Below are 144,179 nucleotides of genomic sequence, written 5' to 3'. Positions count from 1 at the left end.
TTAAACAGTTATGGTTAATTTTTGTTTTTAAGAAGTAAATCAAACTTCGAGGTCAAGGTCAAATGGCTCAAAGTTCTTGGTATCTAATGAAGGGTCTTTAGCGTTCAAAAGTTATGGTCAAGGTTAAAGTTTTTTCATAAGAACAAAAATATCCAAAGTCAAGGTAAAAAGGTCATGGTCATTGGTATCCAATGAAAGTTCTTACCACAAAGAGTACATATGTGAAGTATGGAATCCCTAGCTTTAACCATTTTAAAGTTATGGCCAAGGTTAAATTTTTTTAAGTAGGTCAGACTCCAATGTCAAAGGGTCAAAGTTCTTGCTTTCAAATGAAAGGTCTTGCCAAAATGATTTAATACGTAAAACATGAAAGCACAAGACCTAACACTTTAGAAGTTATGGTGCTTTTTAAAAGAAGGTTAAACTCCAAGGTCAAAGGGTCAAAGTTCTTGGCATCCAATGAGGGGTCTTTTCACAAGGATATGTGTGAGATATGAAAGCCCTAACCCTTATTGTTCAAAAGTTATAGCCAAGATTAAAATTTTTCCAAGGACAGAAATCTCCAAGGTCAAGGTAAAAAGGTCAAGGTAGTTGATATTCAATGAAAGGTCTTTCTACAAAAATACATATGTGAGGTATAAATGTCCTGGTATGTACTGTTCAAAAGATAAAAGCTTTGGATTTTTGTCTAAAAGTGGGTCAAAACTCCAAGGTCAAGGCAAGAGGTCAAATTTGGTGCTTCCCAAAGAAAGGTCTTGTCACAAGAAATACACATGTGAACTAGTGGGTATTGTTTTTTTTTTAAAACCCACTTGTCTCCCCTTCTTTACCAACATTTACAAATATAGTTTTACTATCAAGGTCAAAATTAATAATGCAGTGCATCTTTTAAGTCTTTAAAAGGATCTAAAGTTATGGTCTGGTCTTGTTTTTTTTCCTTAATTTAGCCTTGAATGAATAAAGTTGTCAAGGTCAAATAATTTGATGTAGTGTATTTAGGCTTAATGTTGTCTTTACTTGTTCCAAGTTTAAAATCCTAATGTCAAGAAAAGTCTCAAGTTATGACCTAGGATATATTTCATTGGATAAAGGTCAAAAATTTTGATCACATAGACTCTCCATCTATGTGTCCTCTGCATGTTCCAAGTTTGAAGTCTAAATGTCAAAGGGTTCTCAAGTTAAGGTCAAAACATGTTTTCTCTATTTGACCTTGAAGAAAGAAAGGGGCCAAGGTCAAAGTTCTGGTGCACTAGATCTTGTATTTAATGTCTTCTTTCTATGTAACAAGTTTGAAGTCCTAATATCATAGGGTACGCAAGCTAAACTCTATTTTGATGTGAAAGATTGACCTTGACCTTATAAACATTGGATCAAGGTCAAAAACCTTTGATCACATACACCCTTCTCCTACGTGTCCTCTGCATATTCCAAGTTTGAAGTCTAAATGTCAAAGGTATCTCGAGTTATGTTCAAATCGTGTTTTTTTCTCTATTTCACCTTGAAGAAAGAAAAGGGGTCAAGGTCAAAATTATGTTGCACTACATCTTGTATTCAATGTCTTCTTTCTATTTTATCAGTTTGAAGTCCTAATATCAGAGGATACTTAAGCTAAATTGACAAATTTTTAATGTAAAAGTTTGACCTTGACTTTATGATTAGATCAAAGTCCAAAATTTCAATGAAGAAGAAAAAAACTAGTTTTAATTGTAACGGGGACCTTTACTGATGTTCTCCAAAAGCTCCCAAACTCTCTTTTAGTGCCAATTTCCACTAAGACTTTTTTAATATGCTCAGTATCGAAGGATATCATAAATGAATCATAATAGCTAAAAGGATATCAACTATATATACGTGCATGCCCGTGCAAAATGATCATGGCATGTTGTCAAAACTATAATCATATCTTTTTATCCCGAGAATGAAAAAAAAAATCCTAAAAATATAAATGTTATCGTTTTTCAAATGTATTGTTCATTTATCACATTGCGCATGCGCAAGGTCATGCATGCATGTCCTTGCATTCAATTTGATAGTAGCATAATGAAGGAATCCATTATAACTATTCACATTCTAAATTTCATCCCGTTTTGTTGAGAAACAAGAAAGTTATAGGCATTTAAAGTTTCAGCCAGTCAGATTGCAGCACACGCACATGAGCTTGCTTTAATGATAATTCTTATAAATCATGCTTCAAAATTTCAAAAGATTTTGTAAAAAAAAAGGAAAGATATTGGCACTTTAGTTTCAGCCACTCAGAACGAAGAGCGCACGTGCATGCGCGTGAGATCTTGCTATTTTAACCATTCATTATTTCGATCCTTCTAGTATATCACATTATAAGTTGCAAGTCATTTCATCAAGAAATAGAAAAGTTACGGCCATATCTATAATATTGGTCATTTCACGTGTGGCACGTTCGCGCTCTTGCAAGCACGTGCGCGCAAAATGACCTTCATTCCGCAAATCTACAAAACATGTCAACTGATCCTAAAAAAGGTTTTACCTACATCGGTTGAACAGTTTACAAGATCACTTCCGGACAAAAAAAGTACCCAGGAAGAAGATGAATAACTAGAAAGTCTTCTATTGCAAGCAATAGCTTATGTCGCCCCGAACTGAACAAGACTTTCAGTTTTTCATCACCAAAACATTACCCATTAGCTAAGCTTGGACAAGCATCAACTCGTATCAGTACTTTCAGTACTTTGATTTAAAAATCAAAGTTAAAGAGTTTTCAGTTTTCCCCTGATTCCATGGAAACAATTGACAGTCTGCAATTTTTAAATCCAATGAGCACAATTACAGATACTTATCATTACATAAATAAAATTTCATGACGAATGTTCAAGGGACCAGAGAAAACACTCGCGGACAAAATTCGTTGCTTTTTGCAGGTTTCCATGGCAACGGTAGCCATTTTGAAACTGAATGACCACACAACAAAACTACTACCAGTGATCCTCCTTTGAGGACAGTTTAAGGAATATTGTCTCAGCCGTCTCCGAGAAACAGAACAAAAATATGCGTACAATCGCAATATCCCTATATATTTTTCTGTAAAACTTTGATTCCCTAATGTGGCCCCATCCAACACCCCCCCCACCCCGGTCATGATTTGAATAATTTAGAATCTACACTACCCAAGGATGCTTCCATATAAGTTTCAGCTTTTCTGGAGCAGTGGTTCTTGAGAAGATTTTTTAATGACTCCATCCTATTTTTGTCTTTTCTTGATTATCTCCCCTTCTGAGAGGACCTGGCTCTTCATCTTGACAATTTAAATTCCCCTTTACCCAAGAATGCTTTGCATCAAGTTTGGTTAAAATTGGTCCAGTGGTTCTTTAGAAGAAGTCGAAACTGTAAAACGTTTACAGACGGACAGCTAGATGGACGGACTGACGCTCGACGGACAAAATGTGATCAGATAAGCTCATTTAAGCCTTTGGCTCAGGTGAGCTAAAAAAGATTTTACTTTTCTGTAATAGGATACTGAAAGAATGTGCATTACATTTTGAAATACTTACACTGTATGCGCACATGTGATAAAATTTAATTTGATAGAAGAGATATACAAGTATATTGTATTAAATCTCGTTTTCATGCATATAGCTTCCTTTCAACGTAACGCACAAGGAAGAGTTTTTAAGTTAAATATATTTATTCCCCTTTAAATCTGCATTTGATATGTTCAGTATTGAAACAGTGTATTAGCATTGAAAATAACACTTTAAGGTAGGTTGCGGGTTTGCTCTTGTCATCAAATTTGGTACACAATTTCGACGATCGATCCGAGCGGTTGTTTTGTGCACACTTGATTTTGACGTCAATTACGTCACAAAGGCAACGTTGTGTTGTTTCCTGTTTAATTATCTGAAAATTACGTTATGAAGTCATGTTCTTATGAAGTCATGTACAAATTAAGTAGGTTATACAAAGTGCGTGCTTTTGTTCGTATTCTTCGTAATTGTACAAACCAAGATCTGTTGAAATTAAATTACATGTTAATTACAGTCTGAAATTCTGATATGATTGTGTGTAATGTCTTAAAAAAATTCAATAAAATAACATGTGAAAGGAATAATTCATATGGCAAGTGTTAGCGTTATTAAACTGCTTTATTATTAAGTCAATCAAAATAAGACAACGAAAGAGTTCTGGTATGCAAAAAGAAAATTATCGTAAATACGAGGGGCGTACGCGTTCAATAAATAATGTCATCAGCTCGATGACATGCAACATAGAAATCATATGACATTAAACTTGACTTTCTCTAATTATTAAATCTTTAATGAATTGATAACAGTTTATGTGACCACTTTTCATCGCATAGTTTTATTGTGGGAAGCTGGAAAACAAGGGCTACTTGAGACACTGCATTAAAAATTAATGGCTAAGAATCAGTAAACTAGAGTAAAATTAAACGCATCATTAAAGCTGCTGTAAAACCTGTAAATTTCCCAAAAATATATTAATTGAAATATGTGAAATTTACAGCAACTTATGTCTGTTTCATACACACACGAACAGGTGAATTTCAATTAACAAAAATTAATTAATGGGCATCAAAAATGGGTACCGTCCTTGTCAACAAGTACAAACAACAACCAATGTATATTAGCGATAATTCAACAAATTATTACTGATTGTGTTTTATTGACATTAAGTTACATATCAAATTTGATAGACATCATTTTGGGTGTAGTTCACACTGTTTGAAAGAAATATTTGATTGTAAAAAAAAGTTTAATACTCAAAGGTCATCCTAGTATATTTTTAAAAGTGAGTGAAAACGACAGGGTGTAAAAATCTAAACAATTATTTTTGAAAAATCAAAAATTGTTCCTATCCCCGTTTTTCTGAAATTCAAACAGATCATGAAACTTGAATCCATTTTGAGTTAAATCCTCAAAACAAATTTAGAATATGATGTACTTGATAAAACTGCAAAGGCCGAAGAAGAGCAAAAATTTGCAAGAATACAAAAACAGTTTTATACGCTATTTTCTTAAATATTAGCGGTCTTGTTGTTCAACTTCATTTATAGGGAGGCAGTTCAATTTCTGGAGGAGTCTAGTAAGCAAAATATTTGCCAAAAAATTGAAAGGTTTATGAGAGGAAGGAAGCAGAATGAGGAATTCACTACATTAAATTTCTTCCTGACAGCGTCCAAACCCCACAGGCCATGAAGTGTAAAGGAGTGTTGGGGTAAACAGAAATTTAATGTTTTGTCACATCAACAATATTCGCCAGATCTTTCAATCTTTAACTTGTTTCATTTCCCAAACTTAGGAAAACACCTTTCAGAAAGAAAAAAAAACGTGTACAGCAAATCATAGGATCTGCCATTTTCCAATATACGAAGGGTCATACTCAGAACTGTGTTCTAAAAACAATTAGAAATTGAATAAAAATGTTACGGACATGTGTTTAATTAAAAGAGAATATTTTAAATAAATCATTAAGACAAAATCATAGAAAAGCGCTTTTTGTTTATTTCCGAGCCCTGATGTCATTATTAATTGAACGCCCCTCGTAAAATTGCTAAGCCGAAAACTTGAAGGATTGTATGTGCGTATTAACTTGATTGTCGCAACTCAAAGGGAACGTGCGTATACAAGTAGCACCATGACTGTAAATAAATGCTGTGGCAAATTATGTATAAATACAGAATGAAATAATTCCTTAACACTTTAAACAAGAACGAATGAAATTAATTGCATGTATTTTACTTTTTTTATTGTCATCACCATTACATGTATTTGATTATTTTGTTGTTGAATTTCAACCAAACTCAACAAAAATTACAGGTAACTTACTGTAAATGCTAAGGAACATTATTTCAAATTTTCAGGATATGTTTTCACGCAAGAATTTTGATGCAGTAAACCCGCGACCTACCATAAGCAGACTGACGACACTTTCTCATGTACTTTTTTCTTTCAGGCAACATTGTTTAACGAGATATCTGTTGAAGTTAGCACTAAAATGGAGACGTGTAACAAGAGGACCAAAGCAATCATCATCGGTTTTATCATCACTAACCTTGTCCTTATTGTCTTCATTGTCATCGCTGTTGTGGCTAAGAAGCCTGACAATACAGAGCTCCCCACCATTCACGTTTTCCACGTTGTTAACGGCACAGTTCCATATAAACCTCCACCCAGTTAAATCAAGATCTTTACAGTGTGTTCTGCATCAGAAATGCTGAAAAATTAAAGCAATCATCTTCATATTAAAGCAAAGATAAAAAATGCTAGAGGGCCATAAATGTCATAGATTTTTCTTTTTTATTAAGTGCATTTTTTAAGACTAGGTACTTACTTATGCCTCTTCGTTGTAATATTATTTATAAAATAATTAATTCACATCCTGAATATTCATTCATAAATAAATTGTTTTATAGAGGATATGATAAATCACGTATAATATTTTCATGTAATTTTTTACTGACATTACATAGATGATATAACAACAAAGCTGCATTCCTAATCCAAACTGCATACATTTAATGAATTTTGACAGTATTAATAAAGGCGGATATGGTTTTCTCTTTATTTCTAATTCCTGATATACTCAGTATATATTTTCTTCATTTTATGCATCTTTTTTTCTTACTTCACCAACCAATAAATCTCTAGGATTCAACCACCTACATATAATATATTTTATACAGATATACATGTATGATAGCTTTACTTGAGTTTGTTTGACATGTGTGAATTGCCAAGATGACTTTTTGTATTTACTATATGCATTATAATTCTGTTTTAATATATTGTCCAACATTTGTAATAAGTCTGTGATATCTCAAAAGGATTTGAAAAAAGTATTGTATAAAAGACGGTATTCATATTTATTGATTTCTTTAGGCAAATATCGCATAGACCAATTTTTTCAATTTGTCAAAATCCACTCAAAATTTAAGACGATTTCAAAATGATTTCAGCTAGATTCAGTGCTTTATATGCATGTTTTTTGTAATCCTAGTCATGTATATACATTTGTAATTATGAATTGATAATAAATATAACTTATATTATAATCTATTAAATAATTCATATATTAGTACCACTGTGTCCATATTGAATTTACTGTTATACTAATCCGTAGTTTATATCTCAGTCTAACCCTTTCTTTAGTGTTGTAGGTATTCATAATTCATAGATTGTGGAATCATTGTTTGAATTTTGTTTAGTAAGTCTTTAAAAGGTTGAAATTAAATCATAAGGAAGCAATTTGCCACTGTTCTTGTTTTCTTATTTTTCAAATTTACATTGAACAACAACTTACCTGTACATTTGCAGTTGACTAAGAGATGTTAGTTAAATAAAGTAATAAATCATTTTACGCATATTTATTAATTATAAGTCTTTGGGATATTATCTACATTCATTATAATTTAACATTTGTATTAAAATGTAAAGTTTAAAGTTAAATTTATCCAAAGGTTATGCTCAAAATAGGCTTCAAAATATCATTTCCATAAATTACCCAAATTCTCTAGCTTTTTTTGGCTAACCTGAGCCGAAGGCTCAAGTGAGCTTTTCTGATCAAAATTTGTCCGTTGTCTGTCGTCGTCGTCGTAAACCTTTCACATTTTCATCTTCTCCTTCAGAACCACTGGGCCAATTTTAACCAAACTTGCCACAAAGTAGCCTTAAGTGAAGAGGATTAAAGTTTGTTCAAATGAAGGGCCACGCCTTTTTCCAACGGGAGATAATTATGAATAAGTGAAAAATTAATGGTATTTTAAAAAAATCTTCTTTTTAAGAACCACTGGGTCAGGAAAGATGAAACTCATGTGGAATCATCCTCAGGTAGTGTAGATTCAAGTTTGTTCAAATCATGACTTCCGGGGGTAGGGTGGGACCACAATGGCCGATCAAAGATTTACATAGGAGTATATAGGAAAATCTTCTCAAGAATCACAGGGCCAGGAAAGATGAAACTCATGTGAAAGCATCCTCAGGTAGTGTAGATTCAAGTTTGTTCAAATCATGACACCATGGTTAGGGTGGGGCCAAAATGGCTGATCAAAGTTTTACATAGGATTAGATAGGAAAATCTTTAAAAATCTTTTCAAGTTCTTCAAAGCCATGATTAGTGATATTAATATGGAATCATCTCAGGTAATGTAGATTCTAGTTTGTTCAAATCATAACCCCAAGGGATATGGTGGGGCCATAATGGGGGATCCAACTTGAAGTTTTACATTAAATATATCTTCTGATGAAGAATAACAAAGCCATGATTAGTGATACTGATATTTATATGGAATCATTATCAGGTTGTGTAAAGTTAAATTTGTTCAAATCATAACCTCCAAGGGTAGGGTGGGGCCGCAATGGTGGATCAAAGTTTTGCATAGAAAAATAAAGGAAAAAATCATCATGTATTGAAGATTTACATTTGTTTAAATCATGACCCTTTGGGGTAGAGAGGTAAACAATAGTGAATCAAATTCAAATTATTTAGAAGTAATATATAGGAAGAAAATGTTTTAAACAATTTTTTTTATCAAGAACAGCAAAGTCATATATGCTGTATTAATATGAGGGCATTCTAAAGTAGTATTAGAATTCACGCCCTCCCCTTTCTGTAAACTTTTCATTTCTGATCTGATTTGTTCTTCTTCCTAACCTGTTTGCCCATGTGAGCGATGTGGCCCCTGGGCTTCTTGTTTTATTATAAGTTCTAGTAAACTATAGTTTATCTACAGCTTACAAGTTTTAAAGGTTTTTATTCACGAAATATATAAATGACGATAACTAACAGTATTGAATCTGAAAAGTCCATTAAAGAATACCAAAAAGGGAGCAGAGCAAACATAAACCTAAACAAAAACATCAGGGATCAAATACCGGGTACCATCGAGAAGTGAGCATCCCCTGACGCCCGGTCACGCCCGTCGTGTGCTCGATGGCATGATAGGGAAATAACGGGAAAATTCGTCAACAATATTCAGTGAGTGAATAATGGCCCAACAATTAGATGTAAAACGTCAGTCAACATTTATCTTAATGGTAGATTGTATATTTTGACAATGTCATTGTATCGTCCAAAGAACTTGCAAATTGATAACTTTAAAAGAGACTGCTGATATTCTTTTCCATCAACCTTTTACCTTTATTATTGAGCTTGGTTGCAAGATATTCGGATCCATTAACATCTCTTCCTAATAAAATTTCCAAAGATGAAACAGATTTGTCAGACTGTGTGGTATTTTTTTTAATTCAAGCTCAATGGGATATATCCTATCGACATAAGAATGGAAATAACCATTGTTAACAGACAATACGTCGTTGATATATCTAAAAATCGAAGAAAAAAATGAGAAGTCTTTAGTTTTTTATGTTGTTGATTTTGGTTATTTTTAATGATTTCAAATTTTACAAAAGTTCTTTCGAATTTTTAAGTATCCACATCTGATTCACACCACTTCTCGAAAATATTGTTGCACAATACTCCTGAAGTAATTCCTTCACTACTGTTAATATTTTTGTGAGGAATAAAGAAAGAGGCTTGGAAGAACATTTTATGGAACTCGCTCTGTATCTTTGTAAGGATTTTTATAAAGTTTCAGAATCCAGTATAGATATGGTTATTCAAATTCATTTTGGTTGTTGGGAATATTAAAAATATTAAAATTAAAAAATGATTTTGACGAATTTTCTCTTTGTAAAGGGATCTATGGTTATATGTTAGGTGGATTACCACTTGTAGAATTGTATCCCAGTTCCTCTTCAATACGATTTAAAAATAATGAGCCTTACAAACTAAGACAATGTTGTTACCTGCTTTGTCAGCAAGGACCAATACATACATGTACTAATCGTGTAATTTATCTTTTTTTCACTTTTGAATAAATTAACACAGAAGGATAGCTGGTTTTCATTTTGTCTCTCAATTGTTTAATGCGAGATTTTAACACACATCTGATACATTTCATTCATTCTGACAAAGTGTCAAGGTCTTCTTTTTTATATCTGGCCCCTTATTTGACCTGACCTTCTACAGAATCCATAATAATGTTGAAATTATGATGCCAGTTTAAAGAACAGGGTTTCCAATATTTAGGGCTTTTTAAAATTAATGATCTAAGGTCCTTATTATTAACTATATTGACATCACCTGTAATAACATGTCCAGCAGGACTTTAGTTGTAGAGTAAAGAAGAACATAACATGAACGGGAAGGAGGATTATGTTTAAAATATTCGATATCTAGGCTATGGCACGCCAATTTCACAAAAATGAGCTAATCATAGTTTCACAGTCGATAAACTATGTTTATCGGTTGTAAATTATAGTTTACGGGCTGTAAACTATAGATAACAACGTTAACCTATATTTTACATCTGTACCCTATAGTAAACGGGATAATCTATGTTTCACAACCGTAAACTATACTTAACACCGAAAACATTCATTTGCGATTGCAAAACATAGATTATCTGATAAATACAGTTTCACGATTTGTAAAATATAGTTTACAAACCGTTAGCTATATTTAAGGCGATAATCTATGTTTCAACCGTAAACTATACTTAACACCGAAAACGATCATTTGCGATTGCAAAACATCTAGATTATCTGATGAATATAGTTTCACGATTTGTGAAACTATGATTAATAGTTTCACGATTTGTGAAACTATGATTAACAACTCTAAACTATAGTTTACGATTGTAAACTGTAGTTTACAAACGTGAATCTATGTTTATCAACAAAATCTATTGTTAACGCTTTATTTAGACAGATAAACTTAGATTAACATTCGTAAACTATAGTTCACAACCGTTAAATATAGTTTTACAAATGAAAACTATACTTAACGAATCGTTAACTATAATTTACGGTTTGTAAACTATAGTTTACAGTCGATAAACCTAGTTTATCAATTGTGAAACTAGGTTTATCTCATTTTTGTGAATTTGGCGTGCCATACTAGGCTCTATAGGAGTTTCTTGTATTAAAAGTTAGAATCAATAGTCGATGTATATTTATTAGAAATGCAAGATGTAGTCGTCAATTTTTAAAATATGTAAGATTACAAGACTGGACCCTTTTGTGATTAAGAATATTAGTTATATCCTTTGTTGGCATATTGGAATTTAAGGAAAAAAAAACGAGTTGCGGTTTTAGCTGCCTTTTCTTCTGTAAAACGTGGAGGTATTAAAAGCTAGCTTCGGCCCTCGGAAAGAATGTTTTCTCTAAACTATTCAACAGCCTTGATTTGCAATATCCATAACAACAGATCCAAACTTGTTTCAGGTGTCGAAAAATGAAAAAATGGAATATCCTTGACCTTTTTAAGTAGACAATGAAAAAGTTTCAAAGAGACAAAGTTTATTGCGAATGTGATGAAGACCTAACTCTTCGTTTTCATAATGGTGGTGGAAATGCATCAAAAAAGACATCGTGTATTATTAAGGGTCTTTTGTGAGACCGATGCCCATGACTAAGCCTACGCCTCTATGTATGGTTAAAGTTTCATTACATTTTCATTGTTATAATGTGGACTGCAAAGATACTCAACACCGCCAACATTTTCATTGCATCCATAGGGAAAGGCCGTCTCTAGTTTTCTAATCCAATATTCTTCTTTTTATCTACAGGAAGATGTACTTACTAATCTGATCTAGTAAAAGATTCGAATAAGAAATTTAAAAGGAAATATGCAAACCATCTATTAAATTTGAATATCGGAGATAATCAATTAAATAGAAAGACTACATAAACAAAATGCTATGGCTTTGTAACAATATCGCACTTGTTTGCAAGATGCATAATTACATGTAAAAGTCTATTTTAGAAAAAAATAGTGTTTTAATTCTCACTTATACTCAAAAGCCCACTGTCTAAAGATTAAATTCTCCAAAATCACACTTAGTTGTTGAAACTTTCAACATTCCAGTCAACCAACGTGAATTCCATCTATCCTACCTATATTGGATTCCCAAATCTCTCAGAAATCTTTGCAGAGATACATTGCATTGTAGTGTCAAATAAGCATCTATCCTTACCCCCTTGCTTTCTTTATTATCTCTTACAAGTATCCAGGGCGAGAAGAAGAACCTTTCCATTTATGTTCATGTTTCTCGTGTCTTGTGAAAGTCTTGTTTCTCTTTATCAAAAAATCCTGTTTACACTAAGTCCAACGTATATGTCCTACGTACCGTTAATAATGTTTCTAATTCGCAATACCAAATGTTTTTAATGTGAGATACATGTCAAATCACCTTTAATACTTAATGTTTGGAGAAATTGGTGACAATGACGTACATGATTGTGTTGCCACTGCCATCTCTGTAATTTCCGAAGTGCATGCAGTACCAAAAATTTAATTCATAGAAATCTGGACATTTCATTACTGAGAAGAATTCTTTTACCTTTCTGAAATAAAAATAATTGCTGTTAATCAAAATATAGTAATTAATCATTACTATACCTAAAATATGTTTGTTCCCTGTTGCTCACGGGATTGAAATTGCTCTATCGTGGAAAATCGTTATTAGTTTGAAAAAGTAATTTGAATGATTTTGAGTTTTGAATTATAGAGACCGTTAACTTGCCATTTCTGAAAAGATGACTCAAATATTAATTCACAAAAATAGCATTTCTAGGTGTTGTTCAAATGTTTGATATCTTGTGTCCAAAATTGACCTTCTCCATGCAGGGAGTTCCTTCTAAGCGTGAATATATTGCCTATCCCGTCCAAATGGTTTACTGACGCCTAAATATTTTCTTTGTAACTGAGACGACAGAATTTAGAAATCTGATAGGATCACATATTTATTTTATGTCAAAATTCCACTAAAGTTTTACCGAAAGTTCACCTCTCGAGATTTATCCTTGAGTGACCTTTTATTAAACCTCCATGTCCTAAAACCAAAAAGTGAAATAACTCAATATTAGCGAAAAATATATGGAAAATAAACATCTTTGGGGATGTTACTTTTACAATACTATAAGATAAAACAGCACGCAGAGCAATTTGAATGCTTATTTTCAAATAACGAAATAACTCTTGTCGATAAAGAGTTCAAATATATTTACTATCTTCTATTGTTAAGGGTATATTCTCTTCCATTTTTTTCCTGGCATCTACAAAAAAAAAATCCGCATTGGAGAAAGCTGATTTCATAAAGTTTTATGCACCATTTTTCTTTTCTATAAACATGATAAAGGTACATCCATTAATCTTACACTTCGTATCTAGATTGTGTACATTTATTTACTCTTGAGTGGTTCGGACGTTAATGTGTCGAGGGGACCGTTAACGGTAGTGTAAATACAAAGTTAATGGTCATTACTTAGCACGGGGCTAATGATGGTGTTAAGATGTCCAGCCAAACGCGATGATGAATGAATTGTGCCTTTTTTTGTCATTTATCCCATCCCAGGAAATTTCAATGCAATTTTTTTAAGGTTTTGAATTTAAAAAGTGGTAAAGCAAACAGCTCATGCTGATAATGATATAGACACAATAAGGAAAGTTTGCTAGGGGTCAAATTCCTCGGTGATAAACACTTAAAACTTCTAGCTTCACAATCTACTTTTTTCAGAAACACAGGATAGTATATAATTTCACAATATGCATGATTTAATGTATATAGGTAATATTCTGTTCCACTATTATCATTGTTATTTTATTTTATTGTGGGCAGAGTTTAATTTCACAGTGAAACACTATATCTATCCATTGCTTTAAGGGCAGATGAATATGTATTTAATTGTCGGTATAAATGTATATACAAATAATAGAAAAAAATGCTAAAAGGGTATTCCCACGCAGTTTTAGCATTCTCGTATACCTCATTCCTGAGCTGTCTGTAGGATATGTCTGAATATGTATCAATTTGCATTATTATGTGGGAAAAAATCCAATTTTAAATCAATTGAAATTCATTCAATATTTTAACGAACTTATCTATCATCTAAATGAATTGAAGGGTGACGATGCGTGCACTGGTAACATGAAAAAGAATTCAGTGGTGGTTTTACGGGCACACACCTTCTGTGAGGAATTTTAAAACCCCACCCTGTTGGAATATATAGTTCCATTTATTTGTACATTTCGTGTAGACAAATGGTATCTGAGAAGAATACCTGGGATTTGGTTATCTTTAAATTCAATCAAAATAGCCCTAGGTGTGTTAACTCGTTGCATCTTTTTTACATACAGTGTATACAGTGGACATGTTGACATGTTTCTATTAACAATTAACTGAGTGTAATCTGTTAATTACATCATAAGGTCTATATATTACCTAACACCGATTTAAATCGAGTAATTGAAATTAAGTTCATTTATTGTTATCGTTCTTTAAATATTTACAGGAATGTATGGTCAGAATGTGTGTCATCTTGTAGGTGGCGGGCTGACCAGCCTACTATAGGTGTAGTAGTTGTAACACTTTGTTGTATCTGTAATTTATGACAAAGGCCGACATCACAAGGCTTCACCTGCCGCAGGTAAAGATCACACACCTGTTGGTCTGGATACTGTTATCTTATAATGATAGTTAGCTAGGCTTTGTCACTAATCTGATCCCGTTTTCATACCTATATAAAAATGAGGAATATGAGATTCTACAAAAATATAGCTTCAACAAATTAAATAAAAAAACTAAACGGCTTTGATGTGAACCTGTAAATGCAATATATTATTTTTAAAAATTCGCAATTTATTTAATGTTTTAGAATTTATATTCTATTTTCTCTAGATTAAAACTGTTATTGTTTAAAAAAAGAAAAACGACACCTACATATACAACTATCATTTACTGAGAATTCTCAGTAAAAATTCCATGATTATTGTACATTGTGCAAAGTACTTGTATTTTTCATTTATGCGAAGACAATCCTTTATGTTCAAAAAATATTATTTCAATGAAAAATAATCTTTATAACAGACAAATTTATTACAAAATGCATATAAAATATGTATTTATTACAATTATGTTTATTTTTCATGCCTTTTTTTGTTATTATTTAACGTTGTGCTCTTAAAATATATATTGCAAAAGTGTTTAAACATATAGGCTAACATTTACAAACGAATTTAATTATGTACACATGTCACTATAAATAAATAAATTACTTACTTTCTTACTGTACAGAAAAAAAAATACATTTTATTATTTATTCTGTAGGTATACGTAAATAAAATAAATTAAACGAAGACAAAAGATATGACTAAATACTAGTATCCAAAACTGCCAAAAGAAAACAAATAAAAACACAGAAAATTTAATTACTGTCTTGATTAGATTCCTCTGCCAGTCTCGATTTTGTCCCACAAATTAAGAACCCATGTTAAAGATAAAGTTTGACAAGTTCCATCTGCAATAAAAATAGTGAGTAGAAAACGTAAACAGATTGTAAAATTAAGATGCTTATCTTTATGTAAATGTCAACAAAACATTGACAACCTCGTTTATTTAATTAGATGTTCAGTATTTACAGTCACTGTGGCTAAGTTAGTAATTATACATCCCTAGAGTTTATGAGTGTTTAAAATAAAAATGAAAATAAAGTTTTGTTAATATTAATAAAGAAGTATTCGTTAAGTAACGATTGTAAAACGTATTTGCCTGAAAAAAAAATGCACGAATATTGAATGTTTTGTGTTCAGCATATGGAATTCGATTTTTTTTTTTTTGGATAATATAGACATAAATCGGAGTATTTTGATAATCGCTAATTATTATCAAAAACTTAGTTTAAAGCAATCCGCTTTACAGGGCTGTTATATAACGTTATAGATATATTTATCGGATCGTCTGGGATGTGTAAACATGAAGTGAAGATTAGGTTAATCCAATTGAGGGGACAAATTCTCAGACACTGAAATAAAGAACTATCTAGCTCACACAATCTCAGAAGAGTATTTTTTTAAATGGACGTATAATTTTGAATGTCCAGTATTCCACACACAAACATCTGACATAAAGGGTTCGGAAATCAAACAGGTCTTTGAAAGCATTCATATATTTACATAAAACAGAATTTAAAATTCATTTAGTCTGCAAGCGTTACACTCGTATGGTAAAGACAGACACGTGTTATATATACACTGTACCGCTTCTCACATGGACCATGTGGACATTTTTTCACATTTTCATTACATCATGATATTCCTTTAGAGTTCCAGTTTTCTAAAAATATGATTTAAATTCAGTTCCGGATTGCGAACAATGCCTTATTAAATCCGTTCTTTTGTATTCACTCAAGTAAAAGCGACCGAAGCAATGCGAGAATAATCGTTACGGTTGATGACCGCTTTTAATAAACCCGGTTCAATATGACGTGCTAGTCTGGAGGCTGTTAAATTTATAAACAAGAAGGGCGTTTACTTTCTTATACTGCCAGTGGTCGTGTGTACAGTAGATAGGAGGACTGATAACGAACCAAAAGGGCCCAGCAAATTATCTTCTGGGCTGCCAAGACCTGGCCGCTGTTATTTTCGGATATTTTTCGTCGGCCATTGTGACAAACGATCGCTCAGGATTTTTAATTCACACTTTTGATCAGCGACTTGGACCTTTTTTACATGCATCCGTGACTTTGAAATATTTGAATAATTTTACGATCTGTTTTAGTGTCAAAATGGCCTGGCCAGGAGTGCTACGAGTGGCATTCGTCCTTACGTTAATTTCACTGTTTTTCATTCTTGTGGGGTATCTTTTACCCTGGTGGTTTGTTGGAAGTGGTTTTTACATGGGCGTGTTTTACGGACTTATTTGTTACCCGGGGGATATTACAGATGGAAACTGTACTGTTTACTCCTACTACAACATAAAATTTGAAAACTCGAGTCTCGATCAAATTGGTATGTATATATAACATTTTAACTGTATAAAATTGGTGTGTATATAACATTTGTGACAGTCGTTTGCCTGCTGACTTTGATTATTGTATATTTTATTTTGGTTGATTCATTATCATAATGATAAACTTACAGTCTTTAATTTCTTTATGCTCATCAGCAGAACAAGTAGATGAGGTCACGCCCCATGTCAACAGTCACCTTGCACCACCCTGTATTTTGCCTACTGAACTGTAAATTTTTAAAACCTTTAAGATCTTGCCAAATATCTTTTTTTCCCATGGCCAGACTTAATGTAGAAGACCTACATTCTACATTAATTTATTAAATGGTGTGGAACAGGGGGCGGGGGGTCGTGAATCATAAATTGCATAGCTCGTCTGCTGGTGTGTGTGTGGGTGGGGTGGGGTGGGGGTGAATCAAAAATTGCATATCTCGTCTGTTGCCTTCAAAAAGATTTATAAGACAAATGCTTTGGATAGAAATCATGTCTTGCAAATCAAAACTTATCTTAAAAATCTGAGGCTTGTCAAGGAAGAATCTTTGACACGTTTCATTCAAATTATGTACTTAAAGTTTATTTTTTAAAAGTTGTTAAAACGCCTGCTTCACATATAAGGCATAATAACCATTCTTGCTCAATTTACATGTTAATTGAAGATGTAATCGGGACAGTTCAACCATATCAAAACAATTCAACCGTATCAAAACAACTTTAGATTTATGTTTATATGTGTACATAAGTATGACAGGGAAAGAATATTAAAGGTGCAGGTTTAAAGACGAAGACGAAGAACAGAAATTAAAAAGGTCGTAAACAGATAAAATATTGAAAAGTAGTTTTACTTCATATTAGCTTGCATTGAAATTGAGGAAGGAGATACATTTTATGAAATTATTTGATTTATCCCTCAAAAGTATTGAAATTGTCCACTAAAATTGAAAATATTTGTTTCTGTTCTGAAGAATGTTACAGCACAGGCAGTTGTATTCAGGTGCCTTTGGTTACAGGGCCAAGCAAAGCCGTAGGCGAGACTTGCTGTTTGTTTTCCGAAGGAATCATAAATTTGAAGGAATTGAAACAAAATTGGCTACAGAATTGAACGTTTAACACCCCCCCCCCCCCACACACACAGACACACTTCCCGACTGTTGGTAAAGGTAATACGTCATAATTTTCTTTTTAATATTTCAGTCAGTAGTGTGTTTTTCGTCATCATACAAGTGGTGACCTCTACAGCGGTTGGATTAACTCTCCTCGCCAGCCTCATACTCATTATCGGCGCATGCGGGAACGTCAAGAGTAAATGCCCTTATGTTCTAGCGGCCATTTTCCAGTTTTTTGGAGGTAAGATTGATCCATTTAGACTTATTTATTAAAGTGAGAAAAATATTTTAAAACAATCATTAAAAATATGTATCTTATATTATCTTTAGGGACACCGGAATACTGCATCATGATAAATGAATAAAAATGAAATCTGGAAATATTTGGATTAAACCAATAAAATTAATACTGAAATGTAAAATCAAAAGGATGGTTTCTCCTCTCAAAATCTAAATGCTTTTATATATCATTTTATTATGAATTTCAATCATGAAACACGAAAAAAAACCAACTAAAAATAAGATGTTGTGAACTAGATTCTTGCAAACCCCCAACGTTGTTTACTTTGGGAGAGGATATAAAAAGCTAAACATTATTCTGTTAAATACATACAAACAAACAGACAAGGCGTGAACAACTGCAACCTGAAGTAAATCAAGTTCTTAATTTTGCTTCAAGCACAAGGGCCAGAGAAAGAGCTTACTAAAGTAGCCTTTAGAACAAATCTTACCTTGACCATTTAAATTCATGACTTACCTGTAGCCAGAATTAATGTCCACATTAAGTATAATATCCAGTACAACAGTTAAAATGACCAAGTGAAGATCTTCATAAGAATTACTGTAACATCTTTGTCTGATTTCTGAGGAATTGAAATATGTCAGAGAATATTTGCTACTGTTTCTACTATAAATAGATGAAGGGGATTAGTAAGGTAATATTTTTCTTCCTTCTTTTTAATTTTTCAACTTTGAATAGACATGATAAACTGAATTTTTAAATCTAACAGGGATAGTATTTTAATGATTAAAACAATGCTTAACGTATAAAATTATATATTCTTTTCTGTTTAGTTACAATTTTTAAGCATTACATATTGTAAAATACTTTAAGAAAATTTCTCTTGTAGCTAAATATATTTATTAAATACTAAAAATTTAAAATATAAAATATATAAATATAAATAAATAGGATTTCCCAAACGAACATCAATACTGTTAGCTTTTGAATGCTTCCATAATAAATAGTGTATTGAGCCAGCATTCATGAAAGAATGCCTTTTCTCTCTAAGTAAAAACCTTTTTCATGTGTGTATACATGTATGTTTTATCATTTTCTACATTTTTATGACCTCTTTACCAAATATGAGAAAAAGAAAATAAACTCCAACAAGATGCGTTTGTAAAACACTGATGCACCCTTAATGGCAGCTCATGGCAAAGGTTGTGTTTCAAACTCAAAGGTCAAGGTCAAAAGGTCAATGTCTTTTGTATCAAGAGGAATTATATATTTTCCTAAGGAACACAGATGTAAAATATGAAAGCCCTAAACTTGTAATACAAATAACTGTTAAAAAATTATGGCCAAGGTTAAAATATTATTAACAATGTAGGTCAAACTTTAAGGTCAATGTGAAAAGGAAACATATATTTTTACCCTTAAAGATGTCTTGTTACAATGAAAACACATGTGAAATATTGTGAAAGCCCTAGCTTATTTCATTTTATTATATTTTCATATTATTGCATAAATAATTTTTTTTCAGCTTTGGTATCAGGACTGACGGCAGGATTTTTTGCTGCTGTGTACATTTCTATTTTCGTCGGCTTAAAGGACCACGTATCATTGGACGGAAAGAATTTCCCGTACGCAATTCTCTCATTGGGCATTGGCGGTTTCATATTATTCATCGCTTTCATTTGTCTTGCCATTGCCACATGCACCTGGAGAAACATGGATGACGACGATGAAGACGACTTGAATCCGCCTTATCCAATGAATGACTATACAAAAGGTGGCTATGGTAACCAGGGGTACACCAGCGACAGCAGGAGAAATGACTACATCGTCCCTAGTAGCTCTCAGAAATACGGGTACGAATCAAGGAGTGACTCTAGGAATGGCTACACAAAGTACACAGGGACCAGGAATGAATATTCCGGATCACGAAATGGTTATCAGAGCAAACAGGAATACCCATACAGAAACGATAATATGTACCGACCATATAACAACAGCTCCTCTCGGTATTAGAACAACGAGGATCAGATCATTAACTCTTCAAACACAAATTTAAGTTCATACGAAAGCAAATCAGACCGCAGAGTTGTCATGAGAGGTTCAGTGTTGTGACCTTGCCAAGGTTATTTCTCACTTTAAACATTATCTATTTACATTTTCTAACAACCCCCTCAGAAAAGTGAGCAAAATTTGGCAAGATTTTTGCGGTCATACATCACTCACTCAAACATCAAAAGCAGACCCGAATCATTGTATGAAGGATAAGAGATGAGAGAAAGAAAATCAATGGCTTAAAGATGGTGTGAATTTACCCAGTATCATAATTGTTAAACATATGTTATTGATATTAAATAATAATTATATTTTCTTTACCTTTATTGAATTATTTTGTATGATTTAATTTAAAATATACAAATTAAATAGCTACATGTTTATGTTCATTCTTTTTTTTTTTACTTCATGGAACAATCTTGTGTCAAAACAACGTTTTCTCACTTTGTAATGAGAACTCCATCTCATAATCACTCTTTTATTGCTATTATTTTATTTTCATTTGATTCAAATGTCGTTTCATTATTCGATCGTCGGTCCATTCTACTGATAGTTCAATAGTCGACTATTCTTTGACATCCAATTATATATATTTATAAATCGCTCTAAAAATTACCAACGACACGATAATAAAAAATATTAAAATTTTGTCCATTCCCCAGAAAAAGAAAAAAGTTAAGGAATCCATGAACAGGGAACAAAGAAACAAACAACTATAAAACACTATATATGTTACATATTTAAAGTTTAAAATCTGTCGTTATGAAACATATGGAGATAACGAACAGTATCCAAAATCGAAGTCCGTAAAACTATATAAAATAGGAGCATGGAAACACGGGTCTCCAAAACACCAGATGTGGGTCAGGTGCCATGTAGGAGTGAGCATCCCCTGTTGACCGGTCACATCCGCCGTGTGCTCTTTGTCATGATCGGCAAATAACAGAAGTTATTATACTTCTGTTAAAATGTTCCTATATAAAGTCCAGAAGATAAAATAACTATTCTTCATAGTCTGAAAATTTCCCCCCATAGAAAGCTATACCCCGGGATGTAGTTTTTGCTATGCACCCCTCGGAAAATTTTCATGCAATTTTTGACGCCAATTTTAATTTCCAGCGTTAAATCCATAGCCTGATGATGATGTCATAATGAATTCAGTAGCATTGTGACGTCATCAGGATTTCAGCTCATTCTTGCAGTATTATCTAACACCAAAGAAAATTCAAACCTTAGAAATTATAATATACATCAGTATAATAAAACACTTTATACTGGTTGTGATTGGGATAGCTCTTTTGAAATATCAAACCCTACTGTAGTTCATGCAGTGATTAACGCAATGGGTTTTCAAGCCCTCGGGAGAAAATATTCCCTGGATGTATAGGGTTTGATTTGACTAAGGAAAGCTATCCCACTCACAACCATTGGATAAGTGTATAAAATCCACCGTTAATTCATTGTACCTGATATTAGATATCTTCGAGGATTACCATATTTATGCCCTGATTACAGATTTATATTGCTATTGATTTTTTTTAAGAAAGCAATGTTCGAACCGATCTGTCGGGTGGTTCATAGTGGTTGGTAGGCCTTTGTTTTTATTCTTAATATTAATTTGACGCAGGAAAATTCCTGCTACGTGTTCAGTACATAGGACTCATGACATTTGAAATTGATCACGAAGGGATTTTACTCCTAGCTCTTTGCACCTGATTCCACCTCTAGTATCTGCGATGGGTCCATATTTATGCCCTGATCACAGATTAATATTGCTATTGATTTTTAAAAGCTCAAACATTGTTCGTTATCTGTCTTCACCTTTTTCATTAATAAGAATCTGACAAAATATTTTTGTTAAACCGAAAGACTGAGATCAATTACTAAAACATCAATTTATTATAAAGCCTGTTGCATTTGAAATGGTTTCCTTCATTATTTTTCAATAAACCTCGGTCTTTAACTCAACTAAACCATTTTTAATTTTGATCAAGAAAGGGAAAATGTTCATTGCATTTTAATTTGACAATAAGCCTGTAAAGTGTTTCTAAATCTGTTTGCCCTGTACAGGTTTCTTTGTTAACGTTTTCCCAAGAGTACAAAATATGACTTAAGGACTTTACATATCTGTTCTCAAATGTAAAACAGGTGTAATCTGCACTTTCGTAAAAAGGTCAGGAAAAAGAGAAACTAGTGAAAGGTTGTTAAAACTTGTTTAATTTAAATTTTTCAAAATAAATAAGGAAAGTTGACGATGGAAGAACTAACTTCGCTTGGCATACAATTTAGGTGTTAGCTGATGCTTTTCGAAAAAGTCAGTTAAGCATCAAAATATGAAGGAGAAGAGACATACACTCTGTTGTGTCAATTATATCAACTTCACCGGGATATATCAAATATGAATGAAAGTAACTATTACTACATGATAAAAGTTGTGGTAATAAATGACGAGATGAAGGCTGTGGCAAGTGTTTTTTTCTTCCTATGTAGGATTGGTATTAGTTTTTGAATGATTCTGCTTCAAAGAGGATGGTTTTCATATTTCCCAAAAATCTGTAATAGGTGAATGTATCATAGATCTGACACACTTCATCCTTTCTGACAAAGTGTCAACGTCTTCTTTTTTCATATCTAGCCATTGCCTAGCGTGATCTTCTACAGAATCCATAATATTTATGAAATTCTCACGCCAGTTGAAGGATCGGGGTTTCCTATATCTAGGACCTTTTAAAATATGTGATCTAAGGTCCTCATTATTAACTATATTTACGTAACCTCTAATGACGTGTCCAGCAGGACTATAGTTGTAGGGTGAAGAAGAACATGAACACGATGGAGGATTATTTTTCAGATCTCCAATATCCAGGCCCTGTAGAATTTTCTTGTTTTTAAAAAGTTTGGATGCAATGGTCGATTATATTTGTAGGAAATACAAGGTGTGGTCTTTAACTTGAAGTATGGTGGGATACAAGATTGGACCCTATTGTGATTAAGAATAATACGTATATTGACAGTAAAAACGTGGGAGTTTCGAAAGTCTATGATTTGCAATATCCATAACAACAGATCTGAACCCATAATCTGGTGTCGAGGAATAAAAAATGGATGGGCTGTCATTGACCTTTTCAAGAAGACTATTTAAATGTTTCAAAGGAACAGAGTATAAGGTTTGGTGCGAATATGATGTAGACCTAACCGTTGATATACATAAGGTAGTAATGAATCAAAACAATCATCTTGCATTAAAGGTTTATTGTAAGACCAATGGCCTTGACTATGCTTCCGTCTCTGTGTATGGTTAAATGTCCCACACATTTACATTGTTACACTGTGGACTGGAAAGATATCCAACACTATCGACATTGTCATTACATTCATGCTGTCCCTAGTTATAGTCTTACATGTATAACACCTTATTAAGGAATTTACATAAAATTTATCAATACATTATTGTCTAAATTGAAGTTTTCATACTGCGGTCAACATGTGTTTGTGAAACACGGATGCCCCCGTATGGTAGCTTATGGCAAGGGTTAGAATCTTTGAAATGTATGTCAAACTCCAAAGGTCAAGGTCAAAAATGTTTGTAAACAAAGGAAGGTCTTGTTACAAGGAATACACCTGTGAAATATGAAAGCCCTAGTACTAGCTGTTTAAAATTATGACTAAGGTTAAAGTTCTTAAAAAGTGAGTCAGTCTCATAGGTCAAGGTCAAAAGGTCAAACATATTTATACAAACTAAAAAATCTTGTCACAATAAATGCACAAATGAAGTACGAGGGGCGTTCAATAAATAATGTCATTGGAGCTCAGAAAGAAGCAAACGACGCTTTTCAATGATTTAGTCTTCATGATTTTACTTATTAATCTCTTTTAATTCAAACAAATGTCCGTAACATTTTTTATCCAATTTCTGATTGTTTTTAGAACTCATTTTGGGAATGACCCTTAGAATACTGGAAAATGGGAAATCCAATGATTTCCTGGACTTGTTTTTTCCTTCTGAAAGGTGTTTTTTTCAAGTTTGGAAATAGAAACAAGTCAAAAGGTCAAAGATCTGGCAAATATTGTTAATGTGAAAAAACATTAACTTTTTGTTTATCCCGTAAACCCCTTTACTCTTTAGGGCATGCGGGTTTGAACGCTGTCATGAAGAAATTCAATGTAGTGGATTCCTGATTCTGGGTCCTTTCTCTGATAAACCTTTCGATTTCTTTGCAAAAAACTGCTTTGTAGACACCTCCAGATATTAAACTGTCTCACCGAATACGAATTTAAACAATAATACCACTGATATTTAAGAAAATTGCATAATAATCTGTTTTTGTGCTCTTGTAGATCTTTGCTCTTGACAGACCTTCGCCGTTTTTATCAAGTACATCTTATGTTAAATTTTGTTTTAATGGTTTTAAGCAATAGATTCATGTTCAAATATCTGTTTCAATATAAAACAAACGTGGATTACTACAATTACTGATATTTTAAAATGATTGTTAAGACTTTGGTACACGCTGTCGTTTTCACTCATTTTTCAAAATACAGGGTGACCTTAGAGTACCAAGCTTAATTACTGTCAAACGTTTCTTAAAAACAGTGTAAACAACTCTCGATATGATGTCTATCAAATTTGCTATGTGTCTTAAAGTCATTAATACAAGATCAAATATTATTTGTTGAAATTTGGCAAACAGTACATAAGTTGTTATAAATTTTGTTGGCAAGGAGGGTACACATTTTGATGCCCATTATATAATTTTTTATCATTGAAATCCACCTGCTAATTTGTCTATAAAACAGGCATCGGTTGCTGTAAATATCACATATTTCAGTGAATATTTCTTTGGGATTTTTTACAAGTTTTACAGCAGCTTTAATTTAGCTTTTATTTTCACTTTAGTTCACTGATTCTTTACCATTCAATTATAATGCAGTGTCTCGAATAGCCCTTGTTTTCCAGGTCCTCACGATAAAACTATGTGATGAAAAGTGGTCACATTAACTGTTATAAATTTATTAAAGATTCAATAATGAGAGAAAGTCAAGCTTAATGTCATATGATTTGAACGTGTATGTCATCGAGCTCATGACATTATTTATTGAACACCCCTCGTATGAAAGCCCAAGCAACAACTGTTCAAAAGTTAATCATGACCAAGGTTAAAGTGGTTTCTTTTGTTAAAGTAGGTCAAACTCCAAGCCTAGGTAAAGGTGAAAAGGTCAAAATTTGTGATACCCAAAGATGGAATAATGGAACAAGGAATACACCTGTGAAATATGAAATCCATAGCCCCACCCACTGCTGAATAGTTATGGGCTAGGTTAAAGTTGATAAGAGACAGAAAAACAGACAGACAGACAAACAGGATAAAATCAACAACGTTCGATCCCGGGGAATGAAAACTAGAGGTACTGTGAGCACTGAGCTCACTAGATGATACACCCCGACTCCCATATAATTATAATTAAAAAGTTCACGTTTTATTCTGAGAGACCCAAAATAAGTGCCAGATCCAAAAGTAACATAGAAGATGCACAATGGCATTACGTTATAAAGAATCTGTGAAAGTATAATTAAATCTGAAATGCGCATTTAACTTAACGCATATTTTTGTACCGTGCGAAGTTCTATGGGTTTATTTTCCCCATGGGGTTTCTGTGGGGTTTTTCATGAAATTTAGGTTTTGGGATTTTTTTTTGACTCTAAATATGTGCAAAAAATGTTGCATTTTTTATTTTAGAAATGAATTTAAGAAGAAAAACCCCACCAATTAAAAAAAAAACCCAAGATGATAGCTTTAAAGGAAAAGGGTGCGGAAGTTCGGAAAAATGTCCATTCCGAAGTTGTCCGTCCCAGTGTTGAATCTCATTGCATAATACTGTGAAATTAAGTTTTCAACCAATTCGATCCTTGTGTTTTCATTTGTGCCAAACAGAGCGCCGCCATATCAGGTATCTATAAAAAAATTCAATGATACGAGGGCTGTTCAATGAATTATGTCCTTGGCGCTCAAAAAGAAACAAAAATCGCTTTTAAATAATTTAATCTTAAATATTTCACTTAAATAATGTCTTTTTATTAAAACACATGTCCTTAACAAAATTATACAATTTCTGATTGTTGTTAGAACACATTTTTGAGTATGACCCTTCATATACTGGAATATAGAGATCCTACGATTTCCTGAACCTGTTTCATCTCACTAAAAAGTGTTGTTTTTTTTTTAAGTTTTGAAAAGGAAACAAGTCAAAGAGTGAAAGATCTTGCGAATATTGTTCGTTTGAGAAAACATTAACTATCTGTTTAACCATAAAAGTCCTTTACTCTTCATGGCGTGTGGGTTTGGACACTGTCATGACGAGATTTAATGTAGTGGCTTCGCCATTCTCGTTCCACGCGCTCTTTAACATTTTGATTTCTTTTTCAAACAATTCGCTTTCTAGACTTCTCTAGAAGTTGACCTGCCTCCTCAAATAAGAATTTGAACAACAAGTCCACTAATATTAAAGAAAATGGCATATAAAACTGTTTTTGTACCTTTAAAATTCTTTGCTCTTCTCAGACCTTGGCTGTTTTTGTCAAGTGCATCTTATTGTAAATTTGTTTTGAGAGTTTAAAGCAATTAATCCAAGTTTTCATTATCTGTATGATTTTTAGACAAACGTTGAAAAATCTCTAATTTTTGATTTTAAAAAGAAATTGTTTTGATATTCTTACGCGCTGTCTTATTTACTCATTTATCATTTTTCAAAATATAGGATGACTTTTGAGTACTAAGCTTTTTAACTGCTAAATGTTTCTTTAAAACACTGTAAACTATCCCCCAAAATGATGCTTATCAATTTTTTAATGTGTCTTAAAGTCAATCAAACATCGTCAGAGATAATTTGTTGAATTTTGGCTAACCAACAGTACACTGGTTGTTGTAATTCTTTGTCGCCATGGGCAGTTCCCATTTTTTGATGCCCATTGTTTAATTTTGGTTCATTGAAATCCATCTGCTCATGTGTTTATAAAACATTGGTTGTTGTAAATTTCACATATTTCAGTGAATATATCTTTGGGATTCTTAAGGAGTTTTTCAGCAGCTTTAATGAAGCGTTTAATTTCACTTCTGGATTACTGATTCTTTACCATTCATTTTTAAAGCAGTGTCTCGAATAGCCCTTGTTTTCCACTTCGCACAATGAAACTATTTGATGAAAAGTGGTCACATGAACTTTAATCAAATCTTTCAAGATTCAATCATGAGAGAAATTTTAGTAAAGCTTTATGTCATATGATTTCTACAGTGTATGTTGTATGTCATAGAGCTCAGGACATTATTTATTGAACAGCCCTCATAGAGGAGGAGTTGAGTAAGAGATGTGTACCCTTCAATATTATATAAGAAAGGCATGTCAATGTAATCGAAATATGTGTCTGTTCACACAGTAAAATAGGAGGTGCATATTGGCATTATGTGTAAAAGATTCCGAGAAAGTCCCATAAATTTCATTCAGTGGTATGATGGGGGAGCGTTTGTAATGGGTGTGACAGACGGATAGACGTACAGAGGTCGGACGGACATCCCAATCACAACATTATAAACCCTCCCAATCTTCAAGCGGGAGCAAAATAACATGTGTTGTGTTTTGCATGTACTATGCAAAACACTTGAGCAAAGCGAGACAAACCTTGGCAACTTTTAGGCATAGTACCCATAAACAACATCACTATTATATAAATGTGTCACAAAAACTTCAAAATATTGTGAGAAGAAAAGTCAATAAGGATGAAGGAACTCTAACAAAAAAATACTATAGTTAACTACAGTTTACTATAGTTTACGATAGTTAACTATAGTAAATCAAAGAGTCAAAGTTTTTGCCAAAGTTTTTCAAAGTGTCAAAGTTTTCGATAAAGTTTTTCAAAGTGTCAAAGTTTTCGCAAAAAATCAAAGTTTTCGCTAAGTTTTTCAAAATGTCAAAGTTTTCGTCAAAGTTTTTCAAAGTGTCAAATTTTTTGTCAAAGATTTTCAAAGTGTCAAAGTTTTCGCCAAAGTTTTTCAAAGTGTCAAAGTTTTCAACAAAGTTTTTCAAAGTGTCAAAGTTATCACTATAGTAAATCAAAGTTTACAGAGTGTCAAAGTTATAACTTTAGTAAAGTATAGTTAACTATAGTATTTTTTTGTTAGGGGAGCCTTTGTACTGGGTGTGAAGTATGAATAAAACGAAAAGAAATCTCACCCAAACTCCATAGAAACAATGCCAATCAGGAAGAAACATGAACCTCTATAACATCAAAAGTGGGATAAGGTGTCATAAATTTAGGATTGAGCATCCCCTGTCGATCCGTCACACTCACCGTGTGCTTCTTTACATAATTAGGGAAATGATAAAATGGAATACAATCCTCTGTGCAAAAAATTGACCTCGCAAATATTATGTAAAACCTCAATCAGCATTTGACTTAATGATAGAGACTGTTGATATTACCGTTTCATCAATATCTTGCTTCTTTTTAGGAATTATTCGAATATGCATATACTTAGAACATGCTCTTGCGATTTAATCAACTGGCATACAAAAAGTCCTTATGTATGTGATAAAAGTTAATAACTATGTAAGTAAGGAAAGTTTACTATAGAAAAAATGAAGTGTAGGGATTCCATTATTGTCTTTTACTAGTAAAGTATCTAAATGTGAAACAGATGCGTCAAACTAAGTAGTTCTTTTATTTAAGTTCATTGAGATATATCGAATTGACATATGAATTTAAGTTATAATCGATCATATCTAATTGTCGAGTTAATCTTTGCTATATGGTAAATTTTGACATGCAAAAAGCAAGATAGTTGATGATCTTTATTAGAAAGCGAACGTTTGCAACCTTAAATATTTACTCATGAATAAAAATATTTTTTAAGTGCAAGCAATCACTGTGATTTTATTTATCAATCCAAGTACAAACCAGTGATGCTTATATAAATTAAACAGGAAATTTATTTACAGAGTTGATATAGCTCACTTCCTGTTTCCACGATGTATTGGAAGAGCCAATCCTTCCTGGTCTGTTATTTCCATCAGATTGAAGCTGTGGCGGCTTTCTTTTTGTTGGATTACATGATTCAGATTAACAAGTAAAAATTGTAAGTCATGAGATCTATAATTTTCTAGTTTCTCTTTATTCCTTTCGTTTATTTATATTAAGCTTATTGATTGGCTAGAATACATATGCAGGAATGAAGAAATTTCAGTGAAAACGACCAGATTGTTATCTAACCTCTATAATGCCTCATCATAATTTTTAAATTTTAATCATTATTTGGTTGTTATTTTTCTATTTCACTTCTTAAAATGGGTATTTCTGTTTTGTAATGCAGTTCATGTAATCTATTGTAACGGACATTGTGGTGATTAACTTTACAGATCAAAGGAATATGTCTCTTCCAGAAAACGGTATGCCTTTTCTAGAACTTTTTAAGAAATAAGCATCATAGGAGCTAGAGTCAATTTTATTGTACATGTTTATTGTTATCAAAATATCATGCAAATATGTATTTGAAATTGATTTTAAAGATGCATTAACACATACAAAGTTTTATGACAATTAGTTTAATTCGCATAATTGTAGAATTTCAAACAAACACATTCAAACACAAAATATGTTTGTTAAATGCTTATACCCCAGTCTGACAGCTTATAGCGAAGGTTAAATTTAAGTTTCTCAACAGCAAAACAAACTCCAAGGACAAAGTTACCGGGTAAGAGATTAAAAAATATTTTCACCTAAAGAAAGATACAGTATTGTATCTTAAAAGACAGTATGTTGTTAAATAAGAAAGCCATAAACCTATTACCAAGGTTCAAGTCTTTAAAAATAAAATAAATTAATCCAATTTCATAGGTCCAAAAATAATAGTGCTCAAGCAAAGGTCTTGTCAAAAGGAATAAACAATTGGCATATAAAAGTGAAAGCACTTCGTATTCAAAAGTCTAAGTTAAGGTTATTCTTTTTAAAAAAAGAAATAAAACTCCAAAAATATTTGTCCCCAAACGATCTTATTATAGGATTAATCATACACATGTGAAAAATAATAAGGTCTACACTTTACCATACAAAAGAAATGGCAAATTATCACAATTGGTAAATATTTCGCAAATTGGGTTAAACTGCAAGGTTACATGTAAGGTCAGAAGGTGAAGCTTTTCAGTACCCCCCCAAAAAGGTCTTGTCACAAAGATTTCATCTGGGAATATTGAAATCTGTAGTTCTAACCTATCAAAAACTATGGACAACCAGACAAAACTGGTATGTCCCATAATCTTTTAAGGGGGCATAATATTAAATCCATTTAACTATAATGTCCCAAGACTCATGTTTTTCACACTAAAAGAAATTTGCCATGTTTCAATTGTATTTTTATTTTGATTCGCACATGTATATCAGGACAACCAAATGAACACGATAATGAACCCGAACCTATGCTTCTGGCGGCTTTGTTTGCCATTATCATCCTTCTGTTGATTCTCATCATCCTTTTCATCAGAAGGTAAATCTAGTTAAGTTGTACCTCTAATTTTCATAAGGAAACTTTTCAATTTTAAATGCTAAAGGCAAATACATCTTAAAACTTGTTAAATTCAATGTACAAGTAAAACCATTATTTGGGCAATCACCAGATGAAAGTAAACATCACTTGATTGTCACATGTATTTTAATTTGTCATATGACGTTTTAGATTGAGAACAAAACTGATTGCAACCTCTAGAAAACAATTTCTTATTTTAGATGCATGAAGTGTCGACAGAAGAGCGCCTCAGTTGTTAGGTATGTTAATCCTGTTTTAACTGTTTCTGAGACCCAGGCACCATTGATAGATGATCGTGTCACCATTGTGCTCGAAGAAATCGATCATAGCGTCGCACCTCAGCAAGACGAAACACCGGAAGTCGTGGTGGAATACTGCAATCTTAAGTCGTACAGAGTATCACTCGATCAGTTCATTAGGGAGGTAGATGAAAAGCGAGACAACGATGCATTCCGTGAAGAATTTAAAGTAAGAATCTGACAGTAAAGTGAATGTTTTGATCTAACTGAATAATTCAGGTTTTTAAATGGCTAATTTTTAAAAATCATATCCAGGAAATTCCAAATGGCTTGTTAGAACTTCACTCAGCTGCCTTGAAAAAAGAAAACAAATCCAGAAATAGATACAAAAAAGTTTACCCATGTAAGTTTTCACACTGTGTTTTTTAACATTTAATTGAAAATATCAAATGCCATTTTGCAAATTTTGCCCTTCATTGACTATTTTTAATGTCAAAATGTAGTGCTGCACATGTTTTTTGATAAAATACAATAGGCAAGACTCTGTTTTTTCAATTTTAAATTTAATTTTTCAATTTTTTTCAATTTTGAGGAAAGTTTGAAACGAATTGGACAAGTTTCTTATACCTCCTTATTTATTTTTAATATAAAAATGATTTGAGTAAATGTCAGTAGATTACTTTGGCTCACCACTTCTACTGATCAAATAAAAATTAAAACTTAGAAATTTATAACCTTCTTATTACAGTTTCAAATAATTACAACAATCCCTTTTAACAAGAGCAATGTTTTTTTCTCTTTAAAAGATGACTATTGCCGTGTTATTCTGGAAACAAACGACAGTACAGGAAGTACTGACTATGTGAATGCCTGTTTCGTACATGTGAGTACTTGGTACTTGAAAAGTTCCTTATTGCACTCTCAACCAAATGTTCATTTATTTGTAAACAGGAAATAATTCTCTAATTAAATTGACAACAAATGTACACATTTTGATTTCTGCATTTGATTATTCCAGTGAAACAAAGTAGAAATTGAATTATTTTCTTTACATTGAATTTAAATGAATTGAAATATTTTAATTGCAAATAGGGCTTTAACCACGATAAAGAATACATTGCTGCTCAAGGTAACTTAATTAATCGGTTTAAAGAAGCTATTATAATATTCAAGGTTTTCTTCTCTTGTACTAAATTTAATGAAAAAATGTTATTTTATGAAAAAAGAGCTAGGTTCTTGAAAAATGCATCTTAAATTATTTCTCCTTAGAAGAGGGAAAAATTAAAAAATATATACACATGAACGGAAATAGCACAATTATACATAATACAAACATACAGTTGTATATACTTATATAAACATCAAGTACAATATAACGAAAAATCGCGTGACAATATTGGTGAAATACATCACTTTTGTCAAAATACTGTTCAGATGTTTGGTTAATTTTTTCCGTTTTTTTTTGTTTTAATTTGATCTGAATATTGCTAAAGTTATGATTTTACAGATAACAACAGTCAATCTTATCTTATCTTTTTCATATAAAATTCAATATACCATAAACGCATGCAAAGGTTGCTGACCAGTATACATATACATGATCTGTCAAATCTGTTTTGATCATTTGAAACCTTTACTACAGGGAAGAAACAAATCTTTCTGATACCATCACTAGATAAATTCCAGTGAACACGTGTTCTTTGATTCGGAATATTCTCCAGTAGAAATATAAACAACGCCATTTTTACTTGACTTCCTCGATGTTTCCATATTGAAACGATTGGGAAGCGTCATCTGTGGCCATTCGGTTATCTCTTGATAACTTTCTATGAACCAAGCATTCCATTCTTTATTCCTCCCATTTATGAACAATTGTAACAACTCCAATTTCCATTTTATCTGAAATATCTCTGACAGACAAACATGCATCAACTGGTTTCAATTATAGGACTTGTGGCATCCGGGAAAAAAACTGATATAGGCATCAACTTTCTTTATTTATTCTTTGGTAAAATGAATGAACGATACATTTATTTATGAAACGGACATAAAGAGCACGCGGCGAGTGTGACCGGTCGGCAGGGGATACTCACTCCTCCATGGCACCTGATACCATCTCTGATGTTTTGGAGGTCCGTGTTTGCTCTGCTCCTGTTTTGTATTGTTTTATGGATTTTGATATTGAATACTGTTCGTTATCTCCATATCCTTCATGTTAACGTTGAAAATGAACAATGATCAAAGTCTAAAAATCTGTAAACAATACAAATATGTAAAAATGGCAAAAATACAGATCTTTGGAATTCAAAGACTGGATTAGGTGCCTTGGAAGAGTAAGCCTCTCCTGTTGACTATTTACAGCTGCCGTGAGCACCGATTTGTATCACATAACATCTGCTTTAAATGTATATATTCATACCAGAACTAAAGCACTTATATCTTAAAGTTAAAAAACTAAATTAATATATTTTTGACAGTCTTTACAAAGCTAGAATGCTCAAATTTTTAATTCTTGAAAATTTACCTTTCAGAACTGACATAAGTTGTTCGTTGTTATTGAAGTTATTTTTTTCTTATCTGTAAGGTCCATTTACCAATGAAACTCTGTTGGATTTTTGGCGAATGATTTGGCAGAACAGATGTACCCGTATCGTAATGTTGACAAATCTGTTTGAAGGAGACCGGGTTCGTTATAAATTATTTAAATTACAATTATACACATTATAGATAAATATAACGTATTAAAATTTGTAAGATCTAATATTTTTTTTTGCCTTTAAATATTTGAGTAATTACAATTTTAGCAACAAATAATATCACATAATTACGTCAAAAATGGCTAAATATTGCATTTGAAGCAAAATTGATTTATCAAATAAGCTTTGGCCCCTTCAAAACTGTAATTATCAAATTCAGTCTTAAGGACACGTAAACCTAAATCTGTTTTAAGTACATCATCAGAAAGGATATATCCAATGAAAAAGTAGCTCAAAAATAACAATACATTGATACAAAAATATCATAATGCTTAAAAATTAATTTTATGAATTAGAATTGAGCACCTGTGATGTTGAAAGAACCAAATTCTTTTGGAATTCTATTGAAGGGATCTAGAAATATGCTGTCATGAATAAACTCTTTCTTTTAGTTAACGTTATGCATGAATTGTCTTATCCCGTAACATTTACAAGTTCGATGACACTAAGTCAAATGATTAAGGAGACAATTTACATTACTGTTAATATCATAGTATTTGAGAGAAAGTTTTTATAAACATTATTATATTGAACTCAATATATGTTTAGGGAGATGAGAGAAAGCGGGTTACCCAGTATCACTTCACTGCAAAAATATCTAATGCTTAAAAATTAATTTTATGATTGCCGAGCACCAGTGATGTTGAAAGACGTTCTTTTGGAGTTCTATTGAAGGGATATATCACACACGGTAAAATCTTTCTTTTAGTTAATGTTATGCATGAATTGTAGTCCACTGCAGGTACTATCTTCTGAACAATTTAAATACCGGACTAAATTAACATATTTGAATAATTTTTTTATTATTACTGAAATAAATAAATCTATCTATGTGTTTTACTCCAGTTTTTTGTTATGATTTGTCTGACTTTACTTCCTTAGTTATAGTTTGTCTTACTTTACTTAGTTTTTTGTTATAGTTTGTCTTACTTTACTTAGTTTTTTGTTATAATTTTTTGATTATTACTTTAATAAATAGTTTTTTGTTATGTTTGTTACTTTAGTTTTTTGTTATAGTTTGTCTGACTTTACTTCCTTAGTTATAGTTTGTCTGACTTTACTTCTTTAGTTATAGTTTGTTTTACTTTACTTCCTTACAGCGCTGGTATTGGTAGAACGGGGACATTTATTGCTCTTGATTCACTCCTGAAGGAAGCAGCTGCTATGGACAGCATTGACGTCATCAATTGCGTCTCTAAGCTACGTCAACAGAGGGCGTTTTCAATCCAGACAGATGTACACAAATTGATCTTCTTTTACGTAAATTTTATCAATTATGTCATTAGTGTAATTTTTAAGTATAAATGCTGTTTTTTATTTCTCCATTTAGATGCAGTACGCGTTCCTGCACGATGCCATTGTACATGCCGTGACCCACCACAATCTACCAATTCCCATTCATAAACCGGACGAGATGTTGACAAATTGATCAATCGTGAATACAAGACAGACATGTACATATAAAACCATTTACCAGCGACCCAAGCAAAGAAGGAGATTTTCAAACTTTGTTCACAGATTTATTGAAGATTTCTTATGAAAATGGTCATGAAATTGTGATGAAATTATTTATATTCATGATTTTTTTTGCTTTAACATTTTTTTTAATCTATTACAAATTATTTTAAGTTCTGTGTGCGTTGTGATAAAAGTTCTTGGTTTGTTTATTGTTTGTTTATTTGAAATCATAATGATTGTTTAAATGGCTCTGTTTTCTTTGTACATACATTTCTATGCTACAGTGTAGTAACACAGATCTTACAAAGAGAGTATTTTGAAATCAAAATAAGATGTTATCGTTTGATCATTCAATGTATTTGAAGATATATTTTGATTAACATGTAAATAATTCTAATAATACGATGTAAATATCATAATTTAAATATTGCTTATTTTGATTTACAAACTTTTTGCTATAGATGTTTTAGGCCATTTTCGGCCAAACCTATGTTATAAAACTGTAGATGTTTGTATATATCATATTGATTTTATGTTGCTTACTCTGAGTTTTTGAGATAAAATAATAAAGATTTTCAGATTTTTAAAATTGCATATCGATATGCTAGGTTACTGTCATGATAGTAATAAAAGCAATTAGAAAAATTATTAAAATAGTAAAAACAACGAATGAATAATGCTACAGGAATTCAAAACCTTGTCTTTAGTAATGGCTTTGATGCCTGTACTTTTTGGTAAGTGTTTATGATTCAGTGTGCAATTTCATATAGAACATTTGATGTTCGCTTTTTCCTACGCATCTGAGTTGTTATACATCAAAATTTTAAAAATTGCCACTCTTTCTTTTGAAAAAAAATATACAGTCAAAAAGATTTGTATTTCAAAATTTAAGGACTATATTGATTTAAATGATAAGCATCATTTCTGGAATAAATTGTTGAACAGTACTCGTGAGTTTCTTCTTTCCTGCTGTTATTTATAAGGGGTGTTTAAAAAGGCTTGGTGCATGTACATGTGCAATTGTTACTGGAATCCACTTTTTATCTTTGTAAGGATTTTAATGTAGTTTCTAAATCCAGTATAAGTATAAGTTAATGAAACTGAAAATTGATTATTAGAATATAATGTTTATTCTCTTTCTCTGTTTTATTAATTTAAACATATTTTAGTTACTTTGATGGACGTGTTCGGTACAGTCTGCCCGGCCACCTGTCTATGTAGTTTTGTCTGAATTTTTTTTATGATTCAATCTCTGTAAAACTTCCCACAATGTATCCTTCCGTGAAGCAAATTAAATTCGTACAAACTTATATTAATGCCTTTTTTAAAAGAGAAAATTAAAAACGAGAAAAATTATGTGAGAATTATTCCAAGACCAAAAATCTAGAAAACACAAAAGTGAAGAATTCCGGAAATCGTGTAAATATTTTAAAATCTTTATTTCAAAACAGCATGATAATTAGTAATATCAATAAAACATATACTCGTTATGTACGTGTAATAATTTCTCTTAAAATAAAGCTCATCTGATTGAAACGAATATTATAAAGTTTACAATTCACTCAGGAAGGTGAAAGCTTCACTTTGATAAAACAAACAATGGAAAACGACCAAACAACCAATCTTGAGTCAAAAATATTTTGAGATTAGAGCTTGTAGCCGAATACACAAAATGCACAAAAATGCTGATTTCCGTAGTTAATCAAAATTTTCTTAAACCGATAAATAAGCATCCTCGTAGGGTCAAAATCGTTTGTTATATAGTACAAAAAATCTTTTAAGAAATGCTTAAAGTAGAATATCGGGATAAAGAACTGGATTCAAGCTCAAAATTCGTTACCACAATAAAACTCGAGGAGCGGAGCAAATACGGATATCAGAGGTGGGATCAGGTACCATGGAGGAGTCAGCATTCCCTGCAGACCGGCCACCAGCGCCGACTGAAACACCTATTTCTGAAAATGTAAAACAAACCAATACCCGTAGCTCAATTTCTAAGGATGACTTTCTTCAAAAGCATATGTAAGTTTTATACTCTTTTATATTTCCCAACCAAACTGAATCTGATTGAATCTGAAATACTTCAAGCATACTTGACTCTTAAAAAACATAAAAATCCTTAGCTAGAGACATAGCGGGTGCATTCTAGTAAAGAAAAACCTCAATAGTACTTACCGTACAACAATATATCTGAGAAATTTTGTTTATCAGATGTGGATACTTAACAACTCCAAGTAAGGTTTAGAAAATTTTATAAAACTCCGAATTTTGTATTTAAATGATGTTTGTGTTTCTCCATCACAATATATATAGTTTTTTTTAAGGTCAGGGCTTCCAACAATCGGTCGAAATTCATATTAGGACCAATTGTGTCCAATTATTAGCAGACAAATAAGTCCCAATTGATTCCATACGAATGGTCTTGCTCTACGTTGGAACAATTTTGAAAATGTAGCAAGCAATTCATAAACACATTGACGAAATATGGATAAAAACAAGTTTGGCTTTCCAGAAAGCCTGAAATGTCATCTCTTTGGTATCAATAATGTCAAAGAAATAAAACAGAAAGGTAAATATTTTAATGCAATGAATATATGGATTATTGTACCTGAAGTTCCCGAATTACTTATAATTCAGCAAACAGAAAACTAAGCTGACAAGTATTTTAACATAAGAAAGAACAGTCCAAAGATGATTAGTACCCACGTAAATCTTAAGTATTTAAACCTTTCGAAAAAAGCCACCTATACCTACGTTTTGTTCACTTTTAAGAAAAATGAGGGGCAGGGTCCCACGCAGTGATTTAACTATGGATACTACTACAAATCTATATATAGAAATCGCGTCATTGTCAGTTCTCCTTGTGTGGCTTATCAATTTAATAAGGCATATTATTGAGGATCACTATATATACGACACACCAAAACTTTAGATATTTATAAGCATCGTACTTCTTTTCTAAATTTTCCTTGGCTTTCAAGGCAAATAGGCCTAAACCGAAAGTACATCACACACTTGTAAGCTAGTTCTGTTTCTAACAATATATATAGTTTACAGCTACTTGGAACTCCTTGTGTAGATTCTCACTTGAGATATTGTAAAACATCGAGGATTCCCGAAAAATTAATGGAGGCTTACACTAGGACTTTACTTCCGGCATACAATCTTAATGTGTCATCTCCCGAGGGAGATGACAATAATCTTTGAATTCACCATTTCGCAAATCATACGTTTGGTAGCATGACCTTGTCAGCAAATACAATATATCATTCAGTCAAATACTAAGTTTTTTATACCGATTGTCTGGACATCATTTACTTCAGGCACATGCATGACTCCGACAAAACGATTTTGGCCCTATTCATTTAGCTAGTTTTAACAGATTTAAAGATGTTGAAATTCTTTTTGAATACACTGGGATATCGATTATATGTTGCAATATAACATTTTTTTTAAATCCAGCCTCAGCATCAAAACATTTTATATACATTATCATTATTTATTATTATTATTATAAAATTCGTGTAGCGCTTAATATACTTAAAATTACTCTAAAGTGCTTAAACATAAAAAAATAAAATATACAATAATTAAGACATTATTGAGAATATGAAATAGACATATAGATATTGAAAATTTAATAATAATTATGAAAATTTTTAAAAAAAATAAGATTCTTAATGCATGAGCCTACATATATTTTTCCTGTCTCCTATAGCTTGAGCGGAACAATGGTCTACTCTGTAAAACAAGTTCCTATTTCGATTTATTCTTCTTTGTGTATGTTTGCAGGGATGCATTATATTATGAAGGCTTTTAAAAGTATTAAAAAGAAAAATAAGCGGGTTACAAAGGTTAAAAAAATGTTTAAATTTTGAATTTTTTTTTAGGCACAGTTCATGCACTTACGTTGTATTTTTACTATTATTTTGTGGGCTATGGGATATATACGTATGTCATTTATAAACAAAGATAAAAACGAAATAAAATCAGTTACTATGTAAAACTACAGGTTTCTCATAAAGATTAATTGATTGGGTGTATGTTGTTCAACGTTCCTCTCGAGAATTTTTCACTCATAAGGAGACGCCACCACTTGCCGATGAATAGCTGCAAATTTTGTCCTATATTCGGCACTTAAGACCATTGAGCAGCGATTGGTCTTTTTCATACCAGCACCTACTGCGACTTGGGGCCTCGGTTTATAACGTGAAACATATAGAGATAACAAACAGTATCCAAGATCAAAAGTCCATAAAACAATACAAATTAGGAGCAGAGCAAACACGGACCTTGAAAACATCAGAGGTGAGATCAGGTGCCATGGAGGAGTGAGCATCCCCTGCCGACTGATCGCACTCGCCGTTTGCCCCTTGTCATGATCGCAAAATAACGGAAAAATCCATCGTCAGGTCAGTCTATAAATAATGGACTATTAATAAGTATGAAAAACGTCAGTTAGCATTTGACTAAGTGATGCATAAATTTGTATTTGCTGACAAGGTCATTGTATCGACCATATAACTAAGGAAACGATGACTTTACAGGAGACTGCTGATATTCTTGTTTCATAAACTTGTTTGTCAATAATATACTTCGTTTTAAAAATTGTTCATTCATAGAGAATGCCTATCGAATTGACTGAGATATATAAACTCGGTACAGGTGGTGAAAGTATATTGCTGCATAAGTAAGGGGAGTTGACAATAGAAAAGTTAAAGTCATTTTATCATAGAGCTTGGTTTTTAGACTACCATTGCCTTTTGCAAGTAAAATGTCGAACTATGAAAGAGATGTGTCAAACTCTGTGATATCTTTTATTTAAAACTCGCCAGGATACCGTATAGCGGATTTTTTGGCGGGTGTATACTTTGGCGTTTTGCCTGCTTAAAGGTATGCCAATAATTTTGGCGTAATTAATTTTAGCGGACACAGGGTTTCAGGTCTTTGCAGATGAACACTTAGAAGAGTACTTACTATTTTAGCGATTAAAGAGTTTAGCGGATTTCCAATAAAACGCCAAAAGAAGCCAAAATTAGCACCCCGCTAAAATTACCCGCTATACGGTGTATCGTATCTACATGAGAATAGAAATTACCATAATTGTTAATTGACAATATGTCATCGATATATCTAAATGTCGAACTAAAGGCCACAGAAAGTGTTTTCTTATTTTCACATATAACATTTTGGACAGATTCTGCTTCATATGAATACAAAACGGGGCACAATTGGTACCCATTGGAATTCCAATATGTTGTTTCATCCGAAGACCAGTCTCCACTCCAACAATGGGAATCGAACCTGCGACCTAAGGATGAACTCCTTGCTTCGCGACTGTAGAGCAGACGATCTAACTGGCCACTCGGGCGACTATCTCACAAAAAAGAAGCAACCCATCATAAATGCGTACAACAATGTTCAATTCAACTACTTATAAGCAATCTTAATAAAATAAAAAACTGAAAAATTATTTGAATTAAACCCAGGTAAGCTAAATTAGTTTATTATAGCAAAATCGTTTTTGACATTTTCACGGATTTTCAGTCACTCCTGACTTCAGTGGACATTAGTGTGAAATATGGAGTCACAACCTCCCTGTAATCTCCCTGCATGATATTGGTAATTCATGAGGTAGGAAGGGATGGACTCTTGAGCGTGGTCATTTCATTTTTTTTCCATCACTAGACAGTCTGAAGTAGTTATCTACTTTCCGATTGGAGCCTTTTGTTTGTGTAGCGTACCAAAAATGTTTTTATGCCCCCGTAATCGAAGACTCGGGAACTTATAGTCTTTGCTTTGTCCGTCCATCTGTCTATCTGTCTGTTTATTAATCTGTTTGTCCGCAAACACTTTAATCTTGTCCATACCTTTTGATAGTGTAGGGCTATGGCTTTTATATAATATTCCTTGTGACAAGACCATAGTTTTTGTACCACCAAATCTGACCTCATGAGTATTTGTAGTTTGACCCACTTTTACCAAAAATTACTTAGCCATAACATTTGAATAGTTGGTACTAAGGCTTTCATACTTCACATGTATTCAATGTGACACGGATTTATACTGGGTGCTGAACATATCTGTCCTTTTGACCATAACCTTAGAGTCCATTTGTCCGTCCGTCTGTTACAAATTGGGGTACCCATCTCATATCTTCAACTCCTCTCATACTACCTGATGAATTTTAATGAAACTTTTTCGGAATCTTTGTCCCATAGTGCCATTGTGCACCTCCTATTTGACTTTCTGATCGACACATATTTCCCTGTACATGGACACTGCTATTCTTTCCATAATATTGAATGTTACCGATGTCTTATCTGCATCTCCTCCTATAAAATTTGATGAATTGAATGATGCTTTCAGAGATTCTTTATTACATAATGCATTTGTGTATCTCATATATTATTCATAATTTTTAATCCGAAACTTATTTCGTGTCTCCGAGAACAAAACGTGGATTTTAACATTATAATGGTATGGTAGGCGGGAATATCATTTCATGAGCTCAGTGCTAACAGTACTCCTAGTTTAAATATATGCACATTTGCTAACGTTAACCAGGAATTATAGTACATCTGTTTTTTATTTTAATATTTCACTCGAAAAAGTCTTGAACGAATGCTTAATAATCAAGATTGATGATAAACGTGATGATTTCAATTATTGGTCGTTACAATGGCCTTGCCAGAAATAAATCTGGCATTAAATAAAATGTTGATAGACCTTTTCCATACTAATTGTTTACACGCTGAATTGCCTACAGAGTTTTCCGTTATTTCCTGATCATGACAAGGAACAAACTGACCGGTCGGCAAGACAGTCATGTTCACTCCTCCATGGTCTCTAATCCCACTTCTGATGTTTTTGAGGTCCGTGGTTGCTCTGTCCCTGATTTTTTGTTTGAATAAACTTGTGTGCTTAAAACTGTTTGTTATCTCCGTATTCTATAGAAGATGACCAATAAAAAGATGCATCCATTCTTTTTTAAAGAAGCAGCTGTCTATGATATAAAACGTGATCTTTGATGTATGCTTTGGAAATGGTTACTTGAAACGTTGTCTATTTATGCCAATGCTATTAAGCATGATTTTGTGATTTCACATTTTTCTTCTTTTGGGTTATTGTGTCCATAATTTATAAATACTACTTCTTATGGTGGCATATTTATGCCTTCCACATACTTTTTTGTCAACATAGCATAGCATATCATGTCAAGTCAAGATAACTATCTCGTCACGTAATGAAAACTTTCAGATTTGTCGTCAAACACCGACTTTTATCTTGTACAGTCAAGATAAGCTATCGTATTTATGCGATAGCTCTCTCGACAAATATAAATAATCTTGTATATCGATTAAAAGTTATCTCGTCATATCAAGATAGCTATTGCAACAAAATGTGATAGCTTATCTTGACTGGACAAGATATAAAGTCGGTGTTTGTCGACAAGCCAGAAAGTTATCATCAATTGACGAAATAGTTATAATATGTTGACTCGACATGATATGCTATGCTAAAAAAAATTATATGGATGGTATGGTGGCATATTAATGCCATCAACACATTTTTTTGTTAACATAGCATATCATGCTTAGTCAAGATAAATATCTTGTCAAATCATGATAACTTTCTGGTTTGTCGACAAACATTGACTTTATATCTTGTCCAGTCAAGATAAACTATCACCTTTAATTTGTTATTTCGACATGACGAGATAATTTATCTTGCATCATGAATAAATAGCTATCGCAAAAACACGAATCCTAATTTGAAAAAGGGAGGTGGTGACACATCAACATTTAGATTCATAAGGAGGGGGGGGGGGCTATTGTACCGATCACCACTTTTGAAGAGGGGGGGGGGGGGGGGGGCAAGAGTATCTCTGTGCCCCTCATCCGGTTAAAAAAAACCTGAGTACAGCAGAGATCCACTAATATATCCCCAAACTAAAGAAAATTCTCGCAGTTGGATTTTGATTAAATCTCTGTTTTTTTTTCTTGTTATATATCTAATTTGGCAGACACTACACTTTCCTCCTTTAATCTTTGTGACTAAGTTTTTACAGATTGGCTGAAATCACAAATTATTTTATATTATTTTAAGCAATAAGAAGTCAGATCTGATGTGCTGATAGTTATTTTTTAGTTGATATATTCTATCATGGTTATATTTTAATGTGATTTACAAGTATTCTATCATTGTTCACTGTTTATATTTTTGGAATTCAGTAAGTGGGTGATGGTGGGTGGGGGTTGGGTGATAGGTTTCAAGACTGTGGAAGTTCGCGTTCATAAGTCAGATCCTATGTATACATGTTCCACAGAGCGGAACACCATCAAATATTTACAAAGTACATAGTCAGTTTTACTTTTATAATTCTGTTTTTTTTTTTTCTAATTTCGCTTCATACGCCCCCACTGAATTCAAGAGATATTAGTTAATATATGACAGTGAACCATGATAGAATATAACAGATCCCCACCTCAAAAGTGGTGATGGCTACAATAACCTCATATGATAATGCTTATAATCTAAATGTTGATGTCTCACTATCTCCCTTTTTCAAATATTTTTGAATTACGATATCAAATGCATGGTACATAAGCTTTCACTAAATCCCAAGTGAAGTGAAGATTCATTAGAATTCTTCCCGCCCACGCGAAGTTAATTCAAAAACCCTTTATACTGACATCTTAAGAATATTCATATATCTATATAAATATATATATATTCATTTTTTTTCATATCGACAATACTATATAAATGTGATTGATTATCTTGTCTTGATTGATATCTGAAAATTAATATATTATGTCAAAAAATATTAATACAATTCAAAATACAAATGTATGTGTATAAATAAGGAGTTTAACACTTTATATGGTGATAAGACAATAAAATATAAGACAATATACAAATTTATAACACAACAAGTGTAGAGCCATTTACGCTTCCGTACTAAATGCTTTTAATAATGGTGCTTTTGCCGTCAATTCCCTTTTTCCGTTGAAAAAGCCGAGATAAGTGTAATTTCGGAATGTTTATTTGTAGAATCAATGTTCAAACGGAAATATGATGGATGATTTTATCTCCTTTCGTGGAAAAATTCCGGACTCGTCCATATTTTAAATTGGACAGGAACTTCATTTTAAGTTCCTAACTTTATTTATAAAGTGTATTTAGAAACAGTTCTTATTACAGCTTAAATTTTGATTGAAAACTTAGAAACAGATTTTTAAAAGTAAAGAACAGTGAAGAAAGTAACGTACATATTTTGTATATATCAAATTATTTTAACAGAAAACAAGTGGTATCTTTTTTATAACGACAAATATTTTTCTGTCTGACTCTTCTCACTATTCTTTATTCATTTTTACTAAAAACACCAAAATAAAGCTCAATAATATGATAAGAAATTGATTCTCGATTATGTTTTCTTTTCAAATAATTATAGTGTTGTATGAACGTATAATATTTACACGTAACTGTGAACTGGTTAGTTTACAACAATTCAAGTGACACGGAAGATAACATTAATTGTTGAAATTTTGAAAGAACACATCAAATATGGCAGAACTATTGAAAAGCACGTGTTTGTTTTTGACAATCAGTTTTATACAAGGTATTTTTAAAGATATTATTTTTGATTTCACATAGAGATAAAAATATTCATGGCAAATATATATGAATATAAGCTGTATCGTATATTTGTTAATTATTGTGGAAAAAAGGATAAATGTTTACATTTTTTTCTTATGTTTCAATGACTTTCATCTTCAATAATATTGATACCCATTTTTATCTTTGATTAACTCTACTTTTAATCCTTACTGGGGAAAATCTAAACTTCATGTTTCTTAAACTAGCCTTTGAATCGTAGATATTTTTATTTGATTTTTTATTAATTTCCATTGTTAATTCTAAATAAATGAATTGGAAGATTTTTGCATGAACGGTTTTGCAGAGGTTTTTAATTTAACATATTATTTTCTTACGTTTAATTTCTCAATAGTGGCAGGTTTTATAAAGATTTTTTTTTTATTATCATTATTTAGTTTTCTCTGTATTTTCTTCTCAGCTTTATCATTTTGTTTGACAGGTTTGAATAATTTTTATCTTTGAAATTAGTTTCCTACCTGTAATTTCTCTAGAGAATCCTTATTTTGTTTGACAGGCATTGAATACTCATCGCTCTCCCAGTCCTCCTTTCCTGGTAATATTTCTCCAGTCAGGAGGGAAGACTACGCCGCACAGGCTGTGGACGGAGATCCGTTTACATTCATTCAAACGAAAAATGGAACAAATAATTACTGGAGGATTACATTTGATAGACCTACCTCAATATCATGTTTTACAATGTTTGTCTCTGGAGGTTTGTTAATATTGGCTAAAATGCTGTTGTACATAAAATAAAACTAATTCAAATAATCCTAAATATGTTTTGTCTGATTTGAGAGATCTAATTTTTTTTCTGATTCAGGTGTCTATAAGATCAGCGTGAATTTAAGCTATCCACATTCGCAGGAAAAACTTTGCGATGAAATTCCTGCAGAATCGGTCCAGAACATCTACAAAATTAAGGTCTGCTGTGACAGAGAACTTCAGGTGGATTCCTTCACGATCACACGAACAGATGTTGGAGTGTTACAGCTTAATGAAATTTACTTAAAGGGTTTGTCTTAACATTATAGTGTATATAAGTTTCAAATACAAATATCCATATTTCCATGTTTTATAGTTATACATGTGTTAGATTTGGGTAAACAAGATAACTTGCAAGACATTGAATACACTAAGGTAGGACACAATAGATAGGCCAATTTTTTCCTCAAGCTCAATTTTTCTAAAACTTTGATATTTTGTTCAAGGATACAAAATCTCTCTTTAATTATGATTTGAAAGGAATTCAGCCACCAATTTTAGCCCACATAGTCTGAAATATGGCCTACCAGACCCCTGTTAGAAGATTGTGAAATCATACATTCGACTTGAGAATGAGCCTCATTTTAGAATTATCAATTGATATATTGCACATTTGTGTAATACTTTTAATAAAGATAACCTTTTTGTTACTTTAAATCAGTAAGTCATATTGATACAGGAAAATTTGAGTAAAATAGAACATACCTAGAGTTGGAATTGAAAATCCACATGTAAATACCCGACGGTTTAAGTTTTCTTAAGAGAAAATGCGTAATTCAATTTTTACTAAAATTCAACAGAATGATTCAAATGCATCCTAGATTAAAATGTGTGAAAATAAAGAAAATTGAACCAGTGGTTTCAGATATTTTGGCGATTAAAATAAATCAATGGCAAAAAACCCCCAAAAGATTCAGTAGATGACGTCACAATATTTGACCTTTGACCTCTTGATATGACCTTGCCCTTTGTAGAACATAGAAAATGGAGAATCCTTATATATATTCCAAATATCAGCCCTCTACTAGTTATGGAACAAAAGTTACATTTTATTTTATAACAGACAGTTACATACTTATTTATTGCACTTAGATAGCTTAAACACATTCCAAAATGTAAGCTCCCAAGTGACCAATATATAGGATTCTCTGATTTTTTCCACAAAATATTACGCAAACATGCCAAAACTTACTATTTTTCTTACAAGGATCATTCATTGTTGTCAATATAGTAATACTACTATTATTTTTTTCTCCAGTACTTTTTAAGAAATAAGTTAAAATAGAATCCACGGGTGTTGTGTCCTACCTTAAATGATTTTGAACGACCAAATAACAAAATTAAATCTTAGAAAATAAAATGCATGATACATACCAGCATATCTCTTATTGTTTGATCAGTTTTACATCCCCTGGAAGGTGTATAAAATTTTCTCATCTGATACGTAATTAAAGTTGGTGAAGGATTGAAATATAAATTTTTATTCAACACTCGGAACTCTTGCTTTTTGAATATCTTTTACGTGTCAATGCCTAACGTGACATTGGAATAGGGTTTAAGGATTTCCATTGCTTTCAGGACCAAATTCTTTACCCTTAAATGTCCATCAAGTACATAATACTGATGTTAAATGAAAGCATTTTCTAGTAGGAAAGGATCGCCTACAAGAAAGTTTCAAAAGTTTCTTTAATTAAGCAATACATAATTAACAAAAAATGCACTGAAGTCTCTGGGAAAACGCAATTTTTAAAAATATGAATTCAAATAATTTTGATATCCTTATATAATGTGATGGAAAGATGCATTCAAGGATTAGAAAGAGACAGACAATTAAAAAAAATATTTTTTACCGAACAAAATTTTTGAGATTGATTTTTTGTATTAATTAAAAATAGATGGAGATAACCAATTAATTAAAAATAGATGGAGATAATCAAAATTCAAAGTCATAAATTAGGACACATCCTACTTTTATATGTCAATATTAATAAATGGGAAATTATGTCTAAGATACCTAGTTTTCAACACCTACATTTCTGTTATGTATTCAATATCATTAAATCTGTAGCTTTAAGGTATTGTAACCCGTTTTTGTTTTAAGTTTAAAGAGATATAATGCAATGTATGTCAAATTTTCAGGTTGCTGCAAAGGTTTTTACGGTTTTTCATGTATGGAATGCAATGAATCCTGCTCCACATGTGACGCAGCAAATGGGGAATGCTTATCATGTGCTCCGTTTAGGTTTGGAGCTCGATGTGAGAAGACTTGCCCGTATAAATGCCTGAATGGATTTTGTGATAGAGACACTGGATTCTGTACAAGTTGTTACCCCGGGGCTTCAGGGCAGAAATGTACACCATGTAAGGGAGGAAAGTATGGCCATCACTGCAACCAGTCCTGCACTGACCATTGTGACAGCGATTGTGAAGCTGAGACAGGCAAATGCATTGCATCCAGGAGTTTAGATAAAAATGGAGAGGTCTTCGACCAAAAGAATATTTCCATGGCTGTAGTAGTCTTTTTGGTCTTAAATATAGTAATAATAATTGCTCTTGTGGAGAGAAAAGCAATACTGAGGATATGTATGACCAAGAAATATGACTCATGTGAGACATATCGTGTTATAGAGCTAGAAGAAATTAGGCAGGACGACTCAAATGAATATGAGGAAATATGTCAACATGAATATGTGAACACATTAGATTTGAAAGTGTCCGTTGATAAATTTGTAGAAAAAGTCAGAAGTAAGAAGGTGAATTTTGTCAAGGAATTTAAGGTAATTTAAGAGGCAGTTTTCTTATTTTAATGTTAATGCACAACATGTTGATGGTACTTAAAAACATTATGGTAGAAGGTAAACTTTTGTTTTTTGTTGAAATTAAACTTTAAACACAAATTTAGTTAAGATTTGAATGACATCTACAATTCATCATACATTTACGTTACTAAGTTTTTCTATAAATGATTTAATAACATTTTTGCACTTTATTTCAGGAAATTCCTTGTGTAATGACAGATGCTCATCTCAACGCACTTCTTCCAGAGAACAGAAGAAAAAATCGTTACAAGAAAATATATCCAAGTATGTTTGATTTTTGTGTTTAAAGACTACAACTGTATTAACAGAAATATTAATGATTAAAGGTTTTTTGTTTTCTTGTTTATTTTAGATGACTGTTGTAGAGTTATTCTGGACTTGTGTGACGTGACTGGAAACTCAGATTACATAAATGCATCGTTCATAAACGTAAAGAATGTTATTAATCTGTCTTTTTATGCATAAAGTAGTAAAATACACAAGTAAGATACAAATGGAGCGGATATGAGATTTTTAAACGAAAATGTTCAAATCAATAGAGAGTATCCTTTTGACCGATATATATGCTAAAATTAGTTGAATATTAAATAAATCTATTTCTTTGAATTCTGTATGTCGATTTTCATTGTTTATTTTCTGTTGAGAAAAGTGCACATCTTATTCTATGCTAAAATAATATTAAATTCCATTTCATTTAAAGGGCTTTGAGAAGGAAAGAAAATACATAGCTGCACAAGGTAATATGTGTAAGAATAAAATTAATGTGAACTAGGGGTACTAGTAATTTTTAGCAAATCACAACAGAAAAACGACTAGAGAACGTAAAAGTTTTGTTTTTTAATCATAAAAAACATATTGATCAAGATTTCTGAAAATAAAAAAATGGATTAACATTGAAACGACTACTCTATTTCAGGTCCATTTAATCACGAGACGACTGTTTTGTTCTGGGAAATGATCTGGCAATACAACATTTCTAGAGTATTGATGCTAACTAAACTAATGGAAGGCGACGGCGTGAGCTGATTCTAAATTAAAATCTCTTTTATGAATGATTTTGTAAATTTGATTTTATATATCAAAAACATGAAAGTATATAGGCACTTCATAGAAAATATATTTTTGCTCACAGGGAAACTGTACTACTAAGGTTGCTGTTAATGTCAGTATTTTCTAGCTAGATATTTATTGTATTCTTGTACGGCATCTAGTAAAAGTTTACTGTGATATATTACAGATGCAGTGCGTGCAGTACTGGCCCCTAGCAGAAGAGAGGATAGGACGTGTAAAAATTACTCCACAGGGTTGTCGTATAATGGAGTGCATAACGACCAGAACTTTTCTTTTAGAAAGGGTACTCTTATTAATTATTTGTTTTGTAACGATTCTTGATGCACTATACGTTTAAAAAATCTTTTTGAGTTGAAATGTTCAAGTTTAAATCCATTTCTATCTGGGAAATATGAACTTCTACAAAAACAGAATTTGGATGTCCTTACTTTAATTTCAATCTACGAAACTATGTATTTCTAATTGAACTCTGCACAGGATGACGAATCACGAACCCTAAAACATTACCAATTCACGGGGTGGTTAAAGAATAAAGTCCCAAGTAACGTAAATACAATAATACAGTTCCATAACTTGGCCAGATTTGAGGAGGACGAGGAGTCGGGACCAATTCTTATTCATTGCAGGTTTGAAAAAGTGTAAATTAAAATGGAAAGAAAAAATCAATTTCAATACATATTTCATTAAACATTTCAGAATTTTAATTAGTTTTGTAATATTTTAAAATAAAGCATTACTTATATAATGATTTCGATGAATTGTGTCTCAGCGCGGGTATTGGAAGAACTGGAACATACTTAGCCTTTGATTACCTGATGGAAGAAGCCAACAAGAGAGGGACTGTTGACGTCATCAACTGCATCGGAAAACTACGACAACAAAGACCTTTCATGGTGCAAACGTCGGTATGCTTAGTATTCAGTGATTACATGTGCTTTGGAAAGCCCCTTTTAACAATAAGGTGTATCTTATCAATCAAAGCCGAGCTTTGCTCTTTTAGATTTCTCTCGTTATTCCAACTTTAGATTAATTATGATATAAACAATGGATATACGAGGGTTGTTCCTAAAAGTCGTAGACAGTGTTTATAACTTTGTTAACATGCAACTAATGCTATCCAATTTTTGCATAGTAATAATATATTCAATGCGCTTTAAATTTTTGATTTCTTAAATATATATCTTTCACATAAATAATATTGGAACGATTTATATGAAGGCCGATATGGTTTGTCGGCGCACGAACAAATTTGGAATAAATTATGTATATAGCTATTACATTTGCTTTTATTTCTTGGGTACTATGTAAAAAGTTGAACTCAAATTTAAATAAAACAGAATAAAAATCTTAATAGCATGTCAAATTTTCATATAAATTGCATTAAAAACAGACGATTGGTGACATAATTTTCAAAGTATTGTTGGAATTGATTTGTGTTGCTGGATGGGAAATAAATATTTTGGATATGGTTTATCTACATCAGAGACGGAAAAAATAATACAGAAGTGACATTACACACTAGATTCTAATAGAAAAGTTATTTTTAAATGCTATGAGATTCAATGATATCATCATGAAACTTAAAATGCATGATCATAAAATGTTAAACTTTACTATGACATGAAAAGAAATTTAATTTAGCAAAGAGAAACTAAACTGATTTCCCTGTCTACGTATCTTGGAATTTTGAAATTGTTAATCATTGATGCTTAATCAAGAAGCAGCTGATACCATCTCTGATGATTTCAGAGGTCTTTTGTTTGTTTGCTCCATTTGAAATGTGCAATTGGTCTTTTAACCATAATTATTTATATTTGGAGTTTTAAAAAAATATTTCAGTGTTTCTACATCAAACATTTTCCCCTATTTTGATGTCAAATAATGAGAATTTGTCAGCATTTGTCATAGGAAGAAATAACAAAAAAGGAGGAACTAAAAGAAAAAATATTTTAAATCGAAAACTCTGACCAATGAAATATTTGGAGGAAACCAACAATTTCAAACTCAAAAGTCCATTAAACGAAACATGTCAGGAGCAGTGTAAAAACGAATATCTGAAATATCAAATGTGGGATCAGGTGCCACGGAGGAGTGAGAAGCCCCCGTTGACAATGAAACCCGCCGTGTGCTCCTTTTCATGATATAAAAGAAGACTTGATTTATTGATCGATAGTTAAAGATTTTCTCTTTAGTTTGGATAAGCTTTCGTGACCTCATGTCACGATTATATGGATATTTTTATCATATTTCCAACCTGATGTTTCCTAAAATATTTCAACTTCCTTATATCCTCCTATAAGTGGATGTATGATTTTGAGTACACTTTTAAGAAGGACAAAGAATCCTAAAAAAAACAGTCGTTTCATCTTTAAGCCATGATTAGAAATATAATCGTAATTGATATTTTCGTTTAAAAGAATGCATATTATATAATTTTATAATTCTTCAAAAAAGCATTTATGAAATGAAACTTTTCAAATGAATCAGATGATTCTTTTCAGGAAGAATACCGTTTTCTGCACGAAGCCTTATCTGAAAATCTCACACATATGTATGTGGACGTCATTTCCTGAAGAAGAAGCTTTGAGGATGTCAGAATTGTTTAAAATATGAGTAAAGGACAATCAGTGAGTCAGAGTAAAAGAAAAGAGGTCGTTTCAAAGTCCAAGATGGCCGTAAAAGGGGATGAACTTAAAAAATAATTCAAATTATTATAACTTCATTGCTATAGGAAGAGGAAACTGAATAATCCATACAAAATATAAGGACTCTTCTATGTTTCGTTTGATTTAATTTTGTGCATTGTGCTTTTAAATATCAGCTACTATCTTAGAGAGAGAGAGAGAGAGAGAGAGAGAGAGAGAGAGAGAGAGAGAGAGAGAGAGAAGAGATTTATGATTAATTTAGCTTAGATTAATATGATATCCTAATTTAAAAAATTGTAAGACATTGTAATTCCTGTACATCTTATTTTCATTATTAAATGTTGTTACACTTCTAACTATAATTGTTTAGTATTTCACACATACATGTATGCATTCTCTTAGCATGAGAAAACGTATTAATTTTAATACCGATGACAACACTGTAGAGTATGGCACGTAATCGAACAAAAGAAGTGTTTTATAAATTATAAACTATATAATTTTAAAAATGAATAAACACAAATCGTTCTACTATATATAAGTTGAAGTTTACACATTTGTATTTGTTACTTTGCACAGACAATTGCTTCTGAACTTTTTATCATCAAAAAAAGCTTTACATTGTATGAACATCTAAAACATAATACACAATCACGTTCATCTTTTCCACCCTAAAACTTTGTTTCTGTTTTACACGTCTATAACTGGTATAGTATATTTAAAATTAAGGACCTTGGCTAATTTATTTTTAAATGTCCAATATTTAGAGGAAACCGTTCTTTCAATTTAAAAGATGAAGATACGAAACGGTGATCGATCTCAGTTAGTCTATGAACAGTACAAGTATTGGGATAGGAAAAAATTACGGATCACACCCACAGATTTCAAATTTGGGATCAATAGTCATTAAGGGTCATTAACCCTCTGGTCACTTATATAAAATTTTGCTTGAACCTTAATGACTTTCCAGAAGAAATGTATCTGTTAAGTAAAATACAAACAATTATAGCATAGCTTGCGGGTCAAATTTTAACAAAAAGACTACCCAATTTTGCAAATCTAAAAAGGAATAATAAACAATTATGCCACTAAGAGTTGTCTCTCTTATCAGAGTATCAATGAACCTTAAAATATACAAAAGTGACACAGATGTGGCAGACTCAACTGGCATCATAAATTCATAAATTCATAAGTATTATGAATTCTGTGCAAGATTACACCAGGTGAAAGCTTAATATGAAAAAGGCTTTGACGCTTTGTCAGAATAGTGTGGAATATAAATTTAAGGGTACTTAAAACAAACAAAAATCTGATGCATGGATCGATGCATATTTTTTGACTGATTTTGATTTGAAATGACATAAATAATAAATCCCTGAAATATAAAGAAATTTTAGGTTTTCCTTGATCCTTAGATATGAGATTTTGTTTTGCTTTTTATATAATTCTATACAAAATGTTGCACTTTTTTTTTAACCTTAAGACAAAATCTTATAAAATTCTCCCACTATACTCGATAAAAATTATTCAGGTTACCAATTTGAATGTTAATCCATGAGAAATATTGCTACATGTAATATCTGAAAAAAGTTTGTTTGTGTTATTTATCCTTAAATCTCGCATTTAGGATGCATAACACAAAATTTAAATACATGGATTGATATGTATTTTTTGACTGAATTTGTTTAGAAATGACAAACTAAAGAAAATCAAAATACATGTTTTCTTTGGTTCTTAGATATGCGACTTTTAATCGTTTTCAATGTTATTGTATACAAAATTTTGTACACATTTTTAACTTTTTGACAAAAATTTACAAATTCCTCTGTGATCTGCATTTAACAACAAAAGTTAGATATTTGTATTGACTTTAACTTTAGTTTTGCATTGTCAGCTTCCCTTACTTATGTAGCAGTATACCCACATCATCTGCGTATGAGGTTAATATCTCTCAGTTGATAGGATACGCAAGAGCATGCTCGATTTACAGTGTGCGAAAAAAAATCCTCAAACTAAGAATTAGCTATAAACAAAAAGTATTTGATGAAAGAAGACTATCAACGGTGTCATTTAAAGCCACCATCTTGCACGTCTTGTGACACCTTATCAGTAAATATAACTCATCATTAAGGTATCCGATCAATAATAGCCTCAGGTTCAATGAATCTGAATGCATAACATATAATTATATTGGCTGAATCCTCAGTATGTGTAGCAATAATCTTCATATGCTTTAGTCTCAATATGTAAGAGCGGAATGCATCCTAATTTTTGACCTTGACGCGTCCTTGAAGAGTTATCCCCCTTTGCTTTTAAACAATAAATTCATTTTCAAAAAAATCATTTTTAATCGTTTTTCTATTCTTTATAATTATTTGCATCTTTTGTTTTTATATTCATAGTATCTAAAGTTTTATTTTTAAAAATTAGGTTTTTCCCATATACCTCAATGCATTCTTAATCAATTAATTACTACTGAGGTAATTATATATATATTTTTTTAAAATTCTCCTGGTAAATCCTTTTCTACTCTAAACTGCTTTGAATTAGTTTTAGAGTATTTAATATGGGATGAATATTGAAGATTAGAAAATTATGTCCCTTTATGGATCGGAGACCTTAAGACGAATACTGCGAACCGACTTTTTCATACTTATTGTTATGCTATTATTATCACAGCGGGGAATTTCTCAGTTTTCACGATCATGAAAAGTGTCACTGGTCGAGAGGGGATGCTTATTCCTCTATGGTACCTGATCTCATTTATGTATTAACACTCTGCACTTGCTCTGCATTTCCCTCGCATTTTGAATTGTTTAAACGTACTTTTGAGAATGATGACTTTTATGAAGCGTTATCTAAATATTTTTTTTTAAAAGACTGATTTTTCTTTTTCAATTTTTAAATAATAAAATAACAGTTCTGAGTATTTTTGTGCATTCATGAATTAAATTCCAGTAGTATTTCAAAAACTATTTTCATCAAATATATCTTAAATATTTTTTCATTCGTGTTTATTTTCAATCAAATAACAATCATACGTGCATTTAAAAAATAGGCAGATTTCACAAGAAGCATAAAGGGAAATTTTGTTCTCAGTGATAAATTGATTGTCTTTTGCATTTACAAATGTTTCTTATCAAGAAATCCACGAACCAATGGCAGCATGATGCTTCCAAAATCATGACTTTGTTTTAGTCTAGTTGATCATAAAATGAAACGCCTGATGAACAATTATTTTGCAAAATATAAAACCTGAACTGGTCACAGTTATTTATTTTGGTCTTCAAAAAACTCCATTTCAAAGGCTCGTATACAGTGGACCCTCAGATATCCGGATTCTTCAGTATCCGGACGCTTTTTCATCGGAACAGAATTTCAAAATGTTATTATGTTTTCTTTAACTGGTGATTCAGGTATCCGGACGCTTCACATATCCAGACAAATTGAAAGGGAAATGTTGGAAGCGTCCGGATTCAATTAATCCACTGTATTTGGTTCTGCTTCACTTTTATCGCCCTCATATTTGGCCGCAGTTATAGTCTAAACAAAGAAAACGCTTCCGTTTGTCCTGACATGAAGGACGCAGCGGGTGTTACCGACCGATAGAGTATGCTTACCCGGGTTTTCTAGAGTTGCGTGTTCGTTCTGCGTTCTGCTCGGGGTTTGTATTGATTTAAGGGACTTCTGTGTTTACTTCCGTTTCGGGGTTTTTTTCTCTACGGAATAAGTGTATCCGTGGTTTTAAGAAAAAAAAATCACCATTTTTAATTTGATACATTTAACCATTGGCAGTGAGTTTTGATAAAAACTTTATTCATTCATGAATGCATGTCTGAATTGCGGGTGTAGAGTGGAGTTTTACCCACTTTAGCGCTCGACAATGATAGATCTGACGTAATGCCAATGTCAGTGGAACTCTCTTAACTAAAGGGACTCATTACAATTTCTGTAATATTAATCATGTAAACAATTTCTGTTGAATTTTAAAATATTTCATCATTTAAAAACATTTTTTCTCACATCCCTAGCTAAGATTTATTTAAGTAGCATGTTTTAAGCTTCTAATTTATACCATTTTGCTTTTTCTTGTATCAGTATAAGGAAATTTCACAGTCTTCTGTGTATAACAAAACGGAAAAACGTCGTTAAAGTGTAAGATGCATAGAGTTTGCCTTATTAAATGAAGCTTAGAGGGAATGAGACACCAAAAAAAAGTTGGGGAGAGTTTGGGAAACATCTGTTACGATTCTCGTTACAATCAGCCCTAGTTTATTTTGGTCTTTAAAATCTCCTCATCTCCGGAAAGTTGTTCTCATATTTTGGCCTCAGTAATGATCTAAACAAAGAAAAAAGTTCCGTTAGTCCAATCCTGACAAGTAGGACCAGGCAGGTGTTCCCGACCGATAGTGTGTGTCGTCGACCGCGTGGGGCAGTGGTTAGAGCGTCTGCTTTAGAGTCGCGAAGTGAGGAGTCGATCCTTATGTGGCAGGTTCCCACTTTAACCAATCCACTTTAACAAACCCTACTTTGGGACGTGGAGACCGGTTCTTCGGATGAGACTGTATAAACCAAGGTCCCGTGTCCCAGTAGATGCTGGCACGAAAAAGATCCTACCTGCTCAATGGATCTAAGTGCCGAGTTTAGGTCAAAATTAGTAGCTCTCAACACGCAAGTGGTGGAGTCTCCCTATGAGTGAAAAATTCTCGAGAGGGAGGTTAAACAGCTTACAATCAATCAATCAATCAATCAATCAATCCCTGGCATTTCTAAATTTACGTGTTCGTTCTGCTCTGCATATGTATTGATTCAAGGGACTTCTGTGTTTTATTACTTCCGCTTCCGTTTTTTCGACGGAATAAGTTTATCAGTGATTTTAATCAGTGTAAACGAATGAAAAATTATTAAAAGACTTTTCCGAATTACTTCGCTTTCATCTCCTTGTCTTGCTCGGGCCTTGGTCAAGTTATTACAAAAATGAATAAATTCAATGAACATAATTATGAACAAATAAGGAAGGAAGTAAGGAAGTTGTACTCATTGATGCTCACTTGATTATTTTTGTGATTTGTACCTCTTTTGAAAGAATTTATGAAGAAGGAGCCATGAAATTAGGAAAAGAAATAATCGTCGTTTTTAATTTGATATATTTTACCATGGGCAGTGAGTTTTGATAATTTTTTTCATTCATTTATGCATGTCTGAATTTTGGTGTAAAGTTGTGTTTTACCCACTTTAGCGCTAGACAATGGCAAATCTGATATAAATGCAAATGTCAATGAAACTTTTTAAAACTAAATATACTTCATTACTCATTACAATATATATATTGTAATGAGTAATGAAATATATATGTAATACATGTATTAATAATTTAGAAATATTTTAAAATATTTCATCATTTAAAACATTTTTTTACATTCCCAGCTTAGATTTATTTTAGCAGCATATAATATTATTCATGCTCCTATTTTATACCATTTTGCTTTATCTTATATCAGGACTAGCCGCCCTGCAGTATAAGGCAGTTTCACAGTCCTCGGTGCCTGGCAAAACGGGATATTCTGCGGATGCATCCTTGGCTGTTGACGGAGATCCCTACACATTTACTCTCACTGGGGATGGCGTGAATAACTACTGGAAGATAACTTTTGACTCAGAAAGGACGTTCTCCTGTTTTACAATCATCATCAGATCAGGTATTTAAATATATCTGTTTGTTTTTACGTTTATTCGAGATTTCTTCACTCTTATTAATACACACTGCAAATTTAGATCTCTACTCGGCACTGATGGTTTTTGAAAGAGAGGTCCGGTCTTTTAGAACACGCCACGTAAGGATAAACTTCGTACTTTGCAACTATAGAGCAAACGCTCTAGCACAGCACCAAGCGGTCGTTAATGATCTGTTATTAAATAGGGTTTAGTGTGAAGCTTCAAAACTGTCGCTACTTTTTTGCATCACCTTAAAGTGGGCTAAATAATAATTTTCTCGACATCTTTTTGCCTGTCCGTCTGTCCATCAGGTATTGATTTGATATTTTGAAAATATTACTTAGCACTTTGTCTTTTGTAAAAACCATTTTAACCAACTTCGAGACTTTCGAATTTGACCATTGAGCTGATCTATTTTTCAAATTGTTCTTTGTGCATATATACAGCATATCGAAATATAAGAGTAAAATCTCTGTTAAGTATGTTTTGTGTTTACCATGAAACATTATAAAAGAAGTCCAGTGATATAAATTATGTAATATTGACCAAAGACTTCATTTTTAAAATAAATTTTGAACAGTTATTTTTTTTCTTATATTCCTAGACTCTTTTATCTTTTGAATTTCGATTAAGAATAAGACATTAATATCAATGTTTTATTGACACCGTGTCAAAAGCTTAATCAGAATGTCAAAATACCTCCTTTACTCAACCGAATGTTGTTTAAATACAACAAGAAGAAATTTGATGTGTTATATAGTGCAGTAAACATATGGAAATAACTTCATTATATTTCATCAAACATAAATATGTGTGCAAAGTTATATCTTTATGGAGACGATAGTCGCGAATTTTTAAAACTTATAGTCGGATAAAAATTGAACAAAAACGTACCATTTTAAACTATCAATTTTTGAAGTAAATGTTGGCTGCATAAAATATAAACAAAAGTTCAAAACATGCGTCACCTATACTTCAAAAGTGTATTGTTTTTCAAATAATGTAAAACAAGAACTGTACATATATAGTACGTTTTTAGCAGAAGTAAAATTCGATATTCTAAAACGAGGGACCTGTCGTTTCTACGAAAGTAAATGATAAGCAAGTTTATATATTAAATTTGAAAAACATATATATTTTTACAGATTCACTTTATGGAAGTAAATATATCACACAGCTTGTAATTTATATATAAAAAAACGTTCTAATTAACAATCTTTTCAAAGTTTAGAAAATCTTTAATTCTGAATAACTACTCCCACCCCAGTCACCATACACCAACAATTAAACTTATATGTACAGAGCAGCCCGGTCCTCCGGGCTGCAAAAAATTTGAAGAAATATAAAGAACCAAGATCGGTTCTGACATTTAAAACAAAGATATTTAGATAAGGTTTTGTCATTTTACAATTGCTTCAAAACTGGAAATATTTTGATATTTCTTAAGGGTTCACACAATATATGCAATAACTACATTTGTCCCTTTGAAGATTAAAATAATATACATAAGAAATTCTAGCATCTTAAATACATCTAATTGCTTTCGTATCATTGAAAAACTAGATTGTCTCTGATTTGAATTAATTGTTTAATATTTCTGATTACTTTAACAGGATAATATTTCTGAATTCTTTAATACATTTCATTTGTAGGTCAATATTCTTTATCCGTTAATACAGATGATGAACTCGAACAGTATTGCAATAATTTCACCGCAAAGGTTAATGTCTCAAAGAACAATATCACAAAGTGTTGTTTTAAACAACTGAAAGGAGATTCTTTAACCATAACCAGAACAGATCAGGGAAGACTTCGACTGTATGAATTCTCTTTCAAAGGTAAACTACAACTAAGCTGATCTGTGGGTCGTTAAACTAAAAATTTAAATGAATTCGTCTACTGGACAAAAGACCATGTATTAAATTGTGAGAGGTATTTTATGCCATGCCAGTTGAACTGATTTTTGCTTTTTAAAGTTTAAAATATTATTTGTTACTTAAAATGAGCCTAAAATTATCTTAGCCAGCCCAGTGTTTTAAATTCTGTCCGAGGAACTATGAAAATGGTCTAGCTTTAGTTTTTGTGTTATTCTAAAGGTCGTAATGTGAAACTCTCGGAAGATTCCTTGTTTGTTTTAAATAAAAGTTAAAAGTTAAAATAGAAATTGAAACTTAAATTAATGTAAAAAAAATCACATGAAAGATCAAATCTTTATGTAATTTCACACAAAATAATATAAAGGATGCTTCATGTGTATTAAATTTTATTTCGGTAATAAGGAGAGTAGGGAACAATTGTACTCACAAATATTTATTTTTGAACAGGGTCTTTTAAATAAACATTTTAAAATCAGTTGCTGTTTTCTATATCTAATTTTTACTTTTTAAGACTGTAAAGAGAACCAATATGGTGAAAGGTGCAGGAAATGCAACAAATCCTGCAGAACTTGTGACCAAGCAAACGGCTCCTGCTTGACTTGTGTTAATTCTTCCTGGTATGGTAAATCCTGTGATAAAAAATGTCCATATAACTGTTCTGATGGAAAGTGTGACATAACTGATGGAGCATGCAGTTCATGTTACCCAGGATATCATGGACAAACGTGTGAACCGTGTGATATTGGACGGTATGGTGTAAATTGTAACAGGTTTTGTAGTGACAAGTGCAGAGGACCTTGTGTGAAGGAAACGGGTGATTGTTTTGAATGTAAATCAGAGCTCTTTAAACCGCCATCTTGTTTGAGACGCATCGAATCCACTACAAAGTCTTTGGATTGTAATAAATGTGACAATTGTGATAATAGGCAGAAATGGGATAAATGTAAGACTGAAATTCAAACAAACTGTTCAAACTGTAGAAGTATCAATTGTTCATCATGTTCAGAAAAGACGTGTGATTTAAATGTGAATAAGACTTGCTCCGCTTGCCCTCATTTTTGCGTTTTGTTTAATAAAACCATAACAATGGACACTACATCAATTACAACATCTCCTTCTCGTGAGTATTAATTAACAATTAATTTTAAAAAAAATTAGTCGATTTCAATAACATTTCAATGCGTTTTGCTTTTATTGGGTAGGGATATAGGAATTATATCACTTATTTCTAACAGTATATATTTACATGTTTGAAAAAAATACATTTTTTAATTTCTCTTCAACAGCATATGGAAGCCAGGAAACCAACGACCAGTTATTGGCAGTGTTGTTCGGAATGATAATCTTGGTGCTACTTCTTATTCTTCTACTGATTAAAAGGTATTAATACTAAAATGAATAAAATGGTGTTTCTTTAATGAAAAAGTGGCTATATTATGAACTCTAAAATCTAAGCAACTTGCCTCCACCTTTGCTAATAATTATTATTTCAATCATTTCACAGATTAAAGATATTAAGAAAATCAGAGATCACCAGAGTCTTAGATTCACAGGAACCCAGAGAAGAGCAGCCACTTAATCTTGCTGTTCCACAGAACATTCTAGGAAACGAAGCCAACACGATATTTCTGGAAGAAATAACTCAGGCAGACGACATTGTTCTTGATGAAATTCAAAGACTAGATGTGGAATATACTAATACCATAGCTCATAGGATCCCGGTGGACAAGTTCATCGAGTATCACAGTATAAGACGAGAAAACAACATCTTTGAAGAAGAAGAATTCGCGGTAAAGTTTAAACTTTTATTTATGTAATAGCAATTTAAGCTTACGTTTAAGAAATTTTCAAATAAACCAATGCAATTTTTCTCTCAGTAGAAATGAGAGTCTTTAAAATCGATTTTAAGTTCTTATTAGTTTTGGCAATTTCTTGAATCATTTTAGAAAATTCCGACTGGACTAATGGAACTATATACAGAGGCTGTAAAGAAAGAGAATATCTGTAAAAACCGTTATAGATACGTGTATCCTTGTAAGTTACAAGTCTGTGTCATGTTTATCTTTCTAATCAATAATATCAGGAATGTATTCAATATTACAACCGTGTACGTTCTGCTATATATTATTTATATATTATTTATATACATGCACGCTAACCATATATTGTATAATCAATATGCCAAATAATTGTAATTAATGTGTATATTATTTCTGAAAAATTCTAAATTTATTATATTCTAAAATAAAAAGAAATTTCAAGTAAGAAATATATCAGCCGCATTCCATATTGATTATACTGAACATGACCCTTCAAGTTTAAAATAAATATAAACATTATTTGAAAAAAAAAACAACCTTGAAATGATGAAGTGTGCAATGAGGAAATTTTTGTTCAATATGTGAATTATCTACAATGATACTCATTTCGTTGCAGATGACTTTTGTAGGATTGTACTTAGCACTTCCGAAGAACAAGGAAGAAATGACTACATTAATGCTTGTTACGTTGAGGTCAGGATTCCTGTCCAATTTTATTCTCAATGTTCTAAAACTTATTTAAAGCACTCAAAAACATTTAAAAATAGTTGAACACTTTATAAAACATGAAAATATAAAAAAAAAAAGATATTAGAATTATCAACAAAATATTGGTTAGCTGTTATATCACAAAAAAGCTGAAATATATTGGATGAGAAAGTAAAATATGCTTCAGTGGTCGCTCTTTAAACAGAGTACATAGAACATGTAGTTATGAACTGGATATAATAACACGTACCCCTAAGAAATCTGGGATCAGATACCTTGGAGGAGGAAGCATCCCCATCAATAAGTCACAGCTGTCATAATCACTATGTATTAAGGTGGTTGGAAGTCTTCTTTCGTTGTAAAAAAAATACCACATACAATCGATATGAAATATATTGATACAGATATAACTTGGTCCTCCTATGTTCCTGACCCTACCTCAGTTTAGGGGTCCATTTTCATCCCTGTCTACATACTGGTACTGTGGCTTTTTAAAAAATTGATCGATGTTTTTTTATCTTATCTTCACTTTTTTTCAATTTAAAATTCGACCCAAGACATGCCAGATAGACAAAAACTCTCTTTATTCTTCATATTTCTAGGGTATCAATGGCGATCCTACCTATATTGCAGCACAAGGTAAATATCAAGATATGTTCGACATCTTCACATCTTGTGAATAGTAATCAACAAAATTACCTGTTTTATATTCCTCTGAAGAAGAACATACTCAAAAACATTTGCATGAGAAGGGGAAACACATGCTTTAACCTTCAAATCGACATTCAGATATAAAGAAGACGACCTACAATAAATTATACATAGTTTTTTTTCACATATCCACTCGCTCTATCCCAGTTCACTTTAAACAAAAGACACCACAGAACCCGCCTCATCTGTTTCACAGTTGCATGACATACGGACTACAGAGGACAAGGGGTATTTAACAACTAAAATAATTGACATTGAGAAGACATCAACCTAGCCATTGCTGACTTTCTTAAGTTATGTATAAATATTCTGTGGTCACCTGCTTATGAAATTTATGTATCCAAACCACATTGCTTCTCAAAAACATGCTATGAGTGTGATCAATCTTTTTAACCGAGCCAGGGTACTCACAGATAAGGAATTTCAGTTGATATATTTATTTTTTATTTATTTTCTCTTTTGTATAACATTTTCCTAATCAAAATTTTATTTTACAATCCTTGCATATGAAGAGAAATTATGAATACAGTAGGTTAGGATATCATTTTTTTCAAAAAACCTTTCCCTGCCTGAGAATGAATTAAGAAATAAAGTCCGCGTTTTCGTGAATGTTGCAGAATAACCTCCGAGGTCGAGAAAACAACATTTCGAGACCGAGGAGGTTATTTTGCATCAATCACGACAACAAGGACTTTATTTCTATTCTTCCATGTATCACTACAATCGCTAAATTACGGATAATCGTTTCCTCTATGAGAAACGAAATAGGTCACCATGTCTCGATTACGCTGTTTCATTTAACACTAGAGGTAAAAGTTTGCTTACCTGTGTATAGAATGCAGACTGATTTGAGCTTTCGTTACATTAAAAATAGCCTTTTTAAATTACAAATTTGTTCGTTATATGTATTGATCAGTTAAAATGAATATACAATAACAAAATCATGTTCCTGTTTTACTGCTAAAATAACGTTGTTTAATGTGTAGGGAGGTCAATGGAATAGCCCCGATTAGCTATAAAAACCGACATTCATCAGCAACTTGATGCAATTTATATATTTATACTGCAAAAGACGACACATCTTGCGTCTAAACAAGTATTTCATTCTACAGCCAAACATGCATTTGAATTGATCAGATTTGATACCTGTTTCTGATCTGATAATTTTTTGATGACGTTCGTGATTCATTGGAGAATAATGTCCGCCGGTTTCCTTTGATGTTTACAATAATCGCGGTAGAATGTATCATAATTCCTCATTAATCTGTAAACTACTAAAGACTACTTGTTATATAGGACCATTTACTCCCGCAACATTGGTTGATTTCTGGAGGATGACGTGGCAGGAAAACAGCTCAAGGATTGTGATGCTGACAAATCTGTTTGAAGGCGATCATGTAAGCTAAATATTATATTGTTTTTTATAAGGACAACATGATAAAGCAGAATGATATTATTTCCATAGTTTAAATTCTGTATTTTACTCAACTCATAATTTTATAACCTTGGTTTACAACCTTTAGGTTACTTCATTCATTCATAAATTACGTCGTAGTAAAACCGTGAATGAAAAGCAAGCAACAAAAAGAGATAAACGGTTAAATGATTTAAAACCATAGTAAAAAAATATGTAAAGGAAAATTTTTATCCAATAGATGAAATGTCTGAAGTATTGGCCTGAGGACGAAGATACGTTTGGTGATCTTGTAATTCGATTGGAATCACAGGACATTTATGAAAAATATACAATTAGACATCTGGTTGTGCAGCAAGCCAAGACTGAGGATATCAACCCAGTAAGAATAGAAAAAAAAATCTTTAAATTTATAAAATACAAATATAATAATATTGTAAATAATACACACGTGCTCATTAAAACGTAACGTGCCACAAATTACCTTTCGAATATGTGTAAAACGTACAAATATATAGTATATTTGTAACCTAATTTTAAACGCGCAGTATACAGTGGAGCCTCATTTATCCGGACGCTTTGGTTCCCAGTCAATTTGTCCGGATATGTGAAGCGTCCGGATACCTGAATCACCAGTTAAACAAAACATAATAACATTTTGAAATTTTGTTCCGATGAAAAAGCGTCCGGATACTGAAGAATCCGGATATCTGGTGTCCGGATATCTGAGGGTCCACTGTAAATTATTTAAAGACTTTATTCGATTTTAGAATATCCGACCATTTTTTATAATAAAAAAAATGAACCTATAATTTGTCTTTGGAGAACGAAAATACTAAAAAAGTGACCCAGTTTCACTTCACCGGCTGGCCGGATTGTGGAGTTCCGTCCGATGTTGATAGTCTTCTGTGTTTTCGGGACCTTGTAAAAAATGGCCGACCGGAAGCTGACGGTCCAATAATTGTCCATTGTAGGTAAGAAGAGCTATCACGGCGAATTAACACTGATTCTTTGAAAAAAAAAATTGTCACACAAAAGAATGGACTGATATAATGGTTTTCTGAACGATTTTACAATGTAATATAAATTATAGGTATTTTATATTGCTTCCAGACCATTTGGAGTACCTAAGTATAATCCTTTAATTGGAGTTTTATTCATTCATTTAAATATGTATTATTATTAAAAGTAATTTAATATTGTTTATTCCTTGTTCATAGAGAAGATTGTTGTTTTGTTATCTAAATGTAATCGTATATCCCTATTCTCCTCAGGTGACATACATGTATACTATCCGATTTTGTTCGTTTTTGTTTGCAGTTTGTTCTTTGCGTAAACTTTTGGAGAATTTCTGCCATACATATGTTAACACACAGGATCAAATAATGACCGCCTCTAAACAGTTTATTTTGTAGTCACTTGATAAGACTCCAAAATGGAACTAGATCAGGTTCCATGATCATGTCAAATATCTCAACCTTAAATCGATCGCAAAACCTTGATGATGTGTTCAAATGTTAAAGTCAAACAATTAAAATCAAAACATTAATCAACATTGCATCACCAAAGTGAAGTGAAAAGCTAATTTTGAAATTTAATGTTGACAATAATCATTTTACAGAAGATTTAAAATTTAACTTAAATCTAATTTTATTTTGGGATCCTGGGGCAAATATTTCTTTTTATAACCTCTTCCTTACTCATGGACATCTAGAAGGAAAAACTGTTTTTATGAGAAAAATGTGAACCTCACTTTTTACCAAAATTTAAAATTCATTTCTATATATCCAATAATTCAGGTCGTAACGTCAAATTTATATGTCATTAATTAAAACTTCTTCACACCTTTGGATAAATATTTTTTTCCTTGTGAGCAGCTAGTAGGCAAAACGTTTGTCACTTGTCATGATCGTGAAATAAAGGAAAAATCCTGTCGTCAATTCAGTGTGTAAGTAATGGACTCCAATTAATATGAAAAAAGTCAGTTAGCATATGACTCAGTGATGAATTGTGTTTGTTGACAAGGTCATTTTATCGACCATAGACCTAACGAAATGTTGACTTTAAACAAGGCTGCTGATATTTTTGTTTCATCAACTTATTCGTCAATAATTTGCTTCGTTTTAGAAATTGTACATACGCATAGCATGCTCTTACATATCGAATCAACTGAGAGATATCAACTCCTTATGCAAGGTTATGAAAGTATATTGTTGCATAAGTAAGGGAAGTTGACGATAGAAAAGTTAGGGTCATCATGTTTCTAGAAGAGCTTGGTTGGTAGATTACCAATAACGTCATTTTCAAGTAAAATATCCAAATATGAAGTACATATGTCAGACTCTGTGGTATTTTTTTTCTGGAAATGGTTGAGGGAATAGAAATTACCTTTGCTATTTGATATTACGTCATCGATATATCTTAATGTCGAGTTGGAGCTACAACAGGTGTTTTCTTCTTTTCACGTACTGTGGTTTCATTAATATTCGCGGGCATCAATTTTCATGGATTAAGTAAAATTCACAGTTTCGAGGATATCTAAATTCGTGGATAATATGGTCCTAACAGAAAAAAATGTCTATCATATTTTCATATTTTTCGTCGTGTTAGGTTATTATTTCTTCTGCTTTTTCACCCAGCATTCTTAAAATGATAAAATACGTCTTTAAAGTCAATCTGTTGAGAATACTAAAGTATATATATCAATGAAAGTCGGAATGGGCGTTTTAAATGATATCGTAAATCAAAATAGAGGCACCAAACTCAACCCTAGTAATGTGTTCGGAACCTTTTATTTTTCCATGTTCTGCACATTATAAAACCCGATGAGTTCAGAATAGCTCCGGCAATGGCTCTGGCGAGAGTTAGCGAGACTTCAGCGAGATAGGTTAAATTATTCACGGAAATGTGGCTAGGAAGTGACTAGCACGTGGAGGCATGGTAAACAGAAAAGTTATGTTGCGTTTCAGTTTTCACCACCCTAGAATCAGCTGATAATGTCTGTAGAAATGTACTTCAATCAATCAATCTCTCTTACATTCATTCAAACTTAAATAAGTATTCTCTATAATACAATTTTCTGCAGTCATGAATTAAAATTTCTTTTTGGACAAATATTTTTGCATGGGAAACGGGACTATATTTTTTGGCGTCAGATTAGCAAATGAGGCACCAGCATGATTTTAACTGACCAATCAGCTGAATGAGTATTGCATTATGGATTACTACGAATACTACAGGAATTTTACGCTTGAAAAAAGGAAAACTTTATGGTAAATGAAATGCATTTTTTAAAATATTATTTTCATGCTCATAATGACAAACAATTTATTTGTTAAATAAACGGCGGAAGTCTAGGTTTCTGAAAGTCATACTCCAAAAGCGATTTTCGCTGTATTAATTCCTTTGTTGTACTATCGGTGAATACAATTGCCAGCTAGGTAAATTCCCGGGCCGAACACGTGATCACGAACGTAAACAAAGTTTTGTCCATTTAAATGCGTGAGATGCTGCTCGTTTTCCTTACCCTTGAAGCGATGGTGTTCTGAACTTGACACAGACTATATTTTATTAAACATTTTTTTCCATTTAACATGTTTTTTTTTTAATTTTGCAGTCCATTAACATGATCGTAGATTGACCTGAACTACGTGTTCGAAGTAAAATGTAAACATGTATTTGGCGTAAACGTGCTATTCATTCAACGATTGGTCAGTTGCACGTGATAAGATCCTCTGTGCGCATTTATAACAATAGCCATATAAGGCAAACAAAGATTTATCATTGTAGATGATTATGCACGTTTTTTTTACCAGCGAATCGGTTAATCGATGAGCTTTAATTTTCGCCGAAAAGTATATAAGATATATTGTTATTTTAACACCCCCTCCTTTAGCCACCCTTTTTCTGTTGAAAATCATGAATGTCTTTCAGAAACGTCTGGAAACATTTATTACAGGACATGTTTTCAAAAGAAACAGGCTATAGCAATGTCATGTTTACTGCCAATTTTATTTATAAAACCGGTTCTACCCTATAACCAGGCTTGGGGTAATGCTAATTGTAATGGTAATGCATTGCAATGCATTACATGAACTCAAAGTAATGCTAGTAATGTGTAATGCCCAAAAATTTGCATTACATGTAATGGTAATGGTAATGCATTACTTCATAAAATCCAGTGTAATGCTGACATTACATAGCATTAGAAAGCATTATTCTGTATGTACCTATTTTAAGAAATTAAAATGGACATGGATGATGGAAATTATTGTTTAGGTCATTTCTTTTATTTTTTAATTTTTTTTTTTTGCAAGTGATAATATTGAATAAAAAAGTTAACCTATTTGAATAAAATTTATGTATTTATTTAATACACTTTTTATTCTGTTAATTAAAAATACACTTACCTTACATGTAAGTTTTTTTAATTTATTTCACATAGGAAATGGTTTCAAAGAATTATATAAAATAGTTTTAAAAGTTCTTTTTTTTTTAAATCACATATGAGATACACTAATTAATGTACAGTGTAAACTGATAAATGCCACCGTTTGAATAGCTAGAGAGTCATTAAAACACACTACACCTCTGGGTTACGTAACAATTAAAAACAGTGCATTGTTTGGAGAAATGCCCCAAATTACCCTACAGTTCCTTTTTCCTCACTGTGTTTATAAAACATTAATTAAGCTGGTCTAGCTTGTACTGACCATGAAAATTTCATTGACTTTGTACCAAAGAAAATAGAAGACATGCAGGCATTATATGATTAGCTAATCAAAATGTACATCCTGTCTACTTTTTCAAAAAGTTTGTCAATGCATTTATTTTTTTCATAAGGTACTATTCAAAATAGCCTATATGCTTTATTATTAGATATTTTAGGCAGCTAGGGGTTAAAGTGCTTCAAAAGTAAAATTGCTTCATGACATTAATATAGTGAAACAAAAAGTGGATATTGTACATGTGTTGTATAACTGACAATTTAAAAGTTTGAACTTTCTGTGAATGTTAGTTATTGACAATGTATACAAAAACGAAATCAAATTAGAATTATTATTTATCATGTTTAGTTCTTAAGGGGGTGAATACATAATTAAGAAAAAAAACATCGCAAAGTGTTGTATAAATTTCTGTTTAAAATCCTCCAAAAGTAATGGTAATGGTAATGCATTACTTTACTAAAGTAATGGTAATGTAATGCATTACTTTAAGAAAATAGTGTAATGGTAATGGTAATTTAATGCCCAAATTGTTGAAGTAATGGTAATGTAATGCATTACTTTACAATGTAATTCGCCCCAAGCCTGCCTATAACCTTTGAATAGATCACCCTAAACCACGTGTCTTGATTTTAAATCACAATAACATTAGTAGGGGTGAAACTTCGATGAACATTTGATTTCGTGGATCGACTCAAAAACGAAATCCACGAAAACTGGTGAACCACGGTCCACGAATAATGATGAAACCACAGTATCACATTTTAGACAAATTCTGCCTCATAAGAAATCAAAAGATTACGAGAAGCACTGACTTCTACGGTTGACGTTTACTTGGACATTTAAATTTGTATCATGTACGGAGGTACAGAATTGATAATACATAAGAAAACTTTTCTAATGGTCAAAAAAATGTTTTAGGGCATTTGCATGTAAAGACCAAGAGTTAAAGGTAAGTTGGTTGTCGTTTTCTTCGAGGACAACTTAAATATGCATTGAAATTACCCGTTATATTCGTTTAATTAAATGTTGAGCTAAATATTCATATCGTAAAAGAGCTTCCGTACATTTTCCTAGTGTAAAAGTAAGCCGTAAACCGTAAAGGTCAGCGTTCCTCGTAAAAGTCCAATAACGGGTAGTAAATTAGTACCTTGGGGATTTAAATAGATTTTCAATAGATTGTTGGAAGACATGGTCTCCCAAATCCACAAAGTTATTTTACTGTCATAAAAAATTCTTTAATGAAACTGGGATGATTCTATATTTTATGGACAATGTCAATGACTGAAAATACATCATTAGTAGAGTTAGTGATATATAAAGGTCAGTTTGTATTTAGTCTGACTGGATATAAATTTTGCACCAGGATTAGAAATCCTATATGTCTCCTGCTCACATGCGCTAAAATAAATCCAGGCTTAAAATTTCCAGTTTGACATTTTTGCTCAAACGTGTGTTCAAAGTGTTTTATCAACTGGGTTCAAGTTCGTCACATTTTGAAATTTGCAGCATATCATAAAATATTCTTTAAGCAGTGTTAAGGGACATGTAGCAGATTTTCTCTCATTAGAAAGAGTTATGAAACATATTTTGACATATAATTTCCTTATAGCGCGGGTATAGGTAGGACTGGTACATTTATAGCTCTGGATTATTTGTTGGAAGAAGGAGCTACAATGGAAAGTGTGGACATCATCAACTGTGTCTCAAAACTCAGACAGCAAAGAGCACATTCCATACAAACTAAGGTAAGACTCACAGCTGATTCTGTGCGATTGGTTCACAAAGGGGAGTGTATATATCATAAACTGTGTCTCCAAACTCATATAGCAAAGAGCACATTCCATAAAAACTAAGGTAAAATTCACTACTTATTTGATGACATTTTTTTAAGATGGAAAAATGTATAATTAAGCATATGTTAAGCTGTGGAAAGCAAAAACTTGTGTTCAAGAAGGCAAAGACACATTATAAAAATATTATGCTCTGTGTTTTTTTTTTATTAAAAAGGAATGAAAGTTTTTTCCATGAAATAATTTCATCGAAATTTTAGGCGCAGTACATCTTTCTCTATGACGCACTTGCACAGGGATTGAAGAATATTAGAAGAAAGTCGTTATATCAACTTGTCGATGAAATTTGAAAATCAGAACCACGACGCATTTTTAGTGGAGCTCGTTTTATTTATGTGAATATATTTGTTTAATCATTGCTTTTTATATTTGAAACTAAATTACAAAGATTTTGTATGATTATTTTCAATTTAAAAAAATACATTTGTACACGTTTGTTTTCTTTTTATTGCCAACGAGTATTTTGAGCTCAATGAACCCTGAAACAATATTCATGCTCAAAATCCATTTGAAGAATACAAATCAGGAGTAAACCAAATAGGGATCTCTAAAACATCAAAGATGCCATCAGGTTCAATTTAGGAGTGACCATACCTTGCCGACCATCCGCTGTGTGCTCCCTGTCATGATCGACAAATAATGGAAGAATCATGGCCATATACAAATCATAGTGTAAACTACGACTTATATTCGTAATAAGTAGCATGAAAACATCCATCAACATTTAAATTGCTTTTGCTGACAAAGTCAATGTATTGACCCTTGAATCTACGAAATGATGAGTTTAAACGAGACTGGTTGTAATTTTGTTTCATCAACTTGTTTGTCAATAACTTATCTCAATTTAAAAATTATTCGTACGTTTAAAATTAACTTTCTCTACTGGTAGAGTAAAAAGCCACATCAAAGGTTGTCTTCTTCCCATATACAATGTATAAAATTTTGAATAAATTCTGCTTTATATGAATACCAAAAATGAGTCTTCTTATAATGGGACACAATATGTACTAATTACATACATAGAGTTCGAAGGTCCAAAGTCTTGATTTCAGTTAATTAAGAAAAAATTTGAGAATTAAGATTTTCGAAAAAGTTTTTTTTTCTCGAATTTGGGTTATCTATGCCTTATTTGCACGATTTCTACGATATACCGTTCCACAGTACTCCAGAAGATTTCTCTTCAATGCTGTTAATATTTTAGTATGAATGCTGTTAAAATTCTAGTATGAAGTAAATAAAGGAGCTTTGGAGAACATAGAGTGGAGGCCTTTATATATTTTTGTTTGTAAGAATTTCTATGAAGTTGAGGAATCAAGTAATGGTTATTAAAATTCATTTAATTGTTGGAAATTTTATTAATATTTCAAAGTTTATTTATTATTGAATCCCAACATATTTCATATTATGCTTTATTCAATTGTACCTTTGATATGGGATATTTGTCTACTTTAAGCTGGAGATATTTGACGGTCTGAAATTTTTTAAAGTATAAAGTATAATATTTCACATTTACGTCCCTGCTTAAAGTATCATACAAAAAGATGGTGCTTGTACTACAGAATTTGCAAAAATCTTGGATCATGATCAATTTCACAAAATTAATGTAAACGATCGATTTTGAAGGTAAAAGTTTCACCTTCACCAAAATTGGGATATAATCTAAGTTTTGTACTAAGGATTGGATACATCATGGAATTGTAAAATTCCATGATTTATCCGATGTAACCCTTTTCAAATTTGCAAAAAAAAAATGTATGAAAAAATACGGTGTACTCTGACCGGTCTGCAGGGAATGCCCAACAATCCCGGTCCATTTGTTTTGTTGTTTGTTATGCTCACGCAAGAGAACATTCATTTGGCAAGTTTATGGTCGATATATTCATCTTGTCAGCAAATACAAATTATCATTAAGTCAAATTCTGACTGGAACTTTTCATACTTATTGTCAGGTCATTATTTACGAGGGCTTATCAAAAAGTTCGTGGACTGAGGCTATAAAATTAGTACTATATAGTCTGTGCCTTCAAAATTTATATGAAACATTAAACATCAAAAAATAAAGAAATATTGAAAATTTTAGCTTAATATCTTTATTTTTTGCAAAATTATTATAAAATAAAAACGACATTATATAATCACCCGGCGCTGTTGCCTTTTAGTTTCATGACGTCCGACAACGTTATTTTTTTAAACGTCTGCTTCTTCTATTTCATACACTTATTTTGTTGAGATTCCCTGGAACTTAGTAAGGACATAAATCCGCCTTGTTTATATGACTTCACAAAGTCATGAACAGCGGTTTTCAAAGAATAATATTCCAAATGGATTTATACATTGAGAGAAATCCTTGCTTAATTGTGCCGGCATATTTCGCTTTTGGGAGTTCAATATCTACAACACATGCTCAACGTCATTTTTTGGCGTAATTGAATTTTCACACCTTGACTACAAATCGATATGAACTGCATCCCTTTTCTCACTGAATCTATTTTGACATTTAAAGACAAATACTCCGGATGCATATTATTTCTCCGTAACCAGTTTTAACATTTCTTAGGTCTATACCAGTTTTTTCAAGTGCCAAATTTTATAGAATGTTGGAAAAGGAAAAAACTTTCCCTTTTGGCGTCATTTTCAAGGCCCAATTCGTTGGGACACGCCATGTAAAATTTACGATAGAATTTCATAGAACTTTCAGAATTAAGTAAACATTTCAAATTTTATGGAACAATTGTGTCCCAACATATACATGAATTAATGGGATTTTTAGATGTTAAATATTTATTTCAAAAGAGTTTTTCTCAGTTACACATAGGTCACAAAAATGGTGTATTCGAGGTTGCGCCGCGTGGACAAACCATTCCTAACAAAAACATTACTAATTTATTAAAAAATAAAATTGATGATTTTGGTTCATTCTTTATATAGATTGATTGATTGTATATTGTTTAACGTCTCTCTCGAGAATCTTTCACTCATATGGAGACGTCACCGTATGCCGGTGAAGGGCTTCAAATTTTGACCTTTACTCGGCACTAAGGGCCATTGAGCAGTGAGGGATCTTTATCGTGCCAACGCCTGCCGCTGACACGGGGCCTCGGTTTTTAAGGTCTCATACGAAGGACCCGCAACTTTCACTTCAAAGTGCCGAGCGCATGGCGAAGGAACAGTTGCTTCCCATTCTTATCGACTGGGTCAGTCGCGGCCGAGATACGAACTCACGACCTCCCGATCACGGAGCGAGCGCTCTACCGACTGAGCTACCGTGAACGGTTTCTTCATATAGAAGAGATGGTGCGTACAAAATATTTTAAAATTCATTTATGTCCCTAAAGCGGTTTTGATTTTATGGCACTAGTCCACAAACTTTTTGATAACCCCTCGTACGCACCGAATTGTCGACAAATCTTCCTTTCTTTTCTGACCATGGCAAGGAACACAAGGAAATGTGAGCGACCGACAGAAAATTGGCACCTGATCCCAGTTCTAATGTTTTAAAAGATCAATGTTTGATCTTCTCTAAAACTCTATTGTTTATTTGGATATTGAGCTGGAAGAGTTTGCTTCTACTTTATTTAGTCATATGGAGACACCACCACTTCCTGATGGAGGGATGCAAATTTAAACCTTTAATCGGCCCTCTGTGACATTAAGAAGTAGGGGGCTCGATCTTTTCGTCCAAAACCCTTTGTGGCATGAAACCTATGTTTATATCGTCTCATCGGAGGGACCTGTTTCCACGTCCCGCGGTGGATTCGAATCTGCAACGTTAGGATCAGCTTCTTACTCTGCGAATCTAGAGAACAAAGTCTAACAATCGCGCCAAGCGGGCGATCCAACTAAATATAAAAAATGAATTTTTCCTTTACTACTTGAGGTTATTAACCACAAATGGGTTCTCTAAAAGTTGGAGATACAATTAATTTTACAGAAGAATGTTTTTGAACATTCTTGAGAATTTATCACAATGTTAAAATATTTTTTTGAACTGAATTGATCGAATCTTTGATACGTTGCAATAAATCTTCTAACGTTAACGATATTTGATGAATAATACATTTCGTCCTGCTTGATGCTTCCGGTGTTTGAGGAAGTGTTTGTTTTAGCAATACTCCGTCAAATGTTCATAGAAAAATATATTTTAATCAAATCGTGATAAGGAAATTAAGATGTCATTTGATATTTAATTATAAAATGTAAATATATTCTAAGTTATTAGTTTATCGATATTGTGTATTAAAATACCATTTCAGCTCTAAGAGAAAATTAATTGATATTTTTATTTCTTTCTTCATTCTTGATAAACAAGTAAACATATTAAAAAATGGGTTTTAAAATCGGTACAATTTTGACTACAGAAGAATTACCTTATACACTATTTTTTATAGAAATATTTGTTTCTGAACTTATAAAAATAAGAAGAAGCTATCATGCAATACGTACAATTAGATCGAATTTATTCGAGAATGCTTTGTTTTGATTTGTATAATCTTCTCTGGAACTGTTTTTCTTTTAATTTAAATGCTAGACGAATTTTTTTTGAGAAAACGAACAGTATTCAAGCTCAAAAGTCTATAAAACAACACAAAGCAAACAAGTAGAGCAAATACGGACCTCCAAAACATCAGAAGTGGGATCAGGTGCCATGGAGGAGAAAGCATCCTCTGCTGACCGGTTGCATCCACCGTGTGCTCCTTGTCATGATCGGAAAAAACGGAAAACCCCGTCGTCAATTCAGTGTATAAATAATGGACTAAAAATTAGTATGAAAAACGTCAGTCAGCATTTGATTCAATGAAAAAATCTATTTGCTGTGAAGGTCATTGTATCGACCATAGAACAAATTACGACTTTAAAAGAAACTGCTCATATTTTTGTTTCATCAACTTGTTTATCAATAATTTACCTCTTTTGGAAATTTTACATACGTAGAGTATTTTCTTGTGTATTGAATAAACTGAGAGATATAATCCCCGTATGCAGGTGTTGAAGGTATATTTCTGCATTTGTAAGGGAAGTTGACGATAGAAAAGTTAAAGTCATAACGTTTATCATAGAGCTTGCTTGTTAGATTACCATTAAGTTTTTTCTTTCAAGTATGATACCCAAATAAGATGTTTAAGACTCTGTGGTATCTTCAATCTCAAGCACACCGGGATATATCAAATATAGATATCGTTTCTAAACATGATTTGAAGAAAGGACTACCGACGTTTTGTGTTTGTTTTTTAACGTCTCTCTTCAGAATTTTCACTGAAATGGAGATGGCCGACGTATTCTGAAACTTGTGTCCAGATTCTTTAAAGATAGTGTCAAAAAAGGTTTGAAACAGATAAAAAGTTTAAATTTTTTAATTAAAACAGCGGGCAAATTTTAGCATTCTGTTTTCATCGTATTTTGTAATTTTAAGTGATTGCTAATACTCTCAACTGCATTATCTTCAAATCTGATTCAATAAAAAATTAATAATGGAATCAAAATAGGTTTAAAATATAGAAAGTCCGGACGAACTTAACATAATATAATTTAATGTACGAGGCGCATTTAACATTTTGTGATGCGCATTTGTCATTATGCGATGCACATGCCTTTATCATTTTGTGATGTGCATTTATCATTATATGATGTACTTTTATCTTTGAGTGATGTGCTTTTGTCTTTAAGTTATGTGCTTTTATCAATATGCAATGTATTTTTAAATATGATAAATTTATCTTTTTTTAATGTGTTTGTGCTCATCTGCCATTATGGGAAGTGTTTTCCTCATTACTCGATGTGTATATTCTGTTAGATCATGTACTTTTGAGGAACTTTTGGACAATTTGAAATTACAAGATTTTACCAAAATCAACAGCTGAAAAGCTTACGACTTTTCAACTTTATAAAAAACTATTCCCCACGATAAATGGAAGTCCAGGCTTTTTTTATCATTGGCAGCTGCTTTCGATAAAAATGGAACTCGATAATTTACTTACCTTGTCATTGGTCATTTGCAAAATTATTTTTTTTAAAAACATTCTGATTGTACACACAAGTACTCTAAAGTTGACATCAAAAAGGTGCTTGAGTTACTGATTGACAATATCTATATATGTTGCTTTTGGAGACAAGGTCTTCCAACGATGTATTTAAATTCCCATGGGTATCAATTGCGCCCCGTTATTAGCACAGCTCTATTTGTATTCATATGAAACAGAATTTGAGCAAAATCTAATACTTGCTGTGGCCTTCAACTTGACATTTACATATATCGACGACGTATTGTCAATCAATAATGGTAATTTCCATTCTTATGTCGATATGATATATCCCGGTGAGCTTGAGATAAAAGATACCACAGAGCCTGACACGTCTGTTTCATATTGGTATATTTTACTTGTAAAAGATGTTTAATGGTAATCCAACAACCAATCTCTATGATAAACGTGATGACTTTATTAACTTTTCTATCGTCAAATTCCCTTACTTATGCAGATATATACCTTTATCACCTGCATACAGAGTTTATATATCTCGATGGATTCGATAGCCAAGAGCATACCCTACGTATTAACAATTTCTAAAACAAGGTAAATTATTGACAAACAAGTTGATATAACTACAGGATATCAGCAGTCTCGTTGAAAATCATCATTTCGTAAGGTCTATGGTCGATACAATGACCTTGTCAGCAAATCCAATTTATCATTAAGTCAAGCGCATACTAATTGTAAGTCCATTATTTATACATGTACACTGAATTTAAGTCGGATTTTTTCATTTTTTTTTTCTTGATCATGACAAGGAGCACACAGCCGGTGTGACTGTTCAGTAGGTGATGCTCACTCCTCCATGGGACGTGCTCCCACCTCTGATGTTTTGTTTGCTCTGTTCTTATTTTGTATTGTTTTATGGACTCTAGATCTTGAATGCTGTTCGTTATCTCCATATGTTTCATTTCAATAACAATTTTATTAAGGTGTCATTTGAAATGTTCCTCTTTTTAATAAATATTTATTTCATTTCAAATTTAATGTTTTAAGTTTTAATAACACTACCTAAGTTTTGGAATTTGTGTCAAACATTGTCATTAAAATATGTTCAAAACAAAGAAAAGCTACACATCAAAACCCTGCCCCATCCCTCAAGTATGTGTACAGAATTAAAGAAGTCCTAGAAAATCAAACAAAACACATTAATGAGCAGGAAACAAGGTCAGGTGTCTAAGAGGAGAAAGGGTTACCTGTTGATCAGAACCACCCACTTTAAGCCTTACATATTGATTAGAAAAACGGAGTCTACAAAAGTTTACTCTATAAAGCTATGTTTTGTTGCATTATGACTTCATACTTTTCATTTCTCGATTCACATGACATACTGAGATTCGAAAGTGATTATATTTGATGCAATTTTATCTCTTTGATGAATTAAATTTAACCTTGTATCTAATGCAATAATGTTTAATTCAATTACTTTTCAAAAATGTGTTTGTGTTAACAATAAAGCTGTAAAATAAAAACACCTTTAGATCACATGATTTTATATGATAACAACTGTGACAAAAACGCGTATTGGAGACAACTTAGTCACCTTAACACTATATATTTCGATATGAAATGTGTTAAAACTAGACATCCAACAAGAAAGATGGAATCTTCAATTGTGAAATATCTTCTAAAAATCTGGAGTTTTCGTGACCAGACTTGGGGATCATAAAACTAATAGACGATCTGACTTTTGATCTGTCTCTTTTTCTAAATCAAAAAATACAGGATAAATAAGATTGGGATAAAAAGTCGTTAAAGTTTATGCCCCCCAGGGCAGATATTCCAACAATCTGTCAGAATTTCCAAGCATGGATACTAATTCCACTTGGTGTCTAGATTTTTGCGTTCGAAAAAACTGCGTGTGTGTTCGGTCGGCAGTGCATACCCACTACTCCATGGCACTGCTTGGACATATGTTTTTTCTGTTCATTCGATGGTCGAGAGCATATGCTCTATGTATAATTCTACCATACTTATTTTCGAGATCAAAGAAAAGCCGCGGAATAATTCTCCAATAAATCACGAACGTCAAAAATTTTAAGAAGTACATGTCAAGCCTGCACAGCTGAAACTATTTCACTGTGCTTATTTACACCATATCGGTTGTCGTCTTATGACGTCTACAAGTGTGTATTGCCTGAAACAGCTGATAATTTATCAGTTTTCAAAGCCAAGTAGAGCTGTTCCACGGGCCTTCCCTCAACATTTACACACCATGATTTTGCTGATGAAACAATGATATAGATTAATGATTTTGCTATTTCACATTCATAATAAATCATCAAAATATTTTACATACAAACTAATTAAAGGATATTTTATTTTATAAATAATTTACGGAAGATCGCGAAATGGTGAACTAGTTTGATTTTCTATAGAGGAAACGTTCGATCAGCCATATTACAGACACTCGATCAGAGCTGTTTAAATTACAAATGCAATTACACTGTCAAATTTGAAAAGATGTGGATTGTGATATTCATCTTATGCCTTTATTCTCTAGGTGTGTAGTTATGTATATTGTAAACTTAAACTTACGTTTAATCAATGCACATTTTTTCTCAATTCGACTGTTCGATATGATATTCCTCCCTCTCTCTCTCTCCCTCTCTCTCTCTCTCTCTCTCTCTCTCTCTCTCTCTCTCTCTCTCTCTCTCTCCAACTGGTTTGTGTGAAAAAAGTTTGTTAAAAAAGAGACACGGTACATTTTTAAAATGTTGCATTTTTATGTTTCATCAATTTCAGATTTGATGAGTTCGAAGTATACCTCTGTGTTTCAATCTTCTATGCGAGAAAACAACACAAATGATTATACTTCTTATGAGTCTGCGTTTGGCAACTTTAATGCGTATTATGAGAAAAGAAACGGAGTTGAAAATTCCCTGAAAATACTTTTTTTGAACAAGATCGATATATCCTGTTTTACGATGACTTCTAGAGGGGGTAAAATGTATTTTTTACATTCTGTATAATGTGCCAGAAATACTTGGTTATGCAGTGAGAATATGCTGACCCTTACAAAATAAATAAACAAAACAATTAGCTTTGATTAGAGAGATAACGATTTCTAATTGAATCATACTTTAAATTCAACATATTTTAATTAATTTCATTATTTAAGAATTGTTCTCTTTCATTTGTGTCTTCTACTTAAAATGAGGTTAATTTCAATTTTTAGGGTCTTTCAGGATAACTGTTGTTTCAAAACACTATGATTCGGAATATCTGTGTGATAGTTTTAAGTTAGTAGGCGATGAACATATTCACAATGTAACGAGATGTTGCCATCGACAACAAGAGGGTGATTTTTTGGTTATAACCCGCACAGACAATGGAGTATTACGGCTGTATGAAGTTGGCCTATTGGGTATAATTATGAATTATGCTTTGATCATTGCACGGATTATAAATCTATGAATATAAAATGCTATATTTTATTGACAAAATGATTACGATAGTTATTATATTTCTTAATTTAACTTGCATTCCAAACATATTGTGATTCAAATTTTCCATTGCTACTTCTCGTGTCTTTACAGATTGTCCTTACGGATATTTTGGGTTTTCCTGTCTGAAATGCAGAGGATGTTCTTCTTGTGATGCTGCAAATGGAACATGTTTAGTATGTCCTTCGTTTAGATACGGTGAAACCTGTAAATTAGAGTGTCCAGAAAACTGTTCAAATTGTGACATTAGAAATGGAAACTGTCAAATCTGCGAAAGATGTGCAGGAGAATGCGATAAAAGAATGGGGTATTGCACAAAATGTAAACCTGGATTTTTTCAACCTCCACACTGCTATAGATGCAAAGACTCAATAAGAAATTGTTTCCAATGTAACAGTACTCGGATATGTAACGAGTGTGAAGCTGGATATGTTGGTGAACAATGCGAAGAAGAAAGTATTACCGAAGAAAATAAATACACATTCACCGAAAATAGTATGAGTTATGATGGAATGCCAAAGGTTTTATTGAAAGGTATGAAACTTTGCTTTTATACTAAACTGATTATGTTTAATCTTAGTTTTAATTTTCATGAGAAAAAAAAATGAAAGACAGGTACTCCTTCTTTTTCCATTACATTTAATTTCTTCATTATGGAGCAAAATTCAATACTGTATACTAACTATAATTCGCGGCCTCTTTTTGTATACATTGGCTTGTCGATGAATATTCCGTTATTTACCTATCATGACAAGGAGCTCACGACGCTGTGTGACCGGTCGGCAGGGGATGTTTACTCCTCCATGGCACCTGATCCCACCTCTGATGTTTCGGTCCGTGTTTGCTTTCCTCCTATTTTATATTGTTTTATGGACTTTTGATCTTGATTACTGTTCGTTATCTCAATAGATTTAATTCATGGAAATAAAAATGTTAAGTGTGGCTTCCCATATCACGATGAACTATTCCGTATACACTTACACTCTTCACATATAAAAATTTCTTTATCAAGTGAAATGTAAAAAAAAAATTATGCTATAGATTGGGCACACTTGCGGATTGATTTCAAACTAATTTAACTAATCGCAATAAATATATGGAGATAACGAAATAGTATTCATGTTCAAAAGTCCACTAAACAATACAAAATTAGAGCAGATCAAACACAGACCTCAAAAACATAGTGTTCATCCCAGTATACATGTATGTATACCAACGAAGTTTGAAAACCTTAATTCATTTCTATGCTTTAGAAATATACCGGTAGTACTTAAATATTTATTGCAATTGTGAATGTAAAAATAAGCACAAAAGATCATTTCTAAACATTGATCTTATTTAATGTAAATACTGATCTGTAAGTACGTGATCAAGTCTACCATAACATGATAACTTGCCCTCTTTATGTATGTCATTAGTTAATATTTTTCACAATGCAAATAATGTTTTATTTTAAATAAACAACATTTTGTAACCAATTTTTATTTGTTACATTAAATCCTTCTCTGTAAATTCCAAAAGCATTATTTTTTTCATTTATTACAGCAAATGAAGTGATATATCATAAAGTTTCAGATTTATCGTGGCCACAAAATGAAATGATGTTAGAAAATGGGAGAAACGAAAGTGACAATATATTAGAAACTAACGACCATTTATTGCCAGTGTTGTTTGGAATGATAATATTCGTGCTGCTGCTTATTCTTCTTCTAATAAAAAGGTATTCATTTCCAAAATTACTTTCGTAAAAAAATGCTTTATACTACTGAATAATGTGTAATGCATGAAATCCGAAAGAAAAAGGATTTAATTTTTTTAAAAAGGCCAAATGTTTAAGATGATTTTCAATATTTTGCAAAGAGCCGGAAGTCTGATCCAAAATGTGCTATTATTTAATGAGAGAACTATTTATGAAAATTATAATCTATGTTTTTTTTATTTGAAGGGGAAGCTTTATCATACATGTCAGAAATATATTTGAACTTGGTTGAATGATGAAGGGATATGAGAATTTTGACCTACAATAAACATGATCAGGGTTCTCCACATTTGAAAATTTAACCATGGAGGAAGCTGCGTGAAGACAAAATGTGACCGAAAACACGAATGCGCGTTAGACTTCCTAATCTTCATTAATCAATGACTGCATGGTTTTACAACTTGTAAACTTTACCATTGCAACACAAAACAAAGGAATAACTATTTGAAACTCTGTTTAAAGTTTAAAAAATAAGAATTAAAATTGAAAAGGATTTATCCTGTATTGTACTTCACAAATCTACCAGAATTTGCCCAAAACTGTAGTAATCTTCCGAAGGAATTAAAAAAAAATGTTGATACATTAACCAGGGCAATATTATTCAGAAATTGATACTTGTAAGAATTGTTGTAGCTCGTTGTATGAAATGTTTTGTTTAAATATGACTAAAACTGATGAATGGGTAGTATTTTTTTAAGTAAACACACGAAGGAACAATTGGACAAGTGTCCTTTTTTTCTAAGCATTCTATTTTTCTAGATAATGCGTTTTTCACCAAGTTTTGTTTACTTCTCCACGTGCCCCAGTGCTAAAAATAGCGCCACGCGACGTCTCATAACAATGGGAAGTAATTCAAAAAATAAAACGGCGATTGACACTAAGGTCCTATGCAGATTTTATCGAAAACGATAATAAAGGTAAAGCTTAAAAAACATAGCATGGAAAATTGATTAAATACAGAGGAATACGAATTTTTTACATAGTATTTTTGGGCTAATATCATCAAGATTGCCGACGTTAAAAAAAACTATTTAGTTTCGACTGTCCTGGCTCGGATGCGTGTCTACGACGAGACATCGTCACTATCAGCTGATTATGTCTTTGAATTCTTGTAAATCTTTTAATTATTATGTAGTGAACTGAACACAGTTAGAATTCAACAAAAAAACGTGTAATACAAAAAAAAAAACAGAGTAGTTTATATAGTAGATAACTACTCATACTGTTAAAACAGCTGGCCGACAGACCTTCTATAATTTATGAATTCTCATGCTTCACGACACATTCGCAGCTGATTGACCGTGGGTAATTAGCAATATTACCTGTCCTCGTGCGCTTGGGGGGCTTCACACCACGTTGTATAAACACAAGTAACTACTCGGATAGTATATTGCAGGTGTCATCTCTGAAAATGCAAGTTTTAAATTCTAATGGCGGGCGCGGATTTTAACCATGGCGCAGCAAATTTAACCATGGCGCACACAAATTTAACCATGGCGCAACTCCATGGTAAAACCCCTTGTGGAGAACCCTGAGTCATGTATATAACAATCATGGGGGAATAGCTCTTGCTAGAATCACCTCAATGGAAAAATCATCTGTAGTCTTTATAAATAGAGTTATTTTAAATCATTAAAACAGGCTGAAAGTATTAAGAAAAACAGAGACCGCTAACATATTAGAAGAAAAAACGAAACATAGACTTCGGGAAGAACAGCCACTAAATCTTGCTGTACCACAGAACATTCTAGGAAACGAAGCCAACACAATATTTCTGGAAGAAATAACTCAGGCAGACGACATTGTTCTTGATGAAATTCAAAGACTGGATGTGGAATATACTAATACCATAGCTCATATGATCCCAATGGACAAGTTTATCGAGTACCACAGCATCAGACGAGAAAACAACATCTTTGAAGAAGAAGAATTTGCGGTAAAGTTAAAATCTTTTTTTGTGACAGGAAATCAAGTTTTTGTTTAAAATAATTTCAACTAAACCAATTCATTTTTTTATTGTTTAGAAATGAAAGATTTTGAATGGATTTAAATTTTTGTGAGTATCGGCAATTTGTTGAATCATTTCAGAAAATTCCGACTGGACTAATGGAACTTTATACAGAAGCTGTAAAGAAAGAGAACATCTGTAAAAACCGCTATAGATATGTATATCCTTGTAAGTTACAAGTCTGTGTCATCTTATCTTTCTAACATTAACATAGCTTACAAGGTTAAAAAAAAATAAAATATAAACATTATTTAAAAAAAAAAACTTTTAAATGATGGAGTGTGCAATGAGGAAATTTTTGTTCAATATGAATTATCTACAATGATACTCTTTTCGTTGTAGATGACTTTTGTAGGATTGTACTTAGCACTTCCGAAGAACAAGGAAGAAATGACTACATTAATGCCTGTTACGTCGAGGTCAGGAACCGTGTCCAAATTTATTCTCAATGTTCTAAAAATTATGTAAAGAATTCAAAAACATTTTTAAAAAGTTGAAACACTTCAACATATCATGATAAAAATGATGTAAGAATTATCAACAAAATATTGATGTGCTGTTATATCACAAAAAGGTCAAATATATTGAATGAGAAAGTAAAATAAGCATCAGTGGTCGATCTTTAAACAAAGTACATAGAACACTTAGTTGTGAACTGGACATAAAACACTTACTCTAAAGAAATCTGGGATCAGAAACCAGGAGGATGAAGCATCCCCATCAATGAATCACAGCTGCCATAATCACTATGTATCAAGGTGGTCGAAAGTCTTCTTTCGTTGTAAAACTTACCCCCATACAATCGATATGAAATATATTAATATAGATATGGCTTGGTCCCCCTAGTATGTACCTGATCCTACCTCAGTCTAGGAGGTCTGATTTCATGTCCTGTTTACATATTTGTACTGTATGTTGGTTTATAACAAAATGATCGATGTTCCTCACTTTTTTTTCAAATTAATTACGATTATAAACATGCCAGATAGACAAAAACTCTCTTTATTTTAATTTTTTTATAGGGTATCAATGGAGATCCTACCTATATTGCAGCACAAGGTAAATATCAAGATATATTCACATCTTCACATCTTTTGGTTGGTTAATAACAAAATTACCTGCTTTTATATTTCTCTGAAGCAGAAAATATTCAAAAACCTTTGCATGAGAAGGGGTAAACACATGCTCTGACCTTCAACTCGACATTCAGATATAAAGAAGACAACCTTTGATAAATTAACAATGATTATTTTTTTATATATCCACTAGATATATCTCAGTTAACTTTCAACAAATGACACCACAAAGTCTACCACATTTGTTTCATATTTGCATGATATACTGGCTACAGAGGACAAAGGGATTTTAGGGGGCCGACTGGGGTTTTATTTCGTGAAAACTACAATAACAAAACTCTTTATTTTTATACTATATATAACTCACATTGACTCAAGTGAACCTGTCAAGTTTGGGGAAAATCTACAGTACAGGTATTTATAAGGGACCGTCTCAAAATACAGGTACATTTACTATATGATTGCATAGCAAAATGCCATTTTCTGGCACTTTAAAGCAAATTATCCAAATACTTCGATAGTCTTTTTGTTCAAACTGTAATATATGATGAGGAATACTATATTGTACATTATATGTAAGAAACTCAAAATTCTACCGTCTTGTTACCAAAGGAGGCATCTCAAAATGCCAAAAATTAACGAATTTTCCCTTTTTTATAGAGTACTACAAAATATGACAGACGATTAGGATTTATATGAAAACGTAATAAAAATTATGGAGATATTCTCAAATTTCTATGTTTTGTTTTTAAGAGCGTATGTTTATTGCTTTTTCTTTAATAGCATTTTTATTACCCATTTCTTTAAGAGCTTCAGTTTTTCATAACGTCAAAAACACACTGTAACGACGTCAAACTACCTATCAATTGCAAAATTGGTTTAAAAATCAGTTATATAAAATTGTAGTTATTTTTTAAACCTATAATTTCTTAATTTTGTTTACTTTTATTAACTAAACGAAAAAAGTTGCTTTGAAACGGTAAATACGCTTCATTTCAATATGACGCGCGATATATTGCGCAATGGAAACTACAGTCGGCCCCCTTAACAGCTAAATTAACCAGTAATTGGTCGAAAGGGAATTACTCCTCTTAAGCATCTATTCCCAACTCTGCTTCCGGTGATCATGGTTATACAAACGTCATTAACCGTCTTAATTTACAATTCTTGCATATCAAAAGAAATTTATGAATACAAGCAGGAAGGATTTTATTTATTCAAAGACCTTTCACTACCTGAGAACAGAATGTATCATAATTCCTTATAAATTTGTAAACTACTATAGAATACTAGTTGCATAGGACCATTTACTCCCACAATTGGTGGATTTCTGAAAACTACTTAAGAGTACATGTTATATAGGACCATTTACTCCCACAACATTGGTTATAAATCTATAAACTACTATAGACTACTTGTTATATAGGACCATTTACTCCCGCAACATTGGTGGATTTCTGGAGGATGACGTGGCAGGAAAACAGCTCCAGAATTGTGATGCTGACAAATTTGTTTGAAGGCGATCATGTAAGCTATTATTATATTGAATTCCATAAAGAAAATGGTGATAAATTGGATAAAATTGATTTCTTTGGTTTAAATTCTGCTTTTTATCCAAATCACAATTTTACAAGCTTGGGTTACAACTTTTAGGTTACTTCATTCATTGAAAATTACATCGTAGTGAAAACGTGCATGAAAAGCAATGATAATGTTCTAAATGAAAGGTTTAAATGATTCAACAATATAGGGAGTACCATGTAAAAGAAGCATACCAGGTATTTATCTTATAGATGAAATGCCTAAAATATTGGCCTGAGGAAGAAGATACGTTTGGTGATCTTGTTATTCGATTGGAATCACAGGACATTTATGAAAAATATACGATTAGACATCTGGTTGTGCAGCAGGCCAAGAGTGAGGATAAGAATCCAGTAAGAATTAAAACAATAAATATCTTCTTAAATTCATATAATACAAGCATAATTATATTCTAAATATACACAGTTGCTAATTAAAATGAAAGGTGCAACAAATTGCTTTTTTAAATATATATGTAAAAGCGTATAAATATATTGTATCACCTGCAACCTAAATGTTCAGTATAACGGATTTGAATACTTTATTCGAATTAAGAATATCCGACCATTTTTTTAATTAAAAAACATGCATTGTCTTTGGAGAACGATGTTGCTAAGAAAGTGACCCAGTTTCACTTCACCGGCTGGCCCGATTGTGGAGTTCCGTCCGATGTTGAAAGTCTTCTTTGTTTCCGGGACCTTGTGAAAAATGGCCGACCGGAAGCTGATGGTCCAATAATTGTCCATTGTAGGTAAGGAGAGCAATCATTGCGAATAAAAAAAATGATACATTAAAAACAAGTCAGACAAAAGTACAGACTATTAACTGGTTTTCTAAACGATATAACTATATAAAATAAATCATAAGTACGAAGTTGCTGTTTTAAGTATTTTGGTAAATTGTTTTTTAGGAGCTTTCTATAGCTAGTTGCTATTTGAGTCTAGTTTCCACCATGCTCAAAGAGGAGCTCCCACTCAATAAGAAGAGCATCACAATTTCTTGTTTAAATGCCACCTAAGATAATGATTGGAGTTAATGATGCAAACGCATTCTTCAATGAAATCGATAATTATAATGCTCTATTTTATGGACAATTTCAGAATTTATATAATTCGCTTATTTTTACCATTTCACATGACTAAAGATACACCAGTAGAAGAGTACATGTAAGTCATATAAAAAATTAATTCGCACCTTGTCCAGCTGGATGTAAATTATGTACCAGGGGTAGAAATCCTACTTATCTCTTGCTCAAATGCGCTAAAATAAATTCAGGTTCAAAGTTTGCAGGTGAAAACATTTGTTCAATCATATGTGTAATGTGTTATTTCAACGGGGCTTACGTTTGTCACATTTTGAAATTGCAGCATATCATAAAATGCTCTTTTAGCTGTGTTCAGTGCTATAAGACAAGTAACATGTTTTCTCTCTCATAAAAAACAGTTATGACGTAATTCATGATGTTATATTTACTTCACAGCGCGGGTATAGGTAGGACTGGTACATTTATTGCTCTGGATTATTTGTTGGAAGAAGGATCTACAATGGAAAGTGTGGACATCATCAACTGTGTCTCCAAACTCAGACAGCAAAGGGCACATTCAATACAAACTAAGGTGAGATTCACGGTTGATTCTGTAAGGGGTTCAAAGAGGAGTGTGTATATTGTTAACTATCTCTCCACACTCAGACAGCAAATGGCACACTCTATACAACTACGATGAGATTCATGTATGTTTAGAAGATGCTAACATTTTTAGTTGTATATGCATGCTTTATATTTAATCTTTTTTTCTTCCGTCTTAAGTATTGAAATAAGAATGAAAAGTTATTTTAATTAATATATTTTTTTATCAAAATTATAGGCGCAGTACATCTTTCTCTACGACGCACTTGCACAGGGATTGAAAAATATTAGAAGGAAGTCATTATATCAGCTTGTTGATGAGATCTGAATTCATGTTAGTTTTTAGGACTCGTTCTATTTATTTGTTTGTACTTCAATCGCAAATATGTATCGTGATTATTAAGCATTTTTAAATACATTTATAGATATATGTACCTTTATTTCCTTTTATATTTATTGTGAACTGGTATTTTCAGAATTAAGTTAAAATATATAACTCTTAAAAAGTTATTATACTAGTAGAATATAACATTTGACTAGAATAAAGAGGAAAGAAACTCAAGGCTGAGCATTTGAATCAGAAATAAATATGCTGCTTGATACAGTAGTAACATTTTATATAAAAGATGTTGACACTGTTCTAATTCGGACGATGTTAATTTCATTCGAGACGAGATAACAAATTAACTTTTTTTTTTTCAACAACCTAATTTATAATTACCTCAATACATAATGAAGATTTATTTTTAGCAGAAACGTTTTTTAATATTACATCAACGTCATTATTCCAAGCTTAAAGATAAGGAAACCGAGTGTGATATGTAAACTTATTTATCATATCAATAGAAGCAGTTGATAGGTGATATATTGACGTTGTAGTACATGTATGTAATAGATCTGTTAAAGTATGGTCATTTACACAAGGTTTATTTACGTTTAAATAAGTTTAAGTTGCAGATGTTTTACTTCCAAGAATAGTATTTCGTCTATATATTTTATCTTTAGGGCAAGATATACCATGGCATTGAATAATCCATCGACAGTACTAATACATGTTTTCAGTAACAAGCAAAGTCTTCTAAGGATCTTATTTTTAAAAAAAACCCATAAAATTACAATCTTCATTTATTTGAAAACCATCAGTAAGTTGTACTTGGCACAATCGGAAAGGACCCAGAGATCTGTCATTGTTTTTAGTTATTATTAACTTCACATTTCAAAAAGTTGTAAACAATATTCTTTTTTGATAGAATGAACATTTCATTTCTCGATACTCTTCACGAACGCTTATTTAATCGTGCGTGGAACTTTCCGGCGTCAAACTGTTAAAGAAAATGTTTGTTTTACTGATGCTCCTCTTTGACTCGTTTATAGAATATATTTCTATCATATCGTGATAAGGAAATAAAAAAAATTACGTTCTGTTATTCATTATAAAATGCTCATTTCTTACAATTTTTTTTTAAATATGTTGTTAAATATATTATTGATAAAACCTTTTAAATGATGATTTAATTGATTCTTGCAATTTCTTTACCAAATAATGCAGTTCAAGAAATCTAAGTAAGCAAGTATAGTCAATAATGAGTTTAAGTATGGCTTTTTTGTCTACAAGAAACTTCCTTATATTCTCTTTGTCGTATATATCAAATACCTGTTTTCTGAACCTAGAAAAACGAAAAAATACCCACATATTACCACTAATTATTTTTAAGTTGAAGCTAAGCAAGTCTCATGAAAAGAATGTGTACGCCATATTCTTTTATTCTGTCGTTTTTTCGAGTACATGTACCCTGTATAAGCCTACACGTAGTCATGATTCGCTTGTGAGCATATGTTACATGGCTATTGTACTCCGTATCGGTAAAGGAAACTGTGTGTGTAATTAGCCCTCAAAATATAAGCATTCATCCGATAATGAAATATAGAGGTATTGAACAGTATTCAAGATCAAAGATCCATTCAAACAATACAAATCAGGAGCAAAGCAAAACGGGCCACTAAGATATCACATGTGTGATCAGGTGCCTTGAAGTGTTAAGGATCCCCTGTCAACCGTTCATATCTATCATATCTACCATGTGCTACATGTAATGATCAGGAATGAAGTATGTGGAAATTCATGTAACGAGCAGTATTCGAGGTAAAAAGTCATTAAACATAACTAAACAGAATTGAAAAATTAAAGTCATCACATTTATCGTAAAGCTTTGTAGTTAGAAAACCATTTACAATAATTTTCAAAACAATCAGAATAATAAACGTCAAATATTGACTCAGTGATAGATATTGTATCTGCAGATGAGGTCGTTTTATTGACCGTAGAACTTACCAAATGATGACTATAAACGAGACTGCAGATATTCTTGTTTTATCAATTCGTTTGTCAATAACTTAACTCGTTTTAGAGATGTAACCACAATATACCAATGATAAGGGTAGATTACAACAAATTAAGTACATGTAAAGGAAGATGAAGCAATGTTCATAATTTTAAGAAATGTTACTATTAAAGTCTTTTCTAGTTATATATCCAAAAATGAAATAGCTGTGTTCGACTCTATATTATCTTTTATTTCAATCTCACTGAAATAAATCGTGTCGTCATATGAATTAAAATACCTTTTGTTAATTGATAATTCTTCGTCAATATTAATCCAAATGTCTAATTGAAGGCCACAGCAAGTATTTTGTTCTTATAAAATGTATGTGTAATATTTTGAATAAATCCTGCTTCAAATGAATACAAAAATACGTTTGCAGATACAAGGGCGAAATTGGTACCAATAGAAATTCTGATGGTTTCTTTGAAGACCTGGTCTCCAATGAAAACATAGATGTGGTCATTCAGAAACTCAAGCATACTTTAAATATAAACTTCTGAGTACTTGTACGTACAATTAAAATATTTTTTATCGGAATAATTTTGCAAATAATTGATGACAAGGTAACTACATTTACGATCACGAGTTCCATTTTTACTGAGTAAGCTGTCCTTGATATCAAATAGCTTGGACTTTAATTTATTGAGGGAAATGGTTGTATATGAATTGAAAAAGTTGTAAGTCTTTATATTGCTGATCTTGGTAAAATGTAATGGTTCCAAATTTTCCAAAAAGTCTTCGGAAGTTTTAAGTAATTTAATCAGATTTTCACCACTTCTCGAATATATTGTTGCACAGTACTCCTACATGTGTAAATATAAATTCTAGAATAACCCAAAAGCGCTGAACAATTAATGAAGATAAACTGGATTTTAAAAAATGATTAAATAAATCAAATAACAAGATTGATCTATGACTTTTTGGCCCTGAAACTGCTAAATTTTAGCTATCAATGCATTAAATATCATTTATACCTTTGATGATTGTATGTCCATCAAACATGAGGTAATTTCCTGGCTAGTCAGTGCATTATGACGTCACGAAATGCGTCAATTTTCTTATATTCTGAAAAAGTCTACAAAAACCCTCAATTTTAAGCCTATTTTTAATATTTAATATATATTAATTATAGATCGAAAATAAAAAAAAACTTGTAAATGTTTTGCTGCAGAACTGTAGCTCTCTGCTTGAGATATTTCGGACAGATAAAGCAGAGAGCTACAGATCCAAGTGTTGTAAAAACCTTCGATTTACGCCGACGATCTTTTGTCGCTACTTTAGGTATTTATTTCGTGTAATTTAAGCTTTCGCTGGCTTTTAGGATATTACCATATAATTAATCATATATTCAACACTTATTTCTGATACTTTATTTACCTTTTAACGGTCCAAAACAGCCCTGTAAATAGTTTTGTAATGCCAGTTTAAAAGAGTTCCATTTCGACGTCCGTAACCACAAACAGCCATTTGTTAGCGTTGAAATGTATGTAAATTATCAGGAATTGAAGTTAAATGCATGATTAATTATTATTTACCATTTAAAAGCTGAAAAAAGTATTATATACAAGAAAAAATACCCGAAGTGAGAGAAAAAATCGTCGGCGTAAATCGAAGGTTTTTACAATGCTTGGATCTGTAGCTCTCTGCTTTATATGTCGGAATTCTGCAGCTAGTAAATGATAGAACTGTTTCTGAGGATAGCAAGATATGTTTTTTTTTTTTTTTTTAGATCAGATGGTGCGTTCATATTAATTTTCTTATCTGAAAGTACTCAAATATACCTGTTTTCATTAAAATTCAAGAACATTGCAATTCCATAAAGCATGTGTTTCAATACCTGGTTCCATGACCATAAACTGAGAATAGACTTAAGTCAAAATTTAAAATCAATATAACTTCTGAAATAATCTTGATAACAAATCAAAATTTATAACATATGTTTAAATTGAAATACATGTATACAAACCTGCTATTCTCTGATAAAGTATGCTTTATAAATGAAAAGATATTCAAAATCAAAATTTTGACTTCAGTCTGGTCTCAATTTATGATCTCCAGGCCTGGAGTTTAAGGAGCAAAAATTTAATAGGAAAGTAAAGTTCAAAGTCTCTACTTTATTTTTATGCTTAAAATGGAACATAATGTGTTTGTCAATAAATTGGTATATGCAGGGCCGTTTTATGCATAAAATTAACCAAACTCTTTACACTTTTTAAAATCTAAAATCAGAGTAATTTTTCGTGGTCACTTATTTGTAGAAAAACTGAAAATACAGAGACAGCGTCATCTCTAGTATCCATAGAGAATGTGGAGAAATTTTAAGCCTATGACAAGCAATCAAAATGGGATAGAAATGAAATGTTAACTTATCAAATTATATAACTTATGCATAATTGCCGTGATTAAAATCATTTTAATCAGGCTTTCAGTACAATCAGGACTTTGATTTGTTTATACAGTTATTTAGAAATCTTTTAAGGTCAATATTGATATGCAAACAAGCAGATAAATGCCTATTAACAGGTTAAATGGATTGAGTGTTCTTAAAGCACTCTCACACATTTGTGTGACAGAGGAAATCAACAATAACCTAGGTATTTTATGCATTCAAAGCACCAAGGTCACTTTTTTACTACCTAGTATAGTAGTATATAATCAAAACATACTTGGAAATAAAAAAAAAATTCAATCGAGTTTGATGCCTATTCTGAAGTAGGGAAATAAATTGCGAACCAAACATTTTTATAAAAAAAATCAATAGAATGAGTTTAATGTGCAAAGATGCTGGTAGTGTTACTTATTTTGATCTGCAACTTAAGAGGTAGGTGCTTTGCGCATTTATTATTTTTTTTATTTTTATAAAAAAGCTTGCAATTTACAATGAAAGAAATTGGCAATTGATCATATAGAGATGCATTTAACAATTTTCTAGGATTTCCATAAGTATTGATTGGAGACACGATTGAGATTTATTCATAAAAAGAGAAAATTAGCAATTTATCTTTGAAATAAAGTTTTTTTTAAAAATATACTTTTATAAATTAAGTTTCTTTTTATCTAATATGTTTTCCCTTCTTGTGACAATTAAACAAAGCGAACCCCTTTTAACATGGAGAAAATTTTGGTTACCAACCTTAATTGTTCTTTGTATACTGAGAACAGACACGTATTTTTCATTTGTTGTAACCAGGAAAAAATGTCTGATCAGTAACAATTGAGACTTCCCAAACCCATGAGGGGTACGCGAAGGTTTAACAAGCCAAAACCACTGACTTAACTAGAAAATACTATTTCATGGTAGGGCAGGTATATCTTTTGGTTAATTAGATACGCAGCTGCATATTCTTCATACATACAATTTCTAAACCGAGGCAGGTTATTAACAAATAATTCGATAATACAAAATGATGATTAATCTTTTACACAAAAGTTCATGTTACAGGAATTCCAACAACCTCATTTAAAATCGGTATTTTGTTAATTCTATGATCGTTTTAACAGACTTATGAACAAACATAACCTATCACTGGTTCCTATTTTGCCTGACTGTTTTCATACCAATTGTAAGGTCTTTCTTTTTGTCCTGAATTTAGATAAGAAATAAACAGTCAATATTATGGCGGATGTTTACTCCTACTAAACACTTGATCACCTGAAATTTCTGCTGTCCATGTTTATGTCCCTTTCTTAAATTTGTATTGTTCGTGGTTTTTATGAGATCAATCAATTGCCTTTTTCTTTAAAAATTCATAAATTTAATTTGATTTTCATATAATTGAAGGAATTGTGCACGGCTTGTTTTCTCTTTTGTATAAGCTTTTTTCAATGCTTATTTTTTGAAACGAGAGATGTTTCCAAAATTAAAAAAAAAATTCTACAACAGTCGCATATAGACAAATATATCGCAAGATTTAATGCACAACAGTCTAATATGCGATTATTTTGGCAACAGTTTACGATCCTAACCAAAATTATTCGGTCGCACGGATATTTTGTCGCTTCTGAAGTCCATTTATTTTGAGGGGTATTCATGTTTTTAAAATTTATCTTATTTCAGTCTACTTGTTTTGGAACTACTCGTCCGTTAGTCAGTCCTCCATTGAGAACTCAACTATCATCAACAACACTCTTTCTGCATCTCTTGCTATTGACGGAGATAACTCTACGTTTACACAAACGAAAATAGCAATCAACAACTACTGGAGAATTGATTTTACAAGCTCGATAAATATATCATGTTTTACAATCATATCAAGTGGAGGTTTGTGGATTTTATTAGAATGTCCAGACTTTCAATGTGAATTTATTGTATTATGTCAGATTTTTAAAAAGAATTTCACTTGACATACGTAGTACCTCATAATTGCATGTATGCGCTACGGCTAGGTAATTAACAAATAACATCTTTTCCTTACAGAGAGGACATATAGGCAGTACCTGCTGTCCAATCATGTTTTGTTCATCTTAATCCTTCTAATGTTTAATATTTTATGAAATAGGTAATTTCCAGATTGCCGTAGGTTTGATGAGTATAAAGAATTCAACAAAGATTTGTCAGAAGTTTTTGGAGATAAAAACACAGGAGGAGAAGGCTGTTCGGTGCTGTCAGAAACCACTTCAGGGAGATACTTTTGAGATCACCCGTACAGACTTTGGGATACTACGACTTTATGAAGTTATTCTGAGAAGTATGTATGCTTGACGTTCTCATCGATCGTAAATACGGATATAAACTATACTCAACTATAAAGTTGGTTACGATTACAAAAATTGAAACATATTTAAAAATCACTTGTTTTGCGTCGCAAAACATGCAAACACGGATTTCTAAAAGCCTTAGAGGAAGGATCAAATACCATTAAGGCGCAAGCACTGATTACACCGGCAGTGTGTTTCTTGTCATGGTCACGCAAAAGTAAAAATAAATTTATAATTTATAACTTAACGTATAACTTATAAGTATAATAAAAGTATTGAAAGCGAGCCCACCTCCCAATGTCACCCATGATGGATTCCGTCTTAGATCTACAAGAGTTAGATCAAAATCTAGACAACATTGTACTAAGAAGGATATGGAGATAACGAACAGTATTCAATATCAATATTCAAGTCCATAAAACAATACAAAATAGGGGAAGAGCAAACATGGACCTCCGATACATCAGAGGTGGATCAGGTGGGATCAGGTGCCATGGAGGAGTGAGCATCCCCTGCCGACCGGTCTCACCCGCCGTGTACTCCTTGTCATGCTCGGGAAATAACGGAAACATCCGTCGTCAATTCAGTGTATAAATAATGGACTAAAAATCAGTATGAAAAAGAAGTCAGTTATCATTTGACTGAATGATAAATTTTTCTTGCTGACAAAATCATTGTATCGACCATAGAACTTACAAAATGATGACTTTAAACGAGACTGCTGATATTCTTGTTTCATCAACTTGCTTGTCAACAATTTACCTCGTTTTACAAATTGTTCATACGTAGAGCATGCTCTTGAGTATCGAATCAACTGAGATATTTGTACTGTGTATTGCTGCATAAGTAAGGTAAGTTGAAAAAGAAGAAAAGAAGAAAAGTTAAAGTCATCACGTTTATCAGATACGTTGGTTGTTAGATTACCATTAACGTCTTTTTCAAGTAAAATATCCAAGTATGAAGCAGGTGTGTCAGACTCTGTGTTATCTTTTATCTCAAGCTAACCAGGATATATCGTATATAAGTAGGAATGGAAATTACCATTGCTAATCGACAATATGTCGTCGATATATCTAAATGTCGAGTTGAAGGCCACAGCAAATAATGATGTCGCCCGCGTGGTGTAGGCGTCTGCTCTAGAGTCGCAAAGTAAAGAATTGATCGCGGGTTTGAATTCCATTGTTGGACGTGGAGACCGGTCTTTCGGGTGAGACCGTACAAACCGAGGTCCCGTGTCGCAGTAGGTGTTGCCCAAAAGACCCTTTACTGATCAATGGCCATAAGTGCCGAGTATAGGGTCCCGACATAAATTACAGCGCTCCATCGGCAAGTTGTGGCGTCTAGACGAGAAACAACAAATTGACTACTGTAAATAAATAAAGATTGTTTTTATTGACATTGCAATATTTGTTCGTCTTTTTCTTTGCTTCTTTGACTTTTTGCTATGCATTTCAAAGATTTCTTGAGATTTCAAGAGTTCGAGTTAGTGTATCTGCTTAGTGTTTTGAAGAATGTCATTCTTTGAAATAAAATCGTAACTGTTTAAAATTCCACAATTAGTTTCAAAACGTAAACATCATTACTCAGTTATGACATTCTGATATTTTCTTTTGTATGAATTAGCATTATTAAATTTAAAAAATAGCACATGTTTTGATTTGCAGCCTGTTCAGGATGAAAAACATGGCTTGTCTTGTATCCGGTGCAGGCATTGTGCTACCTGTGATGCTAACAGCGGAATGTGTTTATCCTGCCCTCCTTCTAAATACGGAGATGACTGTGGTCTACGGTGTCCAAATAACTGCTCCAGGTGTGATATTAAGAACGGAACGTGTAAAGCTTGTTCAAGATGTGCAGGAGATTGTAACACGAAAAATGAAACATGTAGTCAATGTTATCCCGGATTTGTAAGACCACCGGTTTGTTATGCATGTAATAATTTTATCAGACATTGTGTGCGTTGTAGCAGCTCTGAAAATTGTGACCAATGTGAGGAGGGGTATCATGGCTCACAATGCAGAAAGAGAAAAGAAATGTTTGTAACTTTTACCAGCAATCTAACATACACGAATATGCCAATTGAAACTACTATCACAACACAAGATAGCGAAGAGACATCATTGGATAAATATGGAATATCAGAAAATACTTTACATGAAGGAATATCAGAGGATTTAGCGAGATGTATGACATTTCACTTTTTTTTCTCAGCAAACCATATTTTTTTTCTATGAAAATCTACTAATATTAAACGTAAATAATATTTTTTCTCTAATTCATCTAGCCTAGTGAACTTAAAATGAAACAGACCACAGAGTCTACCATTCAACTTTCTTACTTAGACGTGTTTCTAACAGTGCACCAGTAAGACTATCAAACAATTTCTATATATTAACGATGCTAACTCAACCAAACTTATATACCGTATAAGTAGAATTTTTAGCGAGGATTTAATTTTGGCATTTTTAGCGAGGGTGCTGATATCGCTAAAAATAAATTGTGTTTTATTTCAAAAGGCTCTTTGGTGAACATTTTAAAATCGCTAAAATTGCATCTCGCTAAAAATAAAATACCAGTTTTTAAGCACAAATCGCTAAATTTGGGTCTCGCTAAAATTTCCACTTGTACGGTACTTAAAACCATGCCGTAAGTACGATCAGTTTCGAAAGCAGGTATCTAAGAGATAAAATGATGTAATGGAGATTTAAATAAATAACGTTTAAGTCATCATTTCGTAAATTCTATGGTTGTTCTATAATATCCTTTTAAACAAATACAATCCATCATTAGGTCGACTCACAGTATAGGCTAATGTGTGTCACATCAATTGTTTTAAGCTAAATTTGAATTCAGAATGTTTGACCACGTTGTCAACTATTCCCAACTCTGGAACTATCAAAGGTCCTTGTTTCATACCCTGTTGTTTGTAGATATACCTTACATAGATCGTGATTAGTTTTCTTTAACTTTCACTAATTAAATTACGGTGAACAGTGTTCGTAATTAGAATTGCTCACCGCCAAAATATGACTGAGACATTCCCAACTCGGCGTTAAACAATCCCTCTCTCTCCGATAGTGTGTTTGTATAAATTTAAGGGTTATTTATTGCTTATAATGTAATTTATGCTAATTCTTTTTCTGTTCATTTAAGACTCGTTGGGAATGAAAATTAAGTCTTTACGTCAATCTTCTATGGATTATATGGGTAATGACAGCTACTCAGAAAACCTTGCAAACCTCGCTCTTGACAAAAATGCAACAACGTTTACACAAACAAACGAAGCAATCAACAACTTTTGGAGAATTGATTTTGAAGACCCAGTCAATATTACATGTTTTACCATTATTTGTGGTCAAGGTTTGTTGACAGCAGTACCTTTATACATTTTTATGTTTCACATTCACCGTCAAACCTCATTATGGAAACAGAAGATATCCTTAGGTCTGAATAAAACAAGACATATGAAAATAAGATATACCATACTTATGGTAGTTAAGCAATTTTTTAAATAATATAATTGGATTGGAAAATAAAAAAATCAATACAAAACATTATAAATATATATATTCCAGTCAATTTAATTTATGTATACATGTATGTGTAATGAACTAAAGTGATGGTTACGGTTAACGATCTTAAAATATATAAACTATCCAAGTCTGTAAAAAAGCATGTAACACGAACTCTAGAAATCCCAGAGGTGGCTTCAGGTGTTTAAAAAGATAAACATGATAATTTTTATTGTAGAGAATTTTAGAATATTACTATTATTTGAATTGACTAGAGATCTTTTCATAGATAATTAATTAATTCGTTATCTTCATTCTCATATATATCCATAACGTAAAGTACTTTTATGATTATTCGTATTTAGTCTTGAAATTATAATACTTCTGTTTTTACTCTAAATTAAATAATATCCACTTTTAGGAAATTTTAGAATCAAAATTACTTCAAGTGATACAAGTGTGGAACATACTTGTGACGAGTTTTCAGTAAACAAAGAGAAAGAATCCGTCTCACGGTGCTGCCGAAATTACATAGAGGGAACATCATTTGTGGTCTATCGTTCTGACAATGGAAAATTGAGATTATATGAAGTCAGTCTTTCAGGTATAGTTTGTGATTGCTTTAAAGTCATTACAATTAACTGATCGACTTAAACCTGATAAATTAAATGTATACTATGCATATTTTAACTTCTATTTAATTTGTTGATATTTGTTTTGATAATTTTTACGCAAATGTGAATGCACGTCATAATCTTTTGTTTTTTGACTCGTGAATATACGTAAAAAGAACAGTGAACATCGGATAATAAAGAAGTCGTTTAACAGAAAATCTTGGAAGTAAGCATTCCAGTAAATTGTTCTTGATTTACCTTAAAAAAGATGTAACGAATCTAATTTATAGGTTAATCTTAACTTCCAATATATAAAAACATAATATCGTACGTCTGAGAGTCGAAAGGCGTAGGGGAGAAAGCCTTCTCTTTTAAACATTATTTTAAAAAATATTTATATTAATACAATAAGTATTTATGTTAAACACCCCAAATACCCATCAAATTTCTTAATTCTTTCCATAATCCTCTAACACTTAAACATATTATCTCATCCTTCTTCAATAAATAAAAGTTTGTAAAACAATTTGTTGTGTGTTGCTACTTTTGTAACTTTAAATAATTTGTTATGAAATTCTCAAAATTATTATCAATAATGACGTATAAATTTTGCAGACACAAAATATAAAGATGATAAATAAACTAATTTTGTAAAGTGAGATAATTCAAATTTCCAGTAAAAATAACTTATGGGGACCGACCATAGTTTCCATTGCGCAATATTTTGCGCATCACGGTAAAATGAAGCGTATTTACGGTTTTAATGCAGCTTTTTTCGTTTAATTATTAAAATTAAACAAAATTAAGAAATTAAAGGTATAAAACTGTAATTAGAATTTGATATAGTTAATTTTTTAAATATATGCAATTGATAGGTAGGTTGATTCGTTAGTGTGTTTTTTTATGATAATCTGTAGCTCTTAAAGAAAGGGGTAATAAAAATATTATTAAAGTAAAAGTAATAAACATACGCTCTTGAAATTTAAAACATAGAAAATTGAGAGTATCTCCAATTTTTTTTAAAGTTTTTATGTGAATCCACTGTGTAAGTCAAATTTTGTAATACTCTATAAAAATAGGAAAATTTGCTAATTTTTTTGCATTTTGAGATGCCCCCTCTAGTAACAAGTGGGTAGAATTTTGCGTTTCTTACATATATTGTATAATATAATATTACTGATCAAATATTATAGTTCGAACAAAATGTCTATTGTAGTATTTGTATAATTTGCTTAAAAGTGCTAAAAATTGGCATTTTCCTATATAATCCTATAGTAAATGTACCTGTATTTTAACTTCTATTTAATTACCTGTTGACGGTACATTTCTCCCAAACTTTTGTACACTGAAATTAATGTAAGTTATAAATGGTATAAAAATGAAGAGTTGTTTTTTTACACACAATAAAACTATATATGTAAACTTATAACCGAAAAATCATGAAAATGGGTCAGAAAACGCTAAGATATAAAATTAAAACCCAAACACATTGGCGTAGGAGGTGTGGAAGGAGGTAAATAACATAAATGTATTTAATAGTTTGATATGGATGTGCGGCATTATAATATTTTTATAATAAGGATGAGATAACACTACAAGTATGGACCAGTTAAGAAGAATGATTGCCAAACTGTTAAGCTATTTAATAGCTTCAAAAATTCCTAAAAATACACTTTATGTTTCCTCATGCTGCACAATCTCACCGCAGCTCTGTTTTTGCTGTGATAAATTCAAATAAAATCAACACCGTTGTTGACATGAAAAATGTCATTTATTAAAATGACGAAATAAGAAAAAATATATACAATACATGATAGTGTGTTGATTTTGAAAAAAGGTAATCGCACAAATACATATTAATATACTGATCCCCTAAATTTACCGATAAACAATATTTGCAAAAAATATAAAAACATTAGGTATACAGCAAAAAGATGGCACTACAAAAATAAATATGCCAATGTGTCAAATGTAATTTGTATATCAATTTAAAACATATAAATGCAAGGTAGGAAAAGCTGGGGTGGTGGTGGGTGTGCCAAATTTTTTGCTGTTATTGATAGCGTCAACAAAGCGAGAATGACCCAGCGCTGACTGGTCAGTTACAGACAGCATCAAAACACGTGATTATAATGGACAACTCTGATTGGCTGCTTGTCTATTTCTGGTTTGACCATGGAAAATTTTGGAGTTGTGTAACAAGCAGCCGAAAAAGAAAAACTGGGGAAAATTACATAACATGGAACCCGACACTTGAAAGGCCTGGGAGAATTCCAGCAAATGGAGAAAATCAAAACATTGAATTTTGACAACAAAATAGAACATCTAATTACTTACATTTAGACAAAAGAAATTAAAAAATACAGCATTCAACACATAAATGAAATTATTTACATAATTGTTGTTTTATGTTTCCTCATGCTGCACAATCTCACCGCAGCTCTGTTTTTGCTGTGATAAATTCAAATAAAATCAACACCGTTGTTTTTTGAAAAATGTCATTTATTAAAATGACGAAATAAGAAAAAATATATACAATACATGATAGGGGATCAGAACAAAAGGTAATCGCACAAATACATATTAATATACTGATCCCCTAAATTTACCGATAAACAATATTTGCAAAAAATATAAAAACATTAGGTATACAGCAAAAAGATGGCACTACAAAAATAAATATGCCACCGAATGTGATTGACGAACATAGTTTGGCACTTCCTTCAATATGAGTGTTGGTAAAATGGGTAGGTAAACCCAGGCCGGGGCAAATTAAAAGCCGGGGCAGTTCGAGATTTCGGTATTTTAGAATTACGACTCATTAAACCATTACATTTGTGGGTTTTTCCGATATTTTCCACTCTATTATAACTAAATATAATTAGTTTTACATTATAAAAGCTATAGGTATGCAGAATTTACGCATTTTCAGAAAAACTGGGTCATTAAAACCGGATCCGATCACCCGGGGCAAACCAGGAAATTCAGAAATAATGAAAGCCAATTATTTCTATCGGAGGATGTTTAGCCATCACTTTTTCAACATTGCGCATCTCTAACCACATGGAGGTCCTTTTTAATTTAATAATTTAAATTATCAATTTAAATTGGGTTTGGAACTGTTTAGATTAAATGTTAATCTTCAGGAAAATCAAGTAACCTGTACATTTATTCCGGATTTTTCAGGTTTATCCCGGGTGATCGGATCCGGTTTTAATGTACGTAAATATTGCAATAACCAATGAAGACATATTAATTTTTAGTTCATATATATTCTTAAACACCAGAATTAATCATAACTTTATGGACTTTCTGTTACGTATGTCAGAAAACGTACGTTTTGGTCTTAAGAAAATGCCTACCCATTTTACCATTTACAATATTAATGAGTATTTAAAGGTAATTTTGTCAGCGAATATATAGAATAGAATCTGAAAATTTCAGCTCGATCGATAAAGTATTAAGACAAAAAATTGAAAAATCTCGATCTGCCCCGGCGTTTAATTGGCCCGGCCCGGGTTTGCCTACCCATTTCAGCAACACTCCTTCAATATAGAGAAGTACGAAAAAAGAAGGTTCATGGCTATCATAGTCAATAATATGGGATATAGATTTACAGTGCTGCAAAAAAAAAAATGAAAAATTTTACTTTGGCTATAGATATCAAAAACCCTACCAAGATACTTATAAAGGAATAGCTTTTGGTTAACAAGTTTTTCTGAATGACCACTGTTTAAGAGATTGATCCGTTGGAAGTTCGTAAATTTCTCGGGGATCTAACAACCCATAGGGTTGCAGAAAGACATGCTTGCCAACAGATAAAATGATGTAACAGGAATTCCAATAAATAACGTTTAAATTCTATGGTTGTTAACAAGCACAATCCATCATATGGTCGACTCACGGTTTAGGCTGATATGTGTTATATCAATTGTCTTATTCTAAAATTCAATTCAGAATGTTTTGTGTACCTGATCATTAATTAAGGCTCGCATCAAGTAACCATTCAGCAGGGTCTACTTTCTCCATTGTGGCAACTATTTCAGTTTTTTTTTGTTTCATAACCTGTTGTTCGTAGATTTTTCTAACATCGATCATTAATTAAATTTGAACAATAATCATAATAAAATTTACTCTCTCTCTCTCTCTCTCTCTCTCTCTCTCTCTCTCTCTCTCTCTCTCTCTCTCTCTCTCTCTCTCTCTCTCTCTCTCTCTCTCTCTCTCTCTCTCTCTCTCTCTCTCTCTCTCTCTCTCTCTCTCTCTCTCTCTCTCTCTCTCTCTCTCTCTCTCTCTCTCTCTCTCTCTCTCTCTCTCTCTCTCTCTGTGTGTCTGTGCATAAAATTAAGAGTTATTTGTTGTTTAAGGTGTTATTGATGCTATTTTTTTTATTACAGACTCGGTGGGAATGAAAATTAAGTCTTTACGTCAATCTTCTGTGGATTATATAGAAAACGACTCCTACTCACAAAACCTTGAAAACCTCGCTGTTGACAAAAATGCAACAACGTTTACCCAAACAAACGAAGCAATCAACAACTTTTGGAGAGTTGATTTCGAAGACCCAATCAATTTTACATGTTTTACCATTATTTCTGGTCAAGGTTTGTTGTGAGAATTATCAATATACTTTGTTTTGTTTGGCGTTCACCGTCAAACTTCATAATGGAGAATGAAGATATTCTAAGGTCTGAATTTATATCCTCAAATCAATCTAGTCTGTGCATGCATGTATGTATAATGAACTAAAATGGTGGTAACGAGGGAGCATAAAACACAAATCCCTGGAAATCCAAGAGGTGGCTTCAGGTGCCTAGGAAGAAAACTTTTATTGTAGATATTTTTAAAATATTACTACCGTTTGAATGAACTATAGAATTTTTTTTTATAAATAATATTCGTTATATCCCATTCTTATATATATATCCACAAAGTAACATTATTTTATGATTAGTTGATTTAATATAATTTAATTTGGAAATTACATTACTTCTGTTTTGACTCTAAATTGAATAATTTCTACTTTTAGGAAAATTTATTATCAAAATTACTTCAAGTAATACAAGTTTGGAACATACTTGTGACGAGTTTTCAGTAAACAGAGAGAAGGAATCCGTCTCACGGTGCTGCCAGAGTTACATAGAGGGAACATCATTTGTTGTCTATCGTTCAGACAATGGAAAATTAAGATTATATGAAGTCAGTCTCATAGGTATTGTTTGTAATTGCTTTAGATTAACATACAATATAAATTGAATGTAATACAGCATATTTTAACTTCTACATAATTTTAACTTCCAATGTATAAAAACCAAAATTTTACGTCGTCTGAGAGTCTTAAGGTGCTAGGGGGTAGCTTTCTGTTTTAATATTTTAAGTTTTTATAAAGAAAATATTTAATAGCTTGATATGAATGTGCGGCATTATAATATATTTTTAATTAGGATGAGCTGACACCACACGTGTGGACCAATTCAAAAAATGGTCGTTAAACTATTAATAAGCTTTAATTATCATTCCTATGACCATTCCTATGATACATTGACCTTGTCAGCAAATACAATTTATCATTGAGTCAAATGCTGGCTGATGTTTTTCATTCTAACTGTTAGTCTTATTTATACACCTTATTGATAAAGGGGTTTCCTTTTTTCCGATTATGACAAGGAGCACACGGCAAGTGTGACCGATCGGCAGGGGATACTCCAAGATCCAAGGCACCTGATCCCACCTCTGATATTTTGGAGGTCCGTGTTTGCTCTGCTCCTATTTTGTATTGTTTTATGAATTTTTAATCTTGAATACTGTTCCGTTATCTCCGAAAACCCTCTACTTTCAAATTAAAAAAAATAGGTTAATAGCTATCATCTTAATTATACTCTTTTGCAGATTGTTTTGCTGTGTACAGCTTTTGTAAGAAGTGTGAATGTGTTCGATGCTCTACTCAGGTTTCGATTGGTGGAATTTGCTCCTCATATTTTCCTTCTAAATGCAAACAGGGCTGTGATATAGGATGTTTAAAAAACTGCTCCAAATATAATGCAGAAAAAGGTTTCGAAATATCCAAAACAGCTGAAAGAGGAAAAATTGGAAACACGTTTGACTCAACAAGAAATGATGATGCACAGAGTAAAAATCCAAATGGTTCAATGAAAAGTATGTAATTTTTAAGTTTTACACATTCAAAAAAGAAGATCTCAGTAAAGAAATGGTCTACAATAAAAGATGCGTAATGTTTAATTGAGTAAGAGATGCACGAGAAGCACATGTCATCAGATTAGGTTTTCCTGACTCGGATAATTTTAATTTTCTGTTTACATTACAGTTGTATGGTTGGGACTGTAATGCGCATATGCATTATTTTTCTCTGAAACAAGTTCAGAAAACGTTTCTACTGTTGATAGATTATCTTCATTTTTCTGAGATTATAGGGATCGAATCATGATTATATCTTTAAATGTGTTGTTTATCTCGATTCACAAAAAGTTAACAATTCAACAAAAATGTGCAGCTATGATGGCATAAAACGATGACAGTTTTAAGATTGATTGTTCGTAATCTTTTTACTTTTCCTTCCAATTTTATTTACAAAGTTTTATATTACAATTTGTAAAATTCATTCTTCAATACGGTAATTAAACGGACAAGCAGGCATACAGACATTAAAACTAAACACTCGTTCAAGTCTTGCTTTTAAAGACATTTTTTTTCAGGTGAGTAAGGACATATTTCATATTCAAACATTCCCTATTTCAGATTTGGTGTCTGATATAATTCACAAAAAAACTCATTTCACTGCATTACCGTATTGTCGTTGAATTTAGATGACGGATCGCCTAAGACTGACCTAACTGGAGTTATCTTTGGAGTTGTGGTCCTGTGTTTACTTGTTTTCTTCTTTGTTATTAAAAGGTATTTGGTCATTTTTTATTTAAATGCTTGAGACATATTAAAAATCCCTTGCACTAATCAATAAATATCATTTCTTTTGTATTCTTAAAAAAAAGCAGAAACTTTAGAGTTTAAACAGATGAAGGATATACTGATCATGTCGTTCCTCATCAAATTATTACTTTTCTCAGTGGATCGAAAGACAGAGAAATAAGAAATTCTCATACAGCAGTTTGCAGAGCAAACTCGGACTTCCAGAGATTTATAGGCAGGACCAGGTCCTTACCTGATCCTTACAACATGTCAACAAATACAATTCTTACAACAAAGATACATACTAGATTTCCTTTAATGTTCTACCAAGCCTCTTTCTTAATTCACTTGTCACTGAAATATTATCAGTAAAGTGAAGAAGAAAATTCAGGAGTACTGTGCAACAATATATCAGAAAATTGGTGTACATCAGATGTGAATTCACTAGAATTCCTTTGAAATAATTTTTTTTTACTAAACCCAACGACATAAAAAATACGAATTTTTTAAACTCATGTACAACAATTCACAACGATGAATAAAGTACACGCATTTTGATATCATTGTCAGCTGTTTTTTTTCTCAATAAAAATGGAACTTGTAAATTTACTTACCTTGTCAGCGGTCATTTGCAAAAATATTTGGTTCTAAAATATTCTGCTTGTACACACAAGTGACATTTTTCATACCGATTGTTAGACTATTTTGCAAACCGAATGATTTTCTGTGATTCCCGACCCTGGCAAGGTGCACACAGATGATATGAACGGTTGGCAGAGAATGTTTACTCCTCCATGGAACCCGATCCCCTTCTGATGTTTAGAAGGTCCGTGGTTGCTCTGATCAAAATTTGTACTGTTTAAAGATTATATGAGCTTGAATACTGTTTGTTATCTCCATATATTTCTTGAAACATTTTTACAATCTATAGTTTGAATAAAATTCATCATTTTTATTCGTTTTTTACTATGAAGTTCAGATGAATGTTGACATAAATATTGTAGCAATAATGGTAATGATCCTTTTAATAATATTTGTCTTAGATCAGATAGTTCTGAAAATAGGAATTGTATCAAATATATTCATCCGGAAGCGATAGAAGAAAATGAAGAGCAAACTGAAGTTGTTCCTATGTCGCAAAACACATTTAATGACGGGGCAAACTCTATTGTTTTGGAAGAAATCACATATGTAAATGTCAGCGTAGAGAACCAGAGAGATGCCGAGTACTCAAACACCACAAGCCATAGGCTACTCGTGGACACCTTCATCGATAATCATCGTATCAGACGCGAAAACAACAAGTTTGAAGAAGACGAATTCGCGGTAAACTTCAGTCTTTTTAAGAAACTACATCAAACTTTCGAACATTTATGGGAAAATAGAGAGTGATACATGTAAATCTTAATTAACTACTTCTAACAAATGCAAAAAGTACATAGTGTAAGTTAAACCGAGTGTTTGTAATTTCTTTTTCATCACTTTATGAAACAATAAGTCTAGATAAATTAAGTTTGTGCATGTTTCAGAATTTACCGACTGGACTACTAGACCTGTGCACAGAAGCCTTGAAGACAGAGAACATTTGTAAAAATCGATACCGATATGTGTATCCTTGTAAGTATACGATTAAAATGACCTTTGACCTTATGTAAAATCATGCCACGAAAATGTCTTAATACTTTTACTGAATACAGAGTTTGGTGCCTTTCATACAATTCTACCATAAAAATAAATTACTAAGCATGTATAAGGTAAAGCAGAATTATCTCTATTTTTCGTCAATTCACACTCTATTCTTTACAAAAGATCATATGAAAAGATATATTTAACATTTTTTTTTCTTGAAAAAAAGAGGGATCATGTACACTGTTATTTCTCGGTCATTTCTTTTCCTCCAAAATAGAATTCCCTCCTAAGTTTTGAGTCTGTTTCCCACGTTCATTGGTCACGTTCTACAAATTTTATGAGGGCATAATCACTTCTGTTTTTTATATTTCTAATATCTCAATATAAAGGGTTTCGTAGCAAATATAATCAACAAATCGTTGTTTATCAGGAAGAAAATGAAACTTTCTTCGAATTCATTAATGCGGAAAAATACACTTATATTTGTGATATTAATTTTAATTTTAAATTTGATTTTAGATGACTTTTGTCGAGTTGTACTTAATACATGTGACACACCAGGAAGGAATGACTATATCAATGCCTGTTACATCGAGGTCTGGAAACATGTGCTTAGAAAATTTCAATTTTAGACTTTAAACCTGATTTTAATTTTTAACAGTTGAATATTTCCAGGATGTTGGTCGTCACTTTTTGTTTAGAATTACCAATACTTGCTACATTTGTCTTTGAAACACTTCAATCAATATTAAAACAAGGTAATTATCTTTATTATAGGACAGTCAAGGAAAACATTCCTACATTGCAGCGCAAGGTACAAAAAAATAATGCATCTAAAGATCGACTGGTTGTGTGTTGTTTTACGTCTACATCGAGAATTTTTCAAATATGGTTACGTGTTAAACGCTTCAAATTAAAGTCTAAGCAGTAAAATCTCTCAATCATGACAGCACCTGCTGTGACACGGAATCTCTGTTTTTAAGGTGTCCTCGAAAGACCCTCAACTTTCAGTATAAAAGTATTGCGTCGTTGACAAAGAAACTGCCGCTACTTATTCTTATCGACTCCGCTCAGTCGCAGCCGAGACTTCGACCTTTCGAGCATTTGTTCGATCGACTTTGTTTATTTACTCTCAGACCATACAATGGTGTATGAGGTACAAGAGCTTATTTACATATATACAAAATACAAAGTCAAGTAAGGAAGAGTAGTGTCAACTGAGAGGGATTGATTGATTAATTGTTTATTGTTTAACGTCCGTCTCGAGAATTTTTCACCCATATGCAGACGCCACCACTTGCCGGTGGAGAGCTGCAATTTATTTTCCTTTACTCGGCACTCAGGGCCACTGAGCAGTAAGGGATCTTTTTTTCCTACCAGCATCTACTGCGACAAGGTTTATATGATCTCATCCGGAGGATCAATCTTCACGTCCCACAGGTGTCAACTTAGAAAATATTACTGAAAGCAGCCCAATATCTTTTTAGCCATCAAAGACAGCTTTATCAATGAGTCAACATTTGTGATGGACATAATTTTCCCAAATTTATAAGTATTTACGTGAGACCAATACTTCATATAACTAAGTTTGAAGACTGAACCTTGACGGTTTGCATCTAATGAATTAAATTTCATTGCAAATAAAACAAGCAATCGGTGAAGGATAATTTTCAAATGAATAAACTGATGATTGAATATTAATTTGAGGGGAGAAATGGATTCTGTAAAAAGTATTATAAAATTGTAAATACAGAAAACAAAATAACTGGAATGAATGGAACAGAGATGAAAAAGTTAAAATAATTATTTAGCATGTAGAAAGCCCCTTCATATGCCAAATTCCATTAAGTGTAGATTAAGTGTCGTTCAAATCATGGCTGCGGGTCATAATAGATGGTCAAAGTTTAACAAAGAACCAAAATAATAAGAAAGTATCGATTTTATTTCATTTTTATACAAAAATAACTTAGGTGAGCATCACGGACCCTGGTTGGGCCTTTTGATTTGAACACCGTTTTTCTCATGATTCTTTAAATTCATTTTGTAGGGCCATTTACTTCATTAACTCTAATTGATTTCTGGAGAATGGTCTGGCAAGAAAATAGTTCTAGAATTGTGATGCTGACAAACTTAATGGAAGGAGACAAAGTGAGATAATTATTTTGAATCAAAAAGAGGAATTCTAGATCCTTTAAAAGTAATTCTACAACCAATTACTTGTATCAATTTTTTAAAACTTATTTTGAAGATGAAATGTCTGAAATATTGGCCTGAAGATGTGATTGAGCTTGGTAACATCAGAATTCGACTAGAATGCGAAGACAACAATGAAAATTATACAATAAGATATATGATTGTGGAACAGGTAGTAAACAAAAGCATGCAGACGGAAAATGAAGCTAAATGTTGCGTTTTATTTGACCTACAAATTAACAGCTGATGTATTCTGCCTGTTGTCTTTTTGCTACACAGTTTTTATTCTGAAATATATAGCTGATATATTTAATATAATTAATCATGAGTTCTTTTTTCACGCTTTCACAGGCGTAGAAGTGTTCTAATCACAGCATGATAATCTAATTGTAACGTTGCATGATCAAACATATAGTAGTGAACATTGAGAGCAGATAGAGTATTCCTTTTTTATAAAATTAGACAAAAATGCGAAGATACCGAACATATCTATCGACCTAGAAAAATTCTATGAACAATTCAATCTTTAAAAAGGGCATAACGCTTAAACTCGGGCAATTGCAAGAAGAACAAATGGAATATGAATTAAGTTTAGGAATGGTGTTCAAACTCAAAGTTCTATAAAAAAAAATACGAATTGTAGATAGAAAACATGGACTTCTCAAAACATCAAAGTGGGATCAGGTGCCAAGGAGTAAAAACATTCTTTGTCGAATGGTCACACATTTTCAGAGACATACACTTTATTTTATTATACGGAAATATTGTAATTAAATTATTTCAAAAATTGCAAAGGCAGGACTTATTGTTTCTGTAAAGAAGGATATTCTTGAGTTTTAATATTTTTTTTTTACATACGAGTATATATTTATCTTAAGAACAACGAGACAAGGAAGATATGCCAGTTTCACTTTACTGGTTGGCCTGATTGTGAAGTCCCATCAAATGTGGATGATCTTCTCTGTTTTCGAAACCTTGTGAAAAATGGCAGACCTGACTCTGATGGACCAATAATAGTTCACTGCAGGTAAAAAACACAACTTTAAGTTTCTTTGAGAAAAGAAAGAAAAACGCAAAAACGATAGATCACTAGCTGTACGATTTCCTAAATATTTCTTTCTCTTTCGACCTAAAATAATTGATTAAAGGAGATCGAAGTCTAATGGTAAAAAAATTAACTTTTCTAAAAGAAATTTTTCGAGATGAGTGATTTTTTCTTTCTAGTAAACAAAAGGATGATAAATATTAAAATAACCAATCTTGCAAGCTTTAAAAATTGCTAATAGGTATAAGCAAGGTCCTCATGAAATGCCAATAAAGGGAACCAGAAGCCTAGGAGGAGTAAGACTCCACTGATAAAATGGCAATGGCCTCTCTGTTGGCTTTGAACTTTCCAAAGTACGACACAACAATCATCTATCATATATTTCAGTTGCACAATAACGTCATTTGAATAAAAATTACGAAATGTAACATTACTTTTCGGGAAAAAATATAACATTCTATTTCATACCGGAATAAGATGGTAAATATAAACACAACATTATAGTGAAATATTCTTATGTGAAAAGAAGTAAACAAAGGGAAAAATTGTTATCCCGTTTTTGTGTAGTTCAGTTGTAAGGTGACCATTAAAGTATATATCTCAGTGAAAAGATATAGATTTTTTATTGCTCTGGATTATTTGTTGGAAGAAGGATCTACAATGGAAAGTGTGGATATCATCAACTGTGTCTCCAAACTCAGACAGCAAAGAGCACATTCCATACAAACCAAGGTAAGATTCACAGCTGATTCTGTAAGAGGGGTTCACAAAGGGGTGCAATTTTACCATTAATAACAAAGGGGAGTTTATCATCAACTGTGTCTCCAAACTATTCCATACAAACCAAGGTAAGATTCACAGCTGATTCTGTAAGAGGGGTTCACAAAGGGGTGCAATTTTACCATTAATAACAAAGGGGAGTATGTATATCATCAACTGTGTCTCCAAACTCAGACAGCAGAGAGCACATTCCGTACAAACCAAGGTAAGATTCACAGCCTATTCGTTGATCATCTTTTGTTTGCATTATTATTTTGGTGCAGAAAGGGTCAATTATAGAGACACATCAATTGTATATCCAAACTGATAAGACAACACTCACTGCAACAGGGGATATAGATTTAAACAGTCTCATTCAATGGATTCGTCTGCAGTGGATTTGAACCCAGGATTAGTTCCTTAATCCGCTACTCTGGAGCAGACGCTCTAAAATCTGCGTCAGGTGGGCAACCAAAAAAAAAGGAGTAGATATAATCGTTGTCTTTAAACTAAGATGTTTTATAAAAATTCAGACATAATTAATTCATAACTTATATTTGTATTTTATCTCATACGTGTTGGTGATACAGGCCGTTGGATAAACTTATGCTTTATCAACGGGTAGATGCTTTATCAATAAAATGAACCCTCGCTTCAAGATTTTATTTTATTGAAACTTTATAAAATTGTTGCCCTTATAAAATGAATGATAAAGTCTTTAAATGTCAAAGAAGTGTCTTATTTTATCAAGAACCCGTGTATTTATAAAAATTCAGACATAATTCATAACTTATATTTGTATTTTACTACGTATGCCTACCTAGTAATGTAGGTGTAACTTACCATGGATCAGCAAACAATGCAAAGTGGCCCCTAGCCTTGCCTAGCACGATTTGTACTGCCATCGTAAAAAGAGTTGATTTTCACGATCCCCATAGTCCTAATTTCAGTCAGAAGTTCGTTTGATGTAAAGCTCCAGCAATTTTCACATGATGTTTTCAAAGACACAGATAGCAAATATTCTAAATTTTGAACTCGATCTACTTTCTCTCGACGCATGTAAACATCAACGGTGCAACGTCATCAAGTTATACGTCATCAATTTGATTTTGGCAGTCATTCATGTAGTTTCGCAGGGGAAGTCACGCCCATATTGGCTTTATCCAACTCGTTGAAATGGTGTATATTCGTAAAATATATACACCATTTCAACTCGTTGGATAAAGCCAATATCAAATCACACAATATAGATATCCTCTATTTATCTTGCTAGTAAATATCATTTAATGCAATGAAGCGCATTAAAGTGGTAAAATTTTCTGTTTGAATGGAACATTTTGAGCTATCTTTAGAACGTTGTCATACAATGACATACCCATTTCTTTAGAAAAGAAAAATCGGTCAAATTATTCATTCGAATACCTGTAGAACAGGTATTACATATGATGGCCAATCAATTGGACGGTCTACAATTAACGAATACGCACATGTTTAACCGATACAAGTGTTATGGTAACTCCAAATTCATAATTATGTACAAATTCGTCGCAAAACGTGTTTTACAAAAGCGGGGACTCTCTAGCTCTCTCCTCTAACTTTTAAAATCTCCATTTCTGTGTACCATGTTGCTAGTCGCAAAGAGTGGGGTATTCAAAAGTATTACGACGAATAATTCTTTCTCGTTTCGAATTCTAAAGAAATGGGCGTGTCATTATGTAACAATGTTGACATTGACTAGAAACACCCAAAGTTTTTATTCAAACGAAAAATTTTACCACTTCAATGCGCTTCATTATATTATTTTCTTTACTTTTACATTACAGGAGCAGTACATTTTTCTGTATGATGCTCTTGCACAGGGATTGATCAATATAAGAAGAACGCCTTTATATCAGCTTGTTGATGAAATCTGAAGTCTGTCTCTTTTTATGCCCCCGTTAGCGAAGAATCGGGGTATAGAGTTTTTGCCCTGTCCGTCTGTCTGTTTGTCTGTATATCTGCAAAAAACTTAAACTTTTATCTTAACTTTTGACTAGGTGAAGCAGTGGCTTTCACATTTCAAAGGTGAATTCCTTGTTACAAGACCTTTCTTTGGGTACCACCAATTTTGACCTATTGACCTTGATTTTAGAGTTTGATACAGTTTTACGAAAAAAAATTACCAAACTTTAACCCTGGCAATAACTTTTGAACAACTGATACTTAGGCTTTCATGCTTCACATGTGTATTTATTGTGACAACCGTTCAATGGATATAAATATTTTTGAATTTTGACCTGAGAGTATGATCCACTTTGAAAAAAATGAACCTTCTTCATAACTTTTGAACAGTTGGTACTTGTACTTTCATATTTCACAAGTGTTTTGCTTGTGCAAGGACCTTTCTCTTGATACCAGCAATTTTGAACTTTGACCTTGACCTTAGAGTTTGTCTTGTATTTGAGAGACTCCAACCTTTGCCAGAAAGTGTCATACGGGGCATCATGTTTCAAAAACACATCTTTTTATTTATTCAAGACCTACATTCTATTCTTCTTTATTGATATTATCATTTTTCAATTTTTGCATTTTAGAACTTTCAGAAGAATTCATTGTCATATGCATTGTCTTGAACTGGCAATAAAATTGTAAAACATATGGTTGTATTTTTTTTTTCAACCTAATTCGCAAACCATGCTAAATGACCCTGCTATTATGCCGAAAGTAATGAGCCCTAAAAAATATAAACACTTCATTTTTTCCAAATGAAATCTGGGGAAAACGAATAATATACAAGCTGAAAAGTCCATTCAGTCAATGCAATTTGGAAGAAAAGCAAACACTCTAACACTCTAAAACATCAGAGGTGGGATCAGGGACCATGAAAAAAAAATCCTCCGTCGACCCGTTACTCCAGTCGTGTGCTCACTGTCAGGATCGGGAAAAGGGAAAATCTGTTGACAATTTAGTATGTATATAATAGCCTAACAAAGTCAGTCTGCAATCGACTTATTATGTTCCCCAAATGAAGTTGGGGAACATATTGTTTTTACTCTGTTTCTTATTATGTCGCCCCAGACGTTTTCTTGGAGATAGCTGGGACAATCTTCCTGAAACTTTCCTCAAAGGACGATCACTGGTTGTTGTTGTGCCATGTGGTCATTCAGTTTCAAAATGGCTACCGTTGCCATGGAAACCTGCAAAAAGCGACGAATTTTGTCCGCGAGTATTCTCTCTGGTCCCTTGAACATTCGTCATGAAACTTTTTTTATTTTAGTGATTAGTAATTATAGTTGTGCGATTCGCATTTAAAATTTTCAAACAATCAATTATTACCATGGAAACCAGGGGAAAGTTAAAATTCTTTAATTTCAATTTTCTCAATAACTACTCAAGCAAACGTTTTGAAACTTTCAATTTTAATTTCTTGCAATGTGTCAAAGTGATTTCTATTTTTAAAATAATTGTAATGAGTCGCTCACAGTTGCCATGGAAACGAAACAGAAAAAAGGTTAAGATGTACACGTGTTCTCCAAGGTCTACGTCACAATTCTTCGTATCCAATAAAAGTTCTTTTCATAAGGATTATATATTTGGAATAGGAAAGCCCTAGCCCTTATCGTTCAAACGTTATGGCTAAGGTTCTATGTTCAAGACGAACCCCCCCCCCCCCCGTAGGAAGCGCACAGCCAGGTAGAATACACAGATATAACATACACAACTTACAAGTAACGTTTTAAAAGTTTCATTCATAAAATTCAGTTCCCTTGATGTGATTTGATATTTTGCCAACATTCAATCTTCTTCTGTCTTGTCTCTAGATTTTATAATTATTTTATTTTATCTATGAAAAAAAAACGATTGTCAGCTGCATTATTAGCATTTCGCGTTTTCTTGTATATCCATTACTTGTATATTAATAATTTCATTAGATAATGCATGTATAAATTAGAAAATTGGTACGTCATTTACATAGTTTTTATTCATTCATAAATCCTTGGATCCGCTCCTGCAGGTGCGCGAAGCCTTCATCACCACTGTAAACAAAACATTCATCTCGCCGAAAATGTTCATGATTCCGCTAAACTGAGAAAGTTTACACATGCTTTATCATCTCATAACAAACATCAGCCCTGTGCAATGCAGTCATGCTCGAATTGAAGCGGAAAATTCAGGAATTATTTTGCGTCAGCCATGTTTTGACTGAACCCTACCCGGCATTTTGTAATTAAGGTCTTCCGTTTCGAACGGAAAGGACTGATACGACTCGATGGTTGTCCAAGCTTAGCTAATGGGTATTGTTTTAGTGATGATAAAAATGAAAGTCTTGTCCAGTACGGGGCGACATATGCTATTGCTTGCAATAGCAGACTTTCTAGTTATTATTATTAAGGTCTTCCGTCTTCAGCGGAAGACCTTCTTTTTATTCTTAGGTTTCTTTTTCACTTTTATTATTCTTTTTTTTCTTACCGATTTTGTGCACGCGATTTCTCAAAAACGGCTCGATGGAATTCCATGAAACTTTCAGGACTTATGTTACATAACTTCAACCTTATGCATTTTTTTCCGATTTGATGACGTCACTTCCGGTTTGGAGATATTGTCGATTTTATGATTTTTGAAGGGTCAGGTTGTCTCCAGATTTTCTCAATAATGGCTAAAGATAGAAACATGAAACTTTCAGGTATGAGAGACCAAAGTCTGTAGATATGTATAACGTATTTCATTTTTATCAGAAGTGCCGCACGTCGGCGTTCGCTATGGCCCGAAAATAGACTTATCACGAATTTCAAAATTTTTAACACTTTTTCGAAGCTATCTTTTTACCTAGAAATATTTTGTTAAGGTAGGATTCTTCTCATATTTCTAATATTTAAAAATTAATGAAATTTTCACAAAATGAAGATGACAATACCAGTAAGTGATAGTATCAGTGAAATAAAATTTGACCGTTTTATATTAGAGGCAAGGTCAGGTCAAGGTCATTATCTTTTTCCTTGACATTAAGAATAAAAAATAACTGTTGCCAATCATGTGATACCTACTTTTATTTGAAAAGTTTAATAATTGTTCTTTTTGCATAAAAACATATTACTTTTTTTTTTTTGTCATTCATATTTTTTATTTCTGTCATTAAATGCATCATACAAGCATTACAAAGTTACAATATAGTGGAAAAAGGCAAATATTTATACATAATAGACATAAAGTGCTTCAATTGAACAATTTTTTAAAAAAGTACAATAATATTTATTACTTTTCTGTATCTTATCTTCACTGACTGAGAAATGTTTTCAAAAATTCCCAACTTTGCTTGATCATGTCTGCTTTTTTATAAGAAAGAGAATAGGAGGAAAAAAGCTCTATAGTTTTATAATATTTAAGTACTTCCAAAAAAGCAAGAAAAGAGGGCGTTATATTTTTCCATTTACAATGCATTATATATTGCTTTGCAATTTGTAATATTATTGACAATAATATGTTTTATGCATACATATGTAATTTACCATTTTCTGTGGTTAGAATGTAGTGATTTTAGTATATTTCATGTATATATCAGGTTTCAGAGCTAGGACGTTATGTAATGCATAGTCTCAGGTTTTGGGGCTTTGCGTTGATTAGTTGTGAGCTAACGTCGGATATACCACGTGATTGTTATCGCTGGTGGATGCTGCAAGTGTTTGTACACACCATTTTTTGTAGAAAAACATAACGATTTCGGATTATTCATCTTGATCAATGCTTAATAATCAGTGGATTAGTAGTACATACGACTTTATGCACAGTATGTAAGTGATGATATTTCGGATTCGCTTTGTGACTGTTTTTCGACTCCATCGGAGCCTGGGTACATGCGGGGTGTTTCAAAATGGCGGACATGACGAGGATTGTGCCAATCGGCCATTCGTACATTAGAAGGATGGACAAGTATATGAAAGACAAGATGTGAAAAAAAAAATCTTTGTTTTGACCTAAATTATAAATAGATTCTCACTGTTGATCCGTGGCCAAGGTGGGTTAAACGTTGAGGGTTTGGCGAAATCGTGAACACTATGTACTTTCTCCACAGCCCCTGACATTAGCCTTTTTCAAATCGGAGGTAACGAACTTTCCTTCGACCCCCCACGAAGATTGTAAGGTATATTTCTTTTACTTCCTGATTCATGGTACGAGTGTGAAACATGTAATTTTATGCAACTTCTCCGACGGGACCCTCACAACTTACCACCGGGATGCAACAATGTTGTTATTGAGATTAATCAGCTTAGAAACTCTGTGTCTGAATCCTTACCATACACTGTGTGTGTCATTTTGGAAACACCGGGGTTTTGGGACTAACCTACAGTACCTGAGGGAGTTCACCTACGTACAAAATCATGCATGCAGTACCAATCCAGTACCTATGGTCAATGGTCAATCAAAGATGCTGTGGTCAACACTTGCAGGAGGCTAAGGCCAGTATAAATTAATTTGAAGTTTGATATAATGACATACATGATATATGAGCATAAATCTTGGAAATGAATAGATGCATATGTATAGGACAAGAGTCAAATATCTAGTAAGATATTTAGAAAGATGTCTATTCGAAACACTCAAGTATTATTATATCTTTCCTTAAGATATATATAACTTCATGAAAACCTGCAGAACATAATGTCAAAATTTTCCATGCTAATGTCTCAAAGTTATTGTTCGCAGGGTAAACTTACAGTATACATATGTCAAAATTTTCCATGTTAATTGCTGTATTATTATACTATTAAAGTTATTGGTTCGCAATGTGAACTAGCAGTATACATGATGTCAAAGTTTTCCATGTTGCTGCATCAAAGTTATTGGTTTGCAATGTGAACTAGCAGTATACATGATGTCAAAGTTTTCCATGTTACTGTCTCAAAGTTATTGGTTCGCAATGTGAACTAGCAGCATACATGACGTCAAAGTTTTCCATGTTGCTGTATCAAAGTTTTTAGTTCGCTATGTGAACTAGCAGTATACATGATGTCAAAGTTTTCCATGTTACTGTCTCAAAGTTATTGGTTTGCAGTGTGAACTAGCAGTATACATGATGTCAAAGTTTTCCATGTTACTGTTTCAAAGTTATTGGTTCACAATGTAATCTAGCAGCATACATGATGTCAAAGTTTTCCATGTTGCTGTATCAAAGTTTTTAGTTCGCTATGTGAACTAGCAGTATACATGATGTCAAAGTTTTCCATTTTACTGTCTCAAAGTTATTGGTTCACAATGTGAACTAGCAGTATACATGATGTCAAAGTTTTCCAGGTTGCTGTATCAAAGTTGGTTCTCAGTGAGTACTGGGTAAGTCATGTGGCTGTCTCAAGGTATAACTAAACTGTTATCTATTCAATACAAGATCAAAAGCAAGGCATGTTTTTTTTTCTTTTATAAAGACTTGATTTATCAGTAAAATATAACAGTTATGAAGCCACTGTTGTTGAAATCTTCATCATTTTATTATCAAAGTACATGCAATTATGAAAGGTCATTACCTAAAATGTTGGTGATACCTTTCATCATAACAGCAGAAAATTCATGAAGTAGTTCGCTTAAAATATATAGTCATAAATTATATTCTAGATAGAATTCTTTCAGCTTCAATCCTGCCGAAGAGACGCCCAGCCACAGACGAAACCTGGAGAAGAGGAAAGAGTCTAAAAAATCAGAGTGAAGTGTCAAAACTGGTGGAGCATCCATCCGTGCAGATTGATAATGAAAACAAGCAGACAAAATTCTAAAGTAACAAGGTAGTCGCGGAACCCTCTTAAGATGCTACAAGCAACATATCAGAAATACTCAATCAGTTATTAAGTTCAGGCGAGCCAGCAACCCCCAAAACAGCATATTGACATTGATGGGATTCCGCTCGGTGCAACAGTAGCACAACGCATTAAACAAAAAATCTGGGAAAATCAGTATTTAGATTTGCGTGTGCTGCTGCAGCAGCGAGAGGATCCAGTATTTTGGGGGGTCTTTGACTTCCAACACCAGTCAACCCAAATAAATTAAGTGAATTTCTAGTTCATTATGATAGATCTCTTTCAACTTAATTAGTGCAGAGTTTTAAATAGGATTTTCGCCTGGGTTGTGTTTGCAGACCCCATCATATCCAATATGTTGAGTAATCATAAATCAGCAAGGGAGAACCAAAATATTATCAATGATCACATAGAAACAGGTCTGAAAAAGGGAATTGATGGACCATTACCTGCACCCCCATTAGATCACTTTGTTGTATCACCCCTACTGCGGCTTTAAACTTAGTGTCAAAAGGTAATTCAAATAATTTTGGAATAATTCATGACCTCTTTTTTCTAAAAGACCAGTCTGTGAATGCCAACATCTGCTGTACACTGTGATTGGATTGTTAATGTTGGAAGTTTGGTTAAAAAATTTAGTCAATATATTTTAAGAGCAAAGTCTGACATCAAAGAAGCCTATAGAATAGTTCCAATTCACCCTCTAGATCACCATCTATTAGGTTTTCATTGGGAAAATTCATTTTTAATATTATGATATATGGTAACCAATGTGAGCAAGTAGCAGTTGTCAAACTTTGAAACATTAAGTTATGCACTACAGTGGACAATGGAAATAATTTTAAAGCAGCAGGGGTCTCTCATATCGTCGACGATTTTTTTGTGGGCCCACCAAATTCATCAAAGTGTAGGTATGTTCTAGCCAGTATTTTATTCTCATGTAGGCAAATTTAAAAGTGCAAAAAGGTCTCATTGAAAGAATTACAGTCAGCACATAAGTCTTCTTTACTTCGCATGTGGGGTAGCTAGTAGTACCTGGTAGAGCCTTTTTAAGGCGTTTAATCATTCTCACTTGTTGTTTCGATGATTTTAAATGATATGCTAAGATAGAGGGGAAGCGAGAGCTGACTTAGCTACCTGGTCATATTTCCTGGTCATATACCATAAATCATTTTCATGGAAAATCTGTCTTCCTGAATAAAGAATTGATGTCCTCAGAATATCTAAATTTGCAAACTGATGCCGCAGGGTCACACAGTTTTGCTGTAGTTTTGGGTTCAAAATGGTTTGCGGATAGATGGCCTGATGCCCTTATACAATGTCAAAAATGCATCAAAGAACTTTTTCCAATTGCTATTACATTTACAATTATGTGGGCACAAGCTTCAAAACAAAAAAAAACAAAAAAAACAAAAAAAACAAAACAAAAAAAAAAAAGAAGACTTTTCTTATTTGACAATAAGGCAGTAGTAGAAGGCATAAATAAACAGTCATCTGGTGAACATAACCTCATGAAATTATTATGTCGGCTTGTACTAATGGCAATACAGTGCAATAATCACTTAAGAGCTAACCATGCTTCAATAAAATCTAATGTACTCGCTGACAGACTCGGAACATTATTCACCAAGCACATTGGCATCACAAGTTTCGGCCATCTAATTTTTCCAAAAATTCTGAATTTGCAATACCCATCTAAGAATTTTTCTTTTTTTTTGGTTCAGAAATTGTTAAAAAGGGTGTCAAAAATCATGCCAAAGAACAGCCTCAAGACTCCAAATAACAAGGGAAATTCGGAGGGAAATTCCTACAAAAGTTATAGAAGCTATATGTCTTACAAGGTCTACTTGGAATAACCGAATTCTTTTAAGAGCATTAGATTGGGAGAATTATTTGTCAGGACACTGCAATCTATGAATCAAGTGTTTTTAAGGTCAAACATACATTTTGAAACTGGGAAAGGAAAATTGAAAATTGTAAGTTTAATTTTATGTCACACACAAAAACTAGCAATCTGGTCAGTCAGTTACCATCTACCTAGAGGCCCAGTCTGAAAAAGATCTCTGTCCTGTGTTTCCCCTTTTTGAGTATATGTGCCAATTTAAACATTCAAAGGGGACCCCTTTTTCAATTAATTGATGGCACTCCAGTTTCACAGTCATTGGTTTCAAAACATTTAGGTCCAAGTATTACATTCATGGGTTTGAATAAAAAATTTACAAAGGTTATGCTTTTTGTATTGGGGCAGCTACTCATGCAGCTAGGTTGGGTTCTTCGAAAAATGCAATTCAACGTATGGGTAGATGGAAATCTGATGCAGTCAAGAGATATATAAGTACAGGATCCTTTACTCTTTCTCTCCAGTAGTTTGTTTTTTTTGTGTTTTTTCTCCTCAATTCATTGAATTGATAAGGTATAGTCTACTACCCTCTCCTAATGATAACAGTACAGCACAAAACATCTGCTTATAAAGGTCATCCTGCAATCAATTTTGTATTGGTCAAATTAATCTTGTCATCTTCATGTAGGCTGTCCCTTAATTAACTATAAATGGGTCAGATTATGCCTGTCAGGTTCATGTAGGTATACCCGTTGTCCTAAGATAAGCTGTAAATGGGTCAGATTATGTTGGTTGGTTCATGTAGGTTGTCCCCAGTTAAGCTTTCAATGGGTCAGATTATGTTGGTTGTGGTCTTGTAGGTTTCCACAGATAAGCTGTAAATGGGTCAGATTATGTCTGACATGTTCATGTAGGTTGCCCCCAGATAAGCTGTAAATGGGTCAGATTATGTCTGACATGTTCGTGTAGGTTGTCCCTAGCTAAGCTGTAAATGGGTCAGATTATGTCTGATATGTTCATGTAAGTTGTCCCTAGATAAGCTGTAAATGGGTCAGATTATGTCTGACATGTTCATGAAGGTTGTCCTTAGGTCAGATTAAGATGGTTCAGATGAGGTCTGTCATCCCCTTCCCCCTACAATTTATTACCATAGAGTTACCTTCAGTCATCTGCAATGGATGATTAGAGAGTAAATAACAAATTGGAGCATGAAATAAAGGACTCAGCATTTGTAATGTTTACTGCAAATCATTTGTATAGACTAATTTACTGTTTGCAATGTAATTAATTAATTGTAATTAACCATTGCCGATATGTTGTTTTATTACATCAATACAGTAGAGACTCGCTATTACGGTGACGGTTTTATACGATAGAACGCTTATTACGTTGTAAATTCAAAGCACAAATCCAAAAAAAATGTACAAATATTTTAAACTTTTGTACTAGAAATATTGTTTATCATGATTTATATAAATGCAATTAAAATGTGGTAAGTTACAGGGGTTTACTGGCCATCATTTATTATTCAGAGCGAGAATCTTTTCTTAAACATATATATTAAGATTATTATGGTTTTTCTCCTATGTTGTCCATGTACGTGGGTTGTTTCCCTTGGGTGGCGGAAAATCCAATGTAGTTGGATTTTTGGTGGCCTATTGTTTGTTGCCACCTTATTTTTCAGCTTAAATGTTTGATATATTTGTGTTTTTTGAGTATTGTCATGATGTTATTTTAAAGTTTTGGGAGATCCATAACAAGGTGTAGATACAAATTGTAGAAAGTCATAGGATCTCCCAAATTTCATGTGTTTCATTTGTGTCATTAATAAATGACATATTTACAACAATACTCATTCTTGGTTTTCATTCAATCTGAAAAATAACAGAGCTGCGGGAAACTTGGTTTTAAATTTGCACCATTATCATATGGAAGGCATAATGTAATATTATTGACAATAATATGTTTTATGCATACATATGTAATTTACCATTTTCTGTGGTTAGAATGTAGTGATTTTAGTATATTTCATGTATATATCAGGTTTCAGAGCTAGGACGTTATGTAATGCATAGTCTCAGGTTTTGGGGCTTTGCGTTGATTAGTTGTGAGCTAACGTCGGATATACCACGTGATTGTTATCGCTGGTGGATGCTGCAAGTGTTTGTACACACCATTTTTTGTAGAAAAACATACCCTCCACCTCCCCGTACAACCGTCCCTAAGGTTAAACTTTACTTTGGGATGTATTTTGATAATTTCTTTTGTTTGGTGGCCTATTGTTTGTTGCCACCTTATTTTTCAGCTTAAATGTTTGATATATTTGTGTTTTTTGAGTATTGTCATGATGTTATTTTAAAGTTTTGGGAGATCCATAACAAGGTGTAGATACAAATTGTAGAAAGTCATAGGATCTCCCAAATTTCATGTGTTTCATTTGTGTCATTAATAAATGACATATTTACAACAATACTCATTCTTGGTTTTCATTCAATCTGAAAAATAACAGAGCTGCGGGAAACTTGGTTTTAAATTTGCACCATTATCATATGGAAGGCATAAAGAATGATTATGTTCAACGATCTGAAAGCAGTTTTACTACAACTATTATATCCAAATATTATTTCTTCAGGTGTAAATTCAATTATTAAACCACACGTGTTACGAAGTTTATCTCTTAAATTAGACCATAAAGTAATTGAAAAAGGACACAAACATATTAGATGGATAAGTGTTTCTTTAGTATCATGACAAAAGGAACAAAGTTCTGTTTCAGCTAATTTACATTTCATAAGTTTGCTATTTGTAAAAAATATCTGATGTAAAAGCTTAAACTGAAAGCATCGAAGTTTAGTGTCCTCTGTTATTAAATAGGGTAAAGAGAATGAATTTTTCCATTTATTTTCAGGAATATGTATTGAAAGTTTTTCCTCCCATTTTCTTAAAGCCATTGAAGGGGACTCTGCTATCTTTTCAACAAAAAAATGATAAAAGTATTTTGTGACTTTAACGTTTCTTTGAAGTTTTAAAATATTTTCACTTTTAATTTCATTCAGCTTTTGATGATTTCTAATTATTTGCTTCCAATGTTTAGGGATTGCTGATAGTAATCCGGTATATTCCACGAAATTTGTATTTAACATGTATTTATTATTAAATTGGTTAAAATTCATGAAATCGCCATTTTCCGTAATTAAATCATTGATGAAAAATATGCCATTGGTAATCCATTTTCGCGTAAACACATTTTTTTTTCCGACTTTGATATCATTATTTAGCCATAGTGGTTGACTAAGAATTTCGCAAGGGGCTGTGGTAGAGTTTTGACTAGCCTTTCCCCAAGATATTAATACACTTTTCCAGAATGGATTAAATTTACTTGTAATGGTTTCTAAACCTTTATTTCTAAAATACCACATTTTGTCGTTTCCGAATTTTTGTGTCGTGTCTGAGAGCAAGAGTTTCCAAGGCGAATGAATATTAGGGTCAAGTACTTTCTTGACCCATGATATTTTCAAGGCTTGGCAGAAAGATGCTAGATGAGGAACCTTAAGCCCTCCGTTTTCTGTTGAATTATATAGAACGTTGCGCTTGATCTTGTCTGGTTTGCCTTCCCAGATAAATTCAAAAAACATATTTTGAAGTTTCTTTAAAAAATCTGAAGGTGGGTCTGGAAGAACAGTAAAAAGTTGAACAAAAATTGGTAAAACCGGAGTTTTGAGCACAGTGACTTTTCCGATCAATGTGAGGTTTCTAAAAGACCAGTCATTGATAAGCTTTTTGGCAGCTTGTAACTTTTCCTCATAATTATCATAAGTGATATCCGGTTTGTTTAAGTCAAAAGTTATACCTAAGAGTTTAAATTTACCGTCATGGTTCCACATTATTTTTTCTTTTGTCTTAATCTCTTGACCACAGCCCCTTTTTGCACCAATCCATAAAGCTTGTGTTTTTTCGAAATTGGGTTTTAGCCCGGAGCAAGCAGCAAAGGAGTTTATGCATTTTAGTGCTAAGTTCAGGGATTTTTCATCATCTTAGAGCGCTAGAGAAGTATCGTCTGCATATTGGCTAACAAGGTATTCTGAATCTTTAATGTTTATTCCCTTAATGTCGGGATTATTACATATTACTTTATCGGGTCTATAACATGATATTACCTAATTTACATAAATAATTTAACTTAACTGGATATTGGCTAATCCGAATTTTGTCTGTTTTTCTTAATTTTTTAGGATATATCAGTTATTTTCATATGCTTCCTATATTCAACTTTTTCTTATTTTTACATATAATAAAGTAGTCTTATAAATGTACAAAATGATACAAAAACAAAAAGTTTTGATCGTTTATAAAGAGAGAAAAAATACTTTTTATGGATTTTTGGCTCAAATCTGCACTTTGATAGGAAGCGTTTAAAAGCTAATAAAGTTCTAGTTTGTTTGAAAAATCATATTTATTCGATATATTTTGAATGTTTAGTCCCTCATCATTAATCTAAGTTACATTTGAAAATTTCTCCAAGACTTCGATTGTGTAAAAATTATAACTAAATTCATTGTTCTATCATAATTTTGAGAGGCAGAAAAGAAGATATTTTCATACGCCGCCACTCCGCCAAAAATATAGTCCCTGCTAGTTTTCAAACGCAATTTACCATTTCTAGTTAAAGTTGTACAATTGTGATGAGGAAAGAAAAATAGGGTCTTTTACATTCCTTACACCTCAATATATAAGACATATAAGCAAATATACTTTGAATGTTTCATCCAGTCAGAAACCAGAGAAGAATCCTACCTTAAGACATATAGAACAAAAGAAGTGTAGAATTCCTAGGTCTTTCAAATGATATCTCGAAAAAGGGGCTGGCCTCTAAAATTAGGGGCCTAGAGGGGCCGAAACTTTTTTCTTTATATCTCAAAATCTATATAGAATTTGTAATACGTCAAAGAAGCAAAGTTGTTCAAAAGGTCAAGCTAAATCTATTGGCGTCAATATTTCAGGTGACGTCACTTCCGGCCAAACCGGAAGTAGTCGGAAAATGCGTATTTTTGCCGTTCTTGACAAGTTTTTGGGTAACAAATATCTCTGGTAGCATAAAAATTAATTTTCCGTCCGTCGTCGTCACTTTCGGTCAAACCGGAAGTAGCAAAAAATGGCTTAGTTTTGCGCATTAATTAACATAGCTTTAGAGGATTCAAGCTATTTTTGGGCGTTATTTCGCATTTTTGTTAAAAATAAAATCTTCTTCCGGTCAAACAGGATGGAAAACCTACTCGTTGCTTTGCAACGAGCTTTGCTCTAGTTCTTCATCTTCTTCTTCCTGGGTACTTTTTTCTCCGGGAGTGATCTTGTAAACTACACATCCGACTTAGGTAAAACCTTTTTAGGGTCAGTAGGCATGTTATGTAGATTTGCGGAACGAAGGTCATTTTGCGCGCACGTGCTTGCAAGAGCATGCACGTGAACACGTGAAATGACCGATTTGATTGATATGGGCGTAACTTTTTACATTTTGATGAAATGCTTTGAAACTCATAATATAAGGATATATTAGTAGCATAGACAATACGACATGGTCAAAATAGCAAGATCTCACGCGCATGCACGTGCGCTTCGCTCTGATTGGCTGAAACTTAAGTCTCAATATCTTTCTTGTTTTTTGACAAAATCCTTTGAAATTTTGCACGTAGCCATGCATTAGGATATCATACAACTTGATATAAAGCAATTATCATGAAAACACGTGCATGCACCTGCGCTGCAATCTAATTGGCTTAAACTTTAAATAGCTATAACTCCCTTGGTGTTCAACCAAACAGGTAGGGATTTGGAACATAGATAAATATAATGGACTTCTATAAGAAGGTATGGTACCTATGCATATGCATACACGTGCGTGTACGTGCGCTGCAATCTGATTGGCTTAAACTTTTAAAAGCTATAACTCCCTTGGTTTTCAACCAAACAGGGTGGAATTTAGAACATAGATAGATGTAATGGACTTCTACAAGAAGGTATGGTCACCATGCTCATGTATGCACATGTGTGCACGTGAAATGAGTAAAATCAAAAATACACTTGATTGAGCGTATTTTTTTTAATAATTTTGGATTCAATACTTTGATATTAATATATTGAAATATATAGATTGTGTAGACAAGATGATATGGTCATTATGCACATGCATTCACATGTGTACGCGTGAAATGCTAAAATTTGAATGAACTTGGTACACTTCTGGGTAGACGTTGTTAAAGTCTCAAATGCATAGAGTTTGTCTTATTTAATGAAGCTTACAAGGAATATGGCACCAAATGGGAGTTGGGGAGCGTTTGGGGAACATCTGTAACGGTCCCCGTTACAATTAGCACTAGTTAAAGATTGTATTTGCTGTCGATTATAGAATTTGCGAAATTATAACTGTAATCGAGACTGTTGATATCCTTGATTCATCAACATGCTAACCATTAAAATGACATCTACATGCTTATCTATATACTTATACCATGTTTACAATTTTATATTTTTGTTAATTTTTTTTATATCGATCATTGTTAGTTATCTTAGTTTTTTTTTTTTTATAAACATAAAGAGTAAAAGATGAAGGTAACGAGCAGCCATCGATCATCGATCAGAGAAAAATCTATAAACAATACAGATATATACTAGTATGTTAAGAGTACTTGGAACAAGGTCCCCATGAAATTTCAGAGATTGGAAGAGGTGCCTACGAGTAGTAGGCATCCCCTGCTGACCGGTCACACCCGCAGCAATATACAGGTAGGTTATTACGCTTCGTGTTTAATGATTTTTTTTATTGTTAACACATTCCCTCAAAATTCCCTGAAATAATTTAGACAGTACAAATATTTACATTGAACGAGAAGTAAGCTAAGTTCCCATTATACTTGAAGCACCTGAAGATAATTTATAGAGTATGTCAGTCTGTTTACTGAGAATACATGGTATAAATGAACATTCCTTATAAAGCATTTTTTTTGTCTTTTGGATTAATTATCATGTATTATCCCTTTTTAGATACACATTCAATGCACAAAATTTTAACAATTTTTCAACACATTGGTTTGTATGTTTGTAATTTTGATTTGTAGTTTTTTTTTACCGACCATTGTTTGTTATCGTCAGTTTTACATTTACACGTTGCTGTGATTTCCCTAAGAAACAGGAAATATATTAATATTGTTTTGAAATCAACCATCGTGCAAGGAAACGGATAGGAGGAATTTATATTGCATAAAATAAACCAGGCACAACCTAGTACGTCATCACTTTAATTTATTAAATTTATTTAATTAGAACATTATTAGTTAGAGTTTTTCCCATGAGAGTTTATGAATATTTACAATAAGATGTATATCTAAGTGAAAGTACTGAAGGATTCCTTATATAAGAACGAGAATAAGAATAAACATTTTCAAAGTTCGATATAAATTTGATTTTTATATAGTATTTTCAATATTAACATCTTATTGTTGAAGTAATCCAATTTAAAGCATAATGATTAAATATTTGATACCTTTTTGCTTAAGAATATATACATTATGTCAACTGTCTTAATTGATGACAAGATTCATAACCACAGCATTTCCTTCAAAACCAATCATTAAAATGACTTAATTTATTTTTTATAACAAATCAAAAATATTGGTTGTATAATGTGACGTGAAAGAATTTAGAGAGACATATGCAAGCAAAATATTTTCACTAAGAAACTAAGCTAGTAGGAAAAGTAAAAAAAAGGGGGTAAATCTGGGCATTATGTATTCTCGGTAAGTTTGTATCTTCTCATTTCAATAACATCATTGGCACGATAAAGAACCATCACGGCTCAAAGGTCTTGAATGCGAAGTGTATAAACAAAATCTGAAACTCCTCATTGGCAAACGATGACGTCTCTTTAGGTGTGATAAAATCCAGAATAGGGTGTCAAACGAGGTACAATCAACAACTGAATCAATACTTTTACTGGAAACAACCAAATTAACTTATCTAATGATGTTACAGAAATGCCCAGGATCCTACAGTACTAATGGGAGAGGCTAGAGATTTAGTAGTGCACCAAGGACGAAGGAAACATGCCATAAGAGTTTGTTGAGAGGCCGATCAAAGGTTTTTCCATTTTGATTCCTAAATAATAATTAAAATCGATATTAAACATTGCAACAACAATTGCAATTTTCAACCATCATTGGTTTTACTGTCCCTAAGAAGGAATTGATAGACTTTTCTTCGAATTAATATTCATTTATCTTTTTAAGGATCAGCTAATTTTGTAACTTAGATATGAACTGACTCGATTTGAAATGTCTATGTCTGTAAATTTTGTTTTCACGAGCAGGATTGTATGTGCATATATTTTTTAAAGCCCTTTAGTGCAAAGCAATATTTGTTACAGGAAATGTAAATAATACGGAAACGAAATGCCATGTTTTTCTTGCTGCAGAAATGGAGATGAATGTTTTTCTTTACATTTTTATAACACATCACGTTTATGGTGAGTTAATATAACTGTTGAGTTTTTATAATTATTCAAATATAAATGACTATGCTGCAAAGGTTGATTATATTTGAATTTTTTACTCTTGAACAGGAGATGTACTAACGTCCTTCTTTTCTAGTCTCTTATTTGTGCAATTGAAAATTAGTATATATACATGTACATGTAATATTTCGTAGAATGAGACAACTGAAAAATGTTTACATACCTTGCAGTGAATTTGTACTCGAATGTGCATTTTGCCTTTCAAAAAATATACAAGAATAGTTCAATTGTAAACCAAAAATGTTAGTCCTTGTGAATATTACTATGTTATTTCTTAACTGGAATTTAATATGGACAGCTTAGTTTATTGTTTATCAAAAAAAAAAAAATAATAATAATAAAGTTAAATTGCAATGTAAATAATTTACAATATTTAAGATATACCAAAATATGCAAACAGGTATACATTTGATGTTGATTGGGAATCAAAATATTGCTTTCTTTAGTTGAAATCATGGGAATAATCTTGCAACTGTTGCAGAAAAGAAATACATGCATGTAACACACATTATATTCATATTTTTTCTTGCAATATCCGCAATTTTATTTATCAAACTAACAACAAAGCTTTATTTTTTAAATTTTTATATATAAATATTGCTAAAAATGTAGGAATAAGTACTTTTAATATTGTTCTATTTATATATGGCATTGTATGTTCCGATGTTTGAATAGTTACTGCACAAAAAAATTATACTCCGGGGCAATGAAGAATTGGTGAACGGTAGTAGTTTAATGGAATAAAAGAGATATATATGCATAAGATTTTAGTTTTGCAATGAGTTAGTAATTAACATTGCAGGGAAGGCTTTAAATGCAACACAGAGTAGCGTATGGTTAATGAGGGAACCCGGGGATGCCATAGATGGAAATACAAAGACGTATTCCCTCACAAAAAACCAAACAAAACAGTTCTGGAGGGTTAGATTAGATAAAGTGTACAATATTTCTCAAGTGTTCGTCCGCATCAGAGGAGGTTAGTACTAGTACACTGAAAATGTTCTGGAAATTGAATTTTGGATTATTGAGGCATATTACATGAATAAGCTTTATTATTTTCAGCCAACACAAAGAAAATGTTCCATTTATACATCAGCAACGACACGGGCACTTCCAATGAAACGCTTTGTAATGAATTTAGTTTCAACAATACCATAATCAACGAAGAATACATCAGAAATCGAGGAAAACTTCAAGGAAACACTTTAACCTTACAAAGGGATGGAGAGATCAGACTTTTTGAGTTTAGACCCTTAGGTAATCTATTGTCAAAAAATTACCTGCAACAGTCCAATATGATATTTAGTTTTGTTAAACATCAGATTTAAAATCTCACTTGACTATAACTTTTACAAAATACTCTTAAGCTTTTTCTTGGTAATTTTCTGTTCTTTTTTTTTTTTTTTTTTTTGTTACTTTTAAATCTCTAGCACATTTTGATCTGCTGATAGCCAGAATTCATACAAATGCAAATTAGTTGAAGAAGTGAATAAGTTAGAAGACCCCAAATGCTTTCTTGTTTCATTATCAAGATAATCTTTTATTGTATAGGCAGATAAATAATGTCAAATAAAAAAACCCACAATGCTCATGAGAACATTTCAATAAAAACTTAGTATTCAAAGAAGTTCAAATATCGTTTTGGCTATTGTGATATACAAATCAATATCATTTCGGAAGGAAAACAGCATGCTCTTGACTCTCTAAATCGTGAATACACATCAAAGCAAAAAAGTTCAACTCTTGTACAAGTATAAATATTTCATGTTCGACGTTTTCAAAATAGGCAGTTATATACTAGCTATGACTAGCCTCTCTTTAGCATAATATGATATTTCATTTATTACAGTAATAAACACTTGGAGTGTACTTGACGTCATATCAGGCAAAATTGTAGACTGTATTCAAAACGCCTCGTTAGACGTAGTTAGCACCACGCCAAACTACGATGTAAAAAAGCAGTGTCCTGTTTGTGAATCACAGATTTTCCCAAAATTGTGCAATGAAATGAAAGGTAAAATGTTTTTCTTTAAGGATATAAGGGATATTATTTGCTTTCAACTACTATGTGCTTCCTCAATTCAGTGCTTTTTTCTGGTTTTATAGAAACGAGACAGAAGATTCAATCAAATATTTCATTGAGTACATCAAGAAAAATTAAAAATGCATATCATGGTATGATATATATCAACCTGAATTTTAACTATTTTTTAAAAAAATTAAATTAAATTGGATGTTGGATAGTATTTCAAAATTGATACTGTATTACATTTATATAATTTAGATGCCAGCTGTGACGAAAAATATTCGACTTCTAAATGTGGAAATTGTGTTGACACATGTACTACATGCCATGAAGAACTGAACTGCACATACTGTAATTCAACCATGCTTGAAAAGATATGCGAGAAAAGATGCCAATCTCTATGTTCAAATAGTAGGTGACTTAGCATGTGTTAACAATTACATAAGGATAAAATATAAAGGTAAGCATTCTTGGGCATCAACAGTTTCAAACAATTTCTTTTATCTTTTTAGACGAAATTTGGATCACCATCCTGATTGTGTGTGGAAGTTCGTTTGGATGTATTTTAATATTGGGTTTTGCTTTATTCCTCAAGTTAAAGTTAAAATTCAAGAAACAGAATGAAAAAAGCTATGACGTCATCGTTCTCGAGGAAATCCATCACAGTGTTCCAGATCTTCTGAACTTTGAGTTAGAGGAAGAGGAAGTAGAATACTGCAATATGACGTCATACCGCGTGCCCATAGATACCTTTATACAGGACGTAGCACGGAAGAAAACTTACAACACATTCATAGAAGAATTTCAGGTACACCACAGTGTCAGACTGTTTTTGATACTAGTAGTTAGTTTTATTATTTAAAGTTGTTTAAACATGTTTTGGCAAATAGAAGTATCTGTTATCAGAGATTCAAGAATATGGGATGTATACGTGTCTAATTGCATATGAATCGCTCTTTATTTTTAGTCGCTACCAAATGGATTGACAGATGCTTACACAGAGGCTTTGAAATGGACAAATATGTCTAAAAATAGATATAGAAAAGTTTATCCCTGTAAGTTTCTTGTAGTGTATGTGCACACTTTGAGATATTTGTAAACACGAAAAAGCACATGCTTGAAATATAGACAGTTCTATATCTACGGGAATTCTTTTGTGATCAAAAATTATTTGAAATATGCATTTGATGGAGATGGTTTTCAATATCTGTTCTCATAAAATAATTATCATGAATCCTTTATAATCTTCAGTACAAGTGTAATAGATTACGGAAAACTCACCTAGAAGGATTTATGTTTACTTTCTATTTTGTAGATGACTACTCGAGAGTAATTCTGGACCCGACTGAAAGTTTTGTCAAAACAGATTATATAAATGCATCATACATCAATGTAAGTTTCCAATCACAGTATTATACACGGTTAAGTTTAAGATCTTAGTCTGCGTATTAATAATTATTTATTTTATAATTGTAGGGATACGACAGGGAGAACGCCTACATTGCTGCACAAGGTAATCTTCAGTTTCAATTCAAAAGCGGTATTCAAATCAAACTTCCGACGCAGGTGTTTGTAGACGGGACCCCTTCACTCTGTATTTCAAGAATAAGATGTTTTATACAAGTGACTCTTTGCTATTATAATTGATACCATTTTCTCTTTAATATCAATAAGTTTGTTTTGATTTTAAAAAGGGGTTGACTTTATTGTAATTTGTGTCAATTCTAATATTTTGTATACACCATAGATACATGTTTTCATTTTTTGAAAAAGTCAAAGAATCCTTGCGTTAAAAACGCCTTGTGAAGAAGAGGTGTACTCAAGTACCTCTAACCTTACATGTATATAAAAGAACGTTTTTTTACCAATTATTTTAATTTTTTATTTAGTTTTTGTCTGTCACTTACTGTATGGTATTTTTGGATATATATTTTTCGTAATCCATTTTTCACCTTTTGTACAAAAATATTTAGTGATTAGGGTCAAATTGCGTCATACAAACCCCTTTTTACATTTTGTAAAATACAGTTCCTTTTCTATATTGTTTATTGTACAGATCCTACGTGAATTTTTATAAAGTTCTTTTGCTAGCACTTTGTGTTAGAATTGCAAATGACTTTTAATTTCACATTTAATGTTACTCGGGACTTTTTATATATTTATGTCAAGTCTTTGCTTTGAGTTTTCGTGAGAAAGGGTCTTTTATTATAAATGTAATGTCATCCAGCTCCTTTTCATTACATTTTTTCCTATTATGCAGTTCTCTTTTTTTCTCTTTACCGTAAAAGTCTTTCTTTTATCGATACGGATCACTTTTATACGCTGTGTTACCGGTATGTGTTTTGTTATTTTTTTATTATTTTTTTTTTTAAAACGTTCTTTTTCACCATATGTATTTTTAGGTCCGTTTTCTTCTGATACACTGAAGGACTTTTGGGTGATGATCTGGCAGAATAACTGTACAAGAGTGGTGATGCTGACCAATATATACGAGGGTGAAAAGGTTTGAGAAACTCGTCATTTTATCTGTCAATTTATAAGACAGAATTTCGTTAAAATCCAGTAGGATTGGTTTTGAAAGATTTTGAATGAAACATGATTTAATGAATATTCATTTGATGTGGATAAAAAATGTACAAAGAAATGTGAATAAGTCAAAAATGTAAATAATATAAGCTGATACACATTTTGAGTATTTAATGGCTTTTCACAAATTAAGAAAATGAGAAACGTTTTGTACAAATTGTGTAAATAAAATGGAAATCTTCTAAATCATCTACTTTTTAAAAGGAAAAAAATCATCAAATTAGAAGACATGCTCACTTTATACAACCCCTCAGGTGGTAAAATAAAATCAAATTATCAAAGAAAACTGTTTTTTAAATGGAAGTTTCACATGGAAACTTTCACATCTTCTAGCTAATTCTCAGCAAAATTACATTGTCAAAAACAACCTGAATCAAAGGATGCCGGAGTTCCTCATAGAAGTAGAAAACACTTGTTGTGGCCTTCTACTCAACATTTTGATATTTTGATATATTTACATAATTTGTTAATCAACAACAAAACAGGGGGGGGGGTAATTTAAATTTGTATGTCAAATCTCTGTGTCGTATACTGACTGCCTTGTATCATATCAGTTGAAATATATTTGATTTCTACTAAATACTAGATAGGTCGTTGTATTGTTGCATCTTCGTTACATTTGGCTGTGTATTCTTTTTAGCGCTTTTGGCGGAAAGCAATATCCGCAAATTCAAGTACAACGCTGAATGTCTCGCATATACGTGTATATCCACGCTAACCTGTTCAAAATCCAATTTCCGCCAAATATTGTACGCGCTAAATATAATACATTTATAGGAAATTGTTCATGGTGGACAGATGGATGTTTACTCCTCCTAGGCCTCTTATCCTACCTGTGGGTTTTCTAAGAGTCCGTATACTGATTGGTATTGTTTGTACACTGTATATCTTTTTGTGATAAATCGCTGTTCCTTATCTTCATTTCCAATCAAACAATCAGATGTTTTATTTACAGATATCCTGTCTGAGATATTGGCCACACACTGAGGACTACATTGGACCGTTTCACATCAAAGTAGAAAGACAGGACAGTTACAGGGACTATACAATAAGACAGCTTGTTGTTACCAAGGTCAGCATTCACAGTAATTTTGATGCAAATTACCCCCCCCCCCTTTGGATGATTCTCTGCCAAGTTGTCAAATGTGTTATTTTGATGCTGATTTTAAATAATCAGCAAATTCATCTGATTTCAGACGCTAAGAATTGTGTTTTTTTTTTTTGGGCAGATACATGTAATAAATTTATGATACACACAGTTTCTAATTAATAATTTCAAAAACTCATTATTTGAATTGTAAATCATGAATAAAAACTTATGTAGATTGAAATTGCTATTGACAACAAGAACATACATATATTACGTGATAAAAAGAGACCAATTATTTTAATCAGGAAACTGAACATCAAGAGAGACCGATGCGCATCAGTCACTTTCACTTTACCGCATGGCACGAAACAAGAGTACCAGAGTGTGAGGACTCTATCCTGTGTTTTAGAAACCTTGTTAAATGTGGACTTTCGTCATCAGACGGACCTATACTTGTCCACTGCAGGTAAACTTAAAAGCTTCGTTTTTTCAGGTATAAAATTATTATATAGCAATGTATGTTATCAGTCCTCTTTTCTGACATAAATGGAAATAACGAATTGTAGTTTTGACCTTGAATACTATACGTTATCTCCATATATTTCATTCGAGCTCAAAGTCCATTGAACAAAAAGATTAGGAGCAGATCAAACATGATATCTTAAACATTAGAGGCCGGATCAGGTGTCGTGGAGGAGTAAATATCCCTCTGCAGTAGTAAAAAACAATAAAGTTTTATGATAAATGTGAAATCCAACTTTCATGTGTTCTTTGTTCGATGCTATGACACTTTCAGCAAATACATTCTATTATTAAGTCAAATACTGACTTGACTGACGTATTTTATAATAACTGTCAGGTCATTATCAGTATACTGAGTTGTCCACGGTTGGTTCCTATTTTATCATGACAAGGAGCACACGGCGGGTGCGACCAGTCAACAGGGGATGCTATTTTTACAATGGCACATAACGCAACCTAGGTCTTTGATGTTTAAGAGATCTGAATTTGTTCTGCTCCTCTATTTAATGTTGTATTCTAAGGAGCTTGAATACTTGTCGATCCGTCAATATACAATTCCCATCTAAGGTAGAGATGAACCATTCTTACCCACATAAAATAATAATTTCCTTAAATTCTTTTAACAGTGCAGGTATAGGACGCACTGGGACCTTCATAGCTCTGGATTATCTCCTGGAGGAGAGTTTGGATAGAAAAGATCTTGATGTCATTAACTGCGTGTCTGCACTTCGTCAACAAAGAGGATTTGCAGTTCAGACTTGTGTAAGTAATTGTTTTGCTCTAATGTTATGACACAATGAATATGTCTTTTGTTACTTTTTATTACGTACTTATGAAATTTTCCTTGTATTATTGAAATGACTTTTGAGTTTGAATACTATTTGTTATCTCAATGTATTTCATAGTTCAGTGGATTCAATGTTATCACATTTAATGTTTTATTGCAGGAGGAATATATTTTCCTTCACGAAGCACTTGTGAAATATTTCTTGAAACATCGTCTGATGACCGCCGCTCACCATCTTCCGTTGCAGAGTGTATCATTAATTTAGTAGAATTTACAAGAGCATTAAAAATTCTACTGGCATATTTATTTACTCAAAACAAGAATATTGTTTTCGGTTTAAACTAAACATTAAGATATATCAATGACGGTAAATCGATGGGAAACATGATTTCAATAATTAATTTCTTTTACTTATATCGTACGATCCGATATGCAAGAACACATTCAGATAAGTTTATAAACGTGAAAGGCTATTGAAGGTAAAGTTGATAATGCAAAGATATCAGCGATCTCGTAAACCCCAACATTTCAACAATCTCGTTAACACAAACATACAATCTTGTTTTTCCCCAACTTTTTAAAAATTTATTGATTGAATATATTTGTTTGCAAAAACAATTTATATTGTTAGGGTGAATGTTGATAGACTGTCATCATACAGATCACTAGATTAATATTTACATAAAAGAACATATGGAGTTTTTTCCCGTTCACCCTATCATTTGACACATGGATGGAGCAACTGGTCAACATTTGGTTCTTACTCTTCCATTACTTCTTCTAATCTAAGCTCTGTTAGTGTCAGTGCGTACTTTAGTTTATGTTTTTTTATTGTTTGAACATATTTTGTCTTCACAATTATATTATTGATATAAGCAGTGACTGGCACCTTTTCACAGTCTGTCCATGAGAATCAGTAATGCTGCTTCCATTTTTAAAAAACTAAAATGAATGCAAGAGTTCTTGAGTTGAGAGAAAACATCAATATTTTATTTTGTATGCATAATTCCTCATTTTTCTTTATAGAAAGATATGACAAGGATCGGTTTGTCTTAGTTTTTGATATATTATGCACTGTTTTTAAGGATTGATCAAAAAGGACTTTTGTATAGTTCTATTTATTCCGTATTCTGAATAAATGTTGTTTTAATCAATGCAAGACTTTTTGTTTAAATTTGGTTATTATATCTATTTTGAATATTAAAATTTGTGGGAAAACACTATACCTTACTTTTAATGCAAAATGTTAAAACATCAGATTTTTGACAACCCATGAATTGTGATTTCTTATGTAAGGTCAAATGCAGTTTTATCTTTTTGTACGCATGTTACTTATTTCTTGTAGAATTATAAAAAAAGCTTATGCATATTAATATGCATCCCTCAGTTTGTAGTTAGTAAAGAAATGATTCCGCCCTTTGGTGTATCATTTTGATTGCTCAAAAGTGTCGATGAAACTTTTAAAATGAAAACTTACAGTAGTATTCATATGTTTTAATTGGAAGGTCATCTTTCTTTCTGGGACCTGTCTGTCTCATATGCCACCTGTAAACTTTTAAAAACTTTACTTTTTCACTACCGCAGTGCTTATTTAAACAAAATGACCATAAGGCAGCTTTCGATTAAGGAAATTTAATTTTGTTTCGAGGAAAATCCATATTAGCCTTTAAAGTCACATACTAAAGGGATGCTTACTCCTATATGGTACCTACGTGTGTCATGGAAATAAATTTCTAACACAAAAATATGTTTAAATTTTCCAACAAAGATTATATTATAACAGCGGTGTGTGAAAAATATAATTTTTGAAAAATTATTTAGGTTCAAATATCTTGGATCTCACATCTGATGTCTCAGAGGTCCATGTTTGTTTTGCTCCCTATAAGTATAACTATTTGTATAATGGACTACTAAAATTAGCTTACATTTGTAATGTCCATGTTTCATTCAAAAAGATGTGAAAGCATAATGGGATGCACCTACCGGGACAACCATGTCAGAAAATGCTAGAAGAAATGCATTCTTTAGTTTTTTGTGAATTGAACTTTGAAAAAAAAATCCCTGACGCTAGTTTATTGAGTGGTGTGACCATGTTTCCTTCTTATCTTGAATGGAATGAAATCACTAATGTCAAAGTTGTATATGAAAGAATTGATTAATACTTTTAGCATAATAAGCTCGGTTTAACTTGCAACCTCATTTTAATGGAATACTTCAAAAATAGTAAATGAAACTCAAAATGGTATGAAGTTTTTTTTTTTAAATGTTAATATATCAGATTACTGACTAAATTGAAATGCTTAATGTTCATTCATAGAAACGTACAACTTAATTGTAACTGAACTATGTACTTCCTTTATAGTCCATGTTCCAATTTTAATTAATATTATAAAAGGCTTCAACCCGTGTAGATACATTTTGATCAAATATATGACTATAATCAGAGTTCGAGTATTCTGTTTCAGCAACAATCTTTACAAATTTTTAAAACCAGATATTTTGGGACAATTTTCAAAAAACGATTTGTATCAATGACAGTTGCAATCTAAAAGCAGAATTAAAAACTTTAAATAATTGGTACTTTTTAAAAATCATTTTGCGATTCCTTTTACAACGGTTGAATTAAAGTACACTTAGTTTGCCTGCATCGAAAGATCCAGTAAATTTTCTGAAAAATGAGTGACTAGTGTCAACCTGTCGCCTTTTAAGTTTTTCACATTTTTAATCTTTTCTCACACAAAAATTGGACCAATTTTGACCAAACTTGTCACAAAACCTTTTTATGTGAATGATATATGTTTAAACATGAGAACACAGATGGCATCCTTAAAATTTTTTTCGAGAAAAACTAGTCAAAAATCTCATGAAGTACCACTGATCCAGGAAGACGATTCATGTGTTAAACCTCCACCTCAAGTAGAGCTGGCTGAAGTTAATTGAATCCATGTTCTACCAACAGCATTTATGGTCAATCAAAGTTTGATCGAATGAATGAAAAAAATATTGAGATAACAGACATTATTCAAGATCAAAGTCCAGCCCCGTTGGGATCCGGGTTAGAATAGGTCCTCAGTACCCCCTTGCTTGTCGTAAAAGGCGACTAAATGGGTAGGTCCTTCGGATGAGACCGTATAAACCGTGTCACAGCAGATGTGGCATGATAGAGATCCCTCCCTGCTCCCTTTAACAGTATACAATCAATCAATCAAGATCAAAGTCCACAAAAACAATACATAATATAGGCAGAGAAAATGCAGACATCTGAAACATCAGAGATGGGATAAGGTGCCATGGAGGAGTGAGCATCCCCTGCTGACCGGTCACACCCGCCACGTGCTCCTTGTCATGATCGGGAAATAACGGAAAAATCCGTCGTCAAGCCAATGTAAAAATAATGGATTAAAAATAAGTATGAAAAAACCTCAGTCAGCATTTGACTCAATGATAAATTATATTTGCTGACAAGGTCATTGTATAGACCATAGAATTTACGAAATGATGACTTTAAACGAGACTGCTGTTATTCTTGTTTTATCAATCAATAATTTACCTCGTTTTAGAAAATATTTATACGTAGAGCATGCTCCTGTTTATCGAATCAATTGCAACTAAGTTATATAAACTCTCTATGCAGGAGATGAAGGTATATTGCTGGATAAGTAAGGGAAGTTGTAGATTGATAAGTCATTTCGGTTATCATAGAGTTTGGTTGATAGATTACCATTCACGTCTTTTTCAAGTTAAATATCCAAATATGAAAAGATGTGTCAGACTCTGTGGAATCTTTTATTTCAAGCTCAGTGGAATATATCGTATCGACACAAGAATGGAAGTTACCGTTTTTAATTGACAATACGTCGTCGATATATCTTAATGTGGAGTTGAAAGACCACAAAAAGCGTTTTCTTATTTTCATGTATAAATTTTGGTCAAATTCTGCTTAAAGATAGGTCTGCTTATAACGGGATGTAATTGGTACCCATGGGAATTCCAATTTATTGTTGGAAGGACTGATCTCCAAAAACAACGTAGATATTGTCAATCAGAAACTCAAGCATGTTTTTCACGTCAACTTCAGAGTACTTATGTGTAAAATCAAATACTTTTACAAATGACCAATGACAAGGTAAGTAAATTTAGGAGTTCCATTTTTATTAAAAACGCAACTGTCAATGATATAAAAAAAAAGCATGGAGTTTAATTTAATTTAAAACAAAGTCAAGTTTACAAAGAGTGGTCGATCTCAGAAAGAAATAGAAACAATACAAACGTATGAAAAAGGCATGGAAACGAACGTCCAAAAATTCTAGATATAAGAACTTGTTGATCGGTCTACCATATTTATCAATCAGATACAGACAGACAGTACAGTCCATAGTCGAATTCAGTATATGACCAAAGGTATAACAATTGCATTTAAACATACCAGCCAAAATACCGCTGTATTGTAAAAAATGATATATCTTAACAAGGTCATTATAATGACCATAGAATGAAACAAATTAGTGACGTTGAAATTCTTTTTAACATATACTCGTACTCTGCTAGTAGCCTGTTCATTAAAAATTTGATCGCTTTTTGAGTATGATCTTGAGTATGGAATCAGGAAAATGATAACACCAGGTGACCGTAGCAATTTGCTTCATAAATAAGAAAATGTTGACGATAAAAAATCTTAAGTAATTTCGTTTATCATACACTCTAATTAGTTGTTACTTGACCCTTAACACCTATGGTCAGTATAAATCCGAATATGAAACATAATTTGCTGACCCTTTGGCGTCTTTAATGCGTATTCACTAAATTTGATATATTGATGAAACACATGAAATAATGAATGAAAGGAAATATTGGTAATTGATAAAACCAAAGTTTTTCGATAAATCGTCTGAAGTGTGCCCTTTACAAAAGTCAATATTTTTGAGTACTAGTATCTGTTGATTAAGAACACGAGAGCCATGGTTTCTCTTAAGTGATATGGTTTATGTTTAAAATTACACTGTATATCCATAGGATATAATTTTTATACAAGATGTTTATCACAGAATTTTAACAAAATATCTATCTGGATCACCTATGATCCTTTATCCAATTTTTTCTTAGTTTGGTTGCAGTAAAAAACAAGCTAATTCAGAGAATTCGTGTCCCCCGCTTAGGGAAAAAGTCGGCTCCCCCTGACTGAATTTGTAGAATTATTAAATGTATACATGTATACTGAAGGAAATAAAATACATGTATGTCAATATGCATATAAAGATTTGATTGCTTATTCTTTATTATGTGTATAGAAGATTTTTTTATATGAAATATTTATCACACTGTAATGATGATTTTATAACCTCATAAATTTTTCATTTCACATGCTGAATACTATCATTTAGTAAAAAAAAAAGTATTTAAAAAAAAAAAAAAAAGAAGGGTTCGACCGGGATTCGATCCCGGGACCTCTCACATTTGAAGCAAGAGACATAACCACTAGACCACGGAGTCTCTTTACTCGAAGTGAAGTATATGCAGAACTGAAGTCACATACATGTATATATTCATGTTTTCATGTTCGGTATTCTCAAAATTTTACACAATCCATGGTGTTTGATTTATTTAGCCTTTATTAAACAGTTATAATAGATGTAATAAGAACATAAAGTCCGCCGAGAACCTGTTTTATACGCAATACATGTAACTCTCCTCATGCCCCTGCGCTAAAAATAGCGACATGTAATACTATAAATACTAATAAAACAAACGGGGCGGGGCACTTTGAGAGGGGCGAGAGAAATTTCCTAGGGAGTTTTGGTATAAAATTACATTGCATAAGCTCAAAAGCTTCTTGAAATATCGCCCGGAAATGATAGTGTTACACACAGACAGAATGTATAAATTTACGACCTTGAACTTTGACCTTTTGACCTCAAAATCAATAGGGGTCTTCTTTAGGCCACAGGGAGTTGTTATGTAAAATTTCATTGCGATAGCTCAAATGATTCTAGAGATATCGTGTGGAAACGAAAGTGTTTTAACAGACAGAATTTGCTTATTTATGACCTTGACCTTTGACCTTTTGACCTCAAAATCAATAGGGGTCTTCTTTAGTCCATAGGGAGTTGCTATGCTAAATTTCATTGCAAAAGCTCAAAGGGTTCTCGAGATATCGTGTGGAAACGAAAGCGTTACAGACAGACAGAAAGACGGACGGACGGACGGACAGATATATTGCGGACAGACGGACGGACGACGGAAATGTACGGACGGACAAACCCAAATTAATATCCCCCACTTTTCAAGCGGGGGACAAAAAGTGTAAGAGAGTCAAATGAGTCTCCTAAAATGATGCAGGTGAAGGTAAAGGTGAATATTCTAGAAATAAAAGTTGATGGAGAACAAAAATTAAAATTGATGAATATATTTTTAAACCGGATACTCGAATCTTTTGTATAATTAACAATATCATGTTTTCAGAGGAGAGGAATTTAGGGGGCGTTAAGTATGGATATGTTTTAACTACAAGGATGGAAAGTAATTCTTTTATGGATATAAGGTTCGTGGTCAAAAATCACGTTTAAATAAGATTTTCTTTAAAATAAGAAAGGAGTGAAAACTGTATATTTTTGGGAATTTTGAATGTAATTTCAATTTTGACTTCTAGTAGGAAAGACCCTTAATGCAGACGGGATAAGGGAAA

General features: G+C 32.3%; 7 protein-coding genes and 2 long non-coding RNA genes across 10 annotated transcripts; all 9 read left to right on the top strand.

The window, feature by feature from the left end:
* The first annotated feature begins 16,211 nt into the window (after window positions 1–16,211).
* Window positions 16,212–20,616, top strand: LOC134238888 (uncharacterized). Its single transcript, XM_062721001.1, has 3 exons — window positions 16,212–16,836; window positions 18,029–18,181; window positions 19,707–20,616. Exons 1-3 carry the CDS (start codon window positions 16,614–16,616, stop codon window positions 20,192–20,194), a joined length of 864 nt encoding a protein of 287 aa, XP_062576985.1. The 5' UTR covers window positions 16,212–16,613; the 3' UTR covers window positions 20,195–20,616.
* A 9,887-nt stretch (window positions 20,617–30,503) lies between these two features.
* LOC134238861 (receptor-type tyrosine-protein phosphatase epsilon-like) lies at window positions 30,504–33,770 on the top strand. The gene is made up of 7 exons (XM_062720966.1): window positions 30,504–30,524; window positions 30,587–30,765; window positions 31,005–31,272; window positions 31,359–31,446; window positions 31,850–31,926; window positions 32,136–32,172; window positions 33,628–33,770. Exons 1-7 carry the CDS (start codon window positions 30,504–30,506, stop codon window positions 33,768–33,770), a joined length of 813 nt encoding a protein of 270 aa, XP_062576950.1.
* A 754-nt stretch (window positions 33,771–34,524) lies between these two features.
* LOC134238887 (receptor-type tyrosine-protein phosphatase C-like) lies at window positions 34,525–52,194 on the top strand (the record flags this gene model as incomplete). The annotated part of the gene is made up of 15 exons (XM_062721000.1): window positions 34,525–34,541; window positions 34,900–35,035; window positions 35,130–35,187; window positions 44,347–44,415; window positions 45,438–45,635; window positions 45,744–45,935; window positions 47,825–48,462; window positions 48,681–48,768; window positions 48,857–48,933; window positions 49,205–49,241; window positions 49,421–49,521; window positions 49,742–49,858; window positions 50,053–50,201; window positions 50,345–50,480; window positions 52,077–52,194. Coding segments are annotated over 15 exons (2,085 nt in total), but the record flags the coding sequence as incomplete, so codon positions are not given.
* A 4,825-nt stretch (window positions 52,195–57,019) lies between these two features.
* LOC134238883 (receptor-type tyrosine-protein phosphatase T-like) lies at window positions 57,020–71,405 on the top strand. Its single transcript, XM_062720997.1, has 14 exons — window positions 57,020–57,383; window positions 57,722–57,919; window positions 59,588–59,773; window positions 60,324–60,932; window positions 61,099–61,192; window positions 61,317–61,602; window positions 61,759–61,846; window positions 62,249–62,325; window positions 62,943–62,979; window positions 64,348–64,448; window positions 64,707–64,847; window positions 65,291–65,439; window positions 70,802–70,937; window positions 71,243–71,405. Exons 1-14 carry the CDS (start codon window positions 57,326–57,328, stop codon window positions 71,330–71,332), a joined length of 2,250 nt encoding a protein of 749 aa, XP_062576981.1. The 5' UTR covers window positions 57,020–57,325; the 3' UTR covers window positions 71,333–71,405.
* Window positions 71,406–79,496: 8,091 nt separating this feature from the next.
* On the top strand, window positions 79,497–89,887 carry LOC134238860 (receptor-type tyrosine-protein phosphatase kappa-like). The gene is made up of 14 exons (XM_062720965.1): window positions 79,497–79,571; window positions 79,814–80,011; window positions 80,247–80,435; window positions 80,608–81,048; window positions 82,084–82,234; window positions 83,915–84,209; window positions 84,362–84,449; window positions 84,624–84,700; window positions 85,304–85,340; window positions 86,784–86,884; window positions 87,151–87,291; window positions 87,541–87,689; window positions 88,419–88,554; window positions 88,804–89,887. The coding sequence occupies exons 1-14, from the start codon at window positions 79,532–79,534 to the stop codon at window positions 88,891–88,893; spliced, it is 2,133 nt and encodes a 710-aa protein (XP_062576949.1). The 5' UTR covers window positions 79,497–79,531; the 3' UTR covers window positions 88,894–89,887.
* A 3,571-nt stretch (window positions 89,888–93,458) lies between these two features.
* On the top strand, window positions 93,459–111,872 carry LOC134238859 (uncharacterized). Its single transcript, XM_062720963.1, has 19 exons — window positions 93,459–93,543; window positions 95,007–95,210; window positions 95,449–95,637; window positions 95,921–95,982; window positions 97,312–97,831; window positions 98,801–99,007; window positions 99,581–99,763; window positions 104,168–104,374; window positions 104,800–104,982; window positions 105,660–105,926; window positions 106,595–106,682; window positions 107,738–108,020; window positions 108,224–108,311; window positions 108,843–108,919; window positions 109,101–109,137; window positions 110,371–110,471; window positions 110,572–110,688; window positions 111,395–111,543; window positions 111,803–111,872. The coding sequence occupies exons 1-19, from the start codon at window positions 93,459–93,461 to the stop codon at window positions 111,870–111,872; spliced, it is 3,117 nt and encodes a 1,038-aa protein (XP_062576947.1).
* Window positions 111,873–112,182: 310 nt separating this feature from the next.
* Window positions 112,183–114,463, top strand: LOC134238885 (uncharacterized). Its single transcript, XR_009986112.1, has 2 exons — window positions 112,183–112,293; window positions 114,144–114,463. It is a non-coding gene; the product is annotated as an uncharacterized LOC134238885 (long non-coding RNA).
* A 3,471-nt stretch (window positions 114,464–117,934) lies between these two features.
* LOC134238881 (uncharacterized) lies at window positions 117,935–121,149 on the top strand. The gene is made up of 2 exons (XR_009986111.1): window positions 117,935–118,731; window positions 119,920–121,149. It is a non-coding gene; the product is annotated as an uncharacterized LOC134238881 (long non-coding RNA).
* A 9,169-nt stretch (window positions 121,150–130,318) lies between these two features.
* LOC134238884 (receptor-type tyrosine-protein phosphatase alpha-like) lies at window positions 130,319–137,792 on the top strand. Of its 2 annotated transcripts, XM_062720998.1 has the most exons (15): window positions 130,319–130,438; window positions 131,289–131,462; window positions 131,549–131,743; window positions 132,336–132,500; window positions 132,593–132,661; window positions 132,771–132,923; window positions 133,025–133,320; window positions 133,480–133,567; window positions 133,828–133,904; window positions 133,989–134,025; window positions 134,915–135,015; window positions 136,054–136,170; window positions 136,494–136,654; window positions 137,337–137,472; window positions 137,658–137,792. In XM_062720998.1, the coding sequence occupies exons 1-15, from the start codon at window positions 130,390–130,392 to the stop codon at window positions 137,760–137,762; spliced, it is 1,923 nt and encodes a 640-aa protein (XP_062576982.1). In that variant the 5' UTR covers window positions 130,319–130,389; the 3' UTR covers window positions 137,763–137,792. The 2 variants fall into 2 exon arrangements, with proteins under 2 accessions (XP_062576982.1, XP_062576983.1); XM_062720999.1 differs by lacking the exon at window positions 132,771–132,923.
* The last annotated feature ends 6,387 nt before the right edge of the window (window positions 137,793–144,179 follow it).

This window comes from Saccostrea cucullata, unplaced genomic scaffold, assembly GCF_032062105.1.
Source record: "Saccostrea cucullata isolate Sc308-1 unplaced genomic scaffold, CSIRO_AGI_Scuc_v1 ctg729, whole genome shotgun sequence".
Taxonomy (NCBI): Eukaryota; Metazoa; Mollusca; class Bivalvia; order Ostreida; family Ostreidae; genus Saccostrea; species Saccostrea cuccullata.
This window is presented reverse-complemented; position numbering and strand designations above follow the sequence as displayed.

Bases quoted from the DNA above. Each gene is read 5' to 3' on its own strand.
- LOC134238888 (XM_062721001.1), top strand. From the start codon at position 16,614: ATGGCCTGGCCAGGAGTGCTACGAGTGGCATTCGTCCTTACGTTAATT. The intron at 16,837-18,028 runs GTATGTATATAT...TTAATATTTCAG, and splicing joins CTCGAGTCTCGATCAAATTG to TCAGTAGTGTGTTTTTCGTC. The intron at 18,182-19,706 runs GTAAGATTGATC...ATTTTTTTTCAG, and splicing joins CATTTTCCAGTTTTTTGGAG to CTTTGGTATCAGGACTGACG.
- LOC134238860 (XM_062720965.1), top strand. From the start codon at position 79,532: ATGTGGATTGTGATATTCATCTTATGCCTTTATTCTCTAG. The intron at 79,572-79,813 runs GTGTGTAGTTAT...CATCAATTTCAG, and splicing joins CTTATGCCTTTATTCTCTAG to ATTTGATGAGTTCGAAGTAT. The intron at 80,436-80,607 runs GTATAATTATGA...GTGTCTTTACAG, and splicing joins GTATGAAGTTGGCCTATTGG to ATTGTCCTTACGGATATTTT.
- LOC134238883 (XM_062720997.1), top strand. From the start codon at position 57,326: ATGAAATTAGGAAAAGAAATAATCGTCGTTTTTAATTTGATATATTTT. The intron at 61,847-62,248 runs GTAAGTTACAAG...ATTTCGTTGCAG, and splicing joins TTATAGATACGTGTATCCTT to ATGACTTTTGTAGGATTGTA. The intron at 64,848-65,290 runs GTAAGAATAGAA...TTGTCTTTGGAG, and splicing joins AGACTGAGGATATCAACCCA to AACGAAAATACTAAAAAAGT.
- LOC134238861 (XM_062720966.1), top strand. From the start codon at position 30,504: ATGGACAACCAGACAAAACTG. The intron at 30,766-31,004 runs GTAAATCTAGTT...TTCTTATTTTAG, and splicing joins ATCATCCTTTTCATCAGAAG to ATGCATGAAGTGTCGACAGA. The intron at 31,273-31,358 runs GTAAGAATCTGA...AATCATATCCAG, and splicing joins CATTCCGTGAAGAATTTAAA to GAAATTCCAAATGGCTTGTT.
- LOC134238884 (XM_062720998.1), top strand. From the start codon at position 130,390: ATGGAGATGAATGTTTTTCTTTACATTTTTATAACACATCACGTTTAT. The intron at 133,568-133,827 runs GTAAGTTTCTTG...TCTATTTTGTAG, and splicing joins ATATAGAAAAGTTTATCCCT to ATGACTACTCGAGAGTAATT. The intron at 137,473-137,657 runs GTAAGTAATTGT...GTTTTATTGCAG, and splicing joins GATTTGCAGTTCAGACTTGT to GAGGAATATATTTTCCTTCA.
- LOC134238859 (XM_062720963.1), top strand. From the start codon at position 93,459: ATGCCTATTAACAGGTTAAATGGATTGAGTGTTCTTAAAGCACTCTCA. The intron at 95,983-97,311 runs GTTAGATCAAAA...TTTGATTTGCAG, and splicing joins TCCGTCTTAGATCTACAAGA to CCTGTTCAGGATGAAAAACA. The intron at 109,138-110,370 runs GTACAAAAAAAT...TTCATTTTGTAG, and splicing joins TTCCTACATTGCAGCGCAAG to GGCCATTTACTTCATTAACT.